This window comes from Rhinatrema bivittatum, chromosome 1 (assembly GCF_901001135.1).
Source record: "Rhinatrema bivittatum chromosome 1, aRhiBiv1.1, whole genome shotgun sequence".
Lineage (NCBI taxonomy): Eukaryota > Metazoa > Chordata > Amphibia > Gymnophiona > Rhinatrematidae > Rhinatrema > Rhinatrema bivittatum.
In genome coordinates, this window is record NC_042615.1 from 352,630,084 (window position 1) to 352,774,262 (window position 144,179).

The 144,179-nt window shown below is 44.1% G+C and overlaps 1 protein-coding gene and 1 long non-coding RNA gene across 3 annotated transcripts; both read left to right on the plus strand.

The window, feature by feature from the left end:
* Positions 1–20,531: 20,531 nt before the first annotated feature.
* BTC (betacellulin) lies at positions 20,532–101,822 on the plus strand. 2 transcript variants are annotated; one of them, XM_029599932.1, is made up of 6 exons: positions 20,532–20,656; positions 64,060–64,158; positions 85,747–85,864; positions 93,523–93,669; positions 95,549–95,656; positions 96,670–101,822. In XM_029599932.1, the coding sequence occupies exons 1-5, from the start codon at positions 20,617–20,619 to the stop codon at positions 95,652–95,654; spliced, it is 510 nt and encodes a 169-aa protein (XP_029455792.1). In that variant the 5' UTR covers positions 20,532–20,616; the 3' UTR covers positions 95,655–95,656; positions 96,670–101,822. The 2 variants fall into 2 exon arrangements, with proteins under 2 accessions (XP_029455792.1, XP_029455799.1); XM_029599939.1 differs by lacking the exon at positions 20,532–20,656 and adding an exon at positions 20,768–20,887.
* Positions 101,823–133,617: 31,795 nt separating this feature from the next.
* LOC115080777 lies at positions 133,618–134,152 on the plus strand. Its single transcript, XR_003853652.1, has 3 exons — positions 133,618–133,657; positions 133,892–133,963; positions 134,115–134,152. It is a non-coding gene; the product is annotated as an uncharacterized LOC115080777 (long non-coding RNA).
* The last annotated feature ends 10,027 nt before the right edge of the window (positions 134,153–144,179 follow it).

Below are 144,179 nucleotides of genomic sequence, written 5' to 3' on the forward strand. Positions count from 1 at the left end.
GAAGCGACGAATGGTCTCCCCCAAGTATGCGGCGGAGGCGGGGTCCCGCTATAGACCAAAACAGTCGAGCCTCTCGAGGGTGCAATTAAAGTCATCCCCGAGCACCACCTCCTCCTCTGCATCCAAGGTCTGCAATAGGGTCGACAACTGGTGAAAGAATGCCAACCTGGCGGACCTGGCGGTCGGGGCGTACACATTGATCAAGTTGATTGTGCAGCCCTCAACGCAGATCCGCAAGTGTAGCATCTGGCCTGGCACAACGGATTGGACCTCCAGCACCTCTGCCTGCAGGGACTCCGCGAGCAGGACAGCCAGTCCCCTGGCACTTCCGGAGTGGCTAAAGAACGCTGTGCCGCACCACTCCAGGAGCCAGACAGCCTCGCCCTCTGGAGTGGAATGGGTCTCCTGCAGGAGACTTACAGAGTACCCTTCTCTCTGAAGATAGGAGAGTACCCAGCTCCTGCGGAGGCCGTCCCTGTAGCCATTGACATTCAGAGTGCTGATAGTCAGAGCCAGCCTCTGTCAGGATAAACGTCACCAAACCTGACTCCCCTTAGGGTGTCAGTTTGGCACAGAACTTTCGGGCCCTTTTAATGTCCTTGGACCCTGAAAGTTTGCTCCCCTCGAGGTAACTTATGAGAGCTCCCGCTACCCTGCGGAGTCGCTCAATGTTGGGCCACCTCTCGAGAGCCTTTTCCATCCTATATTTCCAACTCCTGTTTACCCGCAGAAGCCTGTCGAGCTCTGTGACCGATTCCCGTAAGGAGTAGTCTGACAGGGCTTCACCTTTCCCAGGGTGGAAGAGCATAGAGGAATCCCCTGCTGGTAGACTGGAGGAGACTCCCACTTCCCTAGGCGATGTACAGTCGTCGCACAGCTCGCTGTCGCTGGCGGCGTACTGTCACCCCGGGTCCGGTCGTGTTCCAGGCGGCGGCAACCCTGTCAGTGTCGTCGGGTCCTCTGGTTTGCCTCGAGAGGACGCCCGAGTAATCGGTTCCAGGTCGGCAATGGTTACACTCACCTCAGTGTCGCCACCTCCTTCGTCGATGGGTCGGGTCAGACCCCCCTCATCCCATCCTTGGTCGGGAGCCCCAGGGACAAGCCCCGAGGTGAAGCCTGGCTCCCCGCCTTTACCAGGCTCCTCTCCCGAGGGGGTCTCCCTCTCCTCTCCAGATGCCGCACTAAGACGGTGTCTCACATCAGGTGACAGGGGAGGGGGATCCCTCGGGAGGTCGGGACATGGACCAAAAAGGAAAGGGATGCATGCATCCTCCACTGCCGGATCCAGGACGGAGTGAAAACTCAGGTCTGGAAGAGGTAGAGCAAATGTGCGCATGTTATAAAATTGGGCGTAGATTTGTGCTCGCAGGGTTGCGCGCACAAATCTACGCCCATGCGTAGGTACGAATATCTGGCCCTACATTTAACCCCATCATCAATTTTTCATTTTTTGCCCGAGTGGTTTATTTCCATTTTACACTCTGGTCAAAACGGGTGTGATGAAAGAAATTTTAGTACAATAGTGGGCTCTAGAAAAAATTGGTTCAATAATACAGGTAATGGTACAGATATGTTCCACATGAATATTCTATAATGTGGGAAAGGGATTGTGGGTTGCACCCTCACATTTGACTGCCCCTTGAGGCTCATTTGTGCGACTGCAAATAGATTTCACACTATGCCACAGGTAATGGATTTTAGGTACATTTTATCAGTTGTTTGTATTTAGTGGGTAGTGAAAAGTGCTAAGGTGGATTCACGGACTTCAGGATAGTGGATTGATGGTGAGATCCAATCAGATTTTAAAGACTAAAGTGGGAAAAATTACTCGTGAGACATTTTTTAAGTAGCCTGGTGCTTTATCCCTGACTTTGATGAATATATATAAATCTGACTGTAAACATGGACTCATTTCTCATGAAATATTGTTTGAGAGTCAAGTACCTGTTCCTAAGTATGCCTAAGATATCCATAAATATAAACTTTAAACAAAAAGAACTGATTTTACATTGTGTCACAGGTGTTTCATAATAACAAAAAGATTGATCAACTGATTTCTCTGGTATTCCAAGGCCTACCTAACACAGAATGTCAAGACATTTAACCAGAGGGCGTAGGCACTGATATGCTAGCATGATAAACATGAAGATACACTCAGGAGTGGCAAAAGTTATGGGAGTGACAGGTTCTCTGTTGTAATCAGCAATGTGCAGGCTGTCCCACAGACCACCACTCTTACCACTGGGCCTGGGCTAAAATGCGGCAGGATGCCACCAACGTTCCTGGGCCGAGCCTGAGTGCCTCTCCTCTTTGCGGCAAAATGCCAACTCCTGCGCGGTGTGCCCCCCTAGGTGTGCACGCATCTCTGCCCCACTTTTAAAGGGACCGTGGCAGGAAAGACCCCGCAGCCCTTATCGATGATGTCGGCGCCTAAGCCCTATAAAAGGGCAGCACTCTAGTCCTTCTTTGCCTCAGCAACAGGTCTGTCTACTTTGTTTGCAGAATAAGTTGCCAGCGTCCCATTCTTCAGCTCCTGCTCATCCATGTTCTTCAGTTCCAGCTTGTCTTCACTCTTCAGTCCTTGTGGTCAGTTCTTCTGTTCCTCCGTTCTTCTTAACTGTCCTTCCGTCTTGTAGTCAGTCTTCTGTTCTTCAGTTCTGCAGTGTGCCTTGCCTCCTTTGTTGCTCTTTGTCTCCCTGCCCTGCCTATTGTCCCTTGGAAGAATACCCGGTGTTGTCCTTGGTTGCTTCCTGGACTTCTCCTCATTGCTGCCTACCACTGACCACGAGAACTTCTTGAATGGCAGCTGCCTCTGACTATTGCTTAACTACTAGACCCTCCTGGATCGCCACCAACCCAGACCCGAGCCGGCTTCAGACTACTCTCGCTCGCCTCAACCTCATCCACGGATCTTTAGACCTTCAGCGGAGGCCTCCACCTAAGATCTGCTGGCCCTGGCAACCGAGGGCTCAACCTAAGGGGAACATGAGTTGGTATAGGCAAAGCTCCATTTGGACCTTTGCCTCATTCCACTCCGCTAGCCGACAGTGGGGGACCTGCAGGGTTCCTCCCTACAGGTTGCCCCAATTCCACCTCAATCCAAGAGTCCATGTCCGCAATACAGTCACTTCCTCCCAAGTTTCAGACTAGTGTGAAAGCAATCCCTTGGTGACTGTTCTGTGCTCTGCAGTGTCAGCCTCGCTATAACCCCATTTCCCTTCTGGTTCCCCCAAAGTGGATGAGAGCTGGGGAGAGAGGGGAACACAAGGGAAGGGGCAGGAGATGAACACCCCTGCTAATCTACCTATTGAGACCGAAAAGGTGCCTGGCCTGCATTTCTGCCCTTTCTCACACAAAAAAAGCCAAGATAACTATGAGCACACATTCAAAGTAATAATTATTAAATTTTGGGTGCTTTTCAAATATTTTAAACCTTAATATATTTAAAAAAATACCTATTAACATCATAGGCAGAAAAAAAACCCCAACAGGATAAAGTGTGAGGGAAACTAGGGAGCAAAAGAATATACATAAAACCAAAAAGACCAGGGAAGCAGGGATGGCTGGGAACACAGACTTAAAAGTGTGCCTGGTAGAGTTTCGCCTCATGGCTATAATCTGTACCACCACCACCACCAAGTGCAGTAGTGCCAAACCATACCGAGCAAACTCCCAAGGGCTGCTGGCATCCCCTTCTGCTCTTCTACCATCTGCATCACAACATCCAAATCTTGCCTAGAAAGAGACTCATCACGTGGGGTAGGTGTCTCATGAGGTTCACCACTATTGTACTCAGCAGGCAAGTCCATATTTATTACAATTTGATTTCCCTCCTTTCCCTTATATTATGCATGCATGAAGGCATTTCCACCTGCCAAATGATGAGAGCCTGAAGTGAGTGAAATAATATTGATCCCACCACCAGCACTGAGATTAATAACTAGTAGGGCAGACACGGAGGCCAGTGGCCACAGGGCAACATACACACACCCACTTTAGCTATGTGTGCTGTGAGTGCAGTGCTTCACTAAATAGCCGGAAGCAGAATAAGTGACTGATTTCTCAAAAAAGCCAAGCAATGTCACCACAGAGTGTCACTTTTATTTATTATTTATTTATTTAAGCTGATTTTCGACATTTCAAAGCAGATTACATCAAACTAAATATAAGGCAGAGCCGACAATAGCAGTGTGAAGAAACTGCAGAGCGGAAATATGTACAGCCTATGAGTGTTTAAATGAGTAGTTTAAAGTGAGTGAAATAAAGGCACCACCACCAGCACTGAGATAATATAATTATGGGAGACACTGAGGCCAATGGGCCATTGGGTAAAGGGTAGAGCATCCCCCTCCTCACCACACATACTGACCCATTAGCTAGCCATGGGTACTTCTTCAAGAATCAATGGCCACAGACATAAATAAACTTAATTTCTCAAACTAAAGGCAAGGCAGACAGTGACACTTAACTATGTGATAAGCAGAAGCAACAGAGAGTGACCGCAGTGCCCCACTGATATTGTTTATGTCTAAATGTCCGGTGCTACCTAGCCAAGTGGCATACAAGACTGCCACAAAATCAAATCAATTGCCAATTAGTGGAGGAGTTAACCTAGTGGTTAGAGCAGCAGGCTACAAATCAGGGTTCATATCCTGCTGCCGCCCCTTGTGACTTTGGGTAAGTCTCTTTACTCTCCGTGGCCTCAGGTACAACTTTACAGGTCGATTTTAAAAGCGCTGAGCGTGCAAAAATGCCCACATACATGCAACGTGGATTTTAAAAAGCTGCCTGCGTGCGTGCGTGAGGAATAAGAGGGTGGAAAAGGGGCAGAGCATGGGCCTTCTGGGACAGGGCCAAGACTTCTGCATGTAGCTCCAAATTTTAAAAACAAAACTCACAGGGTATGCTGGATATCCGCATAACTTTACTGCTGTTCCTGATGAGGAGTAAGTCTGTAGGCCTCAAGTTTTAGGGCTTATAGGACAGGGTGAGGGTTCTGGGTCAACTGGGCAGTGTGTAGGATGAAGAACCAGACCTCGCTATTAACTGGACAAACTGGTGGACCAATCGGAAAACTGGGAATGTGCCTTGCCGCGAGCATGTTTTAAAATTTGCTGACAATCGCGCATAAAAGCTGACACGGTCCTATTGAAGAAACGCGCACTAGTTGTGCTCTAACCTCTTAAAATTAGGAGCATGCTTGTGTGCGGTTCGTGCATTTTGAAACGCATGCGCGTAAGTGCACACATGATTAAAAATTCCAGCATATCCTCACTTGTGCGCCGATACGTGCATGTATGGGTGCAGGCGCGCTCGTTTTAAAATCGACTTGTTAGATTGTAAGACCTCTGGGGACAGGGAAATACCTACAGTACCTGAATGTAATCCACTTTGAATTGGCTGAAAAGTGGATTTTAAATTAATGCAGTGATTAATTTGAAATCATAACAATCTCTTTGAAAAGAACACACTAATGTTGTTTTCTCAATTCCCCCAAAGCAAAGCAGCAGAGCGCCAGAGTCCCAAATTACGTATCTGATCTTAAATTAAGAAAAAAAAAAAACCAACCATATATTGACAGATTCAAATTTTCCACTTACCGTGACCCTTGTAAATAAACAACAACAAAAAAACCCGCCGAAGCTGGAGTATCAGACTCAAAATGCCAGGCCCCTTTCCAAAATGACCATGCTTATCAGTTTGAATAAAATATGCACTTGCTTATGGGCCAACGCAGTAAGGTGTGCTCAGCATCTAATAGCACCTAATATGAGAACATGTGTTACCGTGCTGGATGTGGAGACATCCAGCTCGAATTGAGTCTACATGACTATGATTTTCCCCTAAAGACAAAAGATTCAATGTCATTGCTGATAACGCAGAGAGAGTATTGAGACACAAGCTTGAAGCTTTCTCATTATCCCGAGCCCAAATGAGTGTCTAAGCCCCTGACACAGCCGCTGTGGCGGCAAAACTCGGCCTGAGTTCCACCTCAATAAAGATTTGGAAAAGACCTGTGCATCTATTCTTTTTGTTATCCAAGGTACAAGAACAGCAGCAGTTCCTTGAGGCATTGTCCTCCTCCATGGATCTCCTTCACGCCCGACTGGATGCCTACCCGGTGGATCTGGCGGCACTGAAGTCCATTCCCGGGCTCATGGTGAAGCTTCAAAATCTCCAGGCAACCTTGGAACAGGTAGTGGCGGATTTGAATCGTCTTGCTGCCCTGCAAGCTCCCTGTGTCAATTAAATGCTCTGCCACCATCCCCAGCGGCCTCCGTACTGGCACCCGACTCTGGCCGAGCGGTCATTTCTCTGCCAGCCCTGCCTCGCTACTCTGGGGATCCCAAACAGTGTCAGGGATTTTTAAACCAATGCCACATGCATTTCACTCTCCAAGAAATGTTGTTCCCAAATGATTTGGTCAAGACGACCTTTATTTAATCTCTTTTGGATGATAAGGTGCTGGCATGGGCCTCCCCTTTGTGGAAGCGCTCCAACCCCATGCTTTCCAATCTTCCTCAATTTGTGTCTGCCTTTAAGCAAGTGTTTGAGGAACTGGGCAGGCTTCCAGCGATGGGATCTGACCTTCTACAGCTACGTCAAGGAACTCATTCTCTCACTGATTACGCAATAGAATTCCGTACCCTGGCAACGGAATTGAATTGGCAGGGAGACAGTCTGCATGCTATCTTCCTGGAGGGATTGGCTCCCCGAATTAAAGATGAACTTGAGTGTGGGAGCTTCCCCCATCCCTCGAAGGCCTCATTGATTTAACAGGGAAGATTGACAGGCGACTCCAGGAATGGTCCCGGGAGAACCGTTCCGCTCACAAGAACCGCCCCAAGGAATTTCTTCCCAGCGATCACTCTTTGCTGTCCGGAAACTCATCAGAGGAACCCATACAATCGAGTCGTTCCCACATCACAGAGGAGGGAAAATCTCGTCGTCATCAACTAGGCTTCTGCCTATACTATGGGAACTCGGATCATTTGTTACCCCAATGTCCGAAGAAGGGCGTTACCCCTCGCCGAGAGGCTTTGGGGTCGATAGCTCTGGGGCTCACCACGGCATCCCCTCTATTTCTTTTGTCAGCCACCTTGGAGCAATCTTCCACCTATTTTTCCACCCAAGTGTTGGCAGATTCTGGCACCGGGGGAAATTTCATTCATCAAGATCTCATGGACCAGTACCAGATATCCACATGTCCTCTGACAGCCCCGCTTGCCCTTTCCTCCGTCCACGGAGACTATCTTCCCGGTCTGGTGACCCAAACCACATGTCCTCTCATGATGAAGATCGGACCAGATCATGCAGAATTTATTTCCTTCTATGTTCTCCCTAAGGCTGTAAAACCAGTTATTCTGGGGTTACCCTGGCTACAGAAGCATCAACCCCAGTTTGATTGGGCCTCAACCAATCTCATCCAGTGGGGCCAACAGTGCTCGGAATCTTGTGTAGAACCAGTAGTTTCCTCATTCATTGGTCAGGGCCACCACTCTTCCTAAACTCTCTCTTCTTCATAAAAGATCCCAGGGAACTCAGAACAGCTCTTGCTCTCTCCGAAGGAACGTCTTAAAGGCAGTCTTCACGCATTTAAGGCAACAGTTATCACAAAGAATAGCCGAGAATGAAGCCTTTGTAAAGGAACATAATCGAGCCATGAATGGGTTTATCTCCCTCCTGACCTACAAGGAGGAGGAGATCCAGAGTTTGCATGCCCTTCTGCCACTAGAGAAGTATGAGGGGCTTCTCTCTACTTCATTGAGGACACCAGTTGCCCCTCGAAGTAGTTCCGAAATGGTTCTTTCTCAGAGCCTTGTGGGATCCCAGCCCACAATTCCGCAAATGCGACTGTCCATGTTACTCTATGTTACATATATGCAGACCTCAGTGGACCTTGCTGTCCCAGTGGCAGCAGGCCACCCAGGACCTCCATGTGTGCATCCGTGTTACTCCACCTCTCTGGGACTCTGTGTCTTGGTAGGGGAGTCTTTCCAATTTGGAGCAGGGGGGTACCTTTTCAAAATCCCCTTGCCCAAATTGTACTATCCATGGATGTGTCCAACCTAGGCTGGGGTGCCCATGAGGAAAGGCTCCACACCCAGGGCCTGTTGTCCACTCAGGAAGCTCAGTGTCAAATTAACTTCCTGTAGCTTTGTGCGATCCAGTATGCCCTTTGGGCGTTCAGAGATCAGCTAGCCAACAGGGCAGTCCTAATCCAGACCAACAACCAGGTGGCAATGTGGTACAACAACAAGCAGGGAGGTATGAGGTCATTCCTCCTGTGCCAGGAGTCGGTGCAGATTTGGTCTTGGGCTCTGTCCCGGGGTATGGTGTTCCAAGCCATGTTTCTGGCCAGGATGGAGAATGTGGTGACAGACAGGTTGAGTTGCACATTCCGGCCCCTCGAGTGGTCCTAAATCAGGCAGTGGCAGATCAGATCTTCTGTCTCTGGGAAACTCCGAACATGTATCTGTTTGCACCCCCCTGCAACAGGAAGGTGGATCAGTTCTGCTCCCTGCACCGAGAGGACGGCAAATCAGCCTCGAATGCCTTTGCTCACCATTGGGGCAAAGGCCTTCTGTGTGCGTATCCTCCGATCCATCTGGTGATGAAGACTTTCCTGAAGCTTTGACAGGACAGGGGGGACTATGATTCTCAAAACCCCTCACTGACCAAGATAGATCTGGTTCCCTGTTCCTTCAGGATCTCTCCCTCCGGGAACCGATCAATCTGGGGACTTCCCCAGACTTCATCATGCAGGATCAGGGCAGGCTGTGACACCCCAACCTCCAGGCTTTGTCCCTGACAGCCTGGATGTTGAGTGGTTAATTCCGCAGCCCCTTGACCTATCTGATGAGGTGTCTCAGGTCCTGGTGGCTTCCAGGAAGCCTTCCACTAGGAAGTCTTATAACCTAAAATGGAGGAGGTTTTCCATGTGATGTGAGCATTATGGCATGGATCTGTTCTCCTGCTCCACCTGGAGACTGCTTGATTACCTCCTGCATCTCTCAAATTCTGATGTAAAAACCAACTCTGTTAGGGTACACCTGAGTGCTATTGGTGCCTACCACCAGGCTGTGGATGATTTGCCCATCTCTGTGCAGCCCCTGGTGGGGTGCTTCATGCAGGATCTGCTTCAGTTGAAGCCCCCCCCCCCCTGCGGTCTCCTGCTGTGTTTTGAGACCTCAATGTGGTGTTGGCTCAACTCATGAGGGCTCCTTTTGAACTACTGCGCTCCTGTGACCTCAAGTACCTGACCTGGAAGGTCATGTTTTTGGTATTGGTCACATCAGCGCATACAGTCATTAAGCTTCAGGCCTTGGTGACATATCCACCCCATACGAAGTTCTTTCATGATAAAGTGCGCAGAACTACCCCAAGTTCCTGCCTAAGGGGTGACGGATTTCCATCTTAACCAGCCTAAGAAACCCGGAAGGGGAGAGGCCGATCGCGTCATCGTCTCGGCCGCGGTGCAGCCCGACAGCAGCATCTCAGCCAGGTCTTGGGTGCGAGGAGGCAGTGAAGAAACTGGGACCTGCCTCCAGAAGGGCTGTGGCTAAGTGAGGAGGACCGATTGCGAGTTCTGCAGCCAGCCGATGGAACAGTACCCCTTCCTCTAGGCTCCCTCTTCCGAAAATCAGAAGGACCCGGGTACTCCATTGCCTCTCTCCAGCCCCGGACCTCTGCATTGCCTGACTACTCCATTATCTCTCTCCAGCCTCGGACCTCTGCATCGCCTTACTACTCTGTTGCCTCTCTCCAGCCCCAGACCTCTGCATTGCTTGACTACACCGTTGCTTCTCTCCAGCCCTGGACTTTTGCTTCGTCTGACCATCCTTTGAGTCTCTCCTCGTCTAGACCTCAGCCTTGCTTGCCACTGCTTCCAGGTTGCCACCAGCCCTGATCCTAGCTTGCTTAAAGACGCCTCTTCAGCCTTTGTCCTGGATGTGGTTCATTCAGACTTCGGCCTGCTCTTGCTCGGGAGCCCTCTGTCAGATTCTGTTCCTATTGGCGCCCGGGTCTCCGGGACTGCGCCTCGTCGCGCCTCGTCCAGTACAGACTGATACCTATACTAGTTGCTGCCTCTGGGCTGACCTTGATCCACCCATCAACAACCACTGATGGATCTCACCTAAGTCCAGCTGGCCCCGGCACCCAAAGGCTCAACCCGCGGGGAACAAGGGCTGGCATTGTTGAAGCGCCAGTCGGTCTCCATCCATCAGCCCTCTCTGCCTGCCAACGGTGGGGACCCGTAGGATCCCTCTTACGGGTAGTGTCAACCCATCTTGGTCCAAGGGTCCACCTCCGGTGCAACAGATTGCAAAGGCCATGGACTCGGCAGAGCCGCATGCCTTCCAGGCTATTCCTGACCTGGCCTTAAAGGTACAAGAACAGAAACAGTTTCTCGAGGCTCTGGCCTCTTCCCTTGAGTGTCTGCATACACGGCTAGATACCATGTCCAGCAACTCAGTTCCAGCGACGGCTTCCTCTCCGCCACAGCCATCTACTTCCTCCTCCAGAGCCTTACTGGCCCTGCCAGCCCCACCACATTTCAACGGTGACTCCAAACTGTGCAGAGGGTTTATTAGCCAGTGCTACATGCAGTTTGCTCTTCAACCCTCCATCTTTCAAGATGAACTAACCAAGGTCACCTTCATCTTGTCTCGCCTAGAAGGGAAGGCGCTGGCATGGGCTTCTCCCTTGTGGGAGCGATCGGACTCACTCCTACGGGAACTGTCTCGGTTCGTGGCCGTGTTCCGACGAACCTTTGATGATCATGGGCGGCATGCCGTGGCAAGTACTAGTCTATTACACCTTCGACAAGGCCAAAGAAGCTTCTTCGACTATACCATTGAATTCTGGACTTTAGCATCTGAACTCGCTTGCCAGAAGGACTGCCTGTGAGCTATCTACCTGGACAGGCTTTCCCCGCAACTAAAGGATGAATTGACAGCACAAGAGCTCCCTTCCTCTCTTGAGGATCTTATTGATCTAATGGCTGAATTGACCATCATCTCCAAGAATGTCACCAGGAGAATCGGATGCCCAAGAAACCCTCTCAGGTCCGTTCCCACTTGCCACCTGCTACCAATCCTACTACTGGTGGGAATTCTGCTGTGGCCGAGACCGATGAACCCATGCAGTTGGGTCGTGGGCATCTGTCCCCAGAAGAGCGCCTCCGGCGGAGACAAACAGGCCTGGGTCTGTACTGTGGAGCACCCAGCCACCACCTACAGACTTTCCCAGTAAGTCTGGGAACTTCCCGACGTAAGTTCAGTTGGGGTCCTGAACTTGGGCGCAACGTCTCCGGCCCCTCAACTATCGGTGCCTGTTACTATAGTCTGGGACTCTCGATCATTTCCTGTCCTTGCTCTGGTAGATTCCGGAGCAGGTGGTAATTTTATCCTTAAAGACCTAGTTCAACTGATGGATATCAATACCTGTCCTCTCGAGACTTCCTTGTGCCTTGCTTCAATCTATGGAGAACCATTACCCGGCCGAATCTCCTTATCCACAGAGCCAGTTTGACTTCTCACTGGTGCTCTCCATTCTGACGAAATTGAACTTTTGGTTCTAGAGAAATCAATCCACCCGGTAGTTCTGGGACTACCTTGGCTCCAACGTTACTCCCCCCAATTCAATTGGGGGGTCTCTTTAGCTGACAGAATGAGACTCCACCTGTCACCAGACTTTTCTACATAAAGTTGCGCCCCCACCAGAGGTTCATCTGGTGACCACTTCTTCAGGCATACCTGCTCTCTATGCAGACTTCGAAGACATGTTCTTGAAGCAGAAGGCGGACCTCCTACTACCTCTTCGGAGATTTGATTGTCCCATTGATCTTCTACCTGGGACTACGCCCCCCCCCCCCCCCCCCGAGGGCGTACCTTTCCTCTGTCTCTTCCCGAGACCAAGGCCATGACGGAATACATCCGGGAGAATTTTGCGAAGGGGTTCATTCGCCCCTCTACCTCCCCTGCTGGCGCAGGGTTCTTTTTCGTCACAAAAAAAGAATGATCTTTAAGACCGTGTATTGATTACCGTGGTCTGAATGCAAACACCCTCAAGGACAAGTACCCTCTGCCCTTGATATCTGAATTGTTTGATTGGCTACATGGAGCTTCTATCTTCACCAAGTTAGACTTAAACGGAGCCTACAACTTGGTGCGTATTCGCCCTGATGATATCTGGAAGACTGCTTTCAACACCAGAGATGGGCATTACGAATATTTAGTGATGCCCTTCGACCTTTGTAATGCACCCACAGTTTTCCAGGTTCTCCAAGGACCTGGCAACGCACCGTACCGATGTTCATACCGTAGTTCAACGTCTTCGGGAGAACCATCTGTTCGCGAAATTGGACAAGTGCCTGTTTTAAAAATCCAGCTTGCCCTTTCTGGGGTACATCATTTCCCAACAAGGGTTCTCGAAGGATCCTGTGAAACTCAAAGGAATCCAAGATTGGCCACAACCCGGGGGCCTGAAGGCACTTCAACGGTTCCTAGGATTCACAAATTATTATTTATTTTATTTATTTATTTATTTTGGGCTTTTTTTATACCGACACTCATGATACCAATCATATCGTATCAGTTTACAATAAACAGCGGTGCAATAACATTATTTAACATTTATTTATTTAACATTTTTTATATACCGATAACCGTTTGCACATCATATCGGTTTACAGTTAACTTAGAACTGATCGGCAAAAAGGCCTTTACATGGAACAGTAACTGAAATTAGAACATGGGAAAACAGGAAATTAATAAACATGGGAACAGTAACTGAGATTAAAACATGGGAGCAGGAAACAGTAGACAAATCAAATAAAGGGGAAAACTGGTGTACAGAAATTAAGTTTACATAAATTTACAAGTATTTACAAAAAATAATCAGAGACAAATGCACATGGGATCTGTTAGCAATTATGAGGACGAATTGGCAGACGGGTAGGCTTGAAGAAAAAGCCATGTTTTGAGTTTCTTTTTGAATTTCGGGGTGGATGTCTCTGTGCGCAGGTCAGGAGGGAGGGAATTCCAAATGGTAGGGCCGGCGAGGGAAAAAGCCCTATTCATTGTGGAGAGTAGTTTGTAGGGTTTGATAGAGGGAGTGCGGAGGGTTCCTTGAAGTGCAGGACGGGTGGGTCTTGTGGAGGAGCGAGGAAGGAGAGGGGGGCAGAGCCAATGGAGGTTATTGTTGGTAATGCTCTTGTGGATGAGGGATAATGTTTTGTACAGGATGCGTGATTGAATTGGTAGCCAGTGGAGTTCGATAAGGGTTGGTGTGATGTGGTCTCTTTTTCTTGTGTTACAGAGGATACGGGCGGCAGCATTCTGTAGAAGTTGCAAAGGTTTGGTGTGGTTGGAGGGGAGGCCTAGGAGTAGGGCATTACAGTAATCGAGTCTGGAAAATATGATGGACTGGAGAACAGTGCGAAAATCTGAGAAGTGTAGGAGAGGCCTGAGTTTTTTTTATAGTTTGGAGTTTGAAGTAGCAGTCACGTAGGAGGGATTTGATGTAGGGTTTGCAGGAAAGTTGGTTATCAAGGAGAAAACCAAGGTTGTGGGTGTGTGAGTGGAAGGTAAGGGAGGAGTGAGATGTGGGGACAGGGGGAAGAGGGAGTTTAGAGGAAATAATGAGAAGTTCTGTTTTTTGAGGGTTGAGGGCAAGATGCATGTCGGTGAGGAGTTTGTTGATGGCGGTAAGGCATGAGTCCCAGGTATGGAGAGCGGACTGGAGGGAGTCAGAGAAGGGGAGGAGGATTTGCACGTCATCTGCGTAGATGAAGTGTTTGATGCTAAGGTTAGTTAGGAGGGTGGTGAGGGGAAGCATGTAAATGTTGAATAAGGTTGAAGATAGGGAAGAGCCCTGAGGGACACCTTGATCTAAACTAATAGGGTCAGATTCATAGTTATCAGAGAGGACTGTGAAAAGGCGATTTTGTAGGTAGGATTTGAGCCAGGCGAGCGCAGTACCAGTGATACCGATGCTACTGAGGACTAGTATGGTGTGATTAACAGTATCACATTAACAGTATCACATTAACATCAATGTGAACAATAGGCGAAGAGTGAAAAAATGAATTAAAGTTACAATAAAACAGGGGCACTTGAACTGGGAGGAGGAAAAGCCAGAGTCATGGCTAACATAGAAATAAATAATATCTAGTCTCAGAAATAAATAATATCTAGTCATATACTTAGGACTATAATAATCACTTGTACTCAAGACTGTAATATAACGTCAGAAGCCATGTCAGGGATGGGGAACGTCGACTGGCGGACCAAGGCGAATTATAGCAGTTGGGGTGGTCATAGATCAGGGAAGGCTTGTAGAAATAGCCTTCCCTATTACCGCCACTTTATACCGCACTACTCTACATTGGGGGCTCCTCTTACAGCTTTAACCCATAAGGGTCAAGACACCTGAAACTGGACCCCAGGGGCTATCTCCACCTTTCATCGCCTCAAAGAGGCTTTCTTAACAGGATCCTGTTTCCATCATCCAGATCCTGATCGCCCCTTCCTGGTTGAGTTAGATGCCTCCATGATTGGAGTGGGGGTGGTCCTGAACCAACACTCTGCTTCCGGATCCATGGTCCCGTGTTCCTTCTACTCGCACAAATTCTCCGCTGCAGAATAAAATTACAGCATTGGAGACCGCGAGTTACTCGCCATCGAGCTGGCTTTTGAGGAATGGCACCCATGGCTAGAGGGCGCTCAACATAAATTTACAGTGTTCACAGATTATAAAAATCTGGAACACTTGTGCCAAGCCCAACGTCTCAATGCCCGTCAAGCCCGATCGGCTCTGTTCTTTTCCAGATTTATCTTTGAGCTTCGCTACCGCCCGGCAGAGAAAAATCTCCGGGCAGATGCCCTATCACGTTCATTTGAACCTGAAGACAAACCCGATGAACCCGGTCATATTATTGACCCAGCCTACATTAGTCTTTCGGCTACTCATCCTGTTCCTACTGGGAAAATTGTGGTGCTCCGTCGTCTCCGTGAAAGAGTCCTCCGGTGGGCACATGACTCTAAGTTTGCCGGTCACCCAGGGCGAGCGCAAACCTTAGTGCTGCTCCAGCGGTTCGTCTGGTGGCCCACTATGGTCTCTGACACTAAAGCGTACGCCGATTCCTGCAGTACCTGCGCTCAACAGAAACCCCCAGTTGGGCAGCCTTGGGGTTTACTTCAGCCACTTCCAGCTGCCGAAGAACCGTGGACACATCTTTCCAGGGATTTCATGGTGGATTTGCCACCATCTAAAGGCCACATGGTCATATGGGTTACAATTGACAAATTCTCCAAAATGGCCCATTTCGTTCCATTACTGGGCCTACCATCTGCACCCAAATTGGCATGCCTGTTCTTTCGACATATCTTCCGACTACATGGCTTTCCAAAGGACATTGTTTCTGACAGAGGCCCACAGTTCACTGCCAGATATTGGCGCGCTCTTTGTAAAAGGTTTGGTATTAACATCATTTTAACAACAGCATACCATCCTCAAGCCAATGGACAAGCCGAGCGTACAAACCGCTCCTTGAAGGCCTTCCTCCGCGCATATATAAACAATCATCAGGATAATTGGTCTGAGCTTCTTCTTTGGGCGGAGTTCTCCCACAGCTCCCACATCGCTGCTGCTACAGGTACGTTGCCCTTTTCCATCGTCTAAGGAAACAACCACGACCACTGCTACCCATACCATTGTCAGTGCCTTCTCCTGCTGTGCAAGCCACTTTGGAACCAGACGAATCTTCACTTACGCCAAGCCGCTTCCTGGGCCAAGAGATCTGCTGACAGCCATCAGCGCTCAGCTCCTGAGTTCCTTCCTGGCCAGAAAGTCTGGTTAAGCACCCATTATATTCAACTCAAGATACCTTTTCAGAGGTTTGTACCAAGGTATATTGGACCTTTTACAATCATTTGTCGTGTTGGACCAGTAACTTACCAACCCTGGCTGCCGCCTACATTGGGAATCCACAATACATTTCACATATCACTCTTAAAGCCTGTGGTCCTATCCTGGCCTTCTCGAAAGGCTCCTGCACCTCCTCCGCTAGTCGCAGAGACCATCACCACTTATAAGGTCCACGAATTCCATGACGTCTGCCGTAGGGGCCGCCAGTGGGAATACCTCCTTTCCTGGGAGGGTTACAGCCCTGAAGAAAATTTGTGGGAGCCAGCCTGTAACATCATGGATAAGAAACTCCTCCTCCAGTTTCATCATGCCCATCTGGGCAAACCCAGACCTTCAAAGGGGGGGGGGCTAGAGGGGGGGGGGTACTGTTATGCGTGCTGGCAGCGGCAGACCCACAGAGAGACACCGTCCCAACTAGCGCTATGTGTCTCCCTAGGTGCGCGCCTGCACAGCTAGTCTTTAAATAGGACCCATGGCGGGAACCTGGCCGCAGCCCCGCATGATGACATTGGCGGAGCTCCGATATTTAAGCCCGGGCTCCGCTCTCTCAAATTGCCTTTGCAACGGGTCCCCTCGCTAGTCGACTACTCGTTGCTTCTTCGGCTCCTGGTTCCTGATCCTGATTGCCTTCATTCCAGTTTCCTTGTTCCTGTTCCTTCGTCTCTCCTTCGGATTGCTGACCTGGTTTGAACTCTGCATTGCCTGACTACTCCGTTGCCTCTTTGCAGCCCCGGACCTCTGCATTGCCTGACTACTCCATTGCCTCTCTTAAGCCTGGACCTCTGCATAGTCTGACTACTCTGTTGCTTCTCTCCAGCCCCGGACCTCTGCATTGCTTGACTATGCCGTTGTTTCTCTCCAGCCCTTGACTTCTGCTTCGTCTGACCATCCTTTGACTCTCTCCTCGTCTAGACCTCAGCCTTGCTTGCCACTGCTTCCAGATTGCTGCCAGCCCTGATCCCAGCTTGCTTAAAGACGCCTCTTCAGCCTTTGTCCTGGACATGGTTCATTCAGGCTTCGGCCTGCTCTTGCTCGGGCGCCCTCCATCAGACTGTGTTCCTATTGGAGCCCGGGTCTCCGGGACTGCGCCTCGTCCAGTACAGACTGATACACTAGTTGCTGCCTCTGGGCTGACCTCGATCCACTCATCGACAACCACTGACGGAGGCCACCTAAGTCTAGCCAGCCCCAGCACCCAAAGGCTCAACCCACGGGGAACGAGGGCTGTATTGGTGAAGCGCCAGCTGGTCTCCGTCCATCAGCCCTCTCTGCCTGCCGACAGTGGGGACCTGTAGGATCCCTCTTACGGGTAGTGTCAACCCCACCTCGGTCCAAGGGTCCACCTCCAGCACAACACCTGGCGCAGGAAAGCTGAAAAACGACCGTGGAAATGGTTTTCCAAAAGAAAAAACACAAGCTCCACAACCGTGAGATGACAGCTCCGCGGAAAAGAAGAGACTGAAGACGGACCCCACGTGGGTAGTGGCATTTTGGGCATGCTCAGTGTGCCAAAGTTTCTGGAAACTTTGACACAAGTTTTCCGTGCTGGGCTCCATCCGATGTCACCCATGTGAGGACTACCATCCTGCTTGTCCTAGGAGTATGTACTTTGCATGTCCTTTTCATATAAAATCTGTTATTTATAAATAATTTTTTAATATGTATGGGAAGGGGCTGTGTGGGGGGTGGGGGAGGATAAGGGTGCAGGACTGTAAGATCAAGCTAGGTTACCTGGTTCTTTTGCTCCAGGCTTGGTGTCAAATATCCTGAGATCCAATACTAAATCGCTGATATGAGAGAAAGAAGGCAGGTGCAGGGGGAATGAGGACAACTTATGCAAATTAGGGGAAGGGAGGGCCATGTCAACCCCCTCCTCCCCCCAGTGTCCAATCTTTGGGGCCGTTACAATATGCCTAGTGCACTCTTAATGAGCAGTTAGACGCGGGTAAAATAGGCGCTAATCAATCCCCTAATGCAATAAGGGGATTAACGTCTATTTTACCCGCGTCTAAGGCGGTGTGAATGAGATAGCGCTCATCACATGCAAATATATGTGAATGAGCCTATTACTCATTCACTCCCAATGCAAAAAGATAAATGTGTGTCTCAGACGCACATTTATCGCTCAGCTGAGTGCACTGAAAAGAAATACAGAAAAGTAGAAAAAACTAGAGATGTGCATTCGTCGTGGTTCAGGCCCCCCCCTCCCGAAACGGATTTTCCCCGAACTACGAGAAAAACTTGTTTTTCGGGTTTGTATGGGGGGACGGGTACATTTTATTTTTTAAAATAAAAAACCATCCCAAGGATTAAAATTTTGTATAATACAACCCCCCCCCCCACCATCCCGATCCCTCCCCAAGACTTACTAACATCCCTGGTGGTCCAGCGGGGTCCCGCGAGCAATTTCTCCCTCCATGCCGTCGGGCTGTCCGGTCTGCCTAGCATCAAAATGGCGCCGATAGCCTTTGACCTACCATGTGACAGGGGCTACCGGTGCCATTGGTCAGCCCCTATCACATGGTAGGAGCAATGGATGGAAGGCGCCATCTTGTGCTCCTACCATGTGACAGGGGCTGACCAATGGCACCGGTAGCCCCTGTGACATAGTAAGGGCAAAGGCTATTGGCGCCATTTTGATTACTGGCAGCCGATGGCCCGAGTGCAGGAGATCGCTCCCGGACCCCCACTGGACCACCAAGGACTTTTGGCAAGTCTTGGGGGACCATCCTGTCCCCCACAAGATGGCACCGGCCATCCATTGCTCCTACAATGTGACAGGGGCTGACATAGTAGGTCAAAGGCTATCGGCGCCATTTTGATGCGAGGTAGGCCAGAGAGCCCGATGGCACGGAGGAAGAAATCGTTCGCGGGACCCCGCTGGACCACCAGGGATGTTAGTATGTCTTGGGGAGGGATCGGGATGGTGGGGGGAGGTATATTTAATGTATTATGGTAGATTTTAATGCTTGGGGTGGGTTTTTTTGAGCTTTGTTTTCCCGTGTCGTTTTTTGGGCCCGTTTTGTTTTTCCTCATTTAGTTTTTGTTTGTTTTTCGAAAAAAATAACCGAGGAAAAACGAACTTTACCCCGAAGCGTCCGACTCAAAAAACGACCCCGTAGAAAAAAATTAAGCTCATCTCTAGAAAAAACTGCTTTTCTGTACTTCTTTTTTAAAGTAAAAAAAACAAACAAACCTCGGCAGACCGCCGAGTTATGAAGACCGACGCCGGTAAACTCGGCATCGGTTTTCATAGCCGGCTGTCTGCCAGTAATGAAAACGGCTGCCGATAAACTCGGGGCACCTTGCACACATTAAGAGAGCATACGCTTACTGTTCAGCACCCGCTTTCTACGCGCCTTTATTGCATCAGCCCCTCTGGTCTGTGGAAAAGCTGTCATTCCTACTGGTATCTGAAATTGAGAATAAAAAGGTTAACTAGCTGTTTAGCAACACAATAAAAGTACCTGTTTGTGAGAACAGTACAGCCTCTCCTATGTAACTGTTTTTATAACCTTAAGTTTGCTGTTACCTGCAGGTATCCTGTGCTGAAAGTAGGCTATGCCCCTTGCCCTTTACTAAGAGACTGTCAATAATACTGTGATGGTACCAGCAGGCAGCTCAGTCTATGCTCCTCTCAAAGATGGACCCTGTGCCAGTGCACCAACTGCATCCCCTTATCGCCCACCCATACCTTTTAGCTACAGCAGCCTATTTTGGAATAAGGTAGTTTCTTGTTTTCGTTTTTCTACGCAGTATGAACTGTGCCTATGTATACTTCAAAACTACAAAAGGCTTTAAGAAGAACCAAGTTTGAGATTGTGAAAACCTCTTGAAGGAGGGGATGGATAAAGCAGAGGTAAGAGTTGCTAAGAGAAAGTGAGAATCCACCTGCTGGATGCCAGCGAACTGAGGCTGAGGAACAGGATTTTGCCTTGTCATGTGATGCACACACCTGTCTGATTTGGTGTCTACTTTTGCCCTCCGGGTTGTTAAGCAGAACTTCGGAGAATACAGAAACAAACAAATCTTAACAAGAAGCACTGCAAGCCACAGTTTTTGTATTGGAATGAGTTTGAGAAGGGCTAAATGTGCTTTTGGGGAACCTCTCTTTTGTACACCTAAGCCCTTGGGAGAGCTCCTGCGACTAGGGCTTCTTGACTCAACCGGATTTAAGATTATAATGTCCATAGGCAGAATACTGGAAGTGGGGGGCTTTCATCATGAAAGAGCAGCGGGGCAGTCCCAGTTTTTTGGGCGCCTTCAGAAATGGGCGCCCTAGGCACTTGCCTATGTTGCCTGTGCCTAAATCAGGAGGACTTTCCTTTGCAAGTGTCTGGGCCGCTCACGGGAAGCAGGCGACAAGCAAACACTGTTTTCCTTTTTAGGTGAGCGAAGTGTGTAGTGTAGCCAAGTCAGCTTTGCCGCCCTCCCGCCTGCGAGCTTTGGCAGGAGGTGCTGGGCCGGGCCGAGGGAACGGGGGTTTCCCCGGTGGCCATGGAGGCGCAGGGGCGGGGAAAGGAGGAGGAGGAAACTTTGCAAAAGTGCAGCCAGGAGGAGCGGGGCAGCGGGAGATGAGCAGTGCTGGTCCCGGTGGCTCAGGCGTCCTGGCCCGGGGCTCGGCTGCGCTCGTGCGGGCGGGCGCGCGCGCGCGGCCTCCCCAGGCTTTCCTGGCCGGGCCCCATGGAGGCATGGGGCGCCCCTCTGTTGCTGCTGCTGCTGAGTAAGTAGCGACACCTCCGCCACCAGCCGGCCCAGGGAGAGGGAGCGCGTTGCTGCAATGGAGGGGCTGCGCTGGCACCCGCACCTGCTTCCCACCCTCCCCTAGTGCCACGAAGGTCCTTTCGATAGGGCCACGGCTGCCTCGGAGTGCAGGGCGCTGCTTCCTCCAGTCGCTTAGCCTTTCGCGCGATCATGCCCCACACAGGAGCGCCGAGGGGAGGGACTTTGACAGGTGAGAGAGGTTATTAGACCCGCGCAGGAAGGAGAAACCGGGGGCATTGGGCCTCTTCGGTCTTGCATGCTCGGTGCTATTTACCGCTGTAGTGGAAAAATATTTAGATAGCTGGTTTGGTAGATAAAAGCAAAGATCTCTGCCTTTCATTCAGATTTTAATTTTATTTCTGAGTATTGAAGCAATTATCTCCCCTCTCCCTAGGCAGGGCATTTACTGACACCGCTTCTGCTAGGGCATCAGCAGAAAGTACTTGCCCTGTAATATAACATATGTAATAAATCGCCATGGCTAGACATGTTTGGATTGGTGGTATACGATTTTGGAGTATTACATTATTACTATTATAATTGAAAGTTAGATTCTGTATGTTTTAAGTGATCTCAACAGGATTGACCCTAGGTACATTAGTGGGAGAAACTGGACCTGATTTCCAGCTCATTACTCTAACCTCTGGGTCATCTTTGTCCCAGCTGTATTAACACTCTTAGATAAATGATTCAGTCTAACATGGTATTCTGCCTTATAGTAGTGTTAAGTTTGTGAAAGCCCTTCCTGAGCTGTTTAGTCACTGGCATCAGTATTGGTGTCAGTACAGTACATCTGTGTTTAGCTTGGTCAGAAAGTGCAGGGCAATGTGTGCAGGTAGAGCATGGATAAATATAGCATAAGTGAACAGCTCAACACTAAGGGAGAAATTAAAAAGTGACATGTTACTATGTAAAGGATATATGTCTGATACCAAAAAGAGGAATGCATTTTGATATTTTATTTTTGTCAACTTATCGTACTTGGAATATTACATAGTAGAATGAAAAGGAAAGGCAGTCTAGGAATAAGACCAAAAGAGGAAGGAAGAAAAAGACATGTTGATATTTTTAGGAGCCTTGCTATTGTTGCTTTAACAACTGCAGTTTGGCTCATAAATGTTTGCTGCACTAGTGTGGAATAGGCTTATATTTTTAAAAGATTTATTTTCAGCATATTTACAGTCAGTCATTTGTATATGATTAGCAGTTGCTAGGAGTGCTACTGTAATTCGTGTTTTATTTTTCATTCATATTTGGTGGCACTGGTATCGGTGACCCAAGTTTGTAGCCCCCAGAGCAAGTACACTTAATCTGTCTCCATTGCACATTCCCTGTGTGCAGTTTGAACATATAGTTTCTGTCTTTATTCGCAAGCAGAGGAGGCCACTTTGTCATCTCCAAACTGTATTAACAGGTATAACAATTAAGAGGCTTACTGTGCATAAACTGAAGGTAGCAGCCACCAGCAGAGTCTGTGCCACTGAAATAAATCAGGTAAAATGAGGATAATCCTGCAGGCTTGGCCAGATTAATTGCTGAATCACATACACCAGAGCTTCTCAATCACTGTGCGCACTGGTGTGCCGCAGCAAGATCTGTGCTTTGCTGTGGTAGTCTCCCTTCCCCCTCCACCATAGTGTTGCACTGCAGCAGAGGCATTGTTAGCACCAGGCACAGTCTTAAGCTTAGTGCCCCGAGTCTTCAGCGGCCCCATTTGTTTTTCAATCCCAGCTGGGCCCAGGCTGAAGCAAGAAGGTTGCTGAATGGGCCTGAGCCACGCAGCTGAAGAAAGAAGGTTCCCGGTCGCGTCTGGGCCATGTGGCCAAAGAGAAAGTGTTGCCGCGTACAGTCCCATGCCACACAGCCAATGAGAGAAGGTTGATCCACGTGGTGGAAGAGAGGAGGCTGCGGCAGGGCTAAAGAGTAGAGACTGCTGCTACCAGCAAAATGCACATGGATGGGGGGAGTGGGGGGGAGAGAGAATGTGAGAGCTTCTGTGAGTGAGTGTGAGCAATAGCATATGCAAGAAGTTGTATGTGTGCAAGAGGTGTGTTTGTGAGCAATAGCATCTGTGAATGTTTGGGTGTGAGTGAGCAATAGCATGTATGAGAGCTTGTGTGTGTGTGTGAATGTGAGTGATGTTGCATGGGTCCAAGGAGACAGCTGCTGTTGCCTGCACATCCCAGAGGAGATAGTCTATGTGTGAGTGTGAGAGAGAGAGATGGTTTGGGACCCTGCTTGTGTGTGGGCCTGTGTGTGAGAGAGATAGAGAAAGAAATTGGAAGTCTACTTGTGTGTATGTGCCCAAGAGAGATTGAGAGCCTGCTTGCATGTGCGCCTGTGCGAGAGAGATTGGGAGCCTACTTGTCTGTGTTCCTGTGTAAGAGAAAGAGAGATTAGGAGACTGTGTGTGTGCCTGTGAGAGAGAAAGAATGGGAGTCTGCTTGTGTATGTGCCTGTGAGAGAGAGAGAGGGGGATTGGTGAGTGCCTGTGTGAGAGAGATAGATTGGGAGCCTGCTTGTCTGTGTGTGCCTGTATGAGAGAGATTGGGAGCCTGCTTGTATGTGTGTATATGCCTGTGAGAGAGAGAGATTGGGAAACTGCCTTTGTGTGTGGCTGTGAGAGTGAGATTGGGAGCCTGCTTATGTGTGTGTTCCTGTAAGAACAAGCAAGTGAGAGTGAAAGATTGGGATCCTGCTTGTGTGTGTGTGTGTGTGTGTGCGTCTATGAGAGAAAGAGAGAGAGAGATTGGGAGCCTGCTTGTTTGTGCCTGTGTGTGTGAGAGAGATTGGGCACCTGCTTTTGTGTGTGTGTGCTTGTCAAAGAGAGCAAGAGATTGAGAGCCTGCCAACCTACGTGTGTGTGCCTGTGAGAGAGAGAGTTTGAGAACCTGCTTTTGTGTGTGCTTGTGAGTGAGAGATTGAGAGCCTGCTTGTGTGTGCCTGTGTGTGAGAGAGATTGGGAGCCTGCTTCTATGTGTGCGAGCTAAGATTGGGAGCCTGCTTGGGTGTGTGCTTATGAGAGAGAGAGTTTGGGAGCCTGCTTGTGTATGTGCCTGTGAAAGAGAGAGATTGAGAGTCTGCTTTTGTGTGTGCCTGTGTGATAGAGACTGGGAGCCTGCTTGGGTGTGTGCCTGTGTGAGCGTGCATGTCTGTGAAAGCTTATGTGTCATATACAAGCTCTCGCAGGCACACACACTCATAATGTGTCTAAGAGGGAGAGAAAGGGAGTGTGTGAGCATAGGCAAGAATAAGAGAGGGAGTGTGTAAGAGAATGAATGTTATTGAGGGAGTGTGTGAAAGAATGAATGTGTTAATGTGTGTGAGAGAGAGAGAGAGAGAAGATAAATTTGGTGTGGCCCTCCCTCCCTAATCCACAGCACTCTCAGGGTGACTAGAAATCAAAAGATCCCAGGTATCCTTATTATTTGAATTATTTGGTGGATGTTGAAGTTTCTTCTGTTTTGAAATATTTTGTTGGTGTTTTGGAAAATTTCTAACACATTTTTAAAAATTATTTCATCTTTTTTGGCTGGTTTTTTTTACATTTTTTTATTAGCATGATTTTAAAATTATGAATGCTTTATGTGTTGATTTTATGGCTTGATATTTTGTGAGGAATAATTATATTTCTGTTTTTCCAATGCAGTGCATAATACAGTTGGGCTTGTGGTTTACAGATCAGTTTTGGCACATTTCTATTTATACTTTATGGTCTTTCTATTTTGTTTTGGTGAGGGTAACGTTGTGTAACATTAATACCTGTGAAAATGAATGTACTTTTCAACACTAGCTTTTATGGCATTATGGTCATCCCTTCTTCATTTCTATTTAAACAAAGGTTTGCTCTTTATTAATTTCACCTGCATGCAGAAAGCAATTTTGAATGTTATTGCTGAAAATAATTTTTCATGCACTTTATTTTCACTGCTGTAATAGAAATTAGGCGATTATTTTAAGCAAGTCAATGTTTCCTTTAAGGATTGGGTTGCTGTGAGCATAAAAGTGATAAGCTTTTTGCATCAAAGAAAGTAGTGCAAACCAATCCTTAAAGGGAACACTTAGCGTTGGGGAGAAGGAGATTGGGATTGGATTTTGAGAGGAGTTGGGTTTAGAGAGAAAAAGAGTGCTGTTAGTGTTGGCCCTTGAGGAGGGAAGGAAATGCTGTTCAATTAAGTTAAAAGTACATTTCCTGCCGTTTTCACAGTCACATGACATGTGACATTGTAAAATTTGGTTGGGTGCGCCATGAAGATCAAGCAAACTTGAAAGTGTGCCCCAATATAAAAAAGGTTGAGAGCTCTGACATTGACTGAAAACACCAGGCAGACTCCCAGGCATCCCTGCTGCCCAGTCAGAAGTTAACCCTTTAGAGCCGGTCTCAGAGCTGAAGCTGTGAATGTGTAGGCTGACCACCAGTTGGCAGTATAACAGGAAAGAAGAAACTAAGCAGAATAAAGCATGATTAGGGACAGGAACAGGTTGCTATGGAAGCAGGACAACAGAGAACAAACAGCATACCTGTGGAGACAGGAGGATACTCACTTTAGTTTAAGAGACTTCATGCCATACAGACAGTGTGCTTCCTTCTGCTGGAGGAATTTCATTTGGGGATGTTAATATCTAACTAGATGACATGCTTCATTGTTTCTAAGCTTGGCTCCAATTTATTCACGTCTATCCAAAAATTTCAGTGATTTATAAAGAAAGTAAAATTACTCCTGGTGTATGCTTGGCATTAGAAAGTTCTGCATGTAATCATTGATGTGAACATCAATCGTAATTTTTTTCTCCTAGTCTTGTAGTGTAATGATCAGAGCTGAAGCTTGGGAAAACTGTGCTTAAGTACCCTTACCTGCTACTCATTGCAGTTTTAAGCAAGCAACAATCTCGTTTTGTTCAAACTTAGTTATAATCTCTTTGTGGCAGGAGGACTGAAATCATGCAAATTAATTTATATAGTATTATTTACATTTTCTGCTTTTGTAATGACCAGCCAGTTGATCACGTGGTACATTTGTGATTTCTGTTCTTGATTGCTAGATGCTTGGCTGTATTTACTATTTAAAGTGCTACTTCAACTTCGCCTGCTTAGGTCAGCCCCGTTTGTAAGATGTATTGCACTAAAACATAGTGCTATAAACCCCAAAAGGAGAACATATCTTAGTCTATAACAGCTGTCTTTTTGTTCTGCAAACTCCTAGATGAATAAACTGATTTTTACAAGCTAGGTGCTTGAAGAAAATCTCAGGATCTGTAGATTTTTATAAACATTATGTTAAAAAAAAACAACCAAAAAAAAAACCAAACAGTCCTGTGTTGCAGTTTTGTAGATTTTAGTTTCAGCAGCAGATAGCATTAACTTCCAGCCAGCAGTTCAATAAAAGTACAGTATATGTCAAGATTTGTATTACCACATCATTTTGAAACAAAATTTGAATCGTGTTGAAATGCTGGATCAGACTCTTAGTATATTCTTTCAGTCTTTATTCTGACGGTGTGTTGCAGTGTTCATTTCCCACGCTTATAGTCTCGACTTCCGTTTTCAAAGTTCCTGGCATACAGCTGTGTGTAAGGTAGCGCTTGGCATCTAGTGCTGTCTGTTATCCTCCATGAAGCAAAGTCTCGTTTCTGCACCACTGTGCACACACAGCTGCTGCAAATCTCGCTGGTATGTCTTTACACAAATATACTTAGGAAACGAGATGAAAGGACCAGTAGGATTTTTATCATCTGGCAAAGGGAAGCAGCATTCTTAGGATGTTCTGCAGGAACTGATCTGTTGACTGGCTCTGAAGTGCTGGAGATAAATGCTGATACGCAAAAAGATCTACTCCCTCTTGTTAAACAGTTAGGCCTGAGCTTACCTTCATGCATTAAGTAAATTGTATTCAGAAGTCTAAAGCAATTAAAATCCAAAGAGCCCAGTTCATGAAAAGATTGTGTTGGTTTATTTATTTATTTATTTTGACTTTTTATTCTCTTTTTGGAAAGGAGCCTTCTTATAAACTGGGCTCCTGGGAGATTCTTGGAGGTTCCCCAGAGTAGGCCTGGCTCCCAGTTGTCCACCCTTCCTGCAGAGGGACGAGGGTGGTGTCCTATCACATGATATATAGCTGCACCTGCCATTTCTGCCTCGGCTTACTTGTGCCTCCAGGAGAGGAAGCAATTTTTTTTTTTTGTTTATTTTGTAGAGCTTTATAAGGATTTATTTTTGTTTAATTAGGAGCTTGCTGATGTTCCCAAGGGTTTGCCTTTGTAGCAGATGGCCTTTCACTTTTAAGGTGCTCTTTACAGGAAGTGCTGGAGACCCCCTTATCTCAATGCCGACTCCCATCCTGTCATTAAGTTACACACACATCTTTCCTTTTCCAGGAAAATTATGCATGTAAGTTCCATGGCATTGGAAAAGAGGGGCATATGTTAAACGTATCAGATGCAGCCGGATGGCATCTGTTCCTGTATACCATTCCACATAAGCATGTATTTTTTTTGTATGCCAGAGAATTTATATCTGTAAACCGACCAGCAATGGAAAGTTTGCAACCATAAGATGAAAGAAAAACACGTGGACATATTTATTGCTATATTCTATAAATATTAGGGGCTGCAGGTGAGCACTGTGGCACATCTGCGTATATGCTCACCCAGCACAGTGGCGAGATCAGCATCATAGTCACTGTGGGGCCACTGATGACGGCGGCAATGGAAAAGCTGAGGCCAGTGGGGCCCCACTGGCAACAGAAAGATGAGGTCAATACTTGGAGGGAGAGGGGGAGGAGGGAAAGAGAGATGGGGAGAAGAGGTAAGAGGATTACCAGAGTAGTAGATTGCGTAGGAGAGAATAGGGGGTCTCGAGGTGAAGGTCGAGAGGAGAGAGAAGGGAGAAGGGAGAAGGGAGAGGGGAGGGATACCTCTCTCACACACACACAGCCCACCTTCCCCACTCTCCCAACTTCTAATCCCTGCCCCATCCACATCCACACACCAAAACCCCTTTTCTCTACCCATCTAAACCTACCTTCACACACAGTCAGAAGAGCATAGTGGGCAAGGACAATCACCAGGCTGACTTCCACAGCAGGAAACCATTGGATTTGGGAGCATAGAAACTGATTGAGCACCCGCTCCCTCAACGCACGCCGATTCACCTCTCCTGGGCACCCGATTTAATATTTAAATCAGGCGACTCGGTAAAAAGGAGGCACTAGAGGAAACTGTGCACCCCTAGCGTCTCCTCGGCAGCAGGAGCCCAGGAGAGGTGGCAGTCAAGTTAGGAAAATGGCTGCTCGTTAATTGAGCGTCCATTTCCTAACCTGACCATCGGCACACTTTTGTTTTTTTAAATTCTCCAATTTTGGTTCCTCTGACTCAATATCGCAATGATATTAAATCAGAGGAACAGAAAAACAGTATTTTCTGCTTTTCTTTAATTTTTTTGGGCTCCTCAAGAATTAACGCCTGCTCTGGGCAGGCGTTAATTTTTGCAGATTAAAATGTGTGCGTTGGGTGCACATTTTTTTTTAATCAGGAGAAACAGGTAATAGTCTCATCAACATGAATTTACATGTGATGAGTGCTATTGCTTATGCACTCGACTGGATGCACGTTTTGGACGCGCTAACCCCCGTTTTTCATCGGGGTTATGGACTTGTGTCCAATTGCGTGTTGAGCCGTGCACTGTAACCAGCGCACGGTATTGCGTGGGCCTGAAAGACTGGTGTAGCAGGAGTCAATGAAAGAAAATTATCAGGTAAGTGTAATTTAACCTTTTTATGACTCACACTTTGGATGCATTGAAATTTGAAATGTGGAGTGCTTGGTCGTTGGTTGCTGTACTGTAGGTAATTCTCTTTTTAAGGGTTTTTTTGGGGGTTTTTTTGCCTTTTGAGTAAAACTTTACATGCTTTATTGCTGGCAGAAGTCTAAAATGGTTGATTATCCACAGGCGACCTAAAATGTTTGCTTAGCCGCAAAAAGCTTAAAAGTTTTCTTGCATATTCGTAAAAAGTTTAAAATAACGTAACGAAAATTCCATCAGAAATTAAAAAAGTTATTTGAAAAGGCTGATGTGCTTGAATAGCCTCAAAAGCATGAATGGTAAATATTTTCCTCCAAAATCTAGAATTGTAGAGCAAGCTGCAGGCCTTGCCTGGTTGCACACATTCTACGGTCCTTATTTAGCTTCACTCAAATGGCGAGCTTGATTATCAGTCCACAAGCCTGTCTGTTGGCAATGATGCAGAGTTTTGTAGGCTACATCCGGCATCTTAAGGAAACAAAATGCCACCTCTCATGGCCATCAAAACTGGAGCATGGAAAAATGATACAGTGATTCAGGGTTACAATAATTATGGCACAGTGGAAAGCCGTAGCATGACGGTTTGGTTAAGAACCAGCAGTTAAGCGGCTTCTGCATCCGTTGTGTGCACGGTGAGAATGATGAAACAAAGGCTTTTTTTCGGGACTAGTGGCTTGGGAATGTGTCATTCATATAAACAATTTAAATGGCAAAGCTCTTACAAAACTGAACGAAAGAGAACCTGCAGAAATTGTCTTTCCCTTTAAAGCGGTTTTCAGCAAAAGCACCTTAAACGGATGTTCTTTATACAAAGAATGTCATTTTTTCTTCGGTGCTCTTTCTACTGATAATGTTTATGTGTATGCAGGAGGCAGTTTCAAAGGGGATTTACATTTGTTGTTCTCAAGCATTTTACTGAATGTATGAGCTTGAATAAAGAATTTTGTAATACCAATTAGTAATATATTGTGGTAAGATTTGTGGGCATACTCTAACATTTTCACATGTGTTTATGTGTGTGTGTATGTATGTATATATATTTAGAGTTACTGTTCTTCACAGTTGATATCTCTGAAGTGTTTGTGCAGGTTAGATTAACCCCTAGTCTTTAAGCCAATGGTTTCCAAACTATTGATCCTACTACTAATGCCAGTAATAAGCAGTGGCTATTCTCCTAGGACAAGCAGGATGGGAGTCCTCACACATCATCTGATGGAGCCCGGCACGGAAATCTGCTACTGCATCGCGGAAAAGAAGAGACCTCGCATGGATGCACGGATAGCAGCAGGCTGGGCATGCTCAGTCTGCCACTCAAAGTTTCTAGAAACTTTGATAAAAGTATTCCGTGCCGGGCTCTCTCGGGTGATGTCACCCACATGTGAGGACTAACTTCCTGCTGTCCTAGGAGAACACCTGTTACAGGTAAGCAACTGTGCCTTCCCTAACTCAATTTGATTAATAGCAGTTTGTGGACTTCTCTTCCAAGAACTTGTGCAAACCTTTTTTTAAGCCCAGTTACACTGACTGCGTTGAGTGAAAAATAATTTTCTACAATTTGTTTTAAATGTGCTACCTGCTAACTTCATGGAGAGCCCTCAAATCCTTGTATTATCTGAACTTATGAGATGTTTTTGCAAAGACTATGCCTCCATTGTATGGAAATATCTTGTGGATATCCTGGAAGCCCGAGTGATTGTGGCATCAGTAGGACAGGTTTTGGGAACACTGGCTTAAGGACTATTTGTGCTAGGTAAAGTTGGCTAAATAACAATGTCCTGCTTTCACGTCATTTTTTATGAACTTGTGGTTTAAGCTATAAAGTTTCCTCTTGGATTTTCTTTGCACACACTATTTTTATTGTACTGTTCAAGAGGCTGAGCTTTGTAGTGGAGCATTCCAAATTGAGCTATATAGGAGGGGTGGAAATTGTTGAAGTTTTTGTAAATTGTTAAATGAGTGTTAGCCTTCTGCCCAGATGAAAAATATCTCTATGTATCTGAGATGTGGCAGAGCTTTTTACTGATGGTATTTGTTGCTAGCTCTTGAGAGAATTATTTTTTGGGGGAGAGGTTGTTTTGGATACTATTACCAATGTTCCATTTTAATCTTCTTAGGGAATGTCTGATACATTCCTTCTTTTTTGGGTTGCTTTTTTTTTTTAAGTGGATATTGATTTCTCTAAAGAAACTGGTGACCTCCAAAGCTTTTCTTTAGTGTTCCAAATTTGACTTTCATCAAAAGCTAGCATAATATATCATACAGCACCACATTTTTGTTCTTAACGTGACAATTTTTTTACATTTAAAAACCTTGTCATATTTGTTCAGTTTTCCCTTCCTGAAGACCTCTATAAATTTTAAGTGAACAATCCTTTACATTAACACGTTAATTTTTTTGTGGCATTTTGAGGGGTTAAGGTCTTCTAACCTTGAAATCATTCCTATTCAGGTGCCTAAGGCAGTGTGTTAGAAAAGCTTAGGGTTAATTATCAGATTGGTTAAAGACATTCCATAAGTGTCATGAGTAAGTCCTGAATAGAGAGATGAGTTTCCTCTCCTGTGAATCTCTGCAGATGGTTAATTGATTATTTTCAGTCCACTTGTTCAAGGCATTGTGGGTTGGAGAAGCATCCCTTGATGTGGTTTTGGCAAGGAGATTCTTTCAGCCTGGATTATTTTCTTATCTGTTAATTGGGTTTCTCAGAGTTTGAACAATAATAGCCCAGGTGTCCTGCCCTGAATTATGTACCTATCTTATTTTATCTTCTTTTATTTATTTATTTATTTTTTTGAGGGGCCAGGATTTTCCTCATTTTTCTTTGGATTTCTAGGTCAATTAGAACCGGATTCTATTGGCTTTGGTGCTATAAGCTTTCATTCATTACTGTTCAGGTTTTCCCCCTCCCCCCCCCCTACATATTTTTGTAACGATGTCACCAAAGTGCCCTTTACTGTTACGCATCAGAGTCTTCACAGATGCTGTATGTATGATGTCAGACAGGAGTGTGGCGCGTTCTTTGGCACATCCTAGCTGGAGGGGGCTTGGCAGGGAGTGTATTTTAACAAAATCTCATGAGCCCACTTTGGCTTGCCTTCTTTCTTCATTTCCTTCATCCTGGAAGGTGAATGAGGTTCAAGGTCAGAGCCCTCCAGGAGGTAGAGAGATTTTTTTTGAGGTCCAAGGAGGATCCTGAAATTGAGAGAACCAAAAGAGATGAAGAACAGTGAAAGGCCCCATACTCCTTGTATTTCACTGAATATTTGCCTTAAGGTTTGCAGCGTGCATTTCTGGTTGGAGTCGGAGGAAGGACTGCCAGACTGGGAGATCTGTTTTCAGAGCTGCTGTTTGGAAGGGTTCACCAGAAACTCATCTGTTTTAGGAGAGTGTGCTTGTTCAATTACTGGACCACAGCACTCTGCACACCAGACAGCAGGTACCAAAAATGGGGGGCTGGGGGAGGGTCCCATTAAGAGCATCTCTGAGCCACTGGGCAGCGGAGGAAGAAAATCCCGAGTGTGTGAAGATTGTGCAGTGACTGTAACTTTTTGGCCTGTGTACTGCCTTTGTTTCTACAGTATGGATTGCATTGTTCTTCAGTGTGCACTCTGCTGATTTTATTCATCTGCATCGGTTATTCCAGTAAAGCTTTACTTTTGAACGCCGCCAGACTGTGTGGCAGTGTGTCGTTCTTACTGGTGTAAGCCTGGGACTGGGGTCCTAATCCTAGGAGTCTTGGGGCTTAAGCTGTTTTCGGTTCTTGGACCGTCCACTAGCCCCAAGTTTTGTCCAGGATTCCCTTTGGGAAAACCTGGAGGTGGAGGCAGAGTATTAGTGAGTTAATTTATTGTACTTGACTGATCGCCTTTCTATTAGAATGAATCAAAGCAATTTACAATAAAAAGAACAGGAGACAAAATACTATTGATTAAGAAAAATCTTCAGAATAAAAGAAAACATGACATCAGATACCTTTATAGCAGTACATAATTAAAAAAAACAAAGTCTTTGCAACAAAACAAGAGAAGATAGATTAATTTATCTTTTATCTGTTTTATTTTCTAAATTTGTAAAAGTCCTTTTCGAACCACAGGGCAAGAGGGAGTTTCATAGAATGGGAGCTTGATAAGAGAGGTTTGTTTCATAGAAACATAGAAATGACGGCAGAAGAAGACCAAACGGCCCATCCAGTCTGCACAGCAAGTTTTGCACTTTTGTTTTTTTTTTTCACATACTGTTACTCTTGGCTTTTAGTACCTTTTAGTTCTATTTCCCTTCCACCCCACCATTAATGCAGAGAGCATTGCTGGAACTGCATCCAAGTGAATATCTAGCTTAATTAGGGATAGTAACCGCCGCAATAAGCAAGCTACACCCATGCCTCTGTCCACCCAGACTATGCAATTCGGACCTTGTTGGTTGTTGTCCATATACAGATCCTCTTTTCTACATTCCCCTGCCGTTGTATCAGAGAGCTATGCGTTGAAAGAGAAGTGTTAGACTTTCTCCCCTGCCGTTGAAGCAGAGTGCTATGCTGGATATGTATTGAACGATAGACAAAATTCACACACCACCCATACTACACATATACACATCCGTTCTACATTCAACTCCTTATGAAAATCATTTCCAATTTTCTAAACATTCAAATATAACCATTAAATATAAATCTTCACATAACATATCATCAGATGTTAATACATTTCACTTCGTAAGCAGAAAGAGTTATATTGCACTTTAATTCTTGCGTTACAAGAACGTCAATCCTTTTGTTCTCCTTTTGTTCTCTCTACATGTTTCGCCTTTCCTCAGGCTTCTTCAGGAGAGTTTTTTCAAACAATCTCCCACTGCTCATGTACAACATCTATCCATAGGGTCTTCTAAAAACATTCATACAAAAAAATGTTTTTGAATATTCAATTAATACATTTTATATATAAACTTGATTCTTTATAAAGTGCTTCAAAAAAACTCCCATACCTGCACGTCCCAAAAAGGCTTGCCCAGACGCACAAATCAGCACATCCTCAACTCTTGTTTCAAAGCATTTCAATTGTTCAAATGCTCTAAACACATCTCTCAAAAGTATTCAAACTAGAAAAAAACAGATCAAAATGACTTCAAAGAGAAAATCATTCCCTTAAGAGTTCACCAGTGTGCAAGACAACCAAGGATTCTTACCTTTCTTATCTTAGGCAGAGAAACCACCTTCACCTTATTTCAAAGAGACGCCTCCATCGAGTGAAAAAACGGAAGTGAATCAAACTCTTCTCTTCCATCCTTTTAAGCCACACTGCCCCAATCAGAGCTCAACTCAAAACTATCCCTGCCCCTTAGAACATATGGTGTCTAAACCAATTGCCACTAAACCAAGTAATTGCCACTCCCTAAGCACGCCAGATTCAAACCAATCACTGAAGACAACAAATGAAGAAAAAAAAAAAAAAAAAAAAAAAAAAAAAAAAGTGAAAAAACTTTGCAGCCAGAGTACAGGTTCTAAAACTTTGCAGCCAGAGTACAGGTTCTAAAAACATGTAGCCCACTCGATCTTATCATTCAATCCTTTTGGCCACAAAGTCTGTAAATTAAAAATCCATCGTTGTTCCTTCTGCAATAATATTTTATTTATATTACCTCCCCGTCTAGCAGAAACCTTCTGAAGTACAAAGAAACGAAGTTCTTCTACCTTATGATTGTACTCACGCCAATGTTTCACTAGGGGAGCTGTCTCCACCACATTTCTAATTCTGCTACAATGCTCTAGGATTCGAAGTCTCACCATCCTTGATGTTTTTCCTACATATAATAGCCCACATGGGCATTGTACAACGTACACCACTGAACTTGTTTGACATGTTGTAAAATGCTTTAAGAAAAATTTTTTCCCAGAAACAGGATGTGAAAAATCTTTCAATGATAAACACAATTTACACACACTACACTTAGTGCAAGGGTAATGCCCACCAGCTGTATCTTTCCAGTGTTCACTACCTCCCAAATCTGAGTGAACTAAAATATCCCTCAAATTTCTAGATCTCCTAAAAGAGAACATAGGGGGATCCTGCATACCCATAAAGCCACTCACAAGATGCCAATGATTTTTAACAACCTCTATGAGGTCCCCAACTCGATTTGAATAAGGTAAAACACACACTAAAGCTGGTGCATTCTGTTTTGGCTTCGGCTGTAACAGTAAATCTCTATTAATATGTCGAGCTCTTTTATAAGCTTGCTTCACTATACGTGTGGGATAGCCCCTTGCACTAAATCTTTCTTGTAAGTCTTGGGCATGAGTCTTAAAGGACAATACATCGGAACAGAGTCTTCTTACCCTAAAGAACTGTCCTACGGGGATATTTTCCCTAACATGCTTGGGATGAAAACTATTGAAATGTAACAATCCATTTCTATCAATTGGTTTCCGATATAACTCAGTGACAATTTTTCCACCCTTCTTTCCCACCTTCATATCCAAAAATGGAACCCATTGATTCTGAACATCACTAGTAAACTTAAGATTAGTATCTTGTGTATTCAAGTAATGAAAAAATTCTTGAAATTCACATTGTGTGCCAGACCAGATAACCAGGACGTCGTCAATGTAACGGCACCATAACCTCACATGCTTGTACCAAAATGATGGATAAACAAATTTTTCTTCAAAAGCTGACACGTACAAGCATGCGAGGTCAGGTGCCATCGTTGCGCCCATAGCTGTTCCATGAACTTGCTGGTAAAAATCATTTTGAAACAAAAAATAATTCTGAGTGAGCGCTATTGTAGCCAATTCTACCAAAAAGTGTGTTGGAACCTTCTTATCTAACCTGGTATCCAAAATCTCCTGCACCAAATCTATTGTAGCTCTCTGAGGGATATTCGAATAAAGTGATTCAATATCCATTGTAATTAGCAAGGTAGATTCTGGTACATCAGGTAAAATTTGTAAAACTGTTATCAAATGTGATGAGTCCCTTATAAATGATCTGGCCAATGGAACAAAAGGTCTCAAAAAATGATCGATATAGATAGACAAAGGTTCTAAAACAGACCCTATACCGGCAACTATTGGTCTTCCAGGTGGGGCCTCTAAGGATTTATGCACCTTTGGAAGTACATAAAAAACAGGTATCTGAGGATTTTGGTTTATCAGAAAAGCCGCTTCTTTAATGGTTACCCAACCTACACTCAAAGCTTCTGTAATTACCCCACCAATCTGCGCAGATAACAGTGCAGTCGGCAATTGGTTTAGACACCATATGTTCTAAGGGGCAGGGATAGTTTTGAGTTGAGCTCTGATTGGGGCAGTGTGGCTTAAAAGGATGGAAGAGAAGAGTTTGATTCACTTCCGTTTTTTCACTCGATGGAGGCGTCTCTTTGAAATAAGGTGAAGGTGGTTTCTCTGCCTAAGATAAGAAAGGTAAGAATCCTTGGTTGTCTTGCACACTGGTGAACTCTTAAGGGAATGATTTTCTCTTTGAAGTCATTTTGATCTGTTTTTTTCTAGTTTGAATACTTTTGAGAGATGTGTTTAGAGCATTTGAACAATTGAAATGCTTTGAAACAAGAGTTGAGGATGTGCTGATTTGTGCGTCTGGGCAAGCCTTTTTGGGACGTGCAGGTATGGGAGTTTTTTTGAAGCACTTTATAAAGAATCAAGTTTATATATAAAATGTATTAATTGAATATTCAAAAACATTTTTTTGTATGAATGTTTTTAGAAGACCCTATGGATAGATGTTGTACATGAGCAGTGGGAGATTGTTTGAAAAAACTCTCCTGAAGAAGCCTGAGGAAAGGCGAAACATGTAGAGAGAACAAAAGGAGAACAAAAGGATTGACGTTCTTGTAACGCAAGAATTAAAGTGCAATATAACTCTTTCTGCTTACGAAGTGAAATGTATTAACATCTGATGATATGTTATGTGAAGATTTATATTTAATGGTTATATTTGAATGTTTAGAAAATTGGAAATGATTTTTATAAGGAGTTGAATGTAGAACGGATGTGTATATGTGTAGTATGGGTGGTGTGTGAATTTTGTCTATTGTTTTTATAAAGATATTATGTCTATTGTGTGGGGTATTATGGATTAATTGTGAATATTTTTCATGAATTTTTCACCAATAAAGATTATTGAATTGGATTGATGTCACAATATATGTATTAGCTGCAATTGGTTTGTGATATATAAATAATTAGCCAGGATTGGGTATCTTGGATATGTATTGAAAGCAAAGTATCGGCTTATTTGGTTTTGGGGAAGTAACCGCCGTAACAAGCAAGCTACATCTCGCTTTTTTGTGAATGCAAAACCTTTTTTTCTGTTTTTTTCTTCCACATTTCCTCTTGCTGTTGAAGCCCAGAGCAACGCTGGAGTCTCACCAACCGTGTGCATGTACATCGAACAAGGGCATTATCTCCAGGTAGTAGCCCTCATTCTCGTGAGCCACATTAACAATCAACAAATATTGAACAAGCCTAATAATTGGCAATACCTATAGTCTATGTCCTAACCGGTAAATTTGCATACTCTTACCCACCCCTCTGTTTTTTTTTTGGAGATGGCAGCCCTCCATCCTTCCGCTCCGTGAAGGTGGTATACCATTAGCATCCCGCTCCGTGAATGCCTCTGTGGCTACTGCCGCTCCGTGAAGTGTTCTGCCGCCTCCTCCCACCCTTGGCCTTGCGGGCCAGGTTATTCCTTATGCTAGGCCTTCATTGGGCCACCCCCCATGCTTAGCATATATCCGTCCCCACGCTTCCCCCCTATGCAAAGTCCTTGGTGCTCCGCTCCTCCCCTTCCCCCGACACCAAAACTTCCCTCCTATGCAGCAACAAATCTCCTTATGCACCAGTGAGGACCCTGCGTCCGTCCACTACTTTTCGTGGCTGTGACAACTCCCCCCCCCCCCCCCCCACACAACAAGTCCTATAATTTGGGCTTCAAGGGCTGCTGCTTCTCCCTTTTGCTGCAACAGGTCTAAGGCGATCTCTAGCTCAGCCTTTCTGCGCACTTTGGCGGCGGCTGTGGCAGCAGCGGCTTACTGTTGTTCTTCTATTCTGAGCCCTTCTATCTTGAGGGCTGCTGCTTGTTCGGCATAGTGTATGCGAGCCACCCCCTCCCCATTCACGTCCTCTAGATTTGATGGATCCTCAGTGTTTATCCCACGCCCCTTTGAAGTCCTTCACAGTTCTGGTCTTCACCACTTCCTCCGGAAGGGCATTCCAGGCATCCACCACCCTCTCCATGAAGAAATACTTCCTGACATTGGTTCTTAGTCTTCCTCCCTGGAGCCTCAGCTCGTGACCTCTGGTTCTGCTGATTTTTTTCTGACGGAAAAGGTTTGTCGTTGTCTTTGGATTATTAAAGTTTTTCAAGTATCTGAAAGTCCGAATCATATCACCCCTGCTCCTCCTTTCCTCCAGGGAGTACATATTTAGATTCTTCAATCTCTCCTCGTATGTCCTCCAATGAAGACCCTCCACCTTCCTGGTGGCCCTTCTCTGTACCGCTTCCATCTTGTCCTTGTCTCTTTGTAGATACGGTCTCCAGAACTGAACACAGTACTCCAGGTGAGGCCTCACCAAGGACCTGTACAAGGGGATAATCACTTCCCTTTTCTTACTCGATATTCCTCTCTCTATGCAGCCCAGTATTCTTCTGGCTTTTGCTATCGCCTTGTCACATTGTTTTGCCGACTTCAAATCATTAGAGACTATCACCCCAAGGTCTCCTGCTCCGTGCACATCAGCCTTCCCCCCCCCCCCCCCCCCCCATCGAATACAGTTCATTCGGATTTCCACTCCCCATATGCATGACTCTGCACTTCTTAGTGTCGTCCGCAAAAAGACAAATCTTACCTTCTATCCCGTCCGCAATGTCGCTCACAAAGATATTGAACAGGACCGGTCCCAACACCGATCCTTGCGGTACACCGCTTAAAACCGCTCTCTCTTCAGAGAGAGTTCCATTTACCATCACACATTGTCTTCTGTCCGGGTTCTTTCCAACCTGATTTCTTTTGGGGGAAGGTTTCGGTAATTCTCTCTGCAAAGGTCCAAGAGTGTGACCTGGTTGGTATGAAATTGGAAAGACAGTTGGGAATATCCCAGCAGAAAGTCTTAAATGTTAAACAGTGGTCAAAAAAAGCAAACAGGAATTATTAGGAAGGGAATGGTGAATAAAAGGGAAAATATCATAAAGTCTCTGTTATTGTTCCATGGTGAGACCGCACCTTGAGTACTGTGTGCAATTCTGGTCGCCGCATCTCAAAAAAGATATAGTTGCACTAGAAAAGGTACAGAGAAGGGAGACCAAAAATGATAAAGGTCATGGAACAGCTCCCCTATGAGGAAAGGTTAAAGAGGTTAGGGCTGCTCAGGCTGGAGAAAAAAGAGGGCTGAGGAAGGATATGATAGAGGTCTACAAAATCATGAGAGGACTAGAATGAGTAACTGTGAATTAGTTATTTACTCTTTCAGGTAATACAAGGTCTATGGGGCATGTCATGAAGTTAGCAAGTAGCACATTTAAAACAAATCAGAGAAAATTCTTTTTCACTCAATGCATAATTAAGCTCTGGAATTTGTTGCAAGAGGATGTGGTTTTAAACCCAGTTCGTGTAGCTGCTATTACTGGTATTACTAGCATGGAATTTATTTACTGTTTGGGTATTTGCCAGGTACTTGTTTCCTGGATTGGCCACTATTGGAAACAGGATGCTGGGCTTGATGGACCCTCAGTCTGACTCAGTATGGCAACTTCTTATGTTCTTAAATCGAATATGGCAGGAGCATGGAAACCAATGCAGATCCTTTCAGGCGTGGTGTGATGTGATCAAATCTCTTCTTCCCAAAGATAAGGTTTGCAGCGGTATTTTGAACAGTCTGAAGTCTATTAATTAAATTCTGAGAGAGGCCTGAATACAAGGTACTCCAATATTCCTGTTGATTTAGAACCAGTGAATAGATCAACATTTTTAGGTCACAAAGATCTAAAAATGGTCTAAGACACTGGATGAATCATAGATAATAGTAAGAACTTTGCATAAGATTAGAAATTTGGGGAGAAAAACTGAGCAAAGGATCAAGCTTAATAACAAGGACAATAACCATTTCCTTGAACCGAATAGTGGTGCCAATAATCACTTGGGACGTAAGTCTCTGAGCATTCACATTCCTAGTAAATTACATTGCTTCAGATTTGTCTAGGTTAACTTGTAATGTGGGAGATTGAAGCCAGTTGCCAATTTTACCTAGACAGGTGTTAAACGTGTCCTTCCTTTTTCGTCCTGCAGACCAGTCCAGGCAAGCTCTTTTGATGTCACCAGCGCCTACTTATTCTGGGATAGCAGTACAGGCCTTCAGAAGTTCTCTTGCTTCCAGCTGGTGGTAGCTAGACTGGGATAGCAGGAGAAACTACATGAAAAATAAGAGATTTTCATCTAGGAGAAAATCTGAGCTGGAAGCTGTTCTTCCTTCAAAAAAAAAAAAAAAAAGAATAGAGAGAAAGACAGGGAAATTCTCTCTCCAGGGCTCATTTTGGTGCTTGATTCCTCAAGCTGTCGGCATAGTGCCGACCAAGAGAGGAGAGAGAGGGACTCTGCGAAAGAGAAGGAGCAAGAGACCCCTCCCCCTGCAGCTCCTGCCTGTAACAGACAGAGGCTGGAAGTGCGTGCAGTGTGCCAACTGGAGGCAGAGCTCCTTTTGCCTCAAGTGTGAAAGCCTTACCTTCTCAGCAGACAGGTACGTTGGGGCACCCAGGTGTTGGGCTGGGAATCAAAAGGAGACACTCAAAAAGTATTCGATAGATGAAAGGGATCTGCCGACACCAGCACAAAGGGCCAATGTAATAAGGTGTGCTGAAGCTGTCATGGGTTTGTATGCGCAAGTTTTCCCACGCAAAGCCCCTATACGGGTATGTAATAAGGGTTATGTGCGTGGGGAAAAAAAGCGCATACAAGCGCTCTTACAGACCCACTTTTTTTCTATGCAAGTGCATGCTAATGGAATGCAAAGGAGGCGATTATTTATGGGCAATGCACAGAGCCGCGCTAGCAGGGAGATTGGGTTACGCGGGTTTCAAAAAACGCCAACAAACAGACGTGACATTTTTTCTATTTTTTTTTAATGCTCAAACTTTTTATTAAAGATCTGCAACTTTACAAACAGGTCGATTTTTAAAAGTGTTGCTCGCTCAGAAATGTCCAAACACGCGCACATGTGGGCTGTGCATGAGCAAGGCGGATTTTAAAAAGCTGCAAAATACGTGTGTATGTACCTGTGCGCACATGAGGAATGCGGGGGGCGGGGCCAAGACTTATGCACGTAACCCCAAATTTTAAAAATGAAACCTGCAGCGCGTGTACTCTAGATATCTGCATAACTTTACTGCTGCTCCTGATGAAGAGCAAGTCTGGAGATCTCGAGTTTTAGGGCTTATAGGACAGGGTGAGGGGTCTGGGTCAACCTGGGCAGCGTACAGGATGAAGAACCAGAGGGGTCTGAAAATCCTTGCTATTAACTGGACAAACTGGTGGGCTAATTGGAAAAACTGGGAATGTGCCCTGCACGAACATGTTTTAAAATTTGTTGACATATGTGCATAAAAGCAGACATGGTCCTTTTGAAGACACACATGCACTACCTGTGCTCGAGTAATCTCTTAAAATTAGGAGCATACGTATGTGCGGTTGATGCATTTTAAAATGCACGTGTGTAAGTGCACGCATGATTAAAAGTTCTAGCATATCCTCACTCATGCTCTGATGCACATGTGCACTCATTTTAAAATTGACCTCAATGTGTCTTGTGCATATGTTCAAAACAACATAGACATAATATCAGAATTCCAGTTTACTTCTCAACTAGTAGGGTCCATAGAACATATGAACTCACCTATGACCCCCACCCCCCCCCCAAACAAAACCCCATTGTAACATAGTAATGATGGCAGAAATGGCCAAATGGACCATCCAGTCTGCCCAGCAAGCTTCTTAAGGTTGTATCTGCTGAGCTGTTTAGGTTACTTCCATGTTTCTCCTTTTCCTGGATGATGAGCTGCCTTGAAAATTCAGACAGTGGTGCTTGATGTGCATTGCTTATGGCCTTGGCCATTGAAGCATTCCCGTGATTTTTCCCTTGTCTGCGTATCAGTGACCTAGACCATAAAAGTCAGGGCCGTATGGGTTGTCGTCTGAATCCAATTCCTGTACCCCTCCCCCCCCCCCCCACCGTCAAAGTAGAGAGCGATGTGGCAGTTGCATCAAAGGCATCAAGGCTTAGTTAAGGGTAATAATCCCATACCTTCTGTTAAGGTTCCGTGCAAGTAACTCCCAGTGCTTATCAGTACCCCAGACTGTAAAGGTTGGAGCTCTCCTTGGTTGTTGTCTGAATCCAATTCCTTTTCCCTGCCACTGAAGCAGAGAGCAATATTTCAGTTGCATCAAGGCTTATTGGATAGTAACCACCACACCATCAAGTTACCCCCATGCATCCTTTTACTCATTTCCATCTTCTAGCCTTTAAGGATCCACAGTGTTTATCTATGCTCTTTTGAATTCTTTGACTGTTTCATCTTCACCACCTCTTAAAGAAGAGCATTCCAGGCATCCACCACCCTCTCCATGAAGAAATATTTCTGTTGCGCCCATCAGTCGCAGATGGCTGTGACCTTTGCTGCTCACCTCATTTTGCCCTATAGCTCTGATTCTAGCTAAGATGGCCACCACTGCCTAAGTTCGCCATCTTGAATCTGGTGTAACTTAGGGCACGCGACGTGCGCCTGCCTCCATCTTATCCACGTCATGGCGGGAACCTCTGGGGTGTCCCCTCCGCATGATGTCACTGCCTACGTGTTCTTAAGCCTATCGGACCTTCCTACCAACGAGTGAGCAAGGATTCCATCTTGCTCAATTCCTTTTCTCAGAGATGCTTCACCTCTCTGTTCCTGCGTTCCAGACTGAGTGACTCAGGTACCCACTCCTCGGGGGCCTTGCTGAACTCAGGGCTATCTGCTCCTCGAAGAGCCTTCTCTGCGAGTCTCACCTTCACCAGCTTAGTGACTACCTCTCGCTACTGCTACGGGCGACCCCTCAGTGTTCCTACTCCAGGTCTCAACTGCTGCTACAACGATATCTCTACTCAACACCATGGAGTGAGTACTAGACCTGATCTTCAACTCTGCTTCTCTCTTGCTGTGCTGATCCTCTGGTTACCCCGCTCTGTGGACCACTACCAGATCCACACTGTCTTGTGCCTGCTGCTAACATCTATCTCCGTCCTACCCCACGCTGCGGACCACTACCGGAGCTACCACGCACAAGAACTATCAAGAAGCAAGTATTTCCCAAGTTACCCCGCTCTGTGGACCACTATCAGAGAATCCATCTCAGGTCTTCCTACTCAAGGACTGAGTTTACAAATCCGCTCCTCGGGTTTCTCTTTGCTGTATAATAAATATATCTCTGACTCCTGTGTCCATCACTGCTGAGACCCCACCTATCATGGAGAGTCCCCACAGGGCTCCTCCCTGTGGGTGGAGTCAGCTCTCTGCACGACCCAAGGGCCCACAAACCAATTTCAAGTATAACCATTTCTGATCTTGGTTTGAATTGTCCCTTCTGGAGTTTAATTTCATGACCCCTAGTTCTATTGATTTCTTTCCAATGGAAAATGTTTGAATTTCGTGCATTATTAAAACCTTTCAAGTATCTGAAGGTGTATATCATATCTCCTCTGCACCTCCTTTCTTCCATGGTGTACATTATTTAGATCTTTCAGCCTCTCATCATAAGTTTTCTGATGGAGATCCCCACACCATTTTGGTCACCTTTCTCTGCATCGCCCTCATCCTGTCTCTATCCTTTTTGCGATACAAACTCCAGAAATGAACATAGTACTCCAGGTGAGGCCTCACTAAGGACCTGTACAAGGACATTATTACCTCCTTTTTCTTACTGGTTATTCCTCTAAGCAGCCCAGCATTCTTCTGGCTTTAGCTATTGGTTTGCCTTCTTCAAATCACCAGACACTATCACTCCAAGATTCCTCTCTTGATTCTTGCACATCAGTCTTTCACCCCCTATTATATATACAGCTCTTTTGGATTACTGCATCCCAGATGCAAGATTTTGCACTTCTTGGCAGCTGCCAAATCATTGACCATTCTTCAAACTTTCTTAATTCACTTTTCATTCTCTCTACTCCTTCAGGCATATCCACTCTATTCCAGATCTTAGTATCATCTGCAAATAGACAAACTTTACCTTCTATCTCTTCCAGAATGTTGCTCATAAAGATATTGAACAGAACTGGTCCCAATTCTGATCCCTGTGGCATGCCACTTAACGTGGTTCTCTTTTTAGAGTAGATTCCATTTACCAATACACACTGTCTCCTATCAGTCAACCAGTTTATAATCCATGCTACCACCTTGGAGCTCGCTCTCAAGCTTCTCATTTTATTCACAAGTTTCTTAATGGGACTGTATCAAAAGCTTTGCTGAAATCCAAATAGATCACATCGAGCGCTCTTCCTTGATCCAATTCTCTAGTCACCCAATCAAAAAAAAATCAATCAGATTTGTCTGGCAGTACTTTTCCCTGGTGAATTCATGCTACCTTGGGTCCAGCAACCTACCTGATTGTAGATAGTTCAGTACCTTTTCCTTCATCAGCAGAGTCTTCATTAATTTTCCCACCGCAGAGGAGAGGCTAACCGGCCTGTAGTTTCCAGCCTCCTTTCTGCCATCATGCTTGTGAAGTGGGACCACCACTTGCTTCTCCAAACTCAGGGCACCACTTCTGTTTCCAGGGATCTATTGAATAGGTCCTTCAGCGGACCCGCCAGCACATCTCTGAGGTACATCCCAGGATACTGAGGAAGTTCAGAGATGTACTGGTGAGTCTGCTGAAGGACCTGTTTAATAGATTCTTGGAAACGGGAGTGTGCCGCAGGATTGGAGAAGAGCGGTGTTAGTTCCGCTTCACAAGACTGGTGACAGAGAGGAGGCTGGAAACTACAGGCCGGTTAGCCTTACCTCGGTGGTGGGAAAATGAATGGAGACATTGATGAAGGAAAGGATAGTGCTGGACTTGAGGTAGCATGGATTCACCAGGGGAAGGTCCTGTTAGACAAATCTAACAAACCTTAGAGAAACAAATTGGGAGAGAGAGAGAAGTCTAAACAGATGCATTTTTGTCAGATGTCAGACTCAGAAAGTTTTGCCTGAAATGCCCAAGAAGGAGAGAAGTATGTCCATTTCAACTCTTTATACTGCATTTCCCTCAGAGCAGCACACAACATATTTGTGCATTGTTTTATTGGCAAATCCTATCTGCATGCGCTTTCCTAAACCAATTTTGCTGGTCTGTACCAGGTAGAAGAAGTGCAGTTATCCAACATAGTGTATAACTCGTTCAACATAATGCTCAGGATACTATCAATTTAATCTTCACGCCTATTAGCCCAGGGTTCTGTTTAAAGTAGAGGGAAACAGGTGGCGGCAGAAAGAAGAATGAACTGGGCCACGGCCCCTTGAAAGTGGCGGAGGTGCCTGAACCTGTAACCGGTAAGTGGGGACTGCTCTGAGAGACCAGACCTCAAAGGGTCAAGAACCAGGTGCTGCGGACTAAGAACATAGGGCCTCTGTCAGTGTCTGGCCAGAAATGGAGGACTTGGCAGGAAGGTGTCCCCCATGAGTTGCCAGGTAGGATTAAGTGAGTTCTGTGATTGTGGTCTTACCTGGATTAATTGGGGGGGCCAACAGACCCCATGAACCCTGGTGATCAGAGTTGTAGAGAGTATGCCATGGCCTGGCTGAGGAAAAGATGGGTCCAAGATGGCTGTAGAAGCAAAGCTAGCTCAGGCCCTGTTTTTTATTGTAATATGTTGAATAAAGCTGTAGTCATAGTATTGCCATCTACCACCTGGTATTATTTGTTTCATTAGATGAGGACTTGTATGCAGAAATGTATTTAATTTATAGTTTCCAATCTTACATTATTTCATGAGGGAAAAAAAGCCTGCTTTTATAACAGGTAAACAATTAAAAATTGTGTCCAACAAATAACTTTATCCTAGAAGTACCGAATAGTTTGGCCTTACTGACAATTATCTCCTGTGTCAATATCTCAATTTTGTCATAGAAAGTTTAGCTGTGTTATTTTTCTGCCTTCATTTGGCTAGGCTGTGCATATTCCCTGACCTTGAATTTAGCACAGTGTATCGGATTAATTTTACACAAATGCCTCCAACAGCTACAACTAAGAAGTAGATGAGTTTGTATTAGTACTGCTGAGCTTCACTCTCAGGTTCAGGATCCACATGTGTCTCTTTAGGGCATGCAAGTATTCTTTCACATGGGGTTTTTATTAAGTACAGAATAAAATGGAAAATAATATCTACATATTAAAATTAAAGATAATATTAAAACGTGACTCTTTTGAGGCTTGTCTTATTGCTAATGTAGCTTAATGGGTAACAAGGGCCAATGAACACTGGTTTATCTAGTGAAATGCTTCGCCTTTGGGAGGAGAAACATGCAAATTTAAACTTCAAAAAGCACAGATTCCTTAGATTTAAATATCCTTCTGTCACATTCTAGTACGTGACTACTGTCCTGCTAAATAAGAGCTTAAACTGGTCGGTGCACAATTTTATCATTCATAAGATGCTGCTCCTTTCTCTGCATCCTGCACGGAATGTGCTCTGTGAAGGTTCAAATTAAGCTCTGCCAAGCCCGAGGCTTGCTTGCTTATGTGAAGGTCTAAAGCACCCACATCTGCTGTGACGAACAGCACTTACCGCTGCTCTGTATGGCATCTGAACGGTATTCTTCAAAGAGTCTGCATTTCGTTTCCATCTTTCTGCCATTCTAGCCCCTGGGAAAGGCTCGCCTCTGTCTTCTTCCCTACTAATAAGACCTTAAACCACAGAATAAAATTAAAATAAGGTATGGAGAGCAAGATCACCGAGACGTATCCTACTACGGGATATGCTGTTTAAAGAAGCATTTCATTCTTCATTTTACACAATATTTAGGATGCTCTGTCTCTGTTTTAACATATCCTGGCTGGTATTACTTTTTAACTGCCCCCCATTTGCAAACTAAGCAGTACAAAGAGTTTGCTAGCTAAAGATATGCTCCGGGCTTCACCCACTATCTTACTGTACAGCTTTTTGGTGTCCTGAATGTATTAGAAAGAGCGAAATTTTAACATGAAGTATATATGACGGTTTCGCTGTGTGTGAAGTATGTATTCCTTCTCAAGCGAAAGAAATGACTCACCAGGTAGGAATTCAATTGATTATATCTAAAAGTGAAAGGAAAGCGGTTGCTTAAACAAGCAGGCAAGAGGAATTCAGAAAAGCAACAAAAGCCAGTTTAAAATAGTTTAAAAGCCCCATTGTGTAGACTTCGTAAAGTCCATGAAAATTAAAAGCATGTGGGTCATGTTCCGTGACCGAGTCAGGCCAGGGAAAAACCGTAAGGGGCTAAAATGAAAAGCCAAAAGGAGTTTTTTCAGTAGATGGTTTCAACTGCTCACTTGATTTTCTCCTAGTCAGAAGAATGCTATTATGAGATCTGCACTTAGCGATTTTTCCATCACTATGACCTTAAAGCAGCATTCCCATAGACTGCCAAAATTCTGATTGGTGACTAGCCTGGGACTCTTCACATTCATACTAAATGTTGCTCTTAAATTTTGTTTAATGTAATGCTTATTAAAGCTGGCAGATGGACACCACTGGAAATCAAAGTCCTCCATTTGTCCATAAAGAGAATAATTTTCAAGCAATCTTTCTGTGAGGATCGTAAGTCAGTTTCTGTGTTGTTTTAACGCTTGAGCTCTCTGCTTGTACTGGCAGAAAGGGTGCCAGTTGTGGTGGCGGCTTTAGAGGTGTAGAAACCACACGGACTCATTTCACCTAGGCCACCAAACTGCTTTTCGTTAGCAGTGAGCAAAGCCCCTAGCTTGCAGAAAGAACCTGAGTATAGATCCTTAAACAAAGGCATTAAAGAATTTTGTGGCCAAAATTTTAAAATTCGGCAGAGTGATCTGCAGTGCAAAACCCTTTGTACATGAAAGGAAAATGTTTCTTGTGTGAACCAGGTACTGAAAACCATGTTGTTACAACTGCTTGTTTATAGGCAATCATTGGTTCTCACTGAGTTTTCCTTAAATATTCTTGTTCTGCTTGGGAGGTATATCCCAGTAAGAATAGCGTGATTTGACATTCATTTCTTTGATGTTACCCTGGAAAAACATATTGCACAGCACTTAAGGCCTATGTACTAAGCATTTTATCCACAGATACAAAATGAGAGAGAACCTTTATTACCTAGGCCCCTTACTTTTCTCATCAGGTTCATTGTTAAGCTTTCAAATGCAATTAATATTAGTCTTTTTCTTTCAGGAGGAAAGGAGATTTTCTTTTTTTTTACCTAGTTAAGATGCTTGTGACTGGTCAGCCTGTGTTATAGATATATATTTTCTAAATGTAAAAATTAAAGCAAATAATTCATTATGAGAGGCTCAGTGAACCAGTAAAGAATACTGAACAATCACACTTTCATACCTGTCGCAGGTCAGTAGCAAGTGAAACTCAACCAAGGCCTCCTATTTTCCTGTTATTTTTTTTTCAGATGCAGAATTTGCCTACTGCAGGAGAATCTTCTCTCTGTTGTACTACCCTCCTGTTTAACATTTGAGTAAATTGCCCCTTCGCCCAACCACCATCACCATTTTTCCACTAATAATGAAATGACATGAATGTAAATGATGTCAGATTGCCCAAAATCCAAGAAGTTTCTCCTGATGGAATCAACACACTGAATGCCTTAAGTAGATTTAGTATTAATACGAACATTAATTACTTACCACCGGGTATTGCACCTTCTTTGCTTCTCTGACCTGCCCTTTGCCCGGCTGCCTGGCACTTTCTTGCACTGACTGTAGATTGAAGAAAGGCAGAGGGAGAGGGACCTCAGCAGTAGGTCCTAGATGAGTAATTTAAGTGTTTTTGTGGGTTTCTTTTAAGTTTTCTGGTCATAAATATTAAAGCCAGCGATGAGTGAGACTGAACAGCAGAGCCTCACCCAGTGCCAGATACCCTTCAGATTTTAATTTGATTGTTAACGGAGTGTTTTGGTAAAACACCATTATCGAAGGCACTTAATTATAAAAACTGACGTGCACAAAAAAGGTTCAAAAGAGTTTAACAAAGCACTTCATTATGAAAAGAATTCAAGAAATTGAAAATGCTAGTTCAAAAGGTGCTATTTATTTTCGTTTTCCCTGTCTCCAAAAACTGTTAGCCAGACAAGGATTTTATTTGAGAAGAATAGAGGGTCTGAAGACTGTATATGGATGGGCCATCTCATTCAGAATGATACCGTGGATTTGCTTCCTATGGTGGCAGTGAGGTCAGCATCTTTTTAGGGACCATAAAAGAATCTAGCTGGTGGTTCATAACATCGGTGAGCTGTGGGAAAATACTCAAATGTACAGGACACAACTTGAGGGGTAGAGAATGGGGATGACATTTGATGTGCCTTCTGAGTAAGATATTTTCCCCTCATTTTACATGTTTTTTTACACTTTGGAAGCTGGAGAAGAAGCTACAGCTGAAAGGGCAGAGTTTGCTAATCTCAGGGTTTTTTCCTTTACAACTATTCTTTTTGCTACTTTTCGCCAAAAGGAATTGCTGCTAGTAGCTTCTATTCAGCACAAGGGATTCTACTCCTAATATTTCCTCATTCCCAAGTGCACAGGGGACCTTCACCTGATACTCTGTCCCCTCAACAGATTGCTACAAAAGGAGAAGTTCAAGATAATAACTCTGAAATCCATCCTGCCTTTCATACAACCGAATAATTGAATGTGTTCACTCCATCTGAAAGATGCGTATGCACACATCCCAATCCACCATTCTTTCTGGTGGTACCTCTGCTTCCAAATAGAGGACACTCCCCTTTGGACTCTCTTCTGCCCCGAGAGTCTTTATGAAATGTTTGATGGTGGCTGTGGCATATCTTCATCGGAAAGGTCTACAATACCTCGACAACTAGTTAATAATGTCTACCTAATGCGTTGGACCTTCAAAACAGCCTATGCGCCATGATATGATGCCTGGAAGAGTTGGGCTTCCTAATCAATTACGAGATGTAAGACTTCCAACCAACTAAGATTTTACAGTTTTTAGGGGCAAGGATAGACTCCATACAGGAATACCTTCCCAAGGACAGGGCGCAACGCCTACGACTGCTAACTTTGCATCTGAGAGGGAAAATCAAGACAATTATGCACAAACTCCTAGTCCTATTGGGCCATATGGCAGTCGCCATTCACATAGTATCTCTTATCCATCTACGCATGTAGAGATTGCAGTGGTCACAGATGCCCAGCCACGTTCAACCAAATAACCATTATGGAATCTGTCTGATGTTTGGATACTTGCCAGGTGCTTGTGACTTGGATTGGCCACTATTGGAGATAGGATACTGGACTTGATGGACCCTTGGTCTGACCCAGTATGGTATATCTTATGTCCTTAACCTGTGCATTGTACTGAGAAGTTATAGGAATTTCTGTCCTCTCAAACTGAGTGTTAGAATATTTGTCCAGTTTTCTGCACATTCCTACAAAAAAATTTGTTTCTTATGGAAAGAAAATTATTATTCTGTTGTTATGTAAAAAGAAATTGAATTTCTCCATGATTGTTTTAGAATTTTAATAACACATTCCAGAGTTCGTGCTAAAATATTTCTCCGAAGACAAGCAGGATGGCATTCCTCACACAAGGGTGACATCATCCGATGGAAGTTTGCGCAGGAATACTATGTCAAAGATTTTAGACGTTTGACTGATCCTCACCGGACATGCTCCTGCATGTAATTATGCTATGTGTGCACACAGGGTCCCATTGGTCTTTCTTTTTCTGTGGAGCCCATAGGGCACGGTTCTAGCTTCTCCCACTTTTTCAGAAGCCTTGCTTTTGTGCATTTTTCTTCTCCAGCTGGTCTGTTGCAGGACCCCTCGTAGTTTCCGTAGGTGAGGTTTTTTGGCATTTTTTAAATTTTCGTTCATTCCATTTCCTTCTGCGGTGGTGGGGCCCTTGGTGCCCCTGACCCATGTCTATGTTTCTATAAATTTTACACTGTGGATCCCTTAAGGCTAGAGGATGGGAATGAAGAAAAGAGTGCATGGGGGAAACTTGCTGGTGTGGCGGTTACTAACCAAACTTGCTGGTGTGGCGGTTACTAACCAAACTTGCTGGTGTGGCGGTTACAAACCCTCAAAAAACTCAAACCCCTTCTCTACTTTTCCGATTTCCGTACAGTACTCCAATCCATAATTTTTTCAAAGATTGACTACTGTAATGCTCTCCTACTTGGACTCCCTTCTACCCACATCAAACCTCTACAACTCCTCCAAAACGCTACTGCTCGCATCCTCACCAATGTCAATAAGAGAGACCACATCACTCCCACCCTCATTGATCTCCACTGGCTTCCCATTCACTCACGAATTATTTACAAGACCCTCACCCTCATCCACAAAAGTATTACTAACGAACACTACAACTGGCTAAACCCACCCTTCCTCCCTCGTACCTCCACAAGACCCACCCGTGCTTCCCTCCGTGGAACCCTTATCCCTCCCTCCATAAAATCCACTAGACTCATCTCCACCACCAATAGAGCCCTTTCCCTTGCAGGCCCCTCCCTCTGGAACTCTATGCCTCTTGACCTACGTACCGAAACCTCCACACCTACTTTCAAAAAGAAACTCAAAACCTGGCTTTTCCTCCAAGCATACCCCCTTTCCTCATCAGCTCCACCAACTAACATGCTAGCCCAACCCTCATCTCTCTCCAACATCCCCCGTTCAGGTCCTACACCCAATACCCTCCCCTTCTAATGATTCATACAATTTTGTATATAACAAGTGTACATATTTCTCCCTCGAATCCCAATTCATATCTTATCCCCCTGTGTCTGTTTGCACCCTCCCCCTGCCCCCCCATTTGTCTCGACTACCCCCCTCCATCCCTCCCTTTAGTTATTTAGTTATTTATTCTGTTACTGCGTTTATGTTATACACCGTTCTCTGTAAAGGCTACGCCTATATATCTTTTGTTGTAAGTTACTTGTAAACCGGCACGATGTGCAAACGGTTGCCGGTATATAAAATTAAATAAATAAATAAATAAATAAATAAATAACCAATAAGCCTTAATGCTGTTGATGCAACTCTAACATTGCTCTCTGCTTCAAAGGCAGGGGGGGGGGGGAAGAGGAAAAGGAGCATTAGATTCAGACAGAAGCCAACAAGGGCATTGAATTGCACAGTCTAGGAAAACAAATACACATGGGAGTAACTTGTTGATACGGCGGATACTACCCTTAACCAATAAACCTTAATGCTGTTGATGCAAACTCTAACATTGCTCTCTGCTTCAATGGCAAGAAGTTACTGGGAATTGGACTCAAACAGCAATCAACAAGGGCCCTGACTTTGATTGTCTGGGAAACTGATAATTATAAAGGTGGCTTGTATGGCCAGCAGTTACTACCATAAGCTTGCTGGATAGACTGTATGAACCATTTGGTCCTCTTCTGCCATCATTTCTATGTCTATATGTCTGCCACTATCCAGTTCAATTTTATGCCTTTGTTTTCTCTGAAATGTCTAGCGGGTTCCAGCAGTGTCCTTGATGCGGCAGGACCTTGTCTATCACGGATCACCATAATGGATATATCCTCTGCTTGGAGCAGTGCATGACATTCGTGGGTGCTGCAAGTGTGCAGAAATGCCCCCCCCCCCCCCAAAAGCAATGGTCCTAATGGGATTTCATGTAATGTCTGGTCAGGCACCAGAAAACCAATCTATTGTCATCAGAGGCATTGACATCAAAAAACCCTGGAGCTGTACCAATGGCAGGAGAGCCATTGGCATCAGGGGAACATCTGTTTCCTTAACGTTGGTGGCTGGTAGGGACCCTGGAGACAGATCATCGTCCAACTTTTCCTGTTTGAAGAAGGTGTCAGGTTCCACCTCTTTGACTTCAGCATTGAAGAAGTCCCCAAGCTGAACATTGAGGGAAATTGAAGAAGCATTGGCATTAGTCTCCATTGATGCTTGATGCCAAGAGTGGGATGGTCTGGCTCCAGTCGAGAACTCCCGTAAGTGGTCCTACAATGAGTAGAACTCATCCTCTAGACAGGCCAGGGACATGCAACGGTCTTCACCAATCCTGTTTTCTGCCACTGATCCAACTCTCTGGTTCAAAGAAGATGTGGCTACTCTTCCTGCCACCCAGTCAATGTTGGCATCAGTGATTTTCAAGAAGGAACTGTAGAAAAAGATCCAGGAGGCACTGTAAGGAAAAGGCATTGCAAGGCCTCAGTGCCAGAGCATTAATGGTACTAAGGATCTTCGATCTGCTGCTTGACTCCTTCATGTGCTCGCCGGTGATACATTGATGCCAGTGCTAATATCCAGTCTGTCACCAATGCCTGGACGGGCATCTGGTCCAATGTCTTCCGGCCTGCTGCTGATCTCCGGCTCTTCAGGAGAGGAAGGTTCCACTGAGTTGCCAAAGTTCCTTGGAGTCCAGACCCAAACAGCCAATTATACCAGTCCAATGCTCATTGGCTGAAGAGAGAGTACTGATAGAGCCCTCACCTGCAGATCACAGTGACTCAGGCTCTCAGTATTTGTTGGGGTATGGTTATGACTCTGCAGACATCCTTGAAGAGGAGATGTAAATGGCTCTCCCTTCTGATACTTTTCCTCTGCCAGACAAGGAATTCCCTGCCTGAGAAACTCTCCTTCTCCAGTTTTGTTGCAGATGGAGGAAGAGTCCAGGACCATGATGCTGGTCATCATGCAGTTCATGGAGCTCCCTAAGGAGATTGTGGCAGTCTCTGTGCATGAAATCCTTCAGGAAATGCATATTAGGATGTGGGAGAATTTCCTCTCTGTGGCTTCTGTGAATAGGAAGGTGATTGTGGTCTATCTGGTTGAAAAAGCTCTCGGGGGGGGGGGGGGGGGGGGGGGCTCTTGTTGGTTGCTGTCTGAATCCAATTACCATTTTCCCCTGGCATTGAAGCAAAGAACAATGTTGGCTAGCATTTGCCCCACATATATTCATGAAATGACTGACTGTGGTGGCAGCATACTTATGCATACTGGGGGTGCATGTGTTTCCTTATCTGGACAATTGGCTGGTCAAGAGCCCATCTCAGACAGGAGCCAGGGAATCAATGTGCTTGCCCATCCATGTGTTTGAGTTACTAGAGTTCATTATCAACTACCCAACGTCTCATTTCATCCCATCACCTCAATTGGAGTTTATCAGAGCTTTGTTAGAGACAACTTAGGCAAAAGCTTTCCTTCTGCAGCAAAGGGCCACCACTTTGATGACCACAGTTGTGGAGATGCAAATGAGTCAGCAGACAGCATAACACATATTGAGCTTGTTGAGCCTCATGGTGTCAATGATACATAGAATTCTCATGGCACATCTTTTCATGAGAAGTGCTCAATGGACCTTAAAGTCTCAATGGCTGCAGGCCATTCAAAATCCATGGGACAGCATACAGATCACTGAACTGCTCAAGGACTATCTGTCCTGGAGGTGGGAAAATTCCAATCTGGTCAGGGGAATCCCTTTCCAAATTTCTCTGATCCAAATTGTCCTCACAACTGATGCATCCACTCTAGGTTGGGGAGCCCATACAGATGGACTCTGCACCCAAGGATCATGGTCTGCCCAGGAGAAGTTACAGCAGATAAACTTCCTGGAGCTCAGGGAGATTTGGTACACTTTAGAGGATTTCAGAAATTGGTTGTCCACTAAAGTTATCCTTGTCCAGTTGGACAACCAAGTGGCAGTGTATTAGATCAACAAGCAGGGAGGTATGGACTCATACCTTCTGTGTCAGGCTATTTAGCTGTGGGACTTGGCTCTCTCTCAGGGGGATGGTTCTCAGAGCCATTTACCTGGCCAAAGTGGAGAATGTGCTAGTGGACAGGCTGAGATGGTCTTTCCAACCACATGATTGGCCTCTGGACCAGGGTGTAGTGAATCAAAACTTCTGCCACTGAGGGAGTCCAGTGGTGGATCTGTTCATGTCCCAGTAACAGAGTGGCCCTACTACTTCTCTTTAACCTGTGCGGGAAAAGGCTATATGCCTGGTCCACCTTAAAACCCATAGAGGGAGAGAGCACTCTATGGGTGGGATTCTGCTGAGCAGGATAAGAGGTGGAGCCCAGCTAGAAACAGGAGGCCCTGCGTCTCCAGGAGAAGGGGCTCCTGAACTCTCTCTGGTAAGCTGGTGTTGGGCACACTTCTAGGAGGAAGGTAGTCTACTACGTGTGCTAAGTATTATTATAAACTTGAAGTTGCATGAAGAAGGCTGGAGTCAGTGTGGCTCCTGCCTCCAGCCTATAAAGAATTACTCTTCTATCCTACAGTACCCCTGGAACAAGAAGGTACCACTCTTCTCTTCCAGACAGAGGGTGCATGGCAAGCCAGTCTTGGATGCTTTTGCACTTTGTTGGGGCAGGGTGTTTTGTATTTGTATCCTGCAATACTGCTAGTAGTGAAAACTTTGTAGAAGCTCAAAGAAGACAAGGGGACCATGATTCTCCACAACCCCCTTTTGGCCAAGACAGATCTGGTTCCTGCTCCTGTGGCAGTTGTCCAGCAAGGACCCGATCAGACTGGGGCTTTCCTCAGATCTTATCTCTCAGGATCAAGGCAGGTTGTGCCATCCCAACCTTCAGTCCCTATCACTCACCACTTGTATGTTGAGAGGTTGATTCTGCAATGCATTCATACATCTGAGGAGATGTCTTGATTTCTTTTAACTTCCAAAAGGATTGTACTAGAAAGTCCTATGGCCGGATTTTAAAAGCCCTGCGCGCGTAAATCCAGCCGGATTTATGGGCGCAGGGCACTCGCGCGCCGGCGCACCTATTTTGCATAGACCGCCGGCGTGCGCACAGCCGCGGGACGCGAGTAAGTCCCGGGGCTTCGTAAAAGGGGCGGGGAGGGGGCGTGCCCGGGGGCATGTCCGGGGTCAGGGGGCGGGACCGGGGCGTGGCGCCGGCCCGGGGACGTGGTCGAGGCCTCCGGACCAGCCCCCGGGTCGGGTGATGGCGCGCCAGCAGCCCGCTGGCACGTGCAGATTTACGCCTGCTGAAAGCAGGCGTAAATCTGCCAACAAAGGTAGGGGGGGGTTTAGATAGGGCCGGGGGGGGGGGGGTGGGTTAGGTAGCGGAAGGGAGGGGAAGGTACGGGGGAGGAATGGGGGAGTGGAAAGAAAGTTCCCTCCGAGGCCGCTCCGATTTCGGAGCGGCCTTGGAGGGATCAGGCAGCGCGCGCCGGGCCCGGCGCGCGCAAGTTGCACAAATGTGCACCCCCTTGTGCGCCCCAACCTTGGATTTTATAAGATACGCGCGGCTACGCGCGTATCTTATAAAATCCAGCTTACTTTTGTTCGCGCTTGCGTAAATTTATAAAATCTACCCCTATGGATTTAAGTTGAAGAGGTTTGCTGTGTGGTGTGAATAAAAGACCCTAGATCCTTTCTCCTGCTCCATGCAAAAACTGCTTGAGTACCTTCTACATTTGTCTGAAACTAGTCTCAAGATCAACTCTGTAAGAGTCCACCTTAGTGTAATTTGCACTTAACAGCACCAAGTAGAAGGTAAACCCATTTCTGTGCAGCCTCTAATTGGTACGTTTCATATGGAGTCTGTTTCATTTGAAGCCTCCCCATAGACTTTTGGCTGTGTTGAGGGACCTCAACATGCTTTTGTTCCAGCTGATAAAAGCTCCCTTTGAGCCTCTGCTCTCCTGTGACTTGAAGTACCTGATCTAGAAGTTTGTATTTTTGGTGGCAGTCACGTTGGTGTGCAGGGTCAGTGAGCTTCAGGCCCTAGTAACTTATGCACTTTATACCAAGTTTTACCACGATAGGGTGGTCCTTGGCTAAGAAAGTGTTGGAAGTCCATCTTAACCAGTCAATTGTCCTTTCAACATTTTTTCCCAGGCTACATGTCCACCAAGGTGAACAAGCAATGCACAGTCTGGACTGCAAGAGCGCATTGACCTTATACCTGAGCAGACGGAAGCCCATAGAAAATCCACCCAACTTTTTGTTTTGATTGACACCAGCAAGCTGAGGATTTCCATTGCCAAACAGACTTTATCTAGGTTGGCAGATTGCATCTCCTTCTGTTAGGCCCAGGCAAAGTTTAATCTGGTGCGCCATGTTGAGGCTCATTCTGTCTGAGCCATGGCAGCATTGATGGCTCAACTGCAATCAGTCCCCATTGAGGAGATCTGCAAAGCTGTGACGTGGCGTTCTCGCTACTCATTCACATCTCATTATTAGTTTAGACAGAGATGGCTGATGTGATAGCAAGTTAGGTCAGTCTGACCTTTGGAATCTGTATGAGGTATGGAACTTAATTCTTTCCTACCTATGTCCCAGGTTACTCTCTGTTTTAAGTAGAGATGTGAATCGTGTCCTCGATCGTCTTAACGATCGATTTCGGCTGGGAGGGGGAGGGAATCGTATTGTTGCCGTTTGGGGGGGTAAAATATCGTGATATATCGTTAAAATCATTAAAACCCGCTAAAACCCACCCCCGACCCTTTAAATTAAATCCCCCACCCTCCCGAACCCCCCCCAAATGACTTAAATTACCTGGTGGTCCAGCGGCGGTCCGGAACGGCAGCGGTCCGGAACGGGCTCCTGCTACTGAATCTTGTTGTCTTCGGCCGGCGCCATTTTCCAAAATGGCGCCGAAAAATGGCGGCGGCCATAGACCAACAGGATTCGACGGCAGGAGGTCCTTCCGGACCCCCGCTGGACTTTTGGCAAGTCTTGTGGGGGTCAGGAGGCCCCCCCCAAGCTGGCCAAAAGTTCCTGGAGGTCCAGCGGGGGTCAGGGAGCGATTTCCCGCCGCGAATCGTTTTCCGTACGGAAAATGGCGCCGGCAGGAGATCGACTGCAGGAGGTCGTTCAGCGAGGCGCCGGAACCCTCGCTGAACGACCTCCTGCAGTCGATCTCCTGCCGGCGCCATTTTCCGTACGGAAAATGATTCGCGGCGGGAAATCGCTCCCTGACCACCGCTGGACCTCCAGGAACTTTTGGCCAGCTTGGGGGGGGCCTCCTGACCCCCACAAGACTTGCCAAAAGTCCAGCGGGGGTCCGGAAGGACCTCCTGCCGTCGAATCCTGTTGGTCTATGGCCGCCGCCATTTTTCGGCGCCATTTTGGAAAATGGCGCCGGCCGAAGACAACAAGATTCAGTAGCAGGAGCCCGTTCCGGACCGCTGCCGTTCCGGACCCCCAGGTAATTTAAGTCATTTGGGGGGGGGGGTTCGGGAGGGTGGGGGGATTGAAGGAGGTAGGATTTGGCAAGGAAATGTTTAAGTTATTTGGGGGGGGTTCGGGAGGGTGGGGGATTTAATTTAAAGGGTCGGGGATGGGTTTTAGCGGGTTTTAGTGTGCCGGCTCACGATTCTAACGATTTATAACGATAAATCGTTAGAATCTCTATTGTATTGTGTTCCATAACGGTTTAAGACGATATTAAAATTATCGGACGATAATTTTAATCGTCCTAAAATGATTCACATCCCTAGTTTTAAGTATAAAATACAAAAAAGGCTTGTTGTCAACAAAATATTGTTGTGCTCATAGACACTGGTTTGTGGTTGCCCCTTTTTCATTGGGTACAGCCTGAACTGGTATTCTCTGAGGATAGTAGGATGTCAGTCTTCACGAAACCCACCCATATCCCAGTGGAGTTGGTTTCTACAAGAAGGTTTTTTATTGCTAATTTGAGACTGTTAGGACACCATATGGATGCATACACAGGGATGTGCATTTGTCATTTGATTCATTTCATTTGGTTTGGCGGTAGGCGCAGTTCTCATGAATGGATAGTAGGCGCCAAAACGGATACCCATATGTAGGCAGCCACCCACATAGTGCATACCATCAGTTTTGCGTGTCTGTTATGCGTGAGATACCTGCATATTGCTGAAACGAATGAAACAAATCAACAAATGCACATCCCTAAAATGGCTTTTGTAGGCATGCCCAGTGAGGCTCAGTCAAGTTTTGGAAATTTTGACAGTTTTTCCTTGTCAGGCTCCACCGGATAATGTCATCAGTGTGTGAGGACTGACATCCTGCTGTCCTTGGAGAACATCTGTTACATATACAAATTATTTTATAAAGGAATTCAGGAAGTTAATTATCATATTTGACCCATAAATGGAAAGGTTCGGCAAGGTATGGGTTTTCTTATTCTGTCTTGGATTATCACATCTATTGAGGGCTAGAGTTAACATATACATTTTTTGTTTGTTTGTTTTACACTTGACAATGCTACTAGCTTTCCTCACACTTGGCTATTAAAGGCAATGGGCCCTTTGTTTCATGCTCAGTACATGTATCAGAAATCTTAACATCATTAGTTGCATAATCCATTTCTTAGTCTGTAAATTTTTATGGAACAATGAGCTTTGAAGATCATTCCAAAAATATTTAATACCACGTAGGAAGTGTTTGGGGTTTGTTCGTCTCTAACTGAGTAATGACATAACTGTTTCTTCTTCCTTTCAGAAAAATAGGCAGGATATCCACTCCAAAAATGATGATTCCTGAAGTGCTGTTATCATTAAGTATATTAGGATCCTGTCTTGTTGAAAGGTGTAGTAGATAGATAGAGCTCTTTAAGATCATGAGAGGCCTTGAACGAGTAGATGTGACTCGGTTATTTACACTTTCAAATAATAGAAGGACTAGGGGGCATTCCATGAAGTTAGCAAGTAGCACATTTAAGACTAATCGGAGAAAATTCTTTTTCACTCAACGCACTGTTGTGTTCCCCGGTCGTGGCACCCCACGACCGCGGCCCCCTACCTCAGCCGCGGCGTTCCTGCGCCGCGGGAGCCCCGGGGGAGGGCTCCGATCCTGGCTGTCAGCCCGCACGGCCTCCCGAGCTGCCCGCTGCAGGGGGAGCCATCCTGCTCCCCCCTCGCGGTGTCCAGTGGCATCTCTCCTCCGAGGGACAAAATCAAAGATGGCCACCGCCATCATTAGGCTCGAGGCCGCGCCTCCTCATTAGCCTTAAAGGGACATGATCCCTTTAACCAGGCTCAGCTGTTCCCTATGAGCTGGAGCAAGGAAGTATAAAGGGAGACTTCCTCTGCTCATTCCTCGACTTGGCAATGTCCCCTAGCGCTGTCTAGTCTGCTTGCTTCGGTGAGTCTTCAAGCTTTGAATCTCGTTCCTGGTCTGTCTTGGTGTTCCTGGTTCCTGACTTCAGATTGGCTTCGGTGATTCTCTGGTTCCTGACTTCGGATTGGCAAGCAGTGATTCCCTGGTACACGACTTCGGACTGGTGAGCGATGACCCTCTGGCACTCGACCTAGGACTCCTTCAAGACTCCGTCTCCAGGGGCCCACCTAAGTCCCAGCGGCCCGGGTCCCTACGGGCTCCTCCTGGGGGGACCGCGGGCTTCCAGGGCGAAGCTCCAGTTGGCCTTTGCACCGTTACCCTGACCTCCCTATGTCCACCTAAGTCCCAGCGGTCAGGTCCCTACGGGCTCCTCCCGGGGGGACCGCAGACCACCAGTGGTGAAGACACAGCGCCTCATCTCGTCTCTTTATCGCCTCCGTGTTTGCCTCAGTCTCCAGTGCCAAGGGTCAGCTGGTCCTGCCTCCTGTTCTGCCTCGCCACCCGACAAGAGAGCCTACGGACCCTCCGAAAGGTATACCATCCTCTCGTCGGCCAAAGGTCCACAAACCTGAGCATAACATGCACAATAAAGCTCTGGAATTTGTTGCCAGAGGATGTGGTTAGTGCAGTTAGTGTAGCTGGGTTCAAAAAAGGTTTGGATAAGTTCTTGGAGGAGAAGTCCATTAACTGTTATTAATCAAATTTATTTAGGGAATAGCCACTGCTATTAATTGCATCAGTAGCAAGGGATCTTCTTAGTGCTTGGATAATTGCCAGGTTCTTGTGGCCTGGTTTGGCCTCTGTTGGAAACAGGATGCTGGGCTTGATGGACCCTTGGTCTGACTCAGCATGGCAACTTCTTATGTTCTTATTTTATGAAACACCAAAAATACAAAACGCTGCCTGACATAATTTATGCTACAGTGCAAAACACAGCAGTAGAAGGTTCGAGCCTGTAGTGTTACACGGAATTCTGTCATGTAAAAAGAAGAGCCAGAAGACTGGTGTGATGCTCTGATGCCTTGGGCTGAATAATGTGACATTACAGGCTCCATTTCTGAGAACATGAGCAGATCTTCTCCTCTCTAGCAACATTAATTAACCAATCTAAGTGACATCCTTGGTTCAGACAACTGAAAGGTGATGAAATGGGCTGCAACTATCTGCTAACTGGTTGTATAATAATTTGAATAATATATAAATATATTTTGGGGGGAGATGGGGCTTTTTAAAAAAATTTTTTACCATGCAACACCACAAAAATATTAAGCAGAAATAACTTGTCATGGGCAAATTGAGGACAAAAAAAGGGCTAGTAGCATTGTCGAGTGCAAAACAAAGAAACAAAAAATGTACACGTTAATTCTAGCCCTCAATAGATGTGATGATCCAAGGCAGAAAAAGCAAACCCATGCTTTGCAGAAGTTTCCATTTATTGGTCAAATATGATAGTCAACTTCCTGAATTCCTTTATAAAATAAGTTTTCAAAGAGGCCAGTTATCTGTGGTGTGCCATACGATTCAGACTTAACTATAGGGAAGACAAATATAAAATGCTCATTTGATATTTTATCTATTTCCTGCTCTCATCCCTGTAGCTGAGAAGAAAGCAAAGATGAAATTCTATTTTTTTTCTTGCACATTCCATTCTATATTAAATAACTTTAGATGCCTCTGCTATGCTGCTTTAAGTGATCACAAGTAACATCAGGTATCAGATATCTAAGAACAATCTCATGTGTAATTTCTCATGATTGAACTGATTCCTGAGACCTTGCCAAAATTTTCAATGCCTAGTAACAGTGAGAGAAAGCTCTGTTCCAGGTCCACTGTTTAATTACAGCTTAGGAAAACTGATGTCACGCAAACATCCATCTTTGCAAGAATTAAGTGAAACTAGGGGCTGCTGTACTAATGTTTTTCCCCATACAGACAGAGCGGAGAAAAGGCCTTAATAAATCAGGACCTGAGTCTATAAATAAGATAGGATCTGATTTAAATTTTGTGTAGCAGGGAATGTAATCATTGCAGTAGTTAAGGATTGGGGAATTTTTTGAGTTCAGTGGATTACAGGATCCAAGGTAACATGGATTTACAAGTTGCATTAAGTTCTGTCATTGGATAACCTGGGAATTTGATCAGGGGAGAGCAGTGGATATGACATGCATAGGTTTTGGTAAGACCTTCAATATTCTTCCACATACAATAGGAGACCCCTAGACAAGCTGTGTAACTTGGGCTTGTGTCCTTAGGTTGCAAATGTTTGAGTTACAGCAACAAAGGATGATAGTACATAAGAACATAAGATTTGCCATACTGGGTCAGACCAAAGATTCATCGAGCCCAGCATCCTGTTTCCAACAGTGGCCAAGCCAGGCCACAAGTAGCTGGCAGGATCCCAAAGGGTAGATAGATTCCAAACTGCTTATCCCAAGAATAAACAGTGGATTTAGGCAACTCTACCTTAATAATGGTTAATGGACTTTTCCTCCATGAGCTTGTCTATACCTTTTTTGAATGCAGCTATATTAATAGCTTTTACCACATCCTCTGGCAACGAATTCCAGATCTTAATTATGCATTGAGTAAAAAAAAAAAATTCTCTTATTAGTTTTAAACGTATTACCTAGTAATTTCATTGTGTGTGCCCTGGTCTTTGTACTTTTCAAAAAATTAAACAACTGATTATATTACTCATTACATTCCACTCATTATTTTATAGACCTCTATCATGTCTCCCCTTAGCCATCTCTTTTCCAAACTAAAGAGTCCTAACCTCTTTAGCCTTTCTTCATAGGATAATTGTTCCATCACCTTTATCATTTTGGTTGTCCTTCTCTATACCTTTTCTAATTCTGCTATATCTTTTTTGAGATGTGGTGACCAGAACTGCACACAGTACTCAAAATGAGGTCGCACCATAGAGCGATACAGAGACATTATGATATTCTCTGTTTTATTCTCCATTCCTTTCCTAATAATCCCTAGCATTCTATTTGCTTTCTTGGCTTCTGCTGCACACCGAGCAGAAAATTTCAACGTATTTTCAATAGTGACAACTAGATCCTTTTCCTGAGTGGGGACATCTATGTTCACAGAGATCACATTAAGGAGAGGAGTTTGATCATGACGGTGCCACAAGGATCAGCCATAGGTTTGCAAAGTGTTTTTATAAGATACATTGCAGTGGAGCTAAAAGGAAGGTATTATAGATGACATGAAAATCTAAAACAGATTTGACACTGGAGTGGAATTCTAGAATGCATAGGGAAAGGTATAGCCATGAGAAAAAAATGATGGTAATACATACATCTGTATAACACAGGAGTAGCCAACTCTGGTCCTCAAGAGCCACAAACCGGCCTGGTTTTCAAGATATTCACAATAAATATACATTAGATAGATTTGCATGCAATGGAAGCAGTGTTTACAAATCTATCTCATCCATATTTATTGTGGATATCCAGAAAACCTGGCCTGTTTGAGGCTGTCAAGAACCGGATTTGGCCACTCTTTTGGTGTAATCTCATCTGGACTGTTGATTCCACTTCTAAAGGCTGCAGGTCCAGTAGGGTGTGGATAGAACAGAGGCAGTTTAGAGGCGAGATACCAAGAGTGTAATAAGTTGAGAATTGAGAGACTGATGGAGAGTAAGCAGGAAGACAACTCTTTGCCGACCTGCAAAAAAGCTTTCTATTCCAGTGTGTGACCCGTACCCATCACAGCCTGTGGAAATCTGCAGCTTCTTAGTAGTTTACGCTGGTCGTGAGTGGAGCCTATGGCCAGTTTTTATACATGTTGGATTTTCATGTAAGTCTGTGTGTGTTATTGTAATACTTTTGTACATTATGTATGTTGATTACAGTTATCCACACTGAACAATTTTATTGGACTTAGTAGAATATAAAACTTTTTAATAATAATAATGTGGCAGTTTTATTTTTTTCCTCGTGTCTGTTGACATGGGTGGCATTTCAACACTTTCGTTTTGCCTCTCTGAATTCTGTAATTAAAGCCCGGTTTGCCCTAGCTTGGGGAGCTGCCCTACTTCCTGAAGCTGCTCTAGGTGAGGTAATGTTTGGAGCAGCCCTGTAATGCACACCATCCTGCTGCAGGCGTGCATCTGCTCAAGGGCTATTGGGCCCATTAGTACAGAGATGTGAGAGGATCATTCATATCCTTATTGAGATCCTGTCTTTGTACCCTGTTGTAAAAAAAACAAACAACTTTTTACCTCTTAGATAAACCATTCATTTGTTCTTTTTTTTTTGTTTGTTTGTGAAGGTTTCATCGTTGTCAGTTGCGTGAGTGCGGGCGAGAATTCAACGACTGGCTATGAAAGCAGGGGGATGCTCTGCAGCCACCACGAGGGGAACTGCACAGGTATTGTTTAATGACCTGCAAAGCAAACAGCCAAATTCAGTGTAACAGTAGAATCTGTTTGTTCTCTTCCTATGGAAGGAAAGTCCTTACAATGTGGTTTGGCTTCTGCTTGCTTATTGTGTTTAGAAGGATGAAAAGATTGGGTGCTCAAAGTTGTCTTGAATTTTCAAGGACTGTGAATCAAAGTGGTGTATGTTACCAGGGCCGGTGCTAGGTTTTTTGCTGCCCTGTGCAAACAAATACTGTGCTGCCCCCTACCTCTCCCCCCCCACCCCAATAATTCACTCAGTCTCTGTCTCGGCCCATCAAATAAAGCCCAGCTCCCTCCTGCAATGTATATTTTTAAAAACTGACACACACACACCCTCTCACCTCAGTCACATATGCAGAACACAGACAGACCCTCACCAAATACAGAATGAAGAGATCAGAAAGTATCAACAAAACCTTGCTGAGAAGGACTGAACTGGAGCCCACAAAAAGCCAGCTTTTACATGCAGAACAACAATGGAAAAACAAGAGCATTACCATTCTTCATAAAACATTAAATAATAAAATCAAGAAATATAAAATATCAATCATAATAGTAAAATCACATTCATAAAAATAATAAATATTTCAAACCAGTTAATGAACAAGAATATCCAGACCGCTGCCCTGTGCAACTAACTGCACGGCTTGCACAGTGTGTTGCGCCGGCCCTGTATGTTACTCTGATCACCACCTACTTACTATACGCTGTTTATTTCCCTTTTGTTCCTTGCAAGATGTTCTAATGAAGCAGTTATTGGACTAACTTAATACATTTTTTGACTGGCTTTTGAAAGCGAGGTCAGAATTCATATGAACAAAAGATGACATTACTGGGAAATTTAAAGAGGTATGGCTGCCATTAGTGAATCATAAAAAGTATCCCAATGATAGGATGGATGGGAAAGGGGTTGGGGAGGGAGTTGAAGGGTGATCAGAAAGTGACAAGCAGTATAATTTTATGGTACATAGTGTAATAAGAAACCTAGGCCTCTTGAGTCCTTTTTTTCCTCTATTCCAAACTGTCTAATTATTTTACCTTCAAAAGTCTTGCACTGTGATGGTATGGATGGATAAATAGTGAGAGAAATATAAAGATTTTCCAACCGACACAAACTTGATCTCCTCACAGGCTTGAATTCAGAAGGGTAAGCAGTGTCGAAAAGCTGTTGTATAACATTTATGGGATCGATTCAACACCTGTATTTTGAGATTCCTTTTGACAAATATATCTAGGTTTTTCCTCAATAGCAAGTGTCCCAAAAGGGTCTTATTCAGAAGATGTTTAGGACTGACAATGGGATGTTCAGCATGACCTGAATAAAGATGTGGTGGGTAAGCAGAAGCTGAAATCACCATAGATGCAACGTTACAGCCCCTCTGCTCTACCCTTGAACTGGCAGAAAGGTGTCATTTGTATCCATGCTCTTCTACTGAGCGTATTCAATTCCTAGAGATCTCTACCCCGAATATATTTACTCCTGACGATGACAGGAGAAAGTCTGACTAGGCCTCCCTTTTTCCACATAGCTCTCATGCTTTATGGGAGTTCAATTATTTTCTTTTCCTTTCATGGAAAATTGTGGGAGTTGGGATATACCACTATCTGTCTTTTACACCTTTACATTCCATCCAGACAGAATGTGAAAGCAGTTTCAGGACAGAGAATTTAAAGGTACCATTTCAGTGGCATTTTGTTTGCTGTTTTTAAAGAGTCAAGATCACTTTCTCTACCTAAGATTTTGGCACTAGTGTTTTTAAAAGCACTTTGGCACATGCTGCAATATACAGAGCCCCTGGCTTTCTGCGGCAGATTTTTCAAGATTCTGCAGCAAGAGTTGCCAAATTCTGTGGTAGGTTTTTCATGATGTAGCAGATTTTCATATTTTTGCATATATTTGCAATTTAAATCATGTGTTTGTATCCAATCCCTGGATGGTCTGCAGAGAGCATAACTATGGGTAGATATCCTTTAACAGGGAAGCTACGGGTTCAGATCCAATGTCCAGATGGAGAGAGAGAATTATCTTCTGGGACCCCTAGTGCAATCAGTCACAATCTCAGTAACAAATTCATACTCTAGTGCACACCAGTTAGGTCCTCTGGTGACAGGGCGCAATAAGCCGCAAGTGGTAATTGCTAAACTATTAAATTATGCCCACAAATAGCAGTAACACAAGCACACCATAAGAAGAAAGAGCTCAGATATCATAATTAGTGCATCCTAATTTTTCAGGACTTCTCAGCACGAGTCCCAAGTCTGCGGAAGGAATATGTATCTGTATGCTCTGCACTTATTATGCAGCAAGTCAGTTTTGCTCTGATATAACCAGCAAAACTAAAAGTTTGGCATAATAATTCAACTCAATTGTTTTGACATAGTAGCCGCAGCTCAAATGTTCATTCAAATCTTACCAATTGTGAGTACTTGAAGAATCTCTTGCGTCATTTGACAAAAACCCCAGGCTCACAGTTCTGGTTGCATCGAAGTTCTTTGTTTTTTTTTTCTCTCTCTTTTCATCTTTGAATAGCTTTATCGATGAAACACTCACGGACATAAATCCCATGCAATACTGGAAGGCTTTATTACTAGGAGGCAAGCTGAGAGTCTTGATTAAACTTTATACATACTTTGGTGGCAATGAGGATAATCACTATGTCACAAAAACCTTCTGGTAGGGGCCTACAATTTAAGACTGAACAACATGAGGTATATGGCCATCGAACGAGTGCCTGAGAGGCTTGTTGGATGGGATAACATCTTCATGGGTGTGGATAAAGTGAGAGATCAGCACAGTGGGTTGACGATATGCCTTTCTTTTGTAAAATGAGATCTGTCTGGCACCCACAAATGGAAGGACTATCCTTGAGAGTGGCTGCATTGATCCTGAGGTGCAGTAACAAAGTTTGGCGGGATGTCACATCTACAATACTTTCAGTGTGGAATAGAGGAATGATTCCATCATAGGATTTTAACTGGCAGATTTTAATACTGATTTCACTTAACTGTTGAGTGCTTTCCCAAATGGAACCTAAGAGAGGAGGTCACATTAGCTGTGGTGGGGGTCACTGTTCTACTAATTATCTTTTTCTGTTCAGCGGTATGCCTATCTCCTCTTTATATTGTTTAAATTTCAAAAGGCCTGAACTAATTTTGTTGTTAAAATTGGTAAAATGTCCTTTCAGTCTAATATACTTTCATTATGGGTGATGTGTACTGGGTCGGCGTTCGTGGGGGGAGGGGGATAGCAGCCGAACGTGTCACTATGGTGACTGTGCTCTCTACTTTTGGAGAGCGATGGTGTTTATATTGGTGGCAATGGGGAAAAGGAAGGGGTGGGTAAACATGTTGGGGTGAACTTATGAGATATTAATTTGGGACTTTGGAGTTGGGAGAAGGGGAATGAAAGTTGGAGAACTAGGGATGGGGAGGCAGTTCTTAGTTTCTTTAATAGGCTTGCAGCATGCAGGAGAAATCAGATAAATGTAACTTTCCATTCACAACAGTGCTTTGTTGTTTATCAAAATAACAAGGGCATCATGCTCGGTATGGGACATGGTGCACTCCTGAGAAGTTGGACCAAAGCCAGGAGGCTTTGCTGGATACTATACCTCAGATATGGGATGGGAGTTCAGATTAAATGTGGAATGTGGCTGGATTGAACACCCTGGTCAATCAAGAAAAGGTTTTGACTAATCTGAATAGATTAAAAGGTGCAATTATTTTTCTGCAAGAAACCCATATGTTAAAAAAAAGTTAAAGAAGAGAGCAGTCAAGCACAGGGTTCATCCAAAAGTCAGCGTGGCAATATTGATTCGTAGGTCTGTATCATTTCAATGGCAAAAATCTATTATAGATCCTGGAGGCAGGTATATTATCATAATGGGTAATTTATTTGGGAAACCAGCTGTTTTAGCCTCCATCTATGATCCAAATCAATATGATCACAACTTCTTTACAGAAGTTACTTCAATTATTATCTCTCTTGCCGCTGCCCAAATTGTAATGGGTGGGGATTTGAACTGCTTAATTGATCCTAACCTGGACCATCAATCCAATAGTGACCTGAAACCACTGGGTCCCACTAAGGCAGTATGGTTGTTATGTGATACCCTCCAGGTTTTGGATATCTAGAGGATATTAAATCCGTGCACTAGAGACTATACCCATTATGCTAGATCCCATGACTCTGAAATTCGGATAAACTATTTGATTGTTTCAGAAACACTTTTCCAATTCATTCGGAGCACCAATATTGAACCATTGGTTATTTCGAACTACTGTCCAGTAACGTATTCATTCATGATGAAAGATGCCAGTAAGGTTATTGCAAGATAAAGAGCATAAGGAATATTTACGGTCAAAATGGCAGGAATATGAAATGCACAATATTCAACATAAGTCAGAACTAATACTTTTTTAGGAAACAGCCAAAGCTGTGCTAAGAGGGGATATTAGTTGTTATGCAATACACAAAAGAAAGAGTTAGACAAAGACATAATGGATCTGATGCAACAACCGAATACACATAAGCATAAGCTAAATGAGAGGAACGCAGAATTGAATCAGAGGAACTTTATGTTCACACAAAAACACACTAAATGCTAAATTACATTAGAGAGCAATGTCGGCATTGTTTTCCTTAAAGCGTAAATTATTCCTAATTGGGAATAAAATGGATTAAATGTTAGCTAACTTGATGAGGGGATAAAAATAAAGCAGTATTTGTTTTAGGCTTAAAAATGGTTCTGAAACTATAGAAACATCTTCTTTACATATCAGCGAAACTTTCCAGAGGACAAACAGGTTACTTTGTTCTTTTTGTCTCCACAACAAATATGCCCCCATACATACATCTGAAATCGCATCTGTGATTAAGGAACTTACTAAGTATTTTAAGGCACTGGGGCCAGATAGTTTGACTACCCTATTTTTAAATCTTTAAATCTATTAGCTTTGTCCAACTTCAAAGATCTGTTTGGTAAGATGGTTACTGAGAGGAAAATGCTAGATCCATTGCAAATGGCGCATATTATTGTGCTTCCCAAACTCGGTTGAGATCCACAGTTGCCATCCTCATACAGATCCATTTACTTACTAAATCATGACAAAAATGTTTGTGAAAATATTAACTAACAGACTTAAACCTATTCTTCCCAATTTAATTTCAATGGGACAAGCTGGGTTTGTTAGCGGGAGATAAGAGTATAAATGTCAGGCATATTTTAGTACTACTGGAACTATGTGCAAGATCTCAATTCAAAGACCCAATGATGGTGGGATTTGATGAGGAAAAGGTCTTTAATAGAATTTCTTGGTCTTTTCGTCAGTCAATATTAGATACATCTGGGTTTAGTAGTTTTATTAGAGGTGTGATTTAAATTCTATAGTCAAATCCCATGGCAAGTATATGAGTAAATAATGTACTTTCATCACGATTACAGTTGGCTAGAGGGACTAGACTAGAGTGCCTGCTTTCACCCCTTTTGTTTATACATACCTTGGAATCCTTGGTGTATGTGCTTGATAATGTATTGAAAAAATATACGAACTTGGGAGGTTTTCAGCCTTTATCCACTCTTATTATTTGCAGATGACATTCTTCTATTTATTCCTGAAGCTAAATTTGAATTTGGGGAAAGTTTTGGAGGTTTTTCAAAAGTACAGCAGCTTCTCTGGATTGAAATTAAATCTAGAAAAATCAGAAGCATTCAAAATTCTGGGTCACTTGAGGGATGGCTGGGAGATTTCCTTTTACAAAGTGCAGGAGACTCAAATACTTGGGAGGAAAAATATACAGGAATACAACTGAATGGTACCATTGAAATATCTCTTCCATTATTTGAGAATTTAAAGATAAAACACAGAGCTGGATACAGTTTTCATTATCTTTACTAGGTCATATAGCTTTAATTAGAATGCCTCTACTCAAATTATTATACATCCTACAGATGCCGCCATTGCTGTTAACAAAGTCAGATGTTAGGTTATTGTATGGTATTTGTTCCAGGTTCTTGTGGAGAGGCCACAAGGCAAGGGTATGTATTGCTAAACATTTGATTCCTATTACAGAGAGAGGCTGGGGGTTCCTAAATTTACAACATTATAATTTGACATGCTTGATGAGAGCACTGGGAGACTGGTTGTGGAAAAGCAACAATTATTTGGATACCACATTGGAATAATTCTTAATGAACTCGTATGATTTAAGATTTTTATTGCATACTAAGAGCAGGGATTTGTCAGATCCTCCTTCTACTAATCTGTTAGTGGAGTCCATGCAATATGTGTGGTGAAATATTTGTCAGTTATTGTCTCTCCCTTGGGAGTCAGCGCCATGGCTGCCCATTAGTGGAAATCCTTGGTTTCTATCCGGGGACTCTTGCAAGACATTTAAGAAACTTTCACAAAGTGGGGTGGAAACCTTCCAGACCTTTATTAAGAATCAAACCAGGCAAGTATATTCATTTGTATATTGTCAAGAGCATTTGGGGCGCCACCCAACTAACTAATTTATTGCCAGTTATCTAGCTTTATATATCCAAAACTCAAACTTACAATACAAAACTACACTTCAGGGATTTTTTAAAAGGTGATTAAGAGCTATAAAGGAGGTAAGCAGTCTTTGTCTAGATTGTATACATTTCTCCACTCGGCGACATCTTATAAAATTCTCTCTATTTTCACGGGGGCATGGAGCACTGATTTAAAGGTAGCAATTGATGAAGATAATATATTTCTCCTAGGACAAACAGGATGGTAGTCCTCACACATGGGTGACATCATCAGATGGAGCCTGGCATGGAAAATTTCTGTCAAAGTTTCTAGAACTTTGACTGACACTGAGCATGCCCAGCATACCACTATCTGCGAGACCACGCAGGGTCCCCCTTTGGTCTCTTTCCGCAGTGCTGTTGTCTCGCGATTGAGAAGCTCTGCTCTGTTTCAGAGTTTCATCTGCTTTTTTGCAGTTTTTCCTTCGCATCCATGCAGGGTTCCCTCTTCTCTAGTCCCCCTAGTCAGTAGGGCGGTGCGGTAAGTTTTCTACTTTCTTTGCAGTGGGTTCCAGGGGGTTTTTTAAGTCTATGTCCACTCTATACTGACCGCTTGCCAGCCCGAAGCATGGCTTCCTCCAGTTTTCATCGGTGCCCCCAGTGCCCACAGACTATGTCTTTGACTGATCCACATGAAGTTTGTATTCTTTGCCTGGGGACATCGCACGATGTCCAGGGTTGCCGGTTCTGCAACCAGATGACCCCGAAAGGTCGTCAGGCACATTTGCACAAAATGGAGATGCTTTTTGGCTCCAGGAAATCAGTGCCGTCCTTACCGGCATCTGGAGCATTGATGTGCTGGGTCAGGGGGAGCCCTTGGACACAGAGCCTTTGGTTTCCACCCCCCTCTGGAGAGGGGCGCCGGGGCTCGACCGCTGTCGGTGTCATCGCGTTCCAGGATGTCGGATTCCTCGCCCTCCTCAGCGCTGGGGAAAGACTGGGCTGAGCACCATGGGAGATCGAGGAAGCGCTGTCACTGGCTGCCATTGGCTGTGTTGCCACTGAAGTGGCCATGTGGAGACGAGGCTTTGCCCTTGATCAAGCTCAGGAGTCCGAGGGGCTCCCCACCGATGACCATGTTGGTGCCAGGCACTGAGCCTCCTACAGCGACCTTTAAGGAGGAGCTGGATTGTGGTGTTCAGTTGGTGGTGCTCCGAGCCCTCAGGTGTATTGAACCGCTGGCCCCATCGGTGCCGCCACCACCACCGATGCCGGATCCTACTCCCTTGATCCTAGCACCGCTGCTGGAGCGCCTTGATGTCCTGTTGGGCGTTCTCCTTATGCAGCCGGTGCTTGGAGGCCCATCGTTGCCTCCCACTTTCGGGGTGATACCCATAATTGTTTCCTCCTCCGAGGTGGGCTCGGCACTTCCAGGGCCATCGGGGCCTGTGGCACCTCGACTGCCACTCCTGGCTCCGGTGCCAGGTCCTTCGGGGGCCTCGGTGCCGTTGACGCCATCAGTGCCCTCCAGAGCCCAGGCCATGGGCAGTGAGTGCAGGTCTCCATTGACCTCGCCCGGGGATTTCAGTGAGGAGGAGACTCCATATGACCTGTGGGGGGATGATACTTCTGAGTCCTCCTCCGATATCCGAGCGGCACCGATCTCCACCAGAGGACTTAACCTTTGCCAGTTTCGTCCACTCCATGGTGGAGTCCACTTCTTTCCAGCTCTTGATCGAAAAGGAGGCTGGACATCACATGTTGGAGGGCTCCAGTTCGTTGATGCTCCAAAAGAGGTGGTAACTGTTCCTGTGCATGATATCTTCAAGGAGTTGCTCCTGCGCATCTGGGAACATCCTGAGTCTGTGTCACTGGTAAACAGGAATGTTGATGCTGTCTACCTTGTACAGAAATCCCTGGGCTTTGAGTGGTGTCAGCTCCCCCACCAGTTGGTGGTAGTAGAGTCCGCCCTCAAAAAAGCCAAACGGTCCCAGACTCATGCTTCCGTGCCTTGAGTTGAGAACATAAGGAATGGGATGCACTGGATAGGAAGATGTTCCAGGGAGCAATGTTAATAACCCGTATTGCCTCCTATCAGTTGTATATGGCCCAACATTCCCAGAACCTTTGGAAGCGGGTTCAGGAGTTGGCGGGAACGTCTCCCTCAACAGCAGCAGGATGTGTTCTTGGCGCTGGTCTAGCACGAGTGTGGTAAGCACGAGGTGTGTTCCACTTACAACGTTTTCGAGATGTCAGCTCGCGTGGCTGCAGTGGACATCGGAGTCTGCAGGATTGCCTGGCTCATCCTTCAGATCTCCGGCCGGAGGTTCAGGAGAAACTGGCGGACCTTCCTTGTACGGGATAACCTTCATCATGAAACCCTCCAGCATCTTTTGGCTAGTGCCTCGGACCCCCCTCCCCCCCCCCCCCGCCAGATGGTCAGCGAGGCAAGGGGTTCATAGGTCATTCTACTGCCAGAGGAAGTATTACCCTCCAGTTTCCCGCGGACGTTCTCAGCGTGTGTCCTCTAGAGGCCGCTCTAAGCAGCCGCGGGTCACTAGATCTCAGCTAGTGCCTCAGTCAAGCCCCACTATGGGGATTTGACTGGGAATGAGGGAGCTCAAGTCCCATCACCACAGCCTCAGCACCAGACCATCCAGTAGGAGGCCATCTGCAATTCTTTCTGGACCGGTGAGTCCTCTCTATCATTCGCCAAGGGTATCGTTTAAACTTCCTGAATGCGCCTGGGGATGCTCCCCCATGCCCCTCTTGGAGTCAGTCTTCCCATCATGAAATACTGTTGTCCGAGCTCTCCGCCCTCATACAGGCCAGGGCGGTTGAGCCAGTTCCTCTGTGGCAGCAGGGAATGGGATTTTACTCCTGATATTTCCTGATCCCCAAGAGGACCGAGGGACTCCGTCCCATCCTAGACCTGAGAGCTTTGAACTGTTTTCTCAAATGTGAGAAGTTCAAGATGGTCTCCCTTGGCACTCTGATTCCCCTCTTGCAGAGGGGGGACTGGCTTTGCTCCCTCGATCTCAAACATGCGTATGCTCACATCGAGATCTCCCGCAGTCACTGGAGATTTCTCCGCTTCCTGGTAGACAACAGGCATTTTCAATATAGGGTGCTGCCGTTCGGCCTCACCTTGGCGCCTCGCATCTTCACGAAATGCCTGGTGTCAGTGGGAGCGCACCAGCGCTGTCTGGGAGCGCAGGTGTTTCCCTTCTTGGACAACTGTTTGATCAAGAGCAGTTCTCATGGAAGAATGCTTCGGTCTCTGCGCTTGACCATTCAGATGTTGGAGTCTCTCGGGTTTTTCATCAACTACTCGAAGTCCCATCTTACTCTGTTGATAAGCCTGAGTTTTATTGGTGCTCGCCTGGACTCGGCTGAGGCCAAACCCTATCTGCCCCATGACTGGGCACTCACTCTGGCGGCTTTGGTGAGCTCGGTGCACCGGAGCCAGTGGGTCACCATCTGCCTCATGCTCCTCCTGGGTCATATGGCGGCCACAGTCCATGTCACACCCTTTGCCTGCCTTCACCTGCACAGGGCACAATGGACCCTGCGGTCCCAGTGGTGGCAAGCCGCCCAGGACCTTAATGAACATATACGTGCCACGCCACTGCTCCAGACCTCCTTGTCCTGGTGGGAGAATCTGGCCAATTTGGAACAAGGGGTCCTTTCCCAATTTCCCCTCTTCCAGGTTGTTCTCACCACCGATGCATTCACACTGGGGTGGGGTGCCCATGTTGAGGGGCTCTACACCCAGGGCCTGTGGTCGGCTCAGGAAAATCAGTACCAAATCAACTTCCTAGAGCTCTGGGCAATTCGTTACAGTCTGTGGACATTCCAGGATCGCTTGGTGACCAAATCCAGACTGACAATCAGGTGGAGTTGTGTTGCATCAACAAACAGGGGGGCACAGGGTCATTCCGCCTGTGCCAGGAGGCAGTTCAGATTTCTTCCTGGGCCTATTCTCGTTTGATAAGAACAGAATGGGAGTTGCTGTGGCCAAGCACACCCTGTCTACCTGGCTAGCAGACTGCATCTCTTTCTGCTACGTGCAAGCGGGACTGCAGCTTGGAGGCCATATTAAGGCTCACACTGTCAGGGCCATGGCAACATCAGTGGTTCACTTGAGAGTGGTTCCTGTGATGGAGATCTGCAGAGCTACGACATGGAGTTTTCTCCACACATTCATTGCTCACTATTGCTTGGACAGAGATGGCTGCCAGGATAGTAGCATTGGCCAATCTATCCTCCATAACCTTTTTCAGGTCTAAACCCAACTCTTCTGCCTCGGGCTCTGTTTTTTGGGTTCAGGCTGTTTTCCTTCGATATCAACAGCACCTAGGTTGTTGTGTCTATTGGCACCTATTTGGTTTCTGTTGGTCTGCTCTGTTCAGAAACAGCCTGCAGCTAGGTATTCACCCATCTGTGAGGACTACCATCCTGCTTGTCCTAGGAGAAACAGAATTGCTTACCTGTAACAGGTGTTCTCCTAGGACAGCAGGATGTTAGTCCTCAAGAAACCCGCCTGCCACCACGCAGAGTTGGGTTTCATTTTCAGTTTATTTGATTTTTGTGATTCTCTGTAACGAGACTGAAAGGGGACCCCATTTGGACACGTGGAGAGTGGCATTCTGGGCATGCTCAGTGTGCCAGTCAAAGTTTCCGTGTGTTTTCCGTGCCGGGCTTCGTCTGATGATGTCACCCATGTGTGAGGACTAACATCCTGCTGTCCTAGGAGAACACCTGTTACAGGTAAGCAACTCTGCTATACTAGCATTGAATTGATGTTCAAAGGCATATCCTTAGCTTTAATGAGAGAGCAGCAGCCACAGATAATGCACAGATTAGTTATTTCCCTTTACAGAGCATTTCAGAAGGGTTTCATTACTAATTCATCATGTTTAAAATGCATGGCCATCAATGTAACCTTATGTCATGAGATATGGAAATGCCCTTTCATAAAAACATTTTGGCGGGAGGTCTAGCAATTCATGTCTGATGTTCTGAAGAATCAAATACCTATTTTGCCGATGTTGTGTACTTTGTGCATTTTAGCAGATATTTCAGTGGCTCTAAATTTGAATTGCTGTTTGTTGTTACAGGAATGTGTTGCAAAAAATATATACTTGCTACTTTAAATTTTTGACTAGCAGAAATGACCGATCTTCTTAATTTGGACTTTAAAACATGGTCATTGAAGACTCCTACTCTGTTCTCCTCCTTTCACACAATTTGGGATGCTTACATTTAAAATTTGCCCATTGGTATCTAAGATAAACACTTAACACATGGTGGACTCTGAAGCTGTAGACAGTTACTGTTATGGACACTCCTGGTATGCTGAAAAAGGACTATAGTTGAAGATTGTTAGGATTATTAGTATTCTTAATGCTTATTGAAAGTGTAATAAAAATATTTATTAAAAAAAAAAAATAGTCTGAGTACTGGAATAAAAAATGTCTGAGTGGAAGCCCACCCCCAAATCCTTCTCTTCTGTTGAGATCCTGGATGAATCTCAAGCTCTTCTCTCTCCGCTCATTCTTTCACTCCAACTCACCAGCTAAAAAACTGAGCATTATAATCTACTGAATATTTACCCCCCCCCCCCCCCAAAAGGTGGGGTTTTAGCAATGGGAGGAATCCCAAATCCCAAAACTCCTCCTACTTCCCCTTTCTAGAAAAAATACTTGGGAGCAATGTTAACGACCGCCAAAGCCCCATCACATTTTTTATACTTTATACAAAGAGTCATTTTCTGACATTTCTGTGTCCAGTTAATGTATTTGTTTGTTTTTTTTATTCAAGGAAAAGGGATCTTAGTGATTGGGGCTGGAGAGGAAGGCAGGGAAGCAGGGCCCGTGCTAGCGGATTTGGCGCCCTAGGCGAGCCTTCTCCTTTGCGCCCCCCCCGGGTCTCGGCCCCGACTCCTACCTCATTCTCGATCACGCCCGCTGACTGTGTGGTTTTCTGGGTCACGAGCAGGTTGGGCACTGCTCGCGACCCGCCAAATCTCCACTCCTCTTTGCCACCGCTTGAGGCCCCATATGGCTCGCACCCAGTGGTGCACCAAGGGTCTCCAGCGCCCGGGGGCCAATGCATTTGTGACCCTCTCCAGCATCCCCCCTTAGTCTTTCTTGTACTAATGCTTAAGGTCACAGAAAATCAGTGGCGTCTCTAGACAGAAGATTTTTTTTTGGGGGGGGAGCCAAAATGACATTTCTTCATCACACCCACCTCTATAGCATGGATCCTGCTTTAAAATTGGTTATAAAAAAAAAAAGTGTTAATAAAAAAGTCCAAAGGCTCTTCTGCGTAATTTTAAAAAGCTGGCCAGTTTCACACTATAAAATTATTTGATAGCCTCATTCAACTAATTCTATATGGCTATGAGATTGAAGTCTGGAATATATAGGAAGGAACAGAATGTCAATATAAATCCTGCACCTCCAGTTCTGTAACTCTGTGCATCCACTGAAATTCCCCCAAACAATGGAGCTTGGATGTTTCCCTTACAGCTCATCATTCTAAAAGATATTTTCAAATTCTGGTGTCACCTCACAGTAACAGCAGCACAAACACCTTCCACTGCCAGGCACATTGTGAACTAACACAAAACCCCGCAAAAAAGACACTCAAAATCTATACTCAAACAACAATAACCCTATCTGTGGAAAAGCAAGGGTAAATATTATACTGGGTCCTAGAATACCAATACACCACCTACTGAGGAAACAAAACAAATCTGATTGCTATAGATCCTTAAACAGACACTATAAGCTAGCAGATTCTCTCATCATGGTCACACACACAGAGCAGAGACAGACCCTCACCAAATACAGAATACAAAATAAAGGAGCACAAATTAGAAAAAACTGAATTGGAAACCCCAGAAGCCAGGCTCTGTGTATTAACAGTGGAAAACCGAACCACCATTCCTGATAAAACAAATAAAATCAAGAAACATAAAGCTTCAGTTATAATAGTAAAACCATACTAATAAAAGAATATTTTAAAACTACTGATAAATAGAATTTCTATTAATTAAAATCTTATACATTTTTTACAATTTCCAAAACACCAATAAAATATTTCAAAACAGCACATATATCAAATAACACCCAATAATTAAAACTAATAAGGATTTTTAAAAACCTCTGCTGTCGATATGTGGGAGCTCTTGATTTCCAGTCACCCTGATATTGTCGAGTATTATTAGGAGGTTATCCTCTCTCTCACGCATACACTGTCACATACATACACACATTTATACTCTTATACCCACCATAACCTCTCGCTCTCACAGACACTGACACACTCTCAGGCTCTAAGACACTCTCTCCCTCTCCACACACACCCCCACACACAAACTCTTACTCCTGGATTTTCTCATACACACTCATGCTCTCACTCTCACTGGCTCCCTCACATACACACAAACACACCCACCCAGGCAAGCTCACAATCATTCTCACAGAAACACACACCCCCAGGCAAGCTCCCAGTTATTCACACACACACACACACACACACTGACCCCCAGGCAGGCTCCCATTCATTTTCACACCACTCCCTCCCCATTCCCCAGGCATGCACACATTCATTCTCACACACACAGACCCCAGGCAGGCACCAATTCATTCTCACACACACATACACCACACACAGGCAGGCACCTATTCTCACACATACAAACCCCAGGAAGACACCAATTCATTCTCATACACAGACACACCCTCGGGCAGGCACCCATGCATTCACACACATACACCCCTAGGCAGACTTCCATTCATACACATGCACACACTAAAGGCAGACCCCTTCTCTTTCTTTTGCCAGCAACCTCTGAGCCTCTCTCATTCCTCTGCTGCCACTGTCACTGCTGCCGCATGGCTATTGGGGAGGTGCTGATTGCTGCTACTGGCACTGAAGCCCGTTCTGCTGCCTCCTCTGTGCAGGCCCCGTGGGTTTCCACTTCCTCCATGCTGATCTCGTACATTGTGAGATCTGCATAGAGAAAGTACTACTCTTGCACATTACCAAAGATTACATGTGCCAATCAGTAAAAAGTAATTTTTTTTTTTTTTACCTTTGCTGTCTGATCTTAGTTTCCTAATCGGTTGGTCACAGGCTTTTTTGTTCCACCTTCCCTTTCTTATTTTTTTGCCATTTCCTTTTATATTGTCTTTTTTCTATTTCTTTTCTCTCCATCTATCTTCTTCCCTCAAACACACAGTCAGGTTCTCATTCTCACATGCTTTCTTTCTCTCGCACACACAGGCTCTCACTCTCACATGCTCTCTCTCATACAATCATTCATACAGTCTCTCTCTTGCAAGTGCTGTCTGACTCTCACACACACACACAGGCTCTCTCTCACGCCCACATTCTGTCTTGCTCAAGCACAGGCTCTCACTGTCACATGCTCTCTCATACAATCATTCACACACAGACTCTCACTGGCACATGCTGTCTGACTCACATACACAGGCTCTCTCTCACTCCCACATGCTGTCTTGCTCTAGCACAGGCTCTCATTGTCATATGCTGTCTCTCTCTCTCACACACAGAGGCTCTCACTTGCTGTCTCTGCAAACATTCAGGTCCTCACTCCCACACACACAGTCTCTCAACTCACTCTCTCACACACACAATCTCTCAACTCATCTCATACACACACACACACACACACACAAAATCTACAGGCCCTCAGCCTCTCTTTTGCCTCTGGGCTTCCTCTTCACAGATCGCCGCAGGATGGGCTCTGCAGTGGCCCTGATCTTCTCGGGCTGCCCGCAATGTGGGATCTGCAGTGGCGGCCCTGCTACCGGCCTCCTCTTCTCAGCCCGCTGCGACAACGCTGCTCCTCTTCTGCACGCAGCTGATGCTCCTCCTCCTTTCTGCCCGTGCGGCTCCGGCAACGTTTTCTTCCGGGGCTGCGCAGGCAGGAAGGAGGAGGAGCACCTGCAGGTTTTGGCGCGACCTTTTTCTTCGGGCCGTAGTGACATGAGCTTCCTGCTGTGTGTGTCCGGCACACAGCACAGCACAGCGGTAGTTCACTGCTCAGCTGCCAGTGGGATGAGGTCCACTGGCGGCCACATTGGCTCCCCCTGACCTCCCCTCGGTATACCACGGCTCGGCGTCCCCTAATGCTTGGCGCCCTAGGCCCAGGCCTAGTGCTTCCACTGGCCCTACAGGGAAGTGAACTGGGAATGGGAAGAGAGGAGATTGCAGAGGAGGCAAATGAAGAAGGAATCTGATAGAGAGAGAAGGGATGGAGGAGGACAGAGGGAGAGGATAGGGGAAGTTAATGAGAAAAAGGGAGGGAAGAGGGATCAGGAGTGTGGAGAAGGAGCGAGGATCAGGGATGGGGAGGTAGGAAGAAAGATGGAGGGGAGGAGCTGGAGGAGGGAAAGATTGGGGTGGGGAAGGAAGGAAGCCACAGCCCCCTCCCCATCACACCCCATCCCCTTTTTCCCTTATCCTTCTTCCATAGCCTGTTTGATCCCCTCGTTCTCCTTTTCACTTCCTCTCCCTAACCTGATCTCACACTAGCTCCCTCCCTTCTCCCTCCCACTCTCATGAACCCCTTACCCTGGTTCACATCCCTCCCTGTCAAACCCCTCATTCACTCTGGCTCCTTCCATCCCTTTCTCCCCATGAACCCCTCATTCACCCTGGTTCATTCCCCTGTCCCCATCCGCAGTAGAAGGGGAATTAGTGTGTGCTCAGGATCCAAACATAAGACTTTTATAGCAATATTTCTTTATGGTTTTTACAAGCATAGTGGCCTTACTAAGCTGCATTAGGCATTTTCCGTGTGGTAAATGTCTTAAAGGTGAATTTTAAAAGAGATGCACATGCATAAAATAGCAAATGTTCTTATTAGCTCTACTGCTGTTTTATAAACCTTGCACATATGTGCATAGGCACCAGTGCACAAATAATTTTGCTTGTGTAAAAAAAAAAAAAAAAGAGTGGATTAGGGGTGGGTCAGGGGAATTCTGGAGTGGGGCCAGCATTTATGCACACAATTTTCGATTTTATAACCTACAAACGCAGCATGCTTAGGGCTTTTCCTGTGCATATTTATTTCAGTTTTTTATTAGGTGTAAGTCAGAATAAAACTCTTTATAGCCAAATTCTGACAGGGTAAGGGGTCTGGCTAAACTGCAGGGAGTGCAGGCTGAAGAACCTGGGATGTCTTGATGGCCTAGAGATAGAGTAGGTAAACTGGTGGACCAATTGGTAAAACTGGTAATTTTCCTTCATTGTGCATATTATAAAATGTACTTGTGTGTATAAAAGCCAACAAGTCCTAAGGAAAATATGCAAATAATGTTTCCTCGTGTAACTGCTTAAATTAGGAGCACACAATCACATAAATAGGCGTATTTTATAAAAAGTGCGCACTCTTGTGCAGATGATATAAAATTCATGTGCATATGGGCGCGCGCGCACTCATTTTAAAGTTACTATCCCTGTGTAGCAAAAATATGTGGTATGTATTGATGTGTATGTTATGTGAATTTTTATGAATGTTTTTGTGTGACCCACTTAGAACTGGCAATAGTGGGATAGAATCCTTTGCAAAGTAGCTTATTACTAGACAATTTCATGTAATGAAATAATGTGACTTGCCTGAAAAATGGTAAAATCCCCATCATCAAAAAGGAATTTCCTTAGATTGTAAGCCCTCTGAGCACAGGGAAAGACAGTACAGTACAATACCTGAATATAACTCGCCGTATTATTTATTTTATTTTTATTTAAAACCTTTTGTATACCGCATATACAAATTAAGATCTAGGCGGTTTACAGAATAAACATAAACCATTAAAATAGAGGCTACTTTACAACATAAAACGTGGTATTCAACAACAAAAATACACAGCTTGGCACAGAAAGGTTAGTTGGTGTGTGAGGTGCTGAACGCAATGGACCATAAGTAGGTTTTTAATATTTTAATATTTTTCTGAATTCTTTAGGGTTGTTCAATAATCTTAGAGTCGCTGGAATAGAGTTCCAGAGAGATGGTCCCGCTACTGAGAAAGCTCGTTTGCGTGTTAAATCAAACCTGGCTATTTTAACTGTAGGGATCTGAAGGAGGTTTTTATCAGCTGACCGTAGTTGGCGCGGAGGTTGGTATAGGTGTAGGGAGGTGCATAGCCAGATTGATGGCAGGATTATGGATTAAATTGAAGACTAGTGTCAATATTTTATAGTGAATACAGTGGTGTCGAATTGGTAGCCAGTGGAGGTCGATCAGAACCAGGGTAATATGTTCTCTGATTTTGGTATTTGTGAGAAGATGGGTTGCAGCATTTTGAATTAATTGTGTCTGGAAGACCTATGTATAATGAGTCTCAGTAGTCTAGTCCAGAAAGTATGAAGGCTTGTAGCATAGTTCTGAAATCAGCAGGATATAGTAGGGGTTTTAACCTTTTAAGGAGATTGAGTTTATAAAAAGAGGTTTTGACAACTTTAGCGATATTGATGGACATAGACAAGTTGGAGACAAGTATGACTCCTAAGTTGTGAGCTTGGTTTATAACGGGTATTTTATGACTGACAAATCTGAGGCTTGTAGGTGGACGGCAGGAGGAGTGAAGGACATAAGAACATAAGAAATTGCCATACTGGGTCAGACCAAAGGTCCATCAGGCCCAGCATCCTGTTTCCAACAGTGACCAAACCAGGCTACAAGTACCTGGCTTGTACCCAAACACTAAGTAGATCCCATGCTACTGATGCCAGTAGTAGCAGAGGCTATTCCCTAAGTCAACTTGATTAATAGCAGTTAATGGATTTCTCCTCAAGAACTCATCCAAACCTTTTTTAAACCCAGCTACACTAACTGCACTAACCACATCCTCTGGCAACAAATTCCAGAGTTGAATTGTGCGTTGAGTGAAAAAGAATTTCTCCGATTAGTTTTAAATGTAGTACTTGCTAACTTCATGGAGTGCCCTCTAGTCCTTCTATTATCCAATTCACATTTACCCATTCTAGTCCTTTATCATATCCCCCCTCAGCCATTTCTTCTCCAAGCCCTAACTTCTTTAGCCTTTCCTTATAGGGAAACTGTTCCATCCCCTTTATCATTGTGGTTGCCCTTCTCTGTACCTTTTCCAGTCAATAAATGTAAAATTTCTGTTTTAGCAGCATTTAGTTTTAGACGATTGTGTGTTAGCCAGGTTTTGATGGTTTCTAGGTATAGAGTGTTTAAAGAGAATGTGTGAGGTCAGGATATAGTGTAGGGTATGAGGAGTTGAATGTTGTCTGCATATATTTTAAAGCTTAGGCCTAGTCCTGTTAAGATATGGCAGAGGGGACGTAAATAGATATTAAATAGCATTGTGGACAGGGAGGAGCCTTGCAAGATCCGGAGATTGTGGTGTACCAGTCTGAGGAATATGAACCATAGTTGATCTGCTGAGGGTGGTTAGAGATGAAAAAGCAGAACCATTGAAGGACTGTGTTTTTAATACCTATGAATTGTAAGTTCTTTAGGAGGATATCATGATATAGAGTGTCAAAGGCCGCTGAGATGTCAAGAATGACTATGATGTAGTCTATATTTGCATCAAAACCTTGGATGATTGAATCAAATGATGATAGGAGTAGAGTTTCAGTGCCGTGCCCTTTATGGAAGCCATGTTGGTTTGGGTGGAGGATGTTATTATCATTAATGTATTCTGTTAATTGATGGATTCTATATTTTTTGCTGGGGTTGTTAATGATGCTATAGGACGAAAGTTAGAGATCAGAAAAGTCGCTGATATTTTTTTTTCTTTGGGACCGGAGGATGGATGTTTGTGGAAAGGTTCCAGTATTGAAGGATACATTTACTAGTTGTGCTATAGAAGGCAATAATTGTTCTCGATAGATATTAATTAATTGACTCGGACATGGATTGTATGGGAGAGTTTGAAACTTTCAGTTTAGTAAGTAAATGCGATACAATTGTGGAGTCTATTTCAGAAAAAGTAGACCAGGAGCAAGTCAATGGAGGTAAACTGAGTGTGGAACTTGGGAGATGGGAAAATTCAGAGGATATTTTAGTAAATTTGTCTTGAAAATATTGAGCAATATTATTGCAATAAACATTTGAAATGTCATTGCAAGTTGTAGTTTGGGTGAAGTTAAAGATTTACAATATTAAACAGTGTGTTTGGGTTGCTGTTAGCCAATTGAATTTTATTTGCATAGTAGCATTTTTTAGTATGATCAATTTCTTTTTTGTATTTTTTTAAATGAATGAAATAAGCATTTTTCCATTCTAGGGATGGGTGCTTGCGCCAGTGTCTTTCAAGGCATCATTAACTTAGTTTTCATACTGCATAAGGTGGTGGAATACTAGGCAGCTTTAGGTCTACTCCTAATAGTGCATAGTTTTCTTGGAGCAATGGTGTTCAGGGAGTCTGAGATTGAGGAATTCCATTTGGTGACTCAATGGTCCATGTTGGATCCTTCTGATGTGGGAAGATGAGGTAATAAAGTATTAAGGAAGGTTTCAGGATCAGTTTTTTTTTCCTTTTATAAATCTTTTTGGTGTCGTCTGGATTTTTGAACAGTTTGTTCTTAATGTGTCCAGATACTTGTAGGAGAAAGTGATCAGACCAAGGAATACGTTGAATAACTGTTGTTAAAGTTGTGAATTCAGGATTGTAAAAAAACAAGGTCTAAGTTTGACCTACTTTGTGGGTGGGGCCGTCTACTAATTGTTTCCAACCTAGACCTTGAAGGCTTCAAGTAAAAGGGCTGCATGTGGAAGGATTTTGGAATTGAAGATTGAAAAGTAAAGTAGTCAAGGATTCTAGAAGTGGTGATAGATCATTGGTAAGTAAACCAGGGGGACAATACACAGTATAGAAATTAGCAATAGTGGAAGAAACAAGCATCAGTTCATATAGGTATATTGAAGTCAGAGTTTTGCTGTAAGGTTGTAGAGAAGCTTTTATAATGATAAGTAAACCATCTCCTCTTCGGTTGGGGAGCGGTTCAGAGAAGGGAATGTAACCCTCAGGACAGATAGTATTCAAAATTAGGTGATCATAATCAAACAGCCAATTTTCAGAATTTAAGACGGCAACCGGTGAATGTGATGAGATTAAATCATATATAGTTGGAATTTATTTCCTTATGGATTGAGTATTTATGATCAGGAGAGAAATGGACGTAAGTATTAAGGTGGTAATTTTAAAAGTCGGTGTGATGGTAATCAATGAGGATTTTTGAAGAGGATGAGGTTTACAATGGCGTGTATTTAAATCACTGGTAATTGAGATTTGCATTTTGTACAGGGGAGAAAAATATCAGTATATAGGAGAAGAATACAAACTGAGAGAGAGAATAAGACAAGAGCAGTATTGAGATGTAACTTCCAGTAATTGTTATGCAAAAATCTTGATAGCGTGGAGAAAATTGTGTTCAATAATGCAGAAGGGGGCACGAAGTGGCGCACAAAGGGGCGTGCCCGTTTGTAGCGCAACTCCGGCGTTGTGCTGGGCCCCTTATGCCGGCGCCATGATGATGATGTCACGGGGGGGGGGGGGGGGCATGGCGGAAAGACCCGTGTGGCATAAGGGGAACTGCGGGATGTACTTTGTAGCAAGTGGCACAGTCAACAGAGATAAGTTCCAGCACTTGATGAGCGAGAAACTCCCGAGGATGGAGTAGGGAGCTGAAAGAGCAGCAGCAGTGATAGACCTCCAGCGTCGTGCTGGCGCCCTGATGATGAATTCACTGGGGGGAGGGGGGGCAGGAAGACCCGCACGGCACAAGGGGAACTGCGCTACCAGTAAAAAGGCATGAACTAAATCTAAAATAAATAAATAGCACTCATTATCTTTGGTAGGAGGCATCCCAGATTCTTATTGAAAGATCTGCTTTGCCTTTCTCTTCTCCGGTGTGATGGAGCAGATAAAATGGTAAACTTTTTTTCTGCTTACAGTATAAAAAAAGACTCCCAGCTCTTCTGACAGTATAGAAAGTTTGTTGGGATTTTATCTTGACCTGTATTAAAAATGTTTCACCCCATTCTAGATCTCTTGGAACCTGTGAAACGGAGAGGACATTTCTCTCAATGTCCTAAGCAATACAAGCATTATTGCATTAATGGGAAGTGTCGATATGTGGTATCGGTGAAGACGCCATCCTGTGTGTAAGTACTGGCTATTTAAGGTATTTTACTGGGAAAGAACAATCAAAGGCCAGGACTGTAGCTTGGATATACTTAGTTCATGTTATGATAGACTGAATCTGCCTGGCCTCAACTGTTTTTACAGTGCGGTGTTGAGCAGGGGAAGTTTTGAAACCGTGACACGAAGTTTCATAGTGAAACATGATAGTCTGCCGGTGCTGAATCTATTTTCAGGGCTTGACTCTCTCGGCAGCTTCAGTGTGCATATGCAAATCTTTGTATGTCAGGTGGAATGTGTTTTTATCTTATTGGGCAAACGTAGGATCTCAAATCGTAAATCTGTCTGTTAACTTCTTAAGAGCCTACCTGGAAAAGAAATATACACAATCCTAAAAGGATGCTAACTTGATACTGAACCCTTTTGAATTGGGAGGCTGCATTCATTGATAAAACGTTCGGAGGAAAAAAGTGTGCCGTTATATTCTAACTGTATTTTAATTCACAGTTGAATTTAATTTGGTTCCTCTTCATGAAATGCAAAATTGCGGTTAATATGGTAAGGATTAGGCATGTGCATTAGTTTAAAATGAAATAGAAAAATGAAACAAATATGAGCCAATTTTTTTCTTTTGTGGGATTCTGAAACAAATTGAGGGGGCCCCATGAATTAAATGAATTCTATTTGTTTTTCATTTGAAATTCAATGATTTCTATAAGCCATTATAATCAGTGGACTTATAGAAATCATAGGGAGGGCAACTGATGTGCAGTTAAAAATCGATACAAAGTTTAGAGCAGGCAGACAGGAGACCTGGGTAGGACAGGCATGTTGTTAAGGAGACAACAGGGATGACGTATTACAGTAAAGCAATTTTCCAATTGGACCTATCACAGCACACCAGTTACAAGTGATGCTGACCTTGAAGACTAAACATGTCAGAGTTTTGCTGTGCATATATTCTGAAGACATTGTCTGGAAGTTTCTGTTATTTGAGCTCTCTCTGAGTACAAGGTTTACTTTTCCCAATCAACGTTTTTGCTACTGCCCATTTTACAGTGCCAGTCAGTCACACAAAAGTTGAAAGCAGTGAGGCAGCGCTGCATCTGAAACTCTGTGTTTCAGGTCAGACTTGTATTGCTTGCTGATCCTTTTTTTTTTGTATGTAGTGACTTGAGGCAGACTGTTGAATTGCTTGCAGGGCTGGTACTTATTTTGTCTCTGCCTGGGCATGGGCAGTAGACATTGTGAGTACTGGGTTCAAGGGGAGTACTGAGGGCCTGGTAGAGACTGAATCATACAGGCTGTGCTATGAACCTGTCAGTGTTAGAAAATATGTGCCAGCAGTGTGACACTCAGTGCAGCAGTGTCTCTGTTGCCTGCACACCCACATCAGCATGACACTGGCACAGTCAGTGGGCATTATGATACCACTGCAAAATATTTAATCATTTTAATCCTCACTTCCCAGTAACAGAATCAGTCCTGACAGGGAATGGCAAAGCAGCAAGAACCCAAAAAGAAATGCTGATTTAGGATGCTGTGCCAGTTTGCCACTTGAGATGCCATCAACAGTTTGTTACTGTTGCTAGTGCCCTCTTTTGAGGCCTTGAGGTGTTTTTACCATGCTTGCTTTCTTCTTGGTTTGTTATACTGGGGTGTTTTTTTCCCAGAATAAAATTTGAAAACAGTCAATAAAAGACACTGGTTTCACAGTAACATCTGTAACTTCCGTAGTTCTTCCTTTCCTCCTAAAATCTCAGCCTGGTTCTCCTACTCCATTGATAATGATTATTTTTGTCCAACAAAGCCCTCATTCTGAAGGACAAAATGGAGACCAAGTAAAAAAAAAAAAAAAAAAAAAGCTCAAACTAACCATTTTGATATTTTGACTGTGATAACAATTTGAGTAGTGTGAGCAAATTTCATGCAAAACCAGAAAATCAGGAGATGGAACAGCCTGAGGTCAACTAAATAATATGGGAAACTGTTTCTAAACAAAACAGCTCTTGCCACTTTCCAGGAAAACCAAACCATAATCATTGGAGAAACCATTGTCATGTACTGAATGTGATGATTTTTTCATTTGGATTTTCTCGTGAAATGTGCTTTCCAAATTGCACCTTGAACCTTGGGGATCTTTGTGCCATTCAACCTTGCTTCCATGCCCAGACATTGAACTTTGCAGACCTTTTTTCCACTGTGTCTTATCGTCTTTCCTGAGAGCTTATACGTTGTAGGTACAGGGGGGCTGCTTTGCACCTCTCATGTTGCTTTGGAGTCTTGAAGCCACTCTTTGGGTTCCTTGGACCTTTTATCAGTGCCTGCCTTAGTTGTTTTCTGCCACCTTTTCTGCATCGTTCCCCTTGTATGCTGCCTGAGGATGCTGTTGCCAATTTTGGTGCCAGGTTTCCACTCAAGATACCATCACAGGTTCATGTCACTCCTGTTGGTGCCCTCTTTTGGAGCCCTGGGATGTTCTTCCAACTCTTGCTTTGCTTTCTTCTTAGTTTGTGTTATTCTTGCCTGGAGTGTTTTGTCCCCAAAACAAAACTTTGAAAACAGTCAAAAAAAGATAGATGTTTCATTACCATCTCACAACACTTGTTCTCTGCTACTTCCTCTTCTCCAACCTCAGTCTGGTTCTCCCACCCTGTTTGATGGTTGATTACATTGGGGTGGTCTATTTTAAAAAGCCCTCATTCAGAGAAGAAATACTGGCACAAGACAAAAGATGCTCAAGAGAAACCATTTACTGTTCTAAAGGTCATAAGAGATTAGTTTACTAAGAAAAAAACTCATGCAAAGCCACAAAATCAGGCAATGCAAAAGCCACAGTTCAACTACAGAATATGGGAAACATTTTCTATTGAAAAACCCCAAACCCTCAACTATAAACCCCCTATCTTTGTAAACCATTTCCATGTACTACATATAATATTTTCATTTGGAAAGCCCATTTCACAAGGAAATCCAAATTCCACCCTGCATCTTGGGGATCTTTGTGCCACTCAACCTTGTTTCCATGCTCACACCTTGAACTTTGCCACTGTGCTTTGCTGTCCTACCCCAAACCTTACACCTTGTCAGTCTAGGGGAGGGGGCTACTTTGCATCTATTATGTTGATTTAGAGTCTTGAAGCCACTGTTTGTGCTGCTTGGCTCCCCCAAAAAACAAAAACACACCTTTAATGACAAAGTGTCATCTTCTCTACTACCATGTCTGGGCAGAAGGAGAAATCAACCACAATGAGTGGTTTTAAGAGTTGTATTTGTGGAAAGATTATGTCCCTCACCGACAGCCATTAATTGTGCCCTCGATGCCACAGGCCAGATTATGGCCAGAAGAACCTCTAGGCGTGCGGACGGATGACCCCACGCTCACAGAGGTCCAGGGCTCTTAGAATCAAAGAATCTCTCTGGAGTCGCACTAGGTCCTCATCTTGCAGTGCAATCTCATCTGCCTCACTGGGAAAGGAACCGAGCAGGAGCTCATCAAAAACTCCCTGTCACGGTTTTGCCTGCTATGGAATCTCCCCATACCTAGGTTCAGCCAGCTGCACAGTCTTCCCTCCACCAGGGGTCCTAGGCAAGCCTTGCTCATTACCTTGCCAGTTACCTCCTCGCTGATTACATCACACCCAAGCCTCAACCCTACTAAACCCAGCCTGGCCAGTACCTTGATGCTTCTTCATTGAGTCAGCTCAGCTCTCTGACCTGGCCACATTTATCTAACTTTTCTACCTTTCCTTGAGGCCTACTGAGGCCTTTTGCCATTCCTTGTGATCTAATCAGGCCTTGCTTTACCTTATGGCCTCCAGGCCTGCCTTTCCTAGTCCTGTGGCCTCTGGGCCTTCTGCCTTGCCTAGCCTTGTGACCTCCAGGCCTTTTGCTTTGCTTACCCCTTGTGGCCTCTGGGCCTTCTGTGTTCTCTATTCTATCTTGTTCAGCCCTGTCCTTGTCTAGTCCTTATTCTGTACTGCCATAGTTCTCGGCCAATGTCTCCAGACCTGCACTGCCAATACTAGCCTGTGCCTCCAATAGCAGACAGCACCTGAATCTAGCTCTGTCAGTACCTATATCCAGCTCTGGCAGTGCACGTGACCAGCTCTCAGCCAGTACCTGTATCCAGTTCTCAGCCAAAACCTGTATCCAGCACAGCCAGTGCTTGCACCTAGCTTCCGGTCTAGCCATGATGTTTAGCTTAAGTTTGGCATAAGTCTTACCGGCTTCCAGAACCCAAGGGCTCAAACTATGGGAGAAGGGGCTGGCTAAGCAGAAGATCAGCACCAGCCCATTCCTACAGTCCTGTACCACTTATGTGGGTGTGCTCCCTGCCAGCCCGCCGGCCCCTGACATTCCCCATCCATTCAGCTTGAAACTATGGAGTTGAGATCCACCAATAGTCCTGCAATGAAGGCAAAATGGCATCCATCACTGGATTCATTGCAGCCTGTATTGAAGAAACATAAGCATTCTAAGTGCAGTGCATTAGCTCCATCAACGTGGCCATTGTTGGCGCAAACAGCATCAATAATGAACTCTGCATCAACTTGCCTGATGCAACTTCCTCAGCGGCGCAGGATACATCGAGGTTCTTGATGCTGTAAACTCTGATGTATTCTATACATGATGCATATAACTTACTGTGCACTGATGCACTCAATGCTCAAAGTTCCAATGCCACGCAAGCCTGCAGCCTCCATGCATGATCCCATGATGCACAGTGCAAGAACCCACCACGCACCTCTGATGCAACCAAAGCAATATCATTGGCCTGAGCCAGACTCCTTGATGCGTAACTCCCAAAGACCTGTCGAAGCATGCCAAGGTATCCAAACATTCTACCCCATCAAAGCCATTGACGCATCCACTTCGATTTATCAAACTACTTTGCCAATACAGCTCTATACAGCCTATCTGAGATCGGCAAGGAGAGGGGTCAGATTGCCCCTGCCACCACCAATAAGCAGGGCACTTGAATAGTGGTGGAGGGAATACACTTGGAGATTGCAGACTGAGTGATGTTTATAGTACCACTTGCTGGTAACTAGCTGCCTGTCCTAATGCAGGAGTCTGTGCTGGTTTCAGAAGAGGATATTCAGCTATCTATGCCAGGCTAGAGGGCACATCAGACACTTGACCAAATTGCAGATTTGCTGTGGAGTTTTTTTTACCTATCTGGCCAAGGAAATGGAAGGAATATTCCAGCCTCTCCCCTCCACTCTTGCTACAGTGATTAACATAGACTAGAGTCCTGATTATCATTTGCAGAAGTGCATTCATCATCTGAACTCCTTGCTCAGGAGTTCTTCTTTTGTAGTTGATTCGAGCAGGTTAGATATGTTAGATTAGGCAACTCCTCCTCTGAGTCAACCAGAAGTCTGTCTCTGTTTGCCCTCATCGACATTGGAATCCTGGTAAGCGACCAATACCTTTTTAGACTTGGTTGAACACTCTATCAGCATGCTCTCTGATCCTCTTACAAATCCTCTGGACCATACCTCACCACCAGAGAATCTCACCAAATCTAAGTTTGTGCAAAAAATGAATAATGCACTAGGCATCCAAGTCCGCAAAGGCACATACCCCTGAGTTCGAGCTCCTGAGGGTTTTCAAATTCTGGACACTCCAGCCAAACCAGCAGCCCTTCTAGTTCACAACATTCTCGGTGTCCTAAAAATGAGAATTTGGGAAATTCCCATTTTGATCACTCCAACTGCTAGGAAGTTAGATCACAGATTCCGAGTCTAACAATCACTAGGTGTTGGTATCATCGAGTTGTCTCACCAGTCTGTAGTAGTCGAAACTGCTAGGAAGAAAGCGAAGAAGGCATGCATTCACACAAATATTCCTCCTGGAAAAGACCACAAAATTCTAGAAAACGTTTGCAATTTTTTTTTTTTAAATTGCAATGCTCTCTGCTAGCATTATCATTCATCAGTTCTACATGGTGCAGTACATGCATGACTGCATTCAAATGTTGACACCTTTCTTACCTGCCACCGATCAAGGCAATTACTATCCACAGCCACTTCTAGATGAGGAAGAAAGCATCTGCCATCTTCTCTGATCAGTATATGAATCCTTTGATTCTGTTTCATTTACTTCATCTGCCCCTATTGGGACTAGACATATGGCATGGCTTTGAGCGAGTAGCATCTGTGAGGACATCCATGAAAATCTAGAGGACCTTCCCTGCTTAGGTGACAGTCTATTCAGTGAAAAACATTGAATGGTCGCCTAGATTAAGAACCAGAATGTAGCGGTACAGTTGCTCAAGAGCTCCCGAACAGTCCTCCACAGCATGACATCAATTCCATCCATATAAGTGACCATACTTCCTCAAGAGGCCTTGCAAGTCTTTTCAACAATACCATTGACTGCCTCTTCTAGCCCATTATCAGCAGCCATTTCTGGCCAGGCCTGGTCAAAGATAACTCCGGCAACAGAAACCTGCACAATAGGCCCAACTCAAATCAGGGCCTAGTTTTTCATCCCACCAAACAATCAATTTCTGACTATTCCCCCTAGGAGAAAGAATCCAACACTTCATGGAGGAGTGGCCTGAGATTACCAGGGACCCCTGAGTCCTTCAAATTATACAGTCTGGATACCTGTTTGTGTTCTGCTGTGAGGCAAAGAGGTCCACCAATGGTAGACCCCCATAAGCGGAACAGTTCGTCAGCTACTGAGTGCTGTAGTGACCACTCATGTGCTTGAACACTCTGGTGAGTTGATCCATCAGCATGTTGGACACCAGCTCACTCCCACAATAAAATATTGGGGCTTAGTTGATTCAGGCCTAAGTTAGCTGGATAAATACCAACTTTCAGCATTTATATAGCTAACATACAGGGTCATTTATTATTTCGCATTAGGGTCAGGGGAGGGAGAGCGAGAGAGAGACCAATATGTAACTTTGCTTTTTATACCACTGGAAGAAGGGGCACTTTTAACGGGGTGAGGTAGGTTGGGGGGGGGGGCAGTTTTGCATACACAGTCAGTAACATTGACATCACTGAAGATTTTGTCATTTGGAGCGATGAAAGGTAAAAGAGGAGTTGATTTATACAATGTACTCACCTAGCTTGTTGCACTCTCTACCCTACTTCCAAAACCTCACCCCTCTTACAGTGGTATAAATAGTAAAGTTACATATTGGTCTTTACAGAGGCGCTCGCTCTCTCTCTCTCTATCTCCCTCCCTTCCTTCCTTTTTGCTATAACGAGCCCGCGCAGGATTAATCAGCGTGCAATACGATAAATTTATCGCACCTTGCGGAAATTACCTATGTGATGCTGGAGCTGGGAAATTAGCCTAACCACACCCCTTTTTTTATTGAGGGTGTTATTTCTGCTATGAATATAGCATTTTGATAAATGTAGGTTATAGCCAGATAACATTTAGAAATCTGATGAACTGTTCTAAAGTTAGCTGGTTAAACTTATCTGGTTAACTTTAAGCTAGCTGGGGATATTCAGCAAGAGTGGGTGAGTCACTGAACATCCCATCAAAGAGGGGAAGTTTCTCTGGCTTAACTGTTCTAGCTGGACAGCAGCTAAAAATGGACTCCTTGTTGTATTTACAGCGTGGAAAATACTGTACATTCTCCCCCGGTAGCCCTGCCCGATGCCGTGTGTTTTTCAGTCTTTATTTTCCCCTCCTTTTTCTTTGGCAGGTGTGAGGCGGGTTATACAGGAGCGAGATGTGAGAGGCTGGACCTTTTTTACTTGCGAAGCGATCGGGTACAGATCGTTGTGATTAGCCTCATAGCAGCCATGGTAGCCCTGGTTGCCATCATAATCTGCACCTGTGTATGCTATCAGTAAGTAGAAAGCTTTTAATGCACCATCTACCTTTTTATTTATTTATTTAAACCTCCCTTCCCCTTCCCCAAAACAAAAAAAAAAAAAAGACTTTGCACATTAAGGTGGTTGTAGCAATGTCTCTCTGCACTTTTAGAAACAGGATTTCCGAAAGAAATTTTAAAATTGTTCATTCAACAATTAGAAAAACCAGACACAGCCCTAATTTTAATTTAATTCCCAGGGGCCCTGAAGTATTTAAGGAGGGCTGATCCTAGTGGGTTGTGTTGCCTGGGGTGAATTGGCCAGAACGGGCCCCCCCCCCTGACTATGAGTTGGCAGAGCAGAGTTGGGGGAGGTTCTCTGAGATTAAGGGTCGGGGCGCCACATACCTGCAGTACTTCTTGGCCACCAGAAGTGATAGCAGCGTCGGTTTGCACCAATTTGCTCACCACCCTCCACTTCCCCCTCCCTAAAGAACAGCCTTGCCCCCCCCTCCCCCCGAAGTCTCATCCCTGCATCTCCATCCCATCCCACAATCTGACTATGGGCACCAGAAGGAGTGTATAAGTCAATATATTAAAGTGTCGGGCACTTAATATTAATTTATTCACTCCTTCACTTATTGCCGATTGGTCCCTTTACTGTCACATGTCAGTGAAAGGACCAATCACCTTTCAGAAGGCTGACCTGAAAGGGGATTGGTCCTTTCCACTGACAAATGTCAGTGAAAAGGACCAATGGGCAATAAGTGAAGGAGTGAATATATTAATATTAAATGCCCGATACTTTAATATTGATTAAAGTATTGGGCTGTAGTCAGGTTCAGAGAATGGATGCTGAATTTATCAGCGTCCATTTTCCTAACCCATGCATGTGCCGGGGTCAGGAAACAGATGCTTGTCAACTGAGCGTCAGCTTCCTGCACCGCACTGCCAGTGCATTTTCATGTGATGAATGCTATTAGTTTCACTCCACGTTGGACGTGGGTTGTAGATGCACATAAGGGGATTAGTTAGCGCCTATACAATCCGCGTCCAACTGCGGGTTATACAGTGCACTGGGCTAAGCGCACTGTATTGCATCGGCCCCTTGGAATGTGTTTCGATCAGACATGTAATAAATAAGAGACTGCATTAAAGTTCAGAAGGATGATTCCGGGGAAAGGAAGATTCTTTAGAGAAAGCCATGCTCCCATCTGTCACAAATAAAATGTAAGAATGTAAGAAATGAAAAAAAAATCTTTAGAAGTTCAGAACAGGGAGGAATCTGATCCCATGGAGAAAGCAAGCTGATATTACAGAGCCTGTAGGTAGCACAGCTGTATGGAAGGGGAGTAGCTGCTCGCAGGGGAGTAGCATGATAAAATTGACAGGATAGCATTGCATGCATGGAAAAAAAGACCATTCCAGAGTATGAAAAACCTACCAGTGTTTAGAAGGCTGAAAACCAGACAGCAGAGAGACGCTGATCTGCCAATAGCAGAGAGTCGCTGATTAGCCAATAGCAGAGAGTCGCTGATTAGCCAATAGCAGAGAGTCGCTGATCAGCCAATAGTAGCCACTGGATGCAACTTTATGATTTCCTCTGCAGGAACATTATGGCTGCTAGTGAATCGGCTATTTGCTTTGCTTATACAGGGGCCTGTGTACTGTAGCTTACTAAATATGAGACACTAGCATAGCTAGAAAGGTTGCTTTTTTCTTTTCTTTTCTTTTCTGAATTTATGAAGGTAGTTTTGAAAAATGTTTTAATAGAAAAATAAGCTGGAAGTAAAAAAGTTATCAGGTTGACCAAAATAAAAGCTTTTGCCAGATATGCATTGTTTTGTGCACAGTAGGTTTATTTACAAAAAAAAAAGTGAGCTATTTATCATAATTCTCGTTTTTGCTTGTTAAGCCATTGCAGGAAGCGGCGGAAGCCCAGAAAGGAGGAGGAAACAGAGGCCCTGGAAAGAGAACCTACTGGTAAAACTGAGGAAACCTTAGAAACTCATCTAGCATAAAGGTGAGCCTAGTAATTTATCTGGCACAAAGCCGATGTGCTGGCAAGATTAAAACTGAAGTCCTTTTCTGTGGTTTATGGGACAGCCTGGGACCTGTGCTGACACGCCCCAAAACTCTGACAAGCATCCTTCTTAGTAATTAGATGAGATTGCTTTGTCACCTGCAGGCTTGTCCATTCTAGCATTAGGTAAGGTTTTGTTTAGTTTCTATAAAGCGAAATGGTCAGTTTCCGTATCCTGATTCATCATTATTGCATTTTCCCTTGGCACTGTTGTAAGCTCTTTGGAGACAGGGAAATATCTACAGTACCTGAATGTAATCTGCTTTGAACTGGCTGAAAGGCAGAATATAAACAAATAAATACAATTTCTGCCTCATACCAGCCCTGAAATGTCTGCACTTTCAGGGACTGTCTTAGAAGACCAAGCACACAGAATGTGGCAAATAGTTTTTGCTAGATGAAGAAGTAATGAATTGTCTCAGAATTCTGTGCAACCAAGCTAAAATGTGCTGCTCTTTATATGTTGGTTGTCACATTTCCATTTCCTACACTTTGCAGATCTTTTTCATGTTTGTGTCTTGAGTTTTCAGTATGGCTTTACTGACTTCCAAGACTAAAACTGCTCGATGCATCGAGTACAGCCTCACATCTATTGGAAAAATTTATTGGCACCTACTAGACAATTTATAAACCAAACCAAACTTATTTACGGGCCTATTTGTAAACCGTTGTGATGGTGCATCACTAAACGACGGTATAGAAAAGTTTTTAAATAAATCAATAAATCTGATAAGCCAGCTGATGATTGCTTACCTGAAATAAATGGTACTCTACCAATGAAAGCTACACACAGAAAACAAAAAGTAGTTCTTATTAAGAGGGCAGAAACAGATAACCTTGTTATAGATATTGGAGATTTCAGGTATTTTGTAATTTTCAAATGAATTCCATTTAGCATAGGAATGAGTTGATTGTTGTAAGCAAAGCCATTCTCTCTTGCTCTCTCCTCACAGGTTCTTGCTGAGAGCACCTGCAGGCAGGTTCCAGTATACAAAGCGCTCTTGCTGTTACACGGAGATGTGGAAAATGCCACAGGAAAGAAAGCAGGCTGACAGAGGGGTTATTTACTTTTGTTTTATTTGCAATGCTGCATTTGATTTTCTGTTCAAACTGATGCCAGAAAAACTACACATTATTCTTTGCTTGAGTCTTAAACAAATAAAAAGCATTCCTAGGGAAGTCTTAAAAATAAAATTTTTGAATCGTAATGTGCAAGAATGCTACATTAGCAAAGCAGCAGAATGAGAGAGGCTGAGAATATGCCCCAGACTAGTTCTTAGCTGGTACAGCATATCTTGAATCTTGAACAGTAAAGCACAGAATTTAAGAAACCTTTCAGTTTAGCTGGCTTTAAAGTATATAGACCCCTGCTGAAGGGCATTAGACCAGGGGTCCTCAAACCGGTCCTAGAGACCCCACCAGCCAGTCAAATTTTCAGGAACTCCTGAATGAATATGCATGAGATATATTTGCATGCATTTCCTCCTGGGTATGCAAAATATTTCTCATGCATATTCATTAGGGATATCCTGAAAATCCAACTGCTTGGGAGGGGGCCCTTAAGACCAGTTTGAGCAAACCTGCACTAGACAATAGTGCTGTACACATTCTGACAGGAAAATATGTTTTAATGAATAATTTGGAAGATAGTTACAGGTGCCACGGGTGCCTTCTAACCTGTTGCTGGTTTTACTGGGGGAGGAGGTCAAGGGGTATGTGTACCTTAAGCCTATGGAGATTTAGAGTGGGAAAGGGAGTTCAGGAAGCCCCAAATTATTGAGGAACTGACTAAACCCTCAGGAGGCAGAGGTTACTGTGAAAGCACTGGGGGTGATTTTGGTGTCCTGGACTTTCTGTTGACTTGATAAATGTGTAGCCACAGGTGGTGGGATTATTTTTCTGTGCATCTCTACCTAGTCATCATTTTGTGCTGAGTACAGTATTTCACTTTTGTTTAGCTGCTGTAAGGCAAACTGACTTTTTACTTTGTGCTGTAGTTTTTATGAATTTGCAGTGCTTTTCAAATGGTAGATTACAAATAGAGGTTTTCGAGGGTGAGTGGGTTAAGTTTACCACAACTGCCCTTTTCTGTCTACTTGTAAATCTTAAGTTTCTGCTTCCCAGAATCCTCTTTTATACTTTAAAGAGATATGCCTTTTCCTTCTAAATTCTGACAACTTTGCTGCCATTTTTCTCCATACAATTGCAAGCTGGATTGTACAGTGTTTGCATTTCCAAGGCCAAATGTACGGTCATTCTATGTACACTTGTATGTAAACGCTTAGCTACCCCAGGTCAAGCTGTATGTTTCAGTGAAAGCTGACACTGCCTCTACATGATGCAGAGCTAAACACAACACCTTTCTGCAATTTATAATGTAAAATTACTATTAATTTCTGATTTTAACAGATGGAAAGTAGTAAAACAGTTTAAAATGTTTAGACCCCATCCAGCTGTTTCATTCCTACTTTTTTTTTTTTTTAAAGTTGCTAATAAGTCCCAAAAGGTTGATAGACTCATTAGGCCTTCAGTGAGGTGAAGACAATTCCATAATAGAATAAATATGCTGATCCTGCAGACCTCTTTGGTTATGATGATTGTGCCGTTTAATTTCAACAACCATGGGCTCCTCTAAGAAACAGTTGTCTTGAGCATTTGAAAGTGAAGATAATTCATTCTTACAAAGCAGGCAAAGGCTATAAAAACTACATGCTTCCAGCTAGCAATTTCAATTTCAGAAATATGGAGACTAATATTCAGCTGCTATCCGGCTACACAAGTTAGAAACCTATCCAGCTAATTTGGCTCAGCCACTTATAGTTAACCAAATAAGTAGATCCAGCTAACTATAGGACAGCTACATAGTTGGATAAGTATAGGAAAACTAAGTTGTATAATGCTCCACCCTGGAACACCCCATCCTACCCCTCACTTACCTGGTTACCGGATAAACAGTCAGCTAAATAGTGGCTATTAAAGATGGTCAGATATTCATACAGTGCCACTTAGCCAGCTAAGTCAGAACTTAAACGACTAAGGGACACTGAATATCAACCTCAAGGTTAAGAAATGGAAGTTACATACTGCAAACAACCTGCTGAAAATGTTAGCTGACTCCAGAGTAGTTGTCCATAGTTGCACAGTACAGTGTTGCTTGTATAATAATGATCTGCATGGGAGAGTTTTCAGAAGGAAACCTTTTCTACAATACCATCATAAAAATCATTGTTGTAAGTATGTAAAACAAAATCTTGATATGCCTGAAACCTTTTGAAACAAAGTACTTTGAATAGATGAAACAAAAATTGAACTGTTTTGCTAAAACCACAAGATACTTCTTTTACATTTCTTAACAATGTTTCTGACAATTGAAATTGCCAGCTAGAAATGTTTAAAGAATTTTTTTTCTCATCTTGCCCTTCTTTATATGTAAATTATCTTCATTTTCAAGTGCTGAGACAGCTGCTTAGTGGAACCCATGGTTTTCGAAGTTAGACAGAACAACAATCACAATTAAGAAGTTAGAAGGGTTAGAGTATTTGTTCAATCATAGAATTGTTTTCACCTAACTGAAGGCCTAATGAGTTAATCAACTTTTTGGGCCTTATTACTAATTTTTTTTTTCTTTTGTAAAGTAGTAATGAATCAACTGGAAGGATGCCCAAACATGTGCACATGCCACATTCACTGTTTATTATTTTCTATCTATTAAAATTGGCAATAGTAATTATGCAGGAAAAATTGTAGGAAATTCCTGTTTAACATTTTATTATGGAAAGATTGCGTTCTATTCACTTAGAGATTCATTGAAGTATGCAGTTTGTCCAGGGATGCCAACATTTTTTAACACAATTGTAGCTGGTGTCTGTACAGTATGTTACAATGATCTCTCATTTACTACCCTCTGCCCCTTATATGGAAAGGCAGTAGAGGGGCCTTTGTAACACTATTTTTTTAATAGTAATTTTTTGTCATATTTAATTCTTAATGATTGCTATTGCCCTGATTGTTTAAATTTGGCTCTGGGAATATGGCACATTTTGCATATTTACTTTTTGCAATTTGTAATTGTCACAAATGGAGTGGGATTTGGGGCGAATTTACATATGGCAGAAAAGTGAGGATGAGGCAGTAAAGAAAAAAATGCTTAGAAGAAAAGTCTTAGTAAGCTTTGTGCAACCTGGGATGAAAGACTGGAACATGGTTTTAGCCTTGTCTGTAGGTGACATCACTCCTAAGATGTCCATTTCTGACAAAACTATGCACATACACACACACACAATTCCACCTGCTATTTGGTGCACATTGTTTTGCTGAGAAAATTTATGTACACGCTTGTTTAAATCAAAAGGTATGCGCATAAAGTTCCAACGCTGCCCAGATTCCATTCCCCAGAATGTCTCTCTGCAGATGTGCAAAAATATGCACATAATTTGCATGTGCATGTAATTTTATGCATATATCAAATCACACAGTTTTCTAAAGGGCCATTTCTTTGAATAAAGCGCTACTTTACACATACAAGTCCCTTTAAAAATTGCCCTCCCTATGTGTTGACACTAACTTTTTTTTTGTCTGTTACTGCATTATTTTGCAAGTTGGAGATCGCCAACTACCATATATAGTGTGTCATTGAGGTACTGACCAAGTTCGTTATTTCTGGTTGAGGCTCTGATTTAAAATACAAAATTATTCTGTGTACAGTATTACTGTTTAACATATCAGAGTCCAGCGGCACAACTAAATTTCATAAGAGAATAATTGAAATAATGGTGTTTCATATGTTATGTGCAGTATTTATGATGTTTTAATGTTCTGAATACTCAGTGCAAGCCCTCTCTCACTTTAGTCATTCCCTTTAGTCATTCTTTCAGAGACACGTGCAGCTGCTATTGGTTGCTCACGTTACCTATCAAGGTAATCTCCTGTGACTGAGAGCATGTAGCAGCTTCTCCAGAGCTACTTCTGGTGGTGTTCTACAGTCTGTCACTAGGTATTTCTGTAAGAGCAGCCCATGGCTGTCCTTCCTGCCGGGGGCGAGGAGCAGGAACTTATACAGGAAACTGAACCCAAGTCTCCATTGTGGCAACACTAATTACTGGGCTGTCAGGCTCTTAAGGGCAGTGGACATAGAAAAATCACAAAACAAGGAGAACCTTTGGGATGCTTTTTCTAAATCAGGCATGAACAGCCAGTGCCTTTAAGAGTTGCAAGTATTCTTGATTTTCAGGGTAATTAAACATGCAAATGAACTACCTTCTTCAAATAACATTCATATTATCCAAATGTACCTTATGACTGTTTATTGATGATAGCCTAAAAACCTGGACAGCTTCTGATATTTGAGGACTAGAGTTAACTGTCCTTGCTGTAAGAAGTCCACGTTCGGCAATTGTCAAAAGGTATATATTTTTACATTGTTACCACCAAACCATGTGTATGTATGTAAACTATAATAAGGGTTCTGGGTGAATTTTTTTTTTTTAATAATATTCAAAATACACCTCCACAATATGTTTGCAATTAAATAGCACCACTAACCCTTCGCCCTGGCTAAAAGGAAAGTGAATTTGCTGCCTCGTGTTTGGTTATACTGCCTGAAAGCCAGTGTTGCACCATAGTTGTTAAACAAAGGCTAGCCCTCACTCCCTTTTTTTTCCCTTTTTAATCAGTCCTGGCAGTGTTCTTGAAGTATTGGCAGGCCTATGCCAATTTAAAGTGCATTCTATCCTGCCCTGGTTAAGGGGTTTAGTAGTGTGTAGCCTGATCCTCTGGTTTTTATAGGTGGATATAATGGACTTGCAGCGGCTCTGAAACCTTTATGTCCTCTGCTTTGTTTGTGTATGTGTTTTCATAAATAAGGTTTTAAAGAAGTCTGCTCGTTTTGGAGGGAGGGAAACCTAGTTCTCCTTGTTTGTAAATGCTCTCCTCAGAATGTTGAGTAAATACTGACAAACTGTGATAAAGGTTATGTAAAGAATGGTTATCAAACATCCCATAAATCATTTAAAATACCTTTTTTAGATAAAGGAAAGGGTTAAGTGCTTTTGAAAATGAAATTTTCTGTGCCAGTGTATAAAATTATTTTAATAAATTATTTTTCAAACAAAAATCGTGTACTGATTTATGTGCTTATTGATATCAAATATTATGGCATGATACCCCCCCTCTTATCCCACAGGTGGATTGGTCAATTAATGTAGTTACCCACACCCTCTGAAATGCTATAGAAATATTATAATTTAACCTTCATGAGGGTACAGATATCTTTTTGACCAGGGAAGGAGCAGCAGCGGTATATAAAAATGGTTTAAATAAATAAAAGCAATTAGAGTCAACAGGTATGGAAGAAGCATAGCCTGTCTAGAGGCTCATTTCTTAACACCAGGGACACGGTGCATGTCCAATATACTTGCATGCCCCTGTTCAGTCAAAGATGTGCCTTTACCCATGACATGCTGCATATAAACAAACATGACCAACATTGATGGAGATGGTCATGCCTTGGGTACATAAGAATTGCCATACTGGGTCAGATCAAGGTTCTATCAAGCCCAGTATCTTATTTCTAACAGTGGCCAATCCAGGTCACAAATAACTGACAGGATCCCAAATATTCCATGCTACCTTTGCCCAGGGATAAGCAGTAGCTTTCTTCAAGTCTACCAGGTTTAATAACTGTTTCCACTTCATCTTGCTATACCAGTCCAGTCTAAACAGGTGGGTTGTGTCCCCCTACCAGCAGATGGAGGCAGAGAGCATTGTTTTCCTAGTGTGACATCATTGCCACTATATAGAGGGTAGTTCAGCTCAGAGAAAAATCCAGTATTCTCTCCCTCCAGCAGATGATAGGACTTCATTGGATCCAAGCACTGAAACAGGTTTAGGGCGAGGCCACTGGTTTAGGCCAGCAATGTCAACCCGCTTGGTCTGCTCCCAGTCACGGAGGGGACTGGGAAGGAAAAGAGTCTGAAGTCTTAGTGTTTTTCTTTGCAGTTTGAGAAGCTTTCTGAGGAAAAAGTTCTCTGTCCCCCACCCCCCCCCCCCCCCCTTCCTCTCCCTCCTTGGAGACCTCAAAAAAAAGGGGAAAAAATGTTTCAAAAGGAGCACCTCAGCTATTGCTTGGTCTCTGTATGGACAGCTGAGGAACTTGCCTGGTCAGCTCTGAAAGGGTAGTGGAGAAACAGCACTATTTGGCTGGCCCAGATATTGTAAGTACTTGCGGAGAAGTAGTTTTTGTTGTCTCATTCTTCCAATAGAGAAGTCAGACTGTGGCTACTGGTGCGGTGCATGTGGCAGTTGATGTACATCAGCAGACAAGCAGCCTTTATGCATGGCCTGTAGTTCAAGTAGATGCAATCCCGGGGGAGACTTTGCAGGCAGCTGCTTCAGGGGCCAAGGCCTCGTCTGAGGGTCTATGTGCAGCCAAAGATAGAAACTGGAAGCCCAGGCACGCAGGCTGAGTCAGGAGTTGCAGCTGCCGTAGCCATTTTGACTGCGATTTCCATAAGCTGCATCTATTTCTGTCCAACAACAGCAGTGCCTGGGGGAGTTCTGAGGCTCCTCTGATCTTGGTTTTGATTGGGAATCTCCCAATCCCGGCTGCCTCTTTCCTTCCTAAGGACTTGGGGAAATCTTCTCCAGCTATTTCTAGTTCCTTCACCTTTTGCACAATTAAGAGGCCTGGGGAGACCTCTAAGTCCATGAAGGCCAATCCAACATTGCTTGCACTGTAGATCCCTCCTAAGCATTCTAGATCCACATTCATGTTTGGGAGGATGATTCTGAAGAGCTCATGGAGCCCACCAGCTGCCTTTCCTAGATAGAGAGCTTCCTTCCAAGAAGGAGAATAACACAGTGGTTCGACTTCCATAGAGATGAAGTGGAGGGTCATATTGATCAGGTGGTATTGTGTTTCTATTTAGAAGATGCTAAAGTGGAGGAGACCCCAACTTGGGATCCCATCATTAAGTGGGTTCTTAAGAACACGAAGGCCTTTCCATTCCACTCTGTGGTGGAGGAGATGATGCTAGCCGGGTGAGAATCTCCTGAGTCCAGTCTCAGGAGTGTGAAGAAAGCTTTTGCAAGTAGCAATACAGCAATTTGTTTGGTCTCCTGAAGTGGATGCCTTGGTGACAGTTACTAGGCATTCAACCATCTTAGTGGAAGGGAGCACATTCCTAAAAGACCTCCAGGATAGGAAGATTGAGCTTCACCTAAAGCACTTGTTTGCTTCTTCTGCTATGTCGGCCCTAATCTCAGTTTGTTCAACTCTAGTTGTGAGGGCTTTTCTGCACTGGATCCAACAGCTTCTAGTGAGTGCTCACATGGAATCATCTGTGGCACAATGCAGTTTTGGGACTTCTGGCATAACAGGCCTGGTAAGCAGTCCTCCTCCTATTACTTTCAAGGATCTCAGACCTCGAGGGGAGGGAACCAGGTTTTTTCGGAAGCCAAGGCCTGACTCAGTGACCTCCTTGGGATTGGTACAGGCCATTCAATTGATCAGGGTGAAGTCTTTTCAGGAAGCGGTTTGGGTATCCATCCGGATGGTCCAAGTCTTAAAAGGCTGGAGCTGGGTGATCAACTTTGCAAAAAGCAAGCTTCAACCCAATCTCTGGAATACCTCTGAGTTTGCTTCAATACACAATTAGGCTGGGTTTTCCTCACAGAAGTGTGAACAAGTTGATCCGACAAGTACAAAGATTGTTTTCTCTACTGTCCCCAAAGGCTTGGAATTATCTACAGTTTTTTGGTTCAGTGGCAATGATGCTGGATCTGGTTCCATGGGCGAAGGCACATATGAGACCTCTTTAATTCTCTCATCTGTCTTGTTTGGTTTCTTTAGTTGCAGGATTATGATGTCTGACGTGCTCTGCCAGCTTCAGTGAAGGAGTTTCTTTGCTGGGAGATCAGTCTAACCACACCTTCCTGGATCCTGGTTATGACAAATGCAAGCTTGTCTGATTGAGGGGCTCATTGACTGAACCAGGTGGTTCAAGGACTTTGGAAGAGGAGAAGATGAAATTGTTCTTTCCATGGGTGGAACAGAATCTTCAGCTGTTGTCAGCAACCCACATTGCAGGCCAGGAGAATGTGCAGGTGGATTTCCTCAGCAGAAATCTTCTGGATCCAAAGGAGTGGGAGCTGGGTTGAGAGACCTTCCAACTCATAACTCTATGGTGGGGGCTCCCTTATATCGATATGCTGGTGACCTGAGGGAATGCCAAGATTCCTCGCTTTTTCAGCCGTTGAAAGGAGCCTGGTGCCATGAGCATCGATGTCTTGGTTCAGCCTTAGCCTGTGGGGAGAGAATCATTATGTCTTTCCCCCATGGCCTTTCATCAGCAGGGTTCTCTGCAGGGTGGAGTTGGAGAACAATGAGGTTCCTTGAAGACAACAAACTTCTCTACCCCTCACAATACGGGTTTCGCAAAGCATCCAGCACAGAATCCCTCCTGGTATCACTAACGGACCACCTTATCCTGGGTATGGACAAAGGCCAATCATTCCTACTGATCCTGTTGGACCTTTCAGCTGCCTTCGACACGGTCAACCACTCCAGCCTCATAAAACAACTCTCATCCATTGGAATTGCAGGTACCGCTCTAGCCTGGTTCAAAACTTTCCTTAACAACAGAGGATACAAAGTGAATATACACAATAAGAAATCCTCCTGCTTCAAGGCCTCCATAGGAGTACCACAAGGATCCTCCCTATCACCTACCTTGTTCAACATATACTTATGCCCACTGTGCCACCTTCTAACGGATCTCAATCTCAAACACCTTATATATGCTGACGATGTTCAGATAGTAATTCCTCTTAAAGAATCACTAGTCAAAACACTTGAATACTGGGAATCTTGCCAATCAAAAATCAATGACCTCCTCTCCAGTTTAAATCTTATCCTAAACACCTCCAAAACCGAACTAATTCTCATCACTCCTGAAAACAACAATCATCACACTCACACGTCAAACATCCCCCTATCTTCTCAAGTCAGAGACCTAGGAGCCATTATTGACAACAACCTGAACCTGAAAGCTTTTATAAACCGCACCCAAGGATTGCTTTTATAAACTACAAGTATTAAAAAGAATTAAGCCACTATTCCACTTTCAAGACTTCAGAACCATACTTCAAGCAATAATCTTCACAAAATTAGATTATTGCAACGCCATACTTCTGGGACTTCCATCTTCATACACCAAACCCCTTCAGATGGTACAAAACACAGCGGCTAGAATCCTTACAAATTCTAAAAGAAGAGACCACATCTCACCCATCTTAAAAAATCTTCACTGGCTCCCCATCCAAGCCAGAATCCTCTACAAATCCATCACCTTCATCTACAAGTCTATCCATAACTACACCTCCCTGGACCTTCAATATCCGCTCAGCCTTTATATCTCTCAAAGACCGATTAGAGAAGCCCATAGAGGATCCCTCCAGGTACCGAATACAAAATCCACCCGACACACAACAGCAAGAGATCGGGCATTCTCGACAGCTGGACCCTCACTTTGGAACTCCATCCCCACAAATCTGCGCCTAGAACCCTGCCTACCAACTTTCCGCAAAAGATTGAAGACCTGGCTTTTCCAACAAGCCTTCCCGGACAACTCATAACCACCTCCAACTCCTGTAAGAATGTGACTGTAAATATTCATTAAGTTATTTATTTTATCCCCATACAATTCTTTTACTCCCCACTGTTCCTCTTCTTTCTCTATCCCAGTTATTCCACCCCTGGTTTTTTGTAACTGCTTCCCCTTTTGCACCAGTTTAGTTTTACTGTTCTTTGCACCCCTTGTTTTTATGTAAACCAGCATGATGTGACTTGTTCATGAATGCCGGTATATAAAAAACCTAAATAAATAAATAAATAAATAAAATAATAGCTGCATACTGGCCACAAAGGCCTTGGTACGTAGAACTGATGATATTGCAGATAGACTGTCGTCTGCGTCTTCTGGAAGCTCTAGTACTTCTGGTGGTACAGGGTACAGGGGTCATGGAGGATCCGCTTCCATTTTATTTTATGGCTTGGCTCTTGAGTGGAAGCAATTGCAAGGAGGGGTTAATCCCCTTTGTGATTTCCACCCTATTGAAGGCTCAAAAGATTTTGATTTCACTAGCCTATTTCCAGGTCTGGTGCTTGTTTTTGAAGCCTTTTGTGAGGATCATTTGGGTGCCATCCTTGGTGATCAGAGGCTCCATGTATCTGAGCCTTCTTACAGAAAGATCTAGAAAAGTGTAATGTCCTTGAATTCCATAAGGTGCAGATAGAGACCATCCTTATTACAGAGGACAAGCAACTCAACCCGGATGTGTCTCTGTTCCTTTGGGGTGTTAAGAGATTGTACCCCCTTTTTCAGCCTCAGATTTCCAAGTGGGATTTTAAACCTGGTGCTGAGGGCTTTGGCATCGCCTCCCTTTGAGCTGTTGAAGAATGTAACGTTAAGGATCTCTCCTTGAAGGCCACTTTTCTAGTGGTGTTCTGTTCCGCACATCGTATTTTGGAGATTCAGGCCTTGTCTTGCCATGATCCCTTCCTTGTCATTTCTTCGAATGCAGTTACCTTTTGTCTAGTGCCATCCATTCTTCCAAAAGTGGTTTCCGCATTTCATAACAACCAAATGATCTTCCTTCTGACCTTTTCATAGGAGGAGTATAGGAACAAGTACAGGTCTTTGAGATGTTTGGTCATCCACAGAGTATTGCTACATTATTTGGAAGTAACTAATGCCTTTCACAAGTCCAATAGACTTTTGTTTTATTTAGGGGACTGTGTAAGGGTGAGGCAGTCTCCAGAGCTACTCTTGTTTGCTGGATCAAATAAGCTGTTGTTGTGACATATGTGCTCAATGACAGAAAATCTCCTGAGTTGGTTTGAGCTCACTCTTCAAGAGCACAGTTCTCCTCTTGGGTGGCGGTGAATGCAGTTGCTCCCGCAGATATTTGTAGGGTGGCTGCTTGGTCATTGTTATATATATCTCTGGGAAGCATTACAGACTGGATGTTTTGGCAGTTCTCAAAGCAGCTCTTGCTTTTTTCCATCCAGGTTAGTGAGGTTTTGGTACTTCCCACCTTTATGGACAAAATAGAAGGAGAAATATCTTACCGTCATTTTCTTTCCATTAGACCTGCTACACCAGTCCAGGACTCTCCTGAGAAGCAGGGCCTCTTTGCAATTGGTAATGTGGTCTGTTGTTCACTTGTCAGTCTTGCTGTTGATAGTTGTTGTCTCCCTCCTGTGTTTTTCCTCTTTCTGGTACTTCTTCCTCTATACAGTTTCTGGACAGGTGTCATGAATAAAGAGGATTTTCTATTTGTATTTTTTTTCTCGCTTTGGGGAGTTTCATAAATATTAGAATGCATGGTCTGTTTTGGAGCTTTGTCAGATACATATACTGGATTTCCTCTGAGCTGCACCATCTCTATATAATGGTGATGATGTCACACTGGAAAAGCAAGTGTTATTTGCCTCCCTCTGCTTGTATGGGGACACAACTCGCCTGCATGGACTGGACTGGTGTGGCAAGACTTTGGAAAAAAAATCAACATATAAGAAAACTCTTCTTATGGACTTTTTCTCCAGAAAATTGTCCAAACCTCTTATAAACACAGCTGCACTAACTGTTTTTACCACATCCTCCAGCACTGAATGCCAGAGCATAATTGTCTGTTGAGTAAAAGATTTGTTTTAAATGTGCTACTTAGTAACTTCATGAAGTGTCCTCTAGTCTTTTTATGTTTTGAAATAATAAAACAACTGATTTGCATCTACCTATTCCAACCCTGTTATGATTTTATAAACCTCTATTACAGGGTGGCTAACCTGTGGCTCTTGCATGTGCAAAATGTGGCTCTCCTTCCATCTCTATGGGAACTGAGCAGCACTGTATAGGAAAGGAGTGGAGGGGCTACAACAGACTACAGCAAAATAGACTAAAGAAGAGCCAGGTTTCTCCCTGCCTTAGCCCTTCCCATTTTGTCCATCCTCCAACTCACCAAGGGTCCATCAAGCCCAGCATCCTGTTTCTATCAGAGGCCAAACCAGGCCACAAGAACCTGGCAATTATCCAAACACTTAAGAAGATCCCATGCTACTGATGCAATTAATAGCAGTGGCTATTCCCTAAGTAAATTTGATTAATAGCCGTTAATGGACTTCTCCTCCAAGAACTTATCCAAACCTTTTTTGAACCCAGCTACACTAACTGCACTAACCACATCCTCTGGCAACAAATTCCAGAGCTTTATTATGCGTTGAGTGAAAAAGAATTTTCTCCAATTAGTCTTAAATGTGCTATTTGCTAATTTCATGGAATGCCCCCTAGTCCTTCTATTATTCGAAAGTGTAAATAACCGCGTCACATATACTCTTTCAAGACCTCTCATGATCTTAAAGACCTCTATCATATCCCCCCTCAGCCGTCTCTTCTCCAAGCTGAACAGCCCTAACCTCTTCAGCCTTTCCATCATTTTGGTTGTCCTTCTCTGTACCTTCTCCATCGCAACTATATCTTTTTTGAGATGTGGTCTCACCATGGAGCGATATAGAGGCATTATGACATTTTCCGTTTTATTAACCATTCCCTTCCTAATAATTCCTAACATTCTGTTTGCTTTTTTGACTGCTGCAGCACACTGAGCTGACAATTTTAAAGTATTATCCACTATGATGCCTAGATCTTTTTCCTGGGTGGTAGCTCCTAATATGGAACCTAACATCGTGTAACTACAGCAAGGGTTATTTTTCCCTATATGCAACACCTTGCACTTGTCCACATTAAATTTCATCTGGCCATTTGGATGCCCAATCTTCCAGTCTTCCAGGTCCTCCTGCTTGTGATTTAACTACTCTGATAATTTTGTATCATCCGCAAATTTGATAATCTCACTCGTCGTATTCCTTTCCAGATCATTTATATATATATTGAAAAGCACCGGTCCAAGTACAGATCTCTGAGGCACTCCACTGTTTACCCTTTTCCACTGAGAAAATTGACCATTTAATCCTTCTCTCTGTTTCCTGTCTTTTAACCAGTTTGTAATCCACGAAAGGACATCGCCTCCTATCCTATGACTTTTTAGTTTTCATAGAAGTCTCTCATGAGGGACTTTTGTCAAACGCCTTCTGAAAATCCAAATACACCACATCTGCTGGTTCACTTTTATCCACGTTTATTATCCCCTTCAAAAAAATGAAGCAGATTTGTTAGGCAAGATTTCCCTTGGGTAAATCCGTGTTGACTGTGTTCCATTAAATCATGTCTTTCTATATGCTCTACAATTTTGATCTTCAGAATAGTTTCCACTATTTTTCCCGGCTCTGAATTTAGGCTCACTGGTCTATAGTTACTCGGATTGCCCCTGGAGCCTTTTTTAAATATTGGGGTTACATTGGCCACCCTCCAGTCTTCAGGTACAATGGATGATTTTAATGATAGGTTACAAATTTTAACTAATAGATCAGAAATTTCATTTTTGAGTTTCTTCAGTACCCTAGGATGCATACCATCCGGTCTAGGTGATTTGCTACTCTTTAGTTTGTCAATCTGGCCTACTACATCTTCCAGGTTCACAGTGATTTTGTTCAGTTCGTCTGACTCATCACCCCTGAAAACCATCGCCGGAACTGGTATCTCCCCAACATCCTCATTAGTAAACACGGAAGCAAAGAATTCATTTAGTCTTTCTGCAATGGCCTTATCTTCCTTAAGAGCTCCTTTAAACCCTCAGTTATCTAATGGTCCAACCGACTCCCTCACAGGTTTCTTGCTTTGGATATATTTTAAAAAGTTTTTATTATGAATTTTTGCCTCTACGGCCAACTTCTTTTCAAATTCTCTTTTAGCCTGTTTTATCAATGTTTTATATTTAACTTAGGAAAAAGCATAAGTATTGCCATTTTCCAATTTTTAAAAGAGGTTCTTTTGGCTAAAATAGCCTCTTTCAACTCGCCTCTTTTTTTTTTTTTTTTACCATGCCAGCAATAATTTCGGTTTCCTTCCACCTTTCTTAATGCGTGGAATACATCTTGATTATGCTTCTAAGTTGATATTTTAAACAATGTCCATGCCTGTTGTACACTCTTAACCTTTGTAGCTGCACCTTTCCATTTTTTTCTATTTTCCTCATTTTATCAAAGTCTTCCTTTTGAAAGTTTATTGCTAGAGCTATAGATTTACTTATTATCACCCTTCCAATCATTAATTCAAATTTAATCATGTTATGATCACTATTGCCAAGTGGCTCCACCACTGTTCCCTCTCTCACCAAATCCCGCATACCACTAAGAGTTAGATCTAAAATAGCTCCCTCTCTTGAAAGAGACTGGTATGCACAGGTTGAGAATGGAGAGGGAAAGATGTGTAAGGATTGAGAGAGACTTCTGGGAATATTATGGGGATTGAGAGAGAGTCTAGTGGGAACAGGATAAGGGGATTGAAAGACTGATGGACACAGATGGAGGGACATGGGGAGAAATTGGTGGTCATGTAATGGAGGAATTACGAGTGAGAGGGAAAAACAGGCAGGAGGATTGAGAAACTGGTGGGAATAAGGTTTGAAAATGAGAGAGATTGATGGGCACAGGCTGGGGGGAATGAAGCGTGAGAGAGAGAGAACCTGGTGGGACATCTGGTACTAGGAGTAATTCAGGCAAGTATTTATGCTCTCGTCTTTTAAAATACAGAATCATCTTTTGCCTTATCAGGCTTTGCCGGTGCGAGCAGTGCTGTTATGGTAGCGGAGGTGATGTGCAGCTCTGTCTTATCCAGCAGGTCACAGATAGGTGGTGACTTGCTTAGATATGGTACTTGGCTCATCTGGAGCCCTAATAAGCCTGGTTTCCACATCAGTGAATGCAATTCCAGTTAGGTCAGCGTTATCCCCGCCAGAGTCACCATCAGCAGCGGTCACACTTGATATTACTACACCTTGTGCTTCAACTCATCAACTGGGGTAACTTGAATGTTAGCAGCGCTACCTGGTCATCAACTGCATTTGCTTGTTATTATTCTGGTGTGACAATTTCAGGTAGGATTGGCTATACTTTTCCAGTATTCAGGCCGCACAGTAGGTTGCAATTTTCTTAAAGGGGGTGAAGTGTCAGTGTTGCTTCCCTCTGTGATATCTAATACAGCTTGCCTCAGGCGCATCGAGGCGCTTGCCTCAGTTGGTGGCTCCATGTTTTCTTTTGTCGATCCTAATTATCACCACAGGACTGAAAAATGCCACTCCTCTGCAAATATATTTCCAGCACAAACCATTTGCATTTCTTGAATAACTGCTTATCGTCTTAGTTTCCAAAGTTAATGTACAATCAATATTGAGCTCCTGGTTGGATAGCTCAGGGGCTTCGCCCCCAACACACGCTTGTCGGCAGCTGCAGGTCATTCTTGGATTACCGACTATGGCATAGGTCCTTTCTCAGGGAAGATTGCTGCATATAGTTGCTCCCTCTGTATTAGGCAGCTATTCTGCAATATGAGGTCAGCATAGTATGAACTAGTCAGATTTGTCACAGATGTTCTCGGACAGTCTCTAATGGTAGTAGCTCTTTTCACACCAGTTCTTTCCTGTTCTCTTTCATGAACATGTGCTACAGCCAATGACCTTGTGTGCCAGACATGGCAGTTCTTTTTTTTTTTTTTTAAGGATTTATTTATATATTTATTTATGTGCAGATTTTTTTTAACCACCTATAACAGAAAAAACTGTGCTAAGCGGTGAACAATAAAACAAATAGTTAAAACAATATCAGATTATAAATATTTCAAAACAATAAACACAATCAACTGAAAACACATGAGTAACTAAAAGAAGACATCAGGGAAAGGATAGATGAAAGAAATGCGCTTTCAATTATTTTCTGAAAAATTTGTAATCAGTGAGATTTCTCAGCTCCATGGTTAGCTCATTCCATAAGGTGGAACCAGAAACTGCAAAAGCCCTAGAATGAATTGTTTGGAGGTGATAAGTTGTTTTTTTTAATCTCTTTATTGAGCTGTATACAGTTAACATTCATTTCAGTAACAGAGTCACATTTTCATAATTAACCCTAACCTATCTCCATCCACAACAAAATATACCTCAACATATCAGAGAACCGGTGCCTGGTTCAAGTTTACATTTAGGAGTAATCAGGGATGGTAGAGCATTGGTGCTCTCTTGTGGTCAATCACTGTCTTCTGGCAGGCGAATGGAAGTGTAAATTGCCACACCCCTGTTCTAGTACAGATATGCATTAGAGGTCACCAAAAGGTTACCATGTAATATGATGAGCACATAATCTCCCTAAGCGTCCTGATATGACTGCAAATCCTCATGGCATTTCCAATCTCCCTTGTAGGATAGTTATTATTTCTTTACTGCAAGGCTGCAGACCCCCAGTTGAGCACGTATGTTCATACCAGTGTGGGCATTTCATACATTCTTAACCACTTTGTTTAGGTTAGTTTACATTTCTTACAGCAACGTCTCTTGAACAAACACTAGGCAATTTAGTGCTATTCATCTATGCTATAGAAATAAAGGATGGTGCTATTGCCGGAACAGTTTGCATTTCGGGTAAGATACTGCACAAGAGCATCAAGTGTTGTTAGAGCTGTATGTGGTATCAGTGGGTTGTAAGATAATGACGTGGATGACAATATACAGTATTCTACCGTGGTTTCTGGAGGGATGGTGCTATCCTTGGAGCAGTAGGCATTTTGGGTAAGATATCGTCAAGAGCATTAAGAGTTGTTAAAGCTCTAGGCAGGATCAATGTTTTAAAGATATGGCTGCAGCTGGGTTGGTGGGGAGCCCACAGCAAGTGAGATGTCACTACCATGGGCTAGGGGTGGGGGTTGACCTCGACCCAAAGTGCACGGCATGTGCAATTCTTGAAACCTGGCTGGCTAGAGAATACCAAGTAACATGGTATTCCTGCTCCTACATTGCATCGGTGGGTGATAGTGAGATGAGTTGACTGTCAAGTCTTCGGCTTCGACAGCCAGGATTGGCCTGCGCATCACCCAAAAAATTGTGTTGGCATGCTTAAAGAGTGGCAGACTTCAGCGCACTGCTGAGAACTTCGTCGGTAATCAGAATCGAATGCAGGATAACCTGAGGGGCAAGGCTTCGACGGCCCTGTGGCTCCCAATGGCACTACATTACTGTACCATTATACTATAGAGCCCTTGAGAAATTAGAGCATGGCTTTAACGGCCCTGAATCCACAACAGTGCTACATTGCAGTAGCAGGTGAGGATGTGGTCACCCCTGGGGATTGATAATATATTAGTAATTGATGTTTTGTAAATTGAATGAATGTTAGTAATGTTTTGTAATATAATAGTTGCATGCTATGACCTATGCTGAGGCCATTTCCATCCAATAAAGATCTTCTTTCGAATAATGGACTGACAGTGGTTTTTTACAAATATGACATTATGGGACAAGGGTGGGGTTAAATATAGATAAGTGAGATGAGGCAGTTGTTACAATCTTATAAAATCAACAATGGAACAATGAAAAAAAAATTGAAAATTGAAAAAATCCCACCCTATATCCCCTGCTCGCTTTCCTCTCCCCTCTGAACAGGAGCTGCTCCACCAAAACTGAATATATTAATTAAGAAGAAAAGATCAGAACTTCATTCTTGTATATTTCCATCCCTGATATCATTATTAATAGGAACTGAAGTAACACCAAGTGCAGAGGTGAATCTATCTGTTTCAAAGGAGGGCAAAGTTTCTATAAATGCACCCCAAATCTTATAGAATGCTAGATTTTTCTTCCCCGGAAGCCTAATATCCAAGTTTTGAAGTCCATCATTAAGAGCTCTAGCATTTCTGAATGCCAGAAATTCAAAGAGGGAGCTTCCCGAGCAGCCCACCTTGCCAATATATATCTTTTGGCGATACAAAATCCCTTTGTCAGAAAAGTAGTTTCCCAGTTTTTGTAATCTATCTCAGCAGAAAGCACTCCTAGAACACACAGTGTTGCCTTGCTGAAATCCAGACCTTCAGTTTCTCAAACATTAATTTCCTTAGCTCCTCCCAGAGCACCTGAATTGGTGGACAGTCCCACAAACCATGGCACAAGGTAACTCTATTTCCAAAGCACTTCGGACATCCCGGATTATCTATTGACGTCCACTGATGTGCCCTACGCGAAGACATTATTAATTCGTGCATTACTCTCAGATGCCGTTCCCTTAATTTCAAAGGGATACTTTTATTGAACATAGCCAAGCTATCAAACAGATCATCATCCTCTAACTCTGAGCCTAAATCAGTATTCCACACTGCAGCTAAAGTTGATAGCAATTTATATGTAGTAACTGAGTGTAGCTGTCGGTATAACCTAGCTAACAATTGTTTCCTCCCCTTATACACATTAAGCAATCTCTGAAATGGACCCGAAGAATGCAACTTCATCTTAATATTCAGCTGTTGGAGATAAAACTGGTAAGCTGAAAGTATTGCAAAAAAAAATCTTTTCTCTGAAACTGAAAGTGTTCTTGACATTATTGAAAGGAGGCCAACATGTTGTTTTGATTTTCAATAAAATCATTAAACATTTCTTGGCCAGTCAGAGATAACTGTGAGAGGTTCTTACTTGTCTTACCCAGCTAAAACCGTGTATTTCTACAAATAGTAGGCAGCCAAAGCGGAACTTTCCAAGAAAGCTTTAGTAGCTTTCTCACAAACTTTCATTCATATTGCATATATTTTATTAAAATATGATTAGCCAGGTAATCTGGTAAATCCTTGGCAGCAGCATGGAGCAGAAAACGCAACTCATATGGGCGAGCCAAACATTTTCTCTGTCCCCACATCCGCAAAGCAATTGCTTCCCATAACCAGTCACCCAATGCTCGGAGAGAACTAGCTACATTATAGTATCTCACATTGGGGAATCCTCACCCACCCTCTAAGGAAGGGAGCATCAACCTCGCCACAGACACTCTAGCCCAACATTCCCGCCATACAAATCGCGAACAGATTTGTTGTAATGTCCTGACATCTTTTTTATGCGGGATCAAAGGCATCATTTGCAAGGGGTATAATAGTTTAAGGAGTAGTGACATTTAGAGTCTGCTATCCTCCCCATCAAAGACAGTGGGAATTTCATCCACCCTTGAATATATTGCTTAAACTCCCGGATAACAGGTGGGATATTAGCTTGGTACCACATAGCTGTGTGCCTATTAATATACACTCCTAGATATTTAAGCTTATTGTCCACCTACCTTAAAGGAAGGGTTTTACGTTCATTACTTACATGCCCCAAATATCTAGAGCTTCTGATTTGTCCAAGTTCAGCTTAAGACCTGAGAAACTCTCGTATTATTTAAAGACTTCCAACACTTTTGGGAGCAAGCACCTTACTTGAGGTATAAACAGGAGGATGTCATCTGCAAAGAGGAATGGGGCTAAAAGAGGAAAATCATTGTATACAACATGTTTTTGGAGAATGCCATTCAAACCCCAGATCAATGGCTCCAGAATTAAAATGAACAGTAAAAGGGACAGGGGGCATCACTGCCTGGTCCCTCTAGTTAATAGAAATTCTGGCCATGGGGTTGGCATAAAGAACTTAAATTGCCTGAGTAATAAACCCTGAAAACCTAAACTTCTCTAAAACACAATGCAGGAAAGATCACGAAACCCTATCAAAGGCCTTTTCTGCACCAAATCCTATCAGCACACAGTCTACAAAATGACTATGTTTACCTAATTCTTTTTTTTTTTATTATTTTTTCTTTATTGCATTTTAACATTAATTACACAAAATAATATTTGTGAATGGAGAAAACAGATGTATCACATTTACATAAATGAACTCAAAGTAACATCTTCAATCAGATATCTAGTAATATGTGAATTTCATCTTTATAATAAGAATTCAGTGGGGCAGATACTAAACAAATTTTGAGCAAACCAATATTAGGAAAAAAGGAAAAAGAAATGACGGTGGCTGAGAGATGCCTACTTTAAGCCTACTGTACTGTTAATGGCGCATTCGAGTGGGAGTCAATGAAAAAGTGGAGTTGAGACGGTTCGAAAAAAACGTAAACAGAATCTAGGTATCTTACTACACATTTACAAGGGTACCGAAGTACAAATTTAGAGCAAATAACTAGTGTTTCCATCCTCATTTCAATAAACTTTTTCCTCCTTTCCTGTGTCGACCAGGTAATGTCAGGAAATAGCCTTATAATTTGACCATTGTATTTTTCAGTTCCTTTACGAAAAAAACAGTCTCATCATGGGGTTCTTCTCTGTAATAAAAGCAAAAGATACAAATAGAGGGGCGGATTTTAAATGCCCTGCGTGCGTAAATCCGGGCGGATTTACGCGCGCAGAGCCCCGGGACGCGCGTAAGTCCCGGGTTTTTTTAAAAGGGGCGGGAGGGGGCGTGTCGGGGGCGTGGCCGAATGACACGGCGTTTCGGGGGTAGCGACGTGGGCGTGGTTTCGGCCCGGGGGTATTCCGGGGGCGTGGCCGTGGCCTCCGGACCAGCCCCCGGGACCGGAACACGGAGCGGGGCAGCCGGCCGACGCGCGCAGATTTACGTCTGCTTTTCGCAGGCGTAAATCGTGGAATAAAGGTAAGGGGGGGGTTTAGATAGGGCCGGGGGGGTGGGTTAGGTAGGGGAAGGGAGGGGAAGGTGGGGGGAGGGCCAAGGAAAGTTCCCTCCGAGGCCGCTCCGAAATCGGAGCGGCCTCGGAGGGAACAGGCAGCGCACGCTGGGCTCGGCGCGCGCAGGTTGCACAAATGTGCACCCCCTTGCGCGTGCCGACCCTGGATTTTATAAGATACGCGCGGCTACGTGCGTATCTTATAAAATCCAGCGTACTTTTGTTTGCGCCTGGTGCGCAAACAAAAGTACGCGATCGCGCAATTTTTTAAAATCTACCCTAGAGTTCCTCTTGTTGAGACTGTATCCTCAGTTGATAATTCTAACAAATCTGTGATGTTCATTTGTGGTTGGGGGTTCCACCTTCTCCTGGCCTTCTTCCCATTTCTTTTGTGGAAGGTAGTAGGCCTTTAAAATTAAAGGCAAAGCTTCTGAGGGCATATTTAATATTTCTATCAGATATTTCTTGAATAAATCGATCGCAGGCATTTGGGGAATGACCGGGAAGTTAAGAACCCTTATATTTAAACTGTGGAGATTGTTCTCAATATTTTCGACTTTTTTTTATTTAACACTGTCTCTTGTTGAATAACATGATGATATTCATTTTCAAGAGCTTTAATTTTCTCTCCCATCTCACGAAATTTTTCATCCTGAGCATCCAATCTTTTCTGATTCTCTATACTTCGTATATTTGCTCCAATACACACTTTTGATAAATTCACAGCGGCGGCTTCAATGGCAGCCATTGCTTCCCACAGGGCATCCATCGTAATCACCGCAGGTTTTACAAGAAAGGGATTTAGTACTTGTACTGACTCACCCCTTTCTGCGGCACCAGTCACAGTGTCCCTTTCAATTCCCAGCGTTGGTGTATCAGGGTCATTGTCTCTCGGCATCGGGGGTAGATATCCTCCCAGCTGAGCTGTTCCTCCCGCTTCAGCCATTTTCAAGCCTCCCTCCAGCTTGTGGTTTATCGGCGAACTTTTTGCTGTTAACTCCCGCTTCTCACCATCTCGCTGGGGTGGGGACGGCATCTCAGGTGCTCCGGGACTAAGCAAGATTTCCTCTGCCATAGAGAGGGACATGTTTACATACTTTTATTTATTTATTTATATAACTTTTTTATACCGGTATTAGTGGTTACATCATACCGGTTTACATTTGAACTGATAATTCTAGCAATAAAAGAATACGATGTATATTTATACTTGATCTGCATCCCTTAACAAATCTTGCCTGACCTTTAGACATTAGTGATGGTAATATATCCGCTAGCCTATTGGCCAGCAATTTTGCATAAATCTTACTGTCCACATTTAAAAGTGAACTAGAGTGATAGGACAATGCTGAGGGTCTCATCCCCATTTTTAATGTATCTGGCATTGCACCAGCTACAGTCTTCACGTCAAATAATTGTTTCATACTCTGTATTTGCTGAGGGTGCAGCTCTTTATAAAAACACGCTAATAACCAATCAGGCTCAGGTGTCTTCAAATATTTTAACTCTTTTATCACTGACAGAATTTCCAAAATATGAATGAGTCTATTCAAGTTGTCTAATTGTTGAGGTATTAAAGAAGGTATGATGTCATTCTCCAAAACTTTTCCTCTGATTGGGAAATCCTCCTCCTCTGCCGTATACAATGATAACTCCTGAAATTTCTTACTTATACCCTGGGTTGTAGTAACCAACTCCCCCTTCTTGGACTGCAGCCCAGAAATAAAAACAGATTTACATTCACCCTTTATTAGATTTACCAACATCTCACTGGACCAATTTCCAAACAGAAAAATGTATGTTTCAAAGAAAGCAAGGAAAATGTTGCCTTCTTGTACAGACTGTCATTAAGAAATTTCCTTAAAGAGAGGAATTGATATTGGATCTCCTCAGAGGGATGAGTGTTCAACTCCTGCTTTAACTTGTTTAACTGTTTAGTCAACTCTAAAATTTCCTTATCCAATTCACGGTTCTGCTAATAACATAGCTAATATAATAATAATAATAATAATAATAAATAATAGCTACAAGGAGTAGCCTAGTGGTTAGAGCAGTGGGCTATAAACCAGGAGACCACAGTTCAAATCCTGTTGTCATGCCTTGTGACCTTGGCATTGCCTCCACAAACTTAGGGGGGTCATTTATCAAAGTGCTATATGGTATTTTTGCATGCAAAAACCATCATTATATTACCCAGGTAGAGAGTCCATCAAGCTAGGTTGAGAGAACATTGCACAAATCTCATCTTTGGGTGAGTTTCCTCACTCCTAAGGTCATCAAATCTTCACAAGAGAGCACTGTTCTGTTCGTACGTCACACACTAATACCTAAACCTCACCTCAAGTAGCTAGGTGGGCCTCATATAGAAGTATAAATGCCTACCTAGTATGAGGGCCTTATAGCTAGTCTCTCTCTCTCTCTTAATTGCAGTTTGCAGTAATACCTATGCGAAGTGCTAAGATAGTGCACTTTGCGATAAACAGCCTATTACCATAAAACACGTCCCTTTTCCTTTTGCATGTGATATTTAGTGCATTTTGATAAATCCAGGCCTTAGATTGTAAGCCCTCTGGGGATAGGGAAATACCTACAGTACCTGAATGTAATCCACTTTGAAGTGCTGAAAAAAGTGCAAAAAGCAGAATCTAAAAATCTAAAATCTAATTATATTCCCCCAGAGTATTGCCTTAGAAGTTTCCCAAAAAAGAATAGGTTCTCTCTTATGTTGAGCATTATGTACTTCAAACTTCTGACACTGTGCCAGAAGAAATGCTTTAAATGCTTTACTTTCAGAAAGCCAGTGAGGCATTTTCCAGTTAGAAAAATCCACCCTCCATTAGGGCCCTGTAGTACACAAGATACTGGGCAATAATCCGAAGTAACCATAGAGTCAATAGTCACCCCACTCAATTGAGAAAACAAACCTTTTTATACCAACATATAATCTATCTTAGATTTAGAGTCACTGGAGGAAGCGTAGTGTATAAAATCCTTAGAGTATGGATGTAATATTCCCCATCCTTCCATAACCTGTAGGACATCACAAAGAAAAGGAATGCCTTTAGAATTACCTGTTAGAAGGCTTACCCCCTTGGACTACGATCTAACTGGGGATCTACCACACAATTAAAATCCCCTCCCAATACTATAGGGGTTCTCCCTAACATAATGACTTGGGATACTCTCTCTGTGAAAAATGTGTGAAAAATGTGTGATCGTAATGATTGGGTCCATATATGGAATCCATTTTCAATGGCTTTCCAAATAACATCCCCCACATAATAATATATCGACCATTGGAGTCCACTATTGATTTCTACATTTGAAAAGAGATAGACTTATGAATAAGACTTGCTACTCCATAACTGTTAGAAGATCCCTGGGCAGCAAACACCTGATTGATTTCTCCATTTTTAAGTTTTAGATGTTCCTTACTGGACATATGAGTTTCCAGTAAAAACATAATAGAACCCTTACATCTATTTAAATGGGAAATCACCTTTTCCCTTTTAACCGTGGTGTCCAGTCCCATTACATTCCATGTTATAAATCTAACAGAACCCCCCATCATAGAAATCTACAAAAGCTATGTCTGTAATAATACTCTCACCGTCAGTACACATAAATCCCCTGATATGAGCATCGAAACCCAGAGCATTCATATATTATTTATCTTTATTAGATTAAGATATGCTCTATCTGTACCTCCATTCTTTTCAAGAAAAATACGACTCCTGCCCCCCTCAACCCCCCCAAATTGTCCCCCTGCTATCTCAACCCCTCCTTTCATACATATATCTACCATCCAAGTGTACTCTCTTCCATCAGAGAGCCCAAGTCACATTTGATGTGCTTGGGTGCTTTCCCCCAAATTGCCCGCTCTCTTCCTGCTACCCCATATAAATTTACAGAATTCCATAGCATACTAACACTAAATTACAATAAGCTTATGAACTGAGTTCCTACAGCCCCATCTACCAGATCAGAGCTATTTCACTCTATTAGAATATATAAGGCCCAGAAACCCCATAAAATTAAAGCTCTGTCTTTGGAAAAAAAATTGGAGTTCCTTTTCCAACCAACCCCCCTCAGTCCAAGGACAATCAGTATAGTGGAACCCTTACATTGAACTCAAAACACAGTTCCAACATCCTTAGCTTGCTAAATTGTCAGATATCATCTCTGGCACGACAGCGAGCCTAAGTCTCCCAGTAGAAGAATTTTGCTGACTTTTTCCATGGCATCTGATTTAAAGGGTCCCACCCTAGTCTTGACCCTGAGTTTGTAATATGCAGAGTCTGGAATGTTACTACAGGTATACAAGGATGAAGTGAGACTCTACCTCTCAAAACAGATATGCTCAATGCACAGCACTTATCGTGCTCAGCCAATAACTTATATCATGCTCCCAATCGCCATCTATCACCTCCTTTTCCTCTTTGTGGGAAGTTGCAGAGATTTTTAGTCAAGGCTGATGATTATTTTCCACGGGACATCTGCCCCGCATGAGCCCAGTAAGATGTCTTTATTAACAGTCAAATTAAAAAAAAAGTATAATTACCCATATCGATTCCCACATAAATTCAGATTTAAAGATGCAAACCTCTGCCACTTTTATCGATACCATGACAAACTGTTGCAAACAGGGTATTTCCTCTGTTCAAAATGCAGGGGCAAGGATAAAGGAGCCAGCTTAACTCACTTAAACTCAGTAAGCAGTAGCCTCCAAACTGACTGTTATTGATAGCATCTGCAGAAATGCTTTTGCATCTTTCACCGAATCAAACCATTGGATCTTTTGAGCAGACCATATCTTCAGTTTAGCAGGATACATCAAAGCAAACCACAGCTTCAGCTTCATTAGCTATGAGCAAATTGGCCCAAATTCTCAGCACATGGCCGATACATGTGCCGAGAAATCTTGAAAAAGTAATACACGCTAGCCATTATATAAAAATTCTTTGTGATTGCGGTATTCCTGGAGAATTCTCAACTAAATGCGAATAATTTCATATTTTTGCAAGAACAATTCTCGGCTTCGAATAATTCACCAAAAGAGTTCCTATGCAATGCACATGTTCAATCTGCAGGCAGTCTACCAAATCAGTCAGGCCCAGCTCTGTTGGCAGCCATTGTTCTAAAATTTCATGTAGTTTTTTTACAAAAGTGGACCCTTGAGCTGAGGCGAGTTAAGTCCTACCTGAGAGAAGACTTCATCGGGAGGCGGATCTCAGAACCAGTCCGGGTCAGCGGTAGTAGCAAGTAGACGGATCCAGACAACAATCCAATGGTCGCGGCAGATGGCAAACAGCAGAATCCAGTAAACGATCCAGGGATCGAGACAGGCAGCCAATGGATAAATCCAGAGAACAGTCCAAGGTCGAGGCAGGCGGTGAACAGCGGAATCCAATAAACAATCCAAGGTCGAGGCCAAGAGACAATCCAGGAGACAAGGAACAGGATGGGGACGGAGAGGAACGGAACCAGGGACGAGGTGAAGAATCAGCACAGCCAGCAGCTCCAGGAGACATGTTGCAGAGGCTAGGGTGTAGAGCTGGGTCTGAGTTTAATAAATAGTCCCTGCTGGATGACATCAGCGAGGAACCACGGAAACTTTTCCCCGAGGAATCGCGGCTTCCACTAGCTTTTCAAGCTTGTCTATTTTCGCGGTCATTTCAAGAACATCATCTTTCATGAGGCCCACTCTGCCCTCAATTATTTCAAACCTCAAGTGAAATTCTGACAAGGATCCTTTTATCTCTGCTCTTTGTGTGGGGAGATCATTGAATCTTGTATTTAAAGCTGCTACTATTGCCGCTATAAGATCAGACATGGCTACTTCAAAAAGCATCAGAACAGAGTCTTTAGCAGTGGCCATTTCCCCCTCTGTGAGATTTGATTTCTCCTTATCTTTTTTTGTCAAACGGGTTGATATACACCAATATTTAACTGGCAACACAGTTCCAAATGAATGGTCTTCATTGCAGAGGAGAAATTGTTGCTAAGAAAAGCCATTCCTATCTAGATATTATTGGATATAGAGGGAAGGCACCACGTGATGCCAGGAATCACGTTTTCTCCAGCTCATCACATCACGTGATCTCCATTTTGATTTGTTTTTATGTTATTTATGTAAACTACTTTGATTTATGTCAAAGGCCATCTAATAAGTAAATAAACTAAACTATAGAGATCATGGTCCCCTCTCCGGCTTTTATGGAAAAAAAAAAAAAAAAGAAATGTAAGTGAGCATGTTCTAGGGTCATTATACCCTTGTTCCAGGAATCATCATTCTTCCTCCAGCACTTGTAGATTGCCCCCTATCATCAGCTCACTCTATGGACCTCATGGCTCCCAAATGTGACAGGCCTCCAAAATGGGCCCTATGTTACTAGTGTCTTGCCCAGAGAGAGATTTTGGGTGGGGGAGCCCCTAGATTCTTTTTTGGGTGTTTGAAAGAAAATCACTATGCAGGTAATTACATTGCTCAACCATTAAATGGCAGCGCATGTGACAAGAATACATTTATGTTAACTCATGGGACGTTTCTGAATGCAGTCACTATTGTGTTTCTAATGATGTTTCCTTTCAGAGAGTTGGGGAAGAAGATGATTCTAGACAGTGTATTTTTTCAGAATAAAAAGCTATATTCAAAGTTTGGTGGGAGGAGACTGAAGGGACCTACTAGGAGTGTGGTGTGGCCAGGGTGGCTTTCCTTAAGGAAAGGGCTCTGCATGGGCTGGGTTTTTCCCCTCAAGGGAAAAGGTTGGCGGTTGGAGAGGTATTTCTCCCATGAGGAAACAATCAGTGGACCCAATCTGAGTCCTGAAGGTGCAGAAGAGACATATCGTCCCACAGTCAGTGGAAGACCTGTGAGAGGAGGAGATTTAGAGAAGAGGGGGCATAGGAGCTGGATAATTCCTTGCAACTTCCTAAAGGCGAATCCTGAAGACTGTTTGGAAAGGGAAACCAAGGTGCCTGGGGCGATGTGGGTACTGAGCTCACTGAGTGAGTACTAATGTAACTTAAGTGATGTGAAACATGAGAAGACTAACAATCTACTGGAAGAAAGTGTTAATGTAAATGAAGTGATGTGAACCCCCATGAAAGGTCTGTGAGTAACATAGGCTCTTGGAAGAGCGAGTTGAGGAGTACTTAGGGGGTATTTCTCCTAAAATAGGCAAAAGAGTACATAGTTGATAGAAATTGTTAGGTATTGTTGCTAAACTTGCTAATGCTGCAACCTGGTTGGGGGAATATCTGTGAGCCCTGATTCTATTAGTGCCTTTTACTAATTTTATTAACTCTGACTACTGGAATTCAGAAATAAAAGTTTTTTGTTTGTTTCACGATACCTCCTGGTATGAGACTGTACTTTCTTTCAAGGGGGGGGGGGGGGGGTAGTCAAAGGGCTGGTATTAAGGTGAAAGGAGAGGGGAAGCAGTCAGAAGAGGGTCACAGAGTTTGGTATGAAGATTTCCCTTTCCAGCTTGGCCAAACACCAACCTTGCCTCTGGTCCCTGTCAACTACACTTATCTGCTTGACCATTTATTTGTTATTGAATCCTATTGAGAATGTTGTGCACAGCTCCTAAACAGGCACCAGAAACATTTCACATTTTATGTGTCTCGACTGGTGTGGGGGTGTGTACACAAGATTGCTGGTAGCATTAATCCACCAGTGGTTGCACTGGGCAGTTAACACTGAGACCCAAGGAGCCCATGCAAACTCACAGGCCCTACCTTCTTCTGGCTTCGCTGTGGGATGTTGGAGGCCTGTGAACACTAATTGCCCGCTGCCCCCAACAATGGGATTGTCACCACTGCATGTGGGAGCCTTGAGGTCCGTGCTGACGAGGAGGCCATGAGAATGGGGGCTGTGGAGAAAGGGCATAAAAATAGGGGAGGGTACACGGTGCTGTCATGGATATGATGCCAGCCTCTGCCAGGGCCTATGGTCTTAGCTCCCCCTCCACACCCACCCACCCACCCACTTTTACAAAGGATCTACCACCCTTGAGCCTCTCCACCTAGACTGCAGAAAAGATCCAGAGAGGAGGTACAAGGGTCCTACACAGCTATAGTATGCTATATGAGCTGATTCTTAACCATAAAATTCAATCTTTTAGTAATTCCATCACATACAGGAATTTATGTAATGGCATAAGCTATCCAAATGACTTAATTGCTCCATTAACTCTTTGTTTTGATTATATATCTCTCTGTATATTGATACAGATATAATCTTCCAACACCTGAAGAGGGAACAAGTAAAATCAAAGCTTTTCTTAGCTGAAAGGTATTGGGTCTGTAAAGGATCTCGTGCCACCTGTTTTGTCTCTCTGAGGTTACATTTATCGTTAACAATTCAAAGGACTAGCACTGTTTGGAATACACTGACAGATGATCCCGTCACTGCTCTGCACTATGCACCTGATATTTATAGAGCTGGCATTTCCTAAATTAGAAACTTTGCTCTGTCAGTTTAGCACAGTGTGGCCTATTTACCACTCTTTATTTAAAATCAATATTTTACTGAATATTATATCACTCACAGAAGTAAATCTAATGGACTGATATTTAAACTACATATTTGTATGGAAACGTCAATAAGAAAACAGCCTCTGTCTGAATTTCCTAAAGCAAAAAGTGCCATCATCTCTTTCTTTGAGTTATTCTTGGAAATGTTAGGAAGCACTATTACTTTACAGTTTTGAAAAACCCAACACTGCTGCAATACTTAAAGAAAATATGCAGCAGCCAATCTCCGTTGGAGTCCAGTGCCAAACACTCCACCGGAGTGGCAGGTACAGCTGCTTCAGTGTCTGATTTCTTTCAAGAAAGCTAGTCAGATCTCCTCCATACGTATTGTGGACTTGGGTAACGTGCTTTAGTTGCTTGAAAGTTTCTTTTCTGATTTGCCCATCTGCATTGCTTCTGTTAACCCACACATAAATTCTGTTCAAGTGTTTTTACTTGGAATTGTATGCTGAAAATGATAAACGTAAAATAAAATTTTGAGAGCCCTTTGTAAGTTATTATTGGGCAGCCAAGTGCTGTGCAGTAGATTTTGGCAAATGATAGATTTCTAAAAAAAAAGTTTACATATAGCAACTAGTAGATGTCTGGGACCCAATTACAGATTTTAACAGCCCTGGATTCCAGTGTCACACATCAGCTTCTTTCTATCCATTTCTGCCCCATCAGCATCAGAGAAAAGAGGAAGAGTAACAATCAGCAAGCCATCTATGCAGAGCTCTGTATGTACTTTTGAATTAATTGTGCAACACATAGATGGTGCACTTTCCTTTTAAAGTAATAATACATTTACAGTAATAATTGATTTGATTAATCATAGGTACTTATCCTAAGAATCACTGAGTATTACATCTATATTCTCAAAAGTAAGCCTGCTTTCATGCTAGTAAATTATTTCCTGGAAGGTACACAGCATATATTAGACACATGGTTGCATGCAGAAAAATGGTTTTAATCAGCAATGGCTTGAAATGTGCAAGCAGTAATGTCATTTACTTTGTCCTCTTTCTACTCATTTCTGGGTGGTGAGGATTAGATTATCCCAGCCCCATTATGGTACCATCTGAGATCTTTTCTTGGTGGAATACTGCAAAGGTTTGCTGTTGATTTCTGCAGCCCATAGCACCTTGGACCCCCCCCCCCCCCACTTCGGAAATCTAATAAGGTCAGGCTCTTCCAGGCCGGTATTACCGGGGATGCTGCCGTTAATGCTCACAAATTTCAAACTTGTGCTACTTCAAACTATTCTTGTGTACTTTCCACTAGTACACCAGGTGGCGCCATTGTTTCATTTTCTGAGCACAGTAACCCCCTTTGTGTTGGAAAAATATTATACAATATTGTTTAGAAGTCAAGTTGTGCCTTAATAAAGAAGCTCATTTTCTATTTATAAGCATTTAATATGGAAAGTAATAGTTTGCAGACAAATACATAGTATTAAGAATAAATTAGCAGATGACTTTCTAAAGGGCATATCTTATGTTCTTATGTAAATCACTCTTTTTTTAAATCTAGTGCGCTTTTTATTACAAGGACTGAATCTAAGACGCCCCAAAAATCTCTTACACCTTCCCCCCACATTCACACAGCTCTTCTGGCTCACATAATTAGGCTTAGCAATTGGTAGTTGCTTTTTTTACCTTGAGGAGGACCATGGTGCTGTAGGTTTCCACTTATCGCCCTACTTCTTGGATTCTGCGAGCACAATCAAAGGATTTTCCTTTCCAATACCAGGCACATGATATGCCTCAGTCTGTAACAGAAATGTGCAAATTAAAAAAAAAAAAAAGTTTGCAATTTATTTTAATGAACAAAAATCCAGGAGCTCATCAAGAGTTCTGTTTGTTCTAATATTGGTTATGAATGTTACTTCTGTCCGCTGCCTAGGGCCTTTGGGCTAGGCAGCATACAAATAAATAAATATTTACTAACCTGAATAATGTGCTAACGCATGTTAATGCATAGTGAGATCAATCTTCTTAAGATATATACAGGTAAAATCAGATTTTACCTGCAAAAATCTTCCCCTTTAAAAATATCCCTTCTTTGTCTCAGTAACTTTGTCTACAACATAATTCTTCTGCAGACAAAGTTACCTGGAGAAAAAAAAGGCAGGACAGGGAGGGACATGTGGCAAGGGTAGACCGATATATTTAGTCGGATAGTGCCTTTTTGAGTGCTATCCAGCTATTCAGCTGAAAAATCTTATCCAAATAAGTTCCACTGAAAATTTGGGTACAATTAAACGTATCTGCTCAGTGGCTGATGGACCTCATTGTCTATCAGGTCCCATTAATCTCATTGGGGCCTATTTATTAAAAATGTTAAGGTGTGTGTTAAGCTTATGTTCGCAAATAGGCCCCAATTTGTTCAAACCCCTTTTTCTTTTAAAGAAAAAGGAGCAGTTGAAAAGATCACTGCAGATTTATGCAGAATTTACTGCAGACCTCCACAGATCCACTCTGGATTTAGAACAAAACTCGGAGGCCACACAAACCATATAAATCCAGGACCAAATTGCGCCCCCCGTCCCCCAAAACAATGTGAGGTTGATAGAAATATATATACATATATGAATCAACTGTCCACCCAAAAATTAGTTAAAAATGATGCCAAAGGCTCTAGACACAAATAATCAAATAAGCTATCCGATAAAACACGAGAAAGCACTATTGCATCTGTGCCAAACATGCATATTATCATTTCTTCTTGATTTTTATATATTATTTTTTATGCAATACAAAAATATGCCCATAACTAAACACTGAAAAAAAAAAATCCTACATACAAAGAGCAATTTTCAAAGCCAATTCTCCAAGTAATTTAGCTTGTCTAAAAATTGTACTGCTCTATCCAACTAAAAGTACACGCGAGATTCCATAATGCTTGCACGTCTCACCAGGGTGGGTTTAGATCAGGGGAATGGAAACGGCGTGTTTACATGGGATCTCCAAAGCGTAGATGCACTGCCTTGCTCTCCTCAGCTGCCTGTGCAAGCACACGGGGTCTCGTAGCATGTGTACCATGCGCTGGCTCATTTCCAGAGAGGAAGGACTTGGCCAGTTTCTCTCTGATAAGTAGGTGCAGCTGTGCACGGATAAAGCGGTCCCATACTTTGCAATTACAGATTAATTGTAACCTCCTGTGGTGATCAACCCTAATGTGCTCTGTATTTTGCCATTCAATGCCTCTCTTAAGGGGATTACTTATGAAAATATACCAAGAGACCATGACTGCCAGGAGGAAAAGCTGCCTTCCATACAATATTAATAATTGGACCCACAGTTGAAAAACCGTTACTTCAACTTCCTTAATCCAACTTAAAAGGTCACATTTCATCAAACTATTTGGCTGAAGAATAAAATCAGTCAAAATATAGTATTAGGATCCACCCAGGTGAAAATGCTATATAAAAACTTAGTTCATAAAAATATTGTAATATTCATATCGATATTTAAACCAGAGGGAAATACAGTATTCAATCTAAATACCTAATATTGTTCTGTATGTGTCTAACGTTTATCTTGATAACTTCCTTGTCAGTCTTGACTCTGGACATCATTAAGAAACTTTGCTTGTCAGACTTCTTCTCTTACTTATGTTTTCCACTTGTGGGGACTGTAATTTTAGCTACCACCTGCTAGGGATGTGAATCGTTTTCCATATCGTCTTAACGATAGAAATCGTGTGGCAGGGCAAGAAAATCGTCTTAGGCACGATTATTTCATTGAAAAATCGTTAAAAATCGTTTTTTCCGATTAGTGCGCACTAAATCGAGTTAGTGCGCACTAACTCCCCGTTAGTGCGCACTAACTCGATTTAGTGCGCACTAACTCAAAATGATACAAATAGACACTTTCCAGGTCACTGAAGGTCAGTTAGGAATGAATATGTGTTACTATTGGCTGGCAGCCCTCTTATCTATTGATGTTACCACTGAGGTGATGGTTGGGGGGATCGGAAATGGAACTGGAAACTCACGAACAGCAACAGAAAATGAAACAAAGTGTTCACACTTCCCAGGTCAGTAAAGGTCACTTAGCAATGAATATATGTATTCCTATTGGCTGGCTGTGCTCTTATCTATTGATGTTACCAAGGTTCCACTGAGGTAATGGCATTGGTTGGGGGGATGTGAAATGGAAACAGTTGGAAGCTTGACAAAAAAAGTAATGTGATGATCAGCACTTCTTTGTTTATTATTTTTGTTAGCAGGCACCTGAAATGCTAGTGCATGTTGAATTTGCCAATCACTGTGCATTTTAGAAAGGTGGTCCTGGCTGGAACTGTACACAGTTCAAATATATGTAATTGATTGTTGGTAAGTGTATTTTTTAAGTAGCCACACTGGCACCAGTATGTTTACTTATCCTCTTACTTAACTCACTAGCTCAGCTTTGTAAGAAGGGCTTCTCTGCTTGTGTGTTGCTTTTCTTTGCTGTGAGGAGAGCAGAAACATCAGATCTGTATTCAATCTACTACAGTCATCTCTTATATTAACCTACTCAATTTTTTTTAAATGATTTGTTATATCACTGAATTAATAATTCATTATTATTAGGTGGTGGTGAATGTCTGGACCCCCGCTGGGCTTTTGGCAAGTCTTGTGGGGGTCAGGAGGCCCCCCCAAGGTGGCCAAAAGTCCCTGGGGGTCCAGCGGGGGTCTGGGAGCGATCTCCTCTCGCAAATCGTTTTTTCGTAAGGAAAATGGCGCCGGCCATAGCAGGGTGGGTTTTAGGGTTGCTTTAGCGTGCCGGTTTCCCCGCCCTCCCCCCCACTGGACCCCAGGTAATATAAGGCACTTTGGGGGGGTTCGGGAGGGTGGGGGATTTATTTTCAAGGGTCAGGGTGTTGTGATCTTCCTGCACACAGTGCCCTAACCCTGGCAGGAGGGTGGGGGATTTATTTTCAAGGGTCGGGGTGTTGTGATCTTCCTGCACACAGTTCCCTAACCCTGGCAGGAGGGTGGGGGATTTATTTTAAAGGGTCGGGGTGTGTTTTAGGTTTGCTTTAGCGTGCCAGTTTCCCCGCCCTGCCCCCCACTGGACCCCAGGTAATATAAGGCACTTTGGGGGGGTTCGGGAGGGTGGGGGATTTATTTTCAAGGGTCAGGGTGTTGTGATCTTCCTGCACACAGTGCCCTAACCCTGGCAGGAGGGTGGGGGATTTATTTTCAAGGGTCGGGGTGTTGTGATCTTCCTGCACACAGTGCCCTAACCCTGGCAGGAGGGTGGGGGATTTATTTTAAAGGGTCGGGGTGTGTTTTAGGTTTGCTTTAGCGTACCGGTTTCCCCGCCCTGCCCCCCACTGGACCCCAGGTAATATAAGGCACTTTGGGGGGGTTCGGGAGGGTGGGGGATTTATTTTCAAGGGTCAGGGTGTTGTGATCTTCCTGCACACAGTGCCCTAACCCTGGCAGGAGGGTGGGGGATTTATTTTCAAGGGTTGGGGTGTTGTGATCTTCCTGCACACAGTTCCCTAACCCTGGCAGGAGGGTGGGGGATTTATTTTAAAGGGTCGGGGTGTGTTTTAGGTTTGCTTTAGCGTGCCAGTTTCCCCGCCCTGCCCCCCACTGGACCCCAGGTAATATAAGGCACTTTGGGGGGGTTCGGGAGGGTGGGGGATTTATTTTCAAGGGTCAGGGTGTTGTGATCTTCCTGCACACAGTGCCCTAACCCTGGCAGGAGGGTGGGGGATTTATTTTCAAGGGTCGGGGTGTTGTGATCTTCCTGCACACAGTGCCCTAACCCTGGCAGGAGGGTGGGGGATTTATTTTAAAGGGTCGGGGTGTGTTTTAGGTTTGCTTTAGCGTACCGGTTTCCCCGCCCTGCCCCCCACTGGACCCCAGGTAATATAAGGCACTTTGGGGGGGTTCGGGAGGGTGGGGGATTTATTTTCAAGGGTCAGGGTGTTGTGATCTTCTTGCACACAGTGCCCTAACCCTGGCAGGAGGGTGGGGGATTTATTTTCAAGGGTCGGGGTGTTGTGATCTTCCTGCACACAGTGCCCTAACCCTGGCAGGAGGGTGGGGGATTTATTTTCAAGGGTCGGGGTGTTGTGATCTTCCTGCACACAGTGCCCTAACCCTGGCAGGAGGGTGGGGGATTTATTTTCAAGGGTCGGGGTGTTGTGATCTTCCTGCACACAGTGCCCTAACCCTGGCAGGAGGGTGGGGGATTTATTTTAAAGGGTCGGGGTGTTGTGATCTTCCTGCACACAGTGCCCTAACCCTGGCAGGAGGGTGGGGGATTTATTTTAAAGGGTCGGGGTGTGTTTTAGGTTTGCTTTAGCGTGCCGGTTTCCCCGCCCTGCCCCCCACTGGACCCCAGGTAATATAAGGCACTTTGGGGGGGTTCGGGAGGGTGGGGGATTTATTTTCAAGGGTCAGGGTGTTGTGATCTTCCTGCACACAGTGCCCTAACCCTGGCAGGAGGGTGGGGGATTTATTTTCAAGGGTCGGGGTGTTGTGATCTTCCTGCACACAGTGCCCTAACCCTGGCGGGAGGGTGGGGGATTTATTTTCAAGGGTCGGGGTGTTGTGATCTTCCTGCACACAGTGCCCTAACCCTGGCAGGAGGGTGGGGGATTTATTTTCAAGGGTCGGGGTGTTGTGATCTTCCTGCACACAGTGCCCTAACCCTGGCAGGAGGGTGGGGGGATTTATTTTCAAGGGTCGGGGTGTTGTGATCTTCCTGCACACAGTGCCCTAACCCTGGCAGGAGGGTGGGGGATTTATTTTTAAGGGTCGGGGTGTGTTTTAGGTTTGCTTTAGCGTGCCGGTTTCCCCGCCCTGCCCCCCACTGGACCCCAGGTAATATAAGGCACTTTGGGGGGGTTCGGGAGGGTGGGGGATTTATTTTCAAGGGTCGGGGTGGGTTTTAGGGTTGCTTTAGCGTGCCGGTTTCCCCGCCCTGCCCCCATTGGACCCCAGGTAATTTAAGGCACTTTGGGGGGGTTCGGGAGGGTGGGGGATTTATTTTCAAGGGTCAGGGTGTTGTGATCTTCCTGCACACAGTGCTCTAACCCTGGCACCAGGGGTGTTGTGATCTTCCTGCACCCAGTGCCCTAACCCTGGCACCAGGGGTGTTGTGATCTTCCTGCACACACAGTGCCCTAACCCTGGCACCAGGGGTGTTGTGATCTTCCTGCACACAGTGCCTGACCCTGACTCCTCCCCTCCCCCATGTCCCAGCCAGTGAATAGTGTGTGGGTGAGTGGTGGGGGGGGGGGGGGGAGGGATGGGAAGGGAGAGACAGCCCCTGCATTCAGGGGCTGTCTCTCCCTTCCTATCCCTCCCAGGGAGTGGGGCTGGCTCTCCCTTCCCATCCCTCACAGGGAGTGGGGCTGCTTGCCCCTTCACCTCCCCCCACCCCCTCCCCTTCCCCTTCTCTCTCCCATATACCAGCAGTGGGGGATGTGAAGGGTGGGATACTTCAGCCCTTTCCAGTCTGAGCTTCTGAACTTACTTTTTTTCATCTTCTTTTTTATTTTCTCATTGTAGATGGATCATGATAGGGAGTCAGCCCAACCGTCCTCCTCAAAGGCCGATCGTGATGCTAGGTCCCGGAAGCCACGGTTCACACAGGCAGATGTGGACCTCCTAGCCCGGCTACTCCTCCTGGATGAGGAGCATCTCTACACCCCCTCAGGCAGCAGGCCTAACCTTCAAAGGGAGTCTGCAGCCTGGGTGGCTCTCCAGGAGGAGTTCTGCCGGAGAGCCTCTTACCCGCGTGAGATCGAAGATCTCAAGAAGAAAGGTGAGAGATAATGTTAGTGGTGTATTATATTTATTTATATTTATTTATCATTTTGAAATGATGTGATTTGTATTTGGGAATTTTGAATGCCACATTAAAAGATAGCTAATTTTTTTTTTATTACTAAATGTTATATATTGCATAAAAAAATAACCTAGCAGGGCATGTTGTGTTTGTAAGTAGTTTATTAATCAATTAATGTTATTCTATTTCCTTTCTACCTCTAATTCTCAGGTCGGCATCTGAGACTTCACGAGGGTGATTGGCTTGAGGAGGTCCGCCTGACTTTAGCGCGTCCTTCGCCTGGTAGGTTGTTTGAGAATACTCCACAAGTACACAAATATTATTCAATTAATTGTAATGGAATTTGTGTTTAATATTGTTTGTGTCAGTTCCAATTCCTTTTTTTTAAATTTTAACTGTTGTTCTGTGAAATTTGATCTGTGTCTTCGTACAGAACCACACACCAGCAGGGACGAGGCAGGGCTTCCTGGGCCCAGTAGCTGTCAGCAGAGGAGGATGGAGCAAACCGTCACTGGTGGGCCAGGTATTATATTATTAGATAATTGAGCCCTGACCATTGACCAACATGCTGCAAATGTGAATGGGGGATAAATGTGAGACTGAGGGAAGGGGGTATTAGTCACTGTGAGAGGGGAGGGAGGCAGTGGGAGAAAGAGGATGAGTGAGGAAGAAGAACTGTAGAAGAGTGCCATGTTAAAAAATGAACTGAAAAACATTTTTTTTTAATGTAGCACGTGTGTACGGGCTTAATGGCTTGTATTTTGGCCCACAGGGCCAGTATGTATGTTGTAGTACTAGTAGTAGTAGTTTGTCTAGTATCTGTCTGAGGCAGAAAATCAAAATTATTGTTTGTGATCAGTCAGTTATATAGGGTGGGATAGATGTATGTTATGTTATATATTTATATAATATTATCTCTAATTATCTAGAATGATATCCCTCCACTCTCCCTCTCCGAGGTTGTAGACTATAAACTCATTTTTCCAAAACCCTACAATTTAGTAAACTAAGGGGTTGAATGTATTTTAATATTGTAAACTTGCTGGTGCGTACAATACTGGTTTGTGGCCCTCGAGGACCATAACTGCCCACCCCTGTTCTATATCTTATGTAGAATTTTTTACATTTCTTTACAGGGCAAGAAGAGGCAGCCACAGCCACCAGTGCCACTGCCAGTGCCCAAAGGATGGAGGCAGCCACAGCCGGGCCCAGCAGCACCAGCACCAGCACTGCTGCTTTACTCCTTGCAGGATCTCCTCCAAGCTGCGTATGTACTGCACATGCGCAGTTTGGCATGCTGAAGGAGCTCCTGCAGGGAGTAAACAGCATCAGGGCAGATGTCAAGGATGTGCAGAGGAGGCTGTCAGCCATGGAGGAGGCCTTTCAGGAGCTGAGGGCACAGGTATCTCCTCCTCATGAGATGCCTCGTGAGGAGGAGATGCCACTGCCCTCTGCTCCAGAGCAGGATCCTCCTCTCGGGTTGCCATTCTCCTCTCCACATCCTTGAGTACTGGGTGCTAAAACACAATTTTTTTTTTGGTATGTTGTCATTGTAAAGTTATATTTTTATAACAGTGTTATTTAATTTCGTTATAGTTTTGTAGTTAATAAAATGTTTTAAATTTGAGAAATATTAGTGGACTCAATTATTAAAATTATTATAAATTGGGATTTATAGTCAACAGATTTTCTAACATGCACACAGCAATAAAATTACCAGTGTTATCAATTAGTCTTTCAGTTTCCAATCCAGTCCATCTGCAACTCATCAAGATCAGCCTCAGCTTCCCCCATTTCTCCCAGACCACGACCTAGTCATGATTTGACTGTTAAGACTTCTTATACTATCACTTACTCCAGATAAAGAGTGAGAGTAAATATAAAGCTGCCAAATCTACACATACAGTAAATCTCTTATAAAATAGCGACTAACATACATAAATGTTGGCCTCCACTTGGGAACACCTAGACCATCCCTTTTTTCACACGTGTAGATTTACTCATGTTGTACTATATAAAGAAGTATATGCTATTTATGTAAACACGTAAATGCTGTTTTTTATTAATGCAACTTGAAAATTCAACTTAACATGTATCTGCTCCGCAGGGAGAAATAATTAAATCTCGGCCAGAGAAACCTTTTACTGACCACAGGGAGGTTAGGTAACTCATGACACAACTGGAGATGGTTTTGATTTAGGCACTAACTTACGTGGTCAGGCTTTATTTAGAGAGTGAGACAAATTGGTCCCTACAAACCAGGGTTTTCCAAATAAATAACCACTCACTCAGCAGGATTTTATGCATGATGTAAATTTGCATATACTGAGTCCCCATGATATGCAAATGTATTTCATGCATAATTCTTTGTGGATATTCTAAAAATCCAACTGGCTGTGGAATCCCCCAGGACCGGTTTGGTAAGCTGAGCTATAAACTGTCTCAGCCTGAAAAATAAACCATGCCCCTATCACAGTATGATATACATTAACTGCTTAGAGAGACTATGGTCAAAACTCAAAAGTACTTTAACTGCCTGTTTTCTAACAGCTGCTAAATAAGCGCACACAGTTGATAGACACAAACTTAGGTTTCTTTCTTGCACATACAAAGTCCTTATTCATCAAGCTGACAAGATAGATGATAACAGCACAGCAGACACCTGAGGTGAAGAGGCAGGGGCAGTTCTATCATGAGGCACTGGCAGTGCTTCTGCTGAATGCTCCATCCTGCTGTGTTCCCAAATGACCTTGCATCCCCATCCTAGACAAGAGACTCACTCCTCCTCCCAGTCACAGCGAATTTTCACATTATGAAGCAGCGGAAGGTTGATTTTGATGAAAACCAATTCCTCTACTAAGTCTGGATTCAAACGTGCACGGAGTGGACTCACAATATTCCCTGTCAATGAAAATACTCGTTCACTTTGCACACTGGTGGGTGGGCAGGAAAGAAAGTGTTGTGCTACTCTGGTAAGATAAGGCCACATTGAAGCTTTTTCTGCCCAATATCTCAGGGGATCTGACTCCATGCTCTCAACTGGCTCAGAGAGAAAATTATTCACATGAATTTCTGCAACCTTCTCTTGCAGGTGCTGCTGGTTAGCAGCCCCACCACTCTGAAATGTGACAAATTTTGCTCTTGCTATTGAAATAGGACCAGTTTCATGAAATTTGGGAGGAGAATGGGTTGTCATCATGGGAGGGAAGCAGCTGGTGGAACTGGAAGCAGCTGAGCAGGATGGAGTGGGAGGAGTTGAAATCTTTTTAACCATTTCAATCAACTTATTTGTCCAGGATGCAAGAGTATTGCACTTGAGAGCAACATTGCCTTTCACACGTGGGTCACACATAGTAGCTAAGATATAGCTATCCTTCTCCATTAGAGGTTTCAACCTTTTCTGTACTTGCTCTTTTAAGCATCTCACAAGCTGCAACACTTCCTTCGACAAATCTGTCTGATGCAGATATTCCTGTAATACCTGCTCCAGATCATATATTACAGGAATGATATCACCTAACGTGGCTGTAGCTGCACTCAGTGCATCAGTATATACTTTGAAAGGCTTGAGGACATGCACCATCTGTGCAATGTTTGTCCAGTCCTGACATCCAAGTGGATTTTCCAATCCAATTTCAGATTCCATTGCCAAATCATGCAGAGGTGTCTGTTGTTCAGACAACCTCTCCAACATAAGATAGGTGGAATTCCATCTGGTAGGCACATCCTGTACGAGGTTATGCAATGGTGCCCTAACTGCTTTTTGTTTTTCTCTGAGTTCCTTCCCACTTTTCACACTGCGATTGAAATGCCCAGTTATTTTGCGGCACTTTTCAATCAACCGCTTCAGGGCTTGACGACTAGTACCTTGCACTTCCTTGGCACCTAGCCCCAACGCATCCCTCACTACCAGGTGCAGTGTATGTGCAAAGCATCGGATGCCTTTGAATCCACCATCCTCCAGAGCCTTAATCATATTGGCAGCATTGTCAGTAATGATATATCCATTTAAACATTCCATATCACTGCTTCTAAGTAGCCCTTTCCATCCTTCCATCATCCCCTGAATTGTCTGTAAGATATTTGCAGAAGTATGTCTCTGGTCTAGCACTTGAGCATGCAGTAAAGCCCACCGGTATCCTGGAGAAAGCTTTTTGGAGCTGCTGGTGCTACTGCCACTGCTTGTGCTTGTGCTGTCAGTTAATGCCTCATCCAGCTGCCACCAATGTGCTGTTAGAGACAAATATGCATGTGTTGCATTCTTACTAGTCCAAAGATCAGTGGTGAGATGTATGCTCCTTCCCTTTGCCCTTGCCATCACAATCTGCATTTCAGCACGACATTGTGAGTACAGGGAAGGAATCACCTGACGGGTAAATGTAGTTCTTGAAGGAATTTTGTAGTCAGGGGCTAAAAGATGGATCAGCTTCTTAAATCCACTATTCTCTACAATCTGCAGTGGCTGATCATCCTCAGCAATCATTACAGCAATTTGTCGTGTCACTACTTTGGATACTACTTGCTTCCTAGTCTGTGAAATTGAAGAAGGACACCACCCCATCTGCTCAACAGTAGCTTGCCGCTGCTGCCGGGGAAGAGGAGAAGAAGAAGACTGCTTCTGCTTCACATACACACAATCTTCTGAAGTAATTTCCTTCTGTGGCTTCCCTGCAGCTTCTTCTGCAAGCAACAGTGCTTTATGTTCTCTTTCAAGGTGATATTTCATGTTGGTGGTAGTAAGATGTCCAATAGTTCTTCCACGGCTCACCATCCTTTTACAATGGATACATTGAGCACATCTCCAATCATCCGTAACATTAAAATGATTCCAAACCTTAGATGTTTTTCTACTGTCCCTTACTCTAGGCTGGACATTTCTTGTCAGTGTTGTCATCAGAGTAGGAGTAGTAGTACTAGGAGTAGAAGTAGCAGAAGTTGTTCTTGTAGTAACCTGCAAAAGTTCAACTGGTTTAGGACTAGAGAGGATACTACTGGCGCTGACAGTGGTTTTTTTGACAATCGGACTACCATCATCTGATTCATCATCACTACTATCACTGTCATTGGCGGTGTTTTTCTCCTCATCCTGATTATCATCATTGTCATCCTCCTCCTCAGACTCAGAGTCCTCTGATTCTCTATTCAGCACTTTCTGTAGCACTTCATCCATCAATAAACTTTGCTGCTGCCGCACAGATTTCACTTTCACCTTTCCAGATTTTGCTCCTTCCTTGTCCTGCAAGTTACCTTGCTCCTTTACATTCGCTGAAGTAGAAGGGGTATCATCAAATCGCAGTTTTTTCCTACTGACTGGAATTTTCTTTCCAGTAGCACTCTTCTTCTTACCAGCAAACATTTTAAAACGTTATGGCTGCAAGTCCAGTCCAGTACCAACAAGTAAGCTGGCACAGCAGTGTACTGAGCAGCACCTAATAGATAAGATATATAGAAGGGTTAAATACAGTTAGTGAGTGACTTCGTCAGTCAGTGACAGGTCACTGTGTGATTAGTAATCTGACTAGTGGCTCACTGGCGTGGCTAGTAGCCTAGCCAGCCACTAGCCATTGACACTAGGCTACCCCATAATATTATATTTACTTATACTTGCACTACTAACACAAACAATTTATTTATAAATTTAAGGCTCACGTGCATTTGCAAGTCCAGGACCAACACAGGGGTAGTGGCTGGCTAGTGTAAGACAACACACTAGTTTACTAGTAAATTGGGGGAAGGGGGAGGGGAAAGGGAGGGCGAGAAAACCGGCAGACTAAAGCAACCCTAAAACCCACCCCGACCCTTTAAAATAAATCCCCCACCCTCCCGAACCCCCCCCCAAAGTGCCTTATATTACCTGGGGTCCAGTGGGGGGGAGGGCAGGGAAACCGGCACACTAAAGCAACCCTAAAACCCACCCCGACCCTTTAAAATAAATCCCCCACCCTCCCGAACCCCCCCAAAGTGCCTTATATTACCTGGGGTCCAGTGGGGGGGAGGGCAGGGAAACCGGCACACTAAAGCAACCCTAAAACCCACCCGACCCTTTAAAATAAATCCCCCACCCTCCCGAACCCCCCCCCCAAAGTGCCTTATATTACCTGGGGTCCAGTGGGGGGGAGGGCAGGGAAACCGGCACACTAAAGCAACCCTAAAACCCACCCTGACCCTTTAAAATAAATCCCCCACCCTCCCGAACCCCCCCAAAGTGCCTTATATTACCTGGGGTCCAGTGGGGGGGAGGGCAGGGAAACCGGCACACTAAAGCAACCCTAAAACCCACCCGACCCTTTAAAATAAATCCCCCACCCTCCCGAACCCCCCCAAAGTGCCTTATATTACCTGGGGTCCAGTGGGGGGGAGGACAGGGAAACCGGCACACTAAAGCAACCCTAAAACCCACCCGACCCTTTAAAATAAATCCCCCACCCTCCCAAACCCCCCCCCAAAGTGCCTTATATTACCTGGGGTCCAGTGGGGGGGAGGGCAGGGAAACCGGCACACTAAAGCAACCCTAAAACCCACCCCGACCCTTTAAAATAAATCCCCCACCCTCCCGAACCCCCCCAAAGTGCCTTATATTACCAGGGGTCCAGTGGGGGGGAGGGCAGGGAAACCGGCAGACTAAAGCAACCCTAAAACCCACCCCGACCCTTTAAAATAAATCCCCCACCCTCCCGAACCCCCACAAAGTGCCTTATATTACCAGGGGTCCAGTGGGGGGGAGGGCAGGGAAACCGGCACACTAAAGCAACCCTAAAACCCACCCCGACCCTTTAAAATAAATCCCCCACCCTCCCTAACACCCACAAAGTGCCTTATATTACCTGGGGTCCAGTGGGGGGGGGGGGGAGGGCAGGGAAACCGGCACACTAAAGCAACCCTAAAACCCACCCGACCCTTTAAAATAAATCCCCCACCCTCCCGAACCCCCCCCAAAGTGCCTTATATTACCTGGGGTCCAGTGGGGGGGAGGGCAGGGAAACCGGCACACTAAAGCAACCCTAAAACCCACCCCGACCCTTTAAAATAAATCCCCCACCCTCCCGAACCCCCCCAAAGTGCCTTATATTACCTGGGGTCCAGTGGGGGGGAGGGCAGGGAAACCGGCACACTAAAGCAACCCTAAAACCCACCCGACCCTTTAAAATAAATCCCCCACCCTCCCGAACCCCCCCCAAAGTGCCTTATATTACCTGGGGTCCAGTGGGGGGGAGGGCAGGGAAACCGGCACACTAAAGCAACCCTAAAACCCACCCCGACCCTTTAAAATAAATCCCCCACCCTCCCGAACCCCCCCAAAGTGCCTTATATTACCTGGGGTCCAGTGGGGGGGAGGGCAGGGAAACCAGCACACTAAAGCAACCCTAAAACCCACCATGACCCTTTAAAATAAATCCCCCACCCTCCTGATTTTTAAAATCATTTAAAAAAAATTGAGTAGGTTAATATAAGAGATGACTGTAGTAGATTGAATAAAGATCTGATGTTTCTGCTCTCCTCACACCAAACAAAAGCAACACACAAGCAGAGAAGCCCTTCTTACAAAGCTGAGCTAGTGAGTTAAGTAGGAGGAAAAGTAAACATACTGGTGCCAGTGTGGCTACTTAAAAAATACACTTACCAAGTTACCAACAATCAATTACATATATTTGAACTGTGTACAGTTCCAGCCAGGACCACCTTTCTAAAATGCACTGTGATTGGCAAATTTCACGTGCCTGCTAACAAAAATAATAAACAAACAAGTTCTAGTCACGTGACCTTGGTAACATCAATAGATAAGAGCACAGCCAGCCAATAGGAATACATATTCATTCCTAAGTGACCTTTACTGACCTGGGAAGTGTGAACACTTTGTTTCATTTTCTGTTGGTGTTCATGAGTTTCCAGTTCCATTTCCCATCCCCCCAACCATCACCTCAGTGGTAACATCAATAGATAAGAGGGCAGCCAGCCAATAGGAACACATATTCATTCCTAACTGACCTTCAGTGACCTGGAAAGTGTTTATTTGTATCATTTTCAGTTAGTGCGCACTAAATCGAGTTAGTGCGCACTAACGGGGAGTTAGTGCGCACTAACTCCCGTTAGTGCGCACTAACACGATTTAACGATTTTTAACGATAAATCGTTAGAATTTCTATTGTATTGTGTTCTATAACGATTTAAGACGATATTAACATTATCGGACGATAATTTTAATCGTTGAAAAACGATTCACATCCCTACCACCTGCCATTCTATCTGGTCAAGCATGTTAAGAGATGTGAATCGGTTGAACCTTTTGGTGTGGCCTTCATTATCAGCCCGCTGCAGGAAATTTCGTTTTCCGCAGTTCGGGCCGATTTTATTTCATCTAACTCCGAACCGAAGCACGAAACCCATCCCCCGACCCTTCAAATTTAATTAATTGCAACCCCCCACCCTCCCGACCCCTCAAGACTTGCCCGACCCCCCCCCATCAAAACTTACCGAAAGTCCCTGGTGGTCCAGTGGGGTCCCAGGAACGATCTCCCCCTCTCGGGCCGTCGGCTGCCACTAATCAAAATGACGCCGATGGCCCTTTGCCCTTACCATGTGACAGGGTATCCGTGCCATTGGCCGGCCCCTGTCACATGGTAGGAGCACTGGACGGCCGGCGCCATCTTAGATGGCCGGTACCATCTTGGGCCATCCATTGCTCTTACCATGTGATAGTGGCCAATCCAGGCCATAAGAACCTGGCAAGTACCCAAAAACCGTGGGCCGGATTTTAAAAGGGTTACGCGCATAAGTTATGCACGTAACCCTCTTAAAAGGCCCCTGCGCACGCCGAGCCTATTTTGCATAGGCTCGGCGGTGCGCGCAAGTCCCGGGACGCGCGTAAGTCCCGGGGCTTTGCAAAGGGGGCATGTCGGGGCGTGTCAGGGCGTGTCGGGTGGGCGGCGTGAATTTCGGGCAGGGCGGGAGGCGTGTTGGGGGCGTGACGCCGACCCGGGGGCGTGGTCGAGGCCTCCGGACCAACCCCTGGGTCGGTTGATGGTGCGCCAGCAGCCTGCTGGTGTGCGCAGATTTACGCCTGCCAGAGGCAGGCGTAAATCTGCCAACAAAGGTAGGGGGCAGTGGTGGGTTAGGTAGGGGAAGGGAGGAGAAGGTGAGGGGAAGGTGAGGGGAGGCGGAAGGAAAGTTCCCTCCGAGGCCGCTCCGATTTCGGAGCGGCCTCGGAGGGAACAGGCAGCGCGCGCCGGGCTCGGCACACGCAGGTTGCACAAATGTGCACCCCCTTGCGTGCGCCGACCCCGGATTTTATAAGATACGCGCGGCTACGCACGTATCTTATAAAATCCAGCGTACTTTTGTTTGCGTGCGAGCTGTTTTTTAAAATGTACCCCAGCGTCTATTCTAGGACCCTTGTGCCAACATAACTTTCATCTCTTCTTTCCATGTATCCAAATCATACAATTCTTAATTTTTACATCTTCCCTGTGATCTCAGCCACCTTCAACTTTTTCATAACTTCTTTGTTCCTTGTTTGATCCTCTCTTGTCACTCCATGCATCCAGTGTAGTATCCTCATCTCAGTCACACTAATTTTGTGCCCTTTTTTCTTCTCATGCTCAAGCACTTTGCTCTATAGAGCAGGACTGGTTTGTTTGTTTTTTATATATTCTTGAAAACCTTTCCTGTTAACCAGTCTGTGACTCTCTTATCACAAGGGACACCATTCACTTCTCTGCACTTTAGCTGACTGTGGTCATTGTTCTGATCTTACCAGTAATAAATTCACACATGTTTACTGTTGCTCCTAGGCAGTGCTCTCTTTCTGGAAAAAAAAAGCTACTGGAAGTTATTTAATTTTTATATTCTGCCTTTTGGATTTTATTCAGATACTGCCCTGTCTCCAGAGGGTTTATAATTAAGTTTCTACCTGAGCGAATGGAGGGTAAAAATGACTTGCTCAAATTCACAAGAAGCAGTGGTGGGATTTGAATGCTGGTTTCCCTCATTCACAAGCCACTATTCTAACCATTAAGCTATTCCTCCACTCTATGTAGTCACTATAAAATTCTAACACTAATTTTCAACTTAATCCATCTTCCATTTGCTTATGCACCTCATTACGTCTTTACCAGCCTCGGCATCACTTAAATTCAGTCAATAAATGTCTTCTAGAAGTCCAGACAGTTAAAATTGCCAGATTAGAAATTACCAGAAAACGTGCCTTTTCCCCTGCTCTGGAACTCCATTCTAACCACATTAAGACTTACAACCAATCCAAAAGAATTCAAGAAAATACAAAAAAACTTATTTATGCTCTATTTCCTTTCAGTTTAATAACCCAGAATAATGTCTTCACAACCAATCTCTTCATCCATTTTGCTGCCCATTTAGTTAATTTAATGATTAGTTAATGTTTTTATTTAATTTTATACTCAATTTTCAATTTTATCTGCTATTTTCTCTATTTTTAAAGTTTTGTTCTTTTATTTATCATATTATGTATGTTTTGAGCTTGTAA

Excerpts from the sequence above, each read along its gene's own strand:
- BTC (XM_029599932.1), top strand. The coding sequence starts at position 20,617 with ATGGAGGCATGGGGCGCCCCTCTGTTGCTGCTGCTGCTGA. Across the intron at positions 20,657-64,059 it reads TCTGTTGCTGCTGCTGCTGA|GTTTCATCGTTGTCAGTTGC; the intron begins GTAAGTAGCGAC and ends TTGTTTGTGAAG. Across the intron at positions 64,159-85,746 it reads CCACGAGGGGAACTGCACAG|ATCTCTTGGAACCTGTGAAA; the intron begins GTATTGTTTAAT and ends ACCCCATTCTAG.